This window comes from Rhinoderma darwinii, chromosome 5 (assembly GCF_050947455.1).
Source record: "Rhinoderma darwinii isolate aRhiDar2 chromosome 5, aRhiDar2.hap1, whole genome shotgun sequence".
NCBI classification, from domain to species: domain Eukaryota; kingdom Metazoa; phylum Chordata; class Amphibia; order Anura; family Rhinodermatidae; genus Rhinoderma; species Rhinoderma darwinii.
In genome coordinates this window covers 297,741,792-297,862,883 of record NC_134691.1, presented here as the reverse complement: position 1 = coordinate 297,862,883, position 121,092 = coordinate 297,741,792, and the positions used below count along the sequence as shown (strand labels likewise).

General features: G+C 42.0%; 2 protein-coding genes across 3 annotated transcripts; one reads left to right on the top strand and one right to left on the bottom strand.

Moving 5' to 3' along the window:
* Positions 1–13,821: 13,821 nt before the first annotated feature.
* ACAA1 (acetyl-CoA acyltransferase 1) lies at positions 13,822–39,995 on the top strand. Its single transcript, XM_075827332.1, has 12 exons — positions 13,822–14,065; positions 15,675–15,768; positions 17,830–17,887; positions 18,286–18,365; positions 18,696–18,738; positions 26,534–26,632; positions 29,046–29,126; positions 30,145–30,335; positions 34,495–34,674; positions 35,543–35,598; positions 38,400–38,545; positions 38,661–39,995. The coding sequence occupies exons 1-12, from the start codon at positions 13,910–13,912 to the stop codon at positions 38,734–38,736; spliced, it is 1,260 nt and encodes a 419-aa protein (XP_075683447.1). The 5' UTR covers positions 13,822–13,909; the 3' UTR covers positions 38,737–39,995.
* DLEC1 (DLEC1 cilia and flagella associated protein) lies at positions 39,984–108,283 on the bottom strand. 2 transcript variants are annotated; one of them, XM_075827331.1, is made up of 39 exons: positions 108,163–108,283; positions 103,030–103,163; positions 101,678–101,818; positions 98,225–98,381; positions 97,171–97,281; positions 91,876–92,072; positions 90,743–90,963; positions 89,435–89,519; positions 88,542–88,629; positions 86,300–86,473; positions 84,372–84,508; positions 80,225–80,317; positions 80,027–80,117; positions 79,771–79,933; positions 79,089–79,281; positions 77,670–77,728; positions 72,957–73,131; positions 72,603–72,696; positions 71,086–71,216; positions 70,518–70,676; positions 69,806–69,945; positions 68,796–68,949; positions 68,258–68,368; positions 67,443–67,567; positions 66,716–66,901; positions 65,501–65,568; positions 65,028–65,179; positions 62,676–62,791; positions 61,539–61,609; positions 60,648–60,874; positions 55,771–55,938; positions 55,469–55,591; positions 55,280–55,374; positions 51,593–51,683; positions 46,419–46,613; positions 44,474–44,635; positions 44,236–44,389; positions 43,744–43,867; positions 39,984–40,226 (listed from the first exon to the last, which is right to left on the bottom strand). In XM_075827331.1, exons 2-39 carry the CDS (start codon positions 103,114–103,116, stop codon positions 40,199–40,201), a joined length of 5,046 nt encoding a protein of 1,681 aa, XP_075683446.1. In that variant the 5' UTR covers positions 103,117–103,163; positions 108,163–108,283; the 3' UTR covers positions 39,984–40,198. The 2 variants fall into 2 exon arrangements, with proteins under 2 accessions (XP_075683446.1, XP_075683445.1); XM_075827330.1 differs by lacking the exon at positions 39,984–40,226 and adding an exon at positions 42,758–42,949 and having other exon boundaries at positions 108,163–108,282.
* Positions 108,284–121,092: the final 12,809 nt, after the last annotated feature.

Below are 121,092 nucleotides of genomic sequence, written 5' to 3'. Positions count from 1 at the left end.
TATAATGTGGCATTAAAGGGGTTGTCCCAGTGCTGCTCCTCTAACTCATGGCGAACAGCTGGTATCACCACAGGAAGCAGTCGATCCATGCAGTCAAACTCCATGCAGTTGATCTTTTACTGTGCATGCCCAAGTAGCAGTCAATCACGATCAAAATATATTGATGGGTGGGGGTCTGACTGCTTGGACCCCTGCTGATCCTCGTAGGAGCAGCAGCACTGGTAAAGATTTCACTGTCGTCGCTGCACAGAAACACTCCCGGCCACCTGCTGTGCAGGGAACTGCAAAACCGCCCCCATTCACTTGTACAGTATCTGGCTATGCAGAAAACAAGCCTATGGGACCTCGGTCTCTTTGTTCTCATGATCGGCATAAGGCATAGAGGTCGGACCCCCACCGATGATAATGCTATGACATGTCCTATGTATATATCATAAAATTATAACATGAAAATATTTGAATGATATCATAAAAATATTTTGTACCGTTAGGGTTATTTTCTTTTAACCCCTTTAGATCTGTACCCTATACATTTAAAGTGGTTGTCTTACAACGGCTCTTTATTTTAAAAGTTGCCAACTCAACTGATCATATAAATTTACAGCACTTGCAAGTGTATTTATTGAAAAATTACTAACCCGTTTACTCCTCCATCCCTTTCTGATCTGGCTCCTTTGTACTTCCTGTTCGGTGGGCCTTCAAGCTGCCCCCATGTGACTGTCAAGCAGAGGACAGCATTGGGGCCACAGGGGTAAGCACAGTGCCGACTCCCCAAGTCTCCATACACAGCATAGTCAGACTGCTGCCCCGCACAACTTTTCATCTTGCCACTATATCCGCTGTATTTCTTTCTTTCCTGGAGCTGGCAGTTTGATGACTGGTTGTACCGCTATGTAAGATATGAGGGCTAGGAGGTTTTTTTATTTTCTGGACAAACTTCTTTATATCTCAATAATGAAGTCGTAGTTTTAAACCAAAAACCAGGCTTGTAAACCAAAGACAATATACAGATGTAGCAGAACTGAATTTTCTATTGAACTGTTTCTGAGTTTAACTCGGTAGAGTTACCTTCAGTCATATGAAAAACAACCTTGTTTCAAATGACAAATTCAGCTCTGCTAAGAAATATATATATATATATATATATATATATATATATATATATATATAATATATAATATATATATATATATGGAAATCCGAATAGCACTGGACCAAGCTTGGGAAGTAAGTGTATATTTTACTATAATCCTTTTTTATCATTGTGCAGCATGCAGAGTTTAGCTGCCCACAATTCTCTGTCATGAAATTATTATTCTTTATAACTGGGATGTGCAAGAATAAGCCTGTAATAAAAATGAATGAATTTTTTTTCTGCAATCCAAAAATGTTGTAGAATAGCATAGCGTCTTGCACTTTGATAATGGTATAAACAACCCAGCCCAGCACACATCACCCAGGTCCAGGAAACCCAATACTCTACCTACTAATGGTATATGTGCCAGTGTCCCTTCAGAACATTTTGTATCAGGTGTGAGTATTTTACTTAATCATGATGGTCACTACGAGATTGGCATTAGAAAAACATAGCTGCTTTCTCCCAAAAACAGCGCCAGTCTTGTTTTGCCCACTACAATGAGGTTGAGCTGCAATACCAGACACTGCTGGTTGAGGGTATGTGCACACGATAACTGGCTTTTACGTCTGAAATTACAGACTGTTTTCAGGAGAAAACAGCTGCGTCGTTTCAGACGTAAATGCTCCTCGCATTTTGCGAGGCGTCTTTGACACCCGTAATCTTGAGCTGCTCTTCATTGAATTCAATGAAAAACGGCTCAAATTACGTTTCAAAGAAGTGTCCTGCACTTCTTTGACGAGGCAGTCATTTTACGCGTCGTCGTTTGACAGCTGTCAAATGACAGGTCGTCGGCACAGTACGTCGGCAAACCCATTCAAATGAATGGGCAGATGTTTGCCGACGTATTGTAGCCCTATTTTCAGGCGTAAATCGAGGCATATTACGCCTCGTTTACGCCTGAAAATAGGTCGTGTGAACCCAGCCTGACAGTTAATTCACATGGTACAGCTGTGAGCACAGTGCCTGTGCGGTGGCACACACAGTCCCTAGCACATAATACAGACTTATAGGCACACTGCACTGTGCACTCGCATTTTATATAAAAAATATAATAAAACTGCATGCGTTGGAGCATTCCAAGATTTTCATTCCTTGGGGTACCCACACACAACAGGTGTTCTGCATCGCCCTTCTACATTGAAAAGGGTGAAATCCACAGTGAACATCCAGTACAGAATGAGCATGCCGCAGATTTGAAAATCCTTAGAAAAACCAAGCAGCGGCCCCATATAGTGACGTGGTCCTCGTGAAAGTATATATTAACCCCTTCCCGCTCCTTGACGTACTATTACGTCATGGCATCTGTATCGTTCGCGCTCCATGCCGTAATAGTACGTCTCGGGAGTAACGGCCGTTTCGGCCGTCCTCCCGACACATACAGGAGCTGTGACGCTGCTGTCTTGCTCAGCAGCTGTCACAGCTCCTACAGCGGGGACCGATCGCTGTGTCCCCGCTGATTAACCCCTTAAAAGCCGCGTTCTATAGAGATCGCGGCTTTTTAGGGATTAAGCTGCCATCGCCGGCCTGCTACGCGATAGCGGCCGGCGATGGTGACTATGGCAACCGGACACCAAACAATGGCGTCCGGCTATGCCATAGACGGAAGCCTAGTGGGTCCTGACAACGTCAGGACCCACTATGCTTGCTGTCAGTGAGTAGCTGACAGTTCTAATACACTGCACTACGCATGTAGTGCAGTGTATTAGAATAGCGATCAGGGCCTCCTGCCCTCATGTCCCCTAGTGGGACAAAGTAATAAAGTTAAAAAAAAGTTAAAAAAAGATGTGTAAAAATAAGAAAAAAAAAGATTTAAAAGTATTAAAAGTAAAAATCCCCCTTTTTCCCTTATCAGTCCTTTATTATTAATAAAAATATATAAAAAACAAATAAACTATACATAATTGGTATCGCCGCGTCCGTAACGGCCTGAACTACAAAATTATTTCATTATTTATCCCGCACGGTGAACGCCGTAAAATAAAATAATAATAAACCGTACCACAATCACAATTCTTTGGTCACTTCACCTCCCAAAAAATGGAATAAAAAGAGATCAAAAAGTCGCATGTACCTAAAAATGGTGCTGATCGAAACTACAGTTCGTTACGCAAAAAATAAGTCCTCGCACGGCTTTATTGATTGAAAAATAAAAAAGTTTTGGCTCTTAGAATAAGGTAACACAAAAAGTGAATGATTGTTTACAAAACGTATTTTATTGTGCAAACGCCATAAGACATAAAAAAAAACTATAAACATCTGGTATCGCCGTAATCGTATCGCCCCGCAGAATAAAGTGAATATGTCATGTATAGCGCATGGTGAACGCTGTAAAAAAAAACAAAAAAAAAAAACAATCGTACAATTGCTGTTTTTTAGTCATCACGCCACCTAAAAATAGAATAAAAACTGATCAAAAAGCCGCATGCACCCCAAGAAAACTACAATGGATTCCTCAAGGGGTTCCCAATGTTTTGGCACCACAAGACCTCTTCAAACCGGACATGGTGCCTAATAAAAAAGAGGCTTCAAAATCCACTAGGTGCTCCTTTGCTTCGGAGGCCGGCGCTTCAGTCCATTACCGCCCGAGGGCCACATGTGGGATATTTTGCAAAACTGCAGAATCTGGGCAATATGTATTAAGTTGCGTTTCACTGATAAATCCTTTTGTGTTATAAAAAAAATGGTATAAAGAGCATTTTCTGACAAAAAAAAATGTACATTTCACCTCTACTTTGCTCTAAATTTTTGTGAAACACCTAAAGGGTTCATAAACTTTCTAAATGCTGTTGTGAATACTTTGAGGGGTCTAGTTTCTAAAATGGGGTATTTGATAGGGGTTTCTAATATATAGGCCCCTCAAAGCAACTTCAGAACTGAACTGGAACCTAAAAAAATAAATAAATGAGGCAATACTTCGCTTCTTACATTATACTGATAATGAGCCGTGCCCACCCCGAGATGACCCCAGTTTTGACCGTTTGTATAAACGGAGACCCCTATTAGACCGTTCCAGTGCCCGGTTTTCCCAAGCATACACCCCCGAGAAGTGTATTTCTATTGATGAGTCCCTGGTACATTTTAAAGGGAGGGTTCAATTCCGCCAGTACCTGCCGGGTAAGAGGGCAAGGTATGGCGTGAAGATGTATAAGCTGTGAGAGTGCATCCGGGTATACCTACAGATTTAGGCTATATGAAGGAAAGGCCACCCCCAAACCAGACTGCATCCTGGACTACAATAGGTACATGGGAGGGATGGACTTGTAAGATCAAGCCCTGAAGCCCTACAGCGCCATGCGGTGTGGTATAAGAAGCTGGCCGGGCACATCATACAGAGGGCATTGTACAATGCGTACATGCTACGTCGATGTGCAGGCCAGACGGGAACTTTCCTGGAATTTCAAGAGGTGATTATCAAGAACCTAATCTTTAGGGACCAAGAAGGGGGGGCACCCAGTACTTCTGGAAGCGGGCCCACACGCATCGTACCAGGGCAACACTTTCCAGGAGAAGTTCCCCAAACTGGCAAGAAGGGAAAAAGTCAAAAGAGGTGCAAAGTCTGCTATAAGAGGGCGATAATGGATGACACAATATATCAATGTGACACGTGTCCCGAATAACCAGAGCTCTGTATGAAAGTGTTTTAAAATTTATCATACATCCCTTGGTTTATAATTTACCCCAATTTTACTTACCCTGATGCACTCCACACAGCTTATCCCCCCTCGTCTTTCCCCTCTGAGCCCTGCTGTGTACCCAGGCAGCTGATAACAGCCACATGTAGGGTATTGCCATACCCGGGAGAACCCACATTACAGTTTATGGGGTGTAGGTCTCCGGTCAAAATGCTCACTACACCTCTAGATGAATGCCTTAAGGGTGTAGTTTTTAAAACGGGGTCACTTCTTGCGGGTTTCAACTGTACTGGTACCTCAGGGGCTTCTGCATACATGACTTCGCACTAGAAAATCCCCAGTAGGCCAAATGGTGGTCCTTTCCTTCTGAGCCCTCCCATGGGCCCAAACGGCAGTTTATCACAACAAATGGGGTATTGCGGCACTCAGAACAAATTGCGCAACAGAATGGGGTATTTTGTTTCTTGTGAAAATAAGAAATTTTCAGCCAAAACTACATATTATTTGAAAAAAATAATTTTGTTTTCATTCCCAGCCCAATTCAAATAAGTTCTGTGAAAAAACTATGGGGTCAAAATGGTCACAACACCCATAAATGAATTCCTTGAGGGGTGTAGTTTCCAAAATGGGGTCATTTGTGGTGGGTTTCTATTGCTTTGACACCTCTGGGGCTCTGCAAATGCGACATGGCACTCGAAAACCAATCCAGCAAAATCTGTACTCCAACAAACACACAGCGCTCCTTTCCTTCTGAGCCCTCCCATGGGCCCAAACGGCAGTTTATCACCACAAATGGGGTATTGCCGCACTCAGGACAAATTGGGCAACAAAATGGAGTATTTTATTTCTTGTGAAAATAAGAATTTTCGAGCTAAAATGACATATTATTGGAAAAAATATATATTTTTTTAATTCCCAGCTCAATTCAAATAAGTTCTGTGAAGAAACTATGGAGTCTAAATGGTCACATTACCCATAAATGAATTCCTTGAGGGGTGTAGTTTCCAAAATGGGGTCACTTCTGGTGGGTTTCCATTGCTTTGATACCTCTGGGGCTCTGCAAATGCGACATGGCACCCGAAAACCAAACCAGCAAAATCTGTACTCCAAAGAACACACAGCGCTCCTTCCCTTCTGAGGCCTCCCATGGGCCCAAACGGCAGTTTATTGCCACAAATGGGGTATTGATGCACTCAGGAGAAATTGGGCAACAAAATTGAGTATCTTGTTCCCTGTGAAAATAAGAAATTTTGGTAAAAAATTACATCTTATTGGAAAAAATGTCATTTTTTAAATGTCACAGCCCAATTGAAATAGGTGCTGTGAAAAAACTGTGTGGTCAAAATGCTAACAACAACCATAAATGAATTCCTTGAGGGGTGTAGTTTCCAAAATGGGGTCACTTTTGGTGGGTTTCCATTGCTTTGATACCTCTGAGGCTCTGCAAATGCGACATGGCACCCGAAAACCAATCCAACAAAATCTGGACTCCAACAAACATATAACGCTCCTTTCCTTCTGAGCCCTCCCATGGGCCCAAACGGCAGTTTATCACCACAAATCGGGTATTGCCACACTAAGGACAAATTGGGCAACAAAATGGGGTATTTTGTTCCCTGTGAAAATAAGAAATTTTGATCACAAATGACATTTTATTGGAAAAAATGACATTTTTTTTAATTTCAGAGCCCAATTCAAATACGTGCTGTGAAAAAACTGTGCGGTCAAAATGGTAACAACAACCCTAAATGAATTCCTTGAGGGGTGTAGTTTCCAAAATGGGGTCACTATTGGGGGATTCCTACTGTTTTGACACCTCAACACCTCTTCAAACCTGGCATGCTGCCTAAAATATATTCTAATAAAAAAGAGGACTCAAAATGCACTAGGTGCTTCTTTGCTTCTAGGGCTTGTGTTTTAGTCCACGAGCGCAGTAGGGCCACATGTGGGACATTTCTAAAAACTGCAGAATCTGGACAATACATATTTAGTAGTGTTTCTCTGGTAAAACCTTCTGTGTTACAGAGAAAAAATGAATAAAATTGAAATTCAGCAAGAAAAATGAAATTTGCAAATTTCACCTCCACTTTGCTTTAATTCCTGTGAAATGCCTGAAGGGTTAAAAAACTTTCTAACTGCTGTTTTGAATACTTTGAGGGGTCTAGTTTTTAAAATGGGGTGTTTTATCAGGGTTTCTAATACATAGGCCCCACAAAGCCACTTCAGAACTCAAGAGGTACCTTAAAAAAAAGGCTTTTGAAATTTTCTTAAAAATATGAGAAATTGCTGTTTATGTTCTAAGCCTTGTAACGTCCAAGAAAAATAAAAGAATGTTCAAAAAACGATGCCGATCTAAAGTAGACATATGGGAAATGTGAACTAGTAACTATTTTGGGTGGTATAACCGTCTGTTTTACAAGCAGATGCATTTAAATTCTGAAAAATGCAATTTTTTCAAAATTTTCTCTACATTTTGCAATTTTTCACCAATAAACACTGAATATATCGACCAAATTTTACCACGAACATGAAGCCCAATGTGTCACGAGAAAACAATCTCAGAATCGCTTGGGTAGGTTTAAGCATTCCGACGTTATTACCACATAAAGTGAAATATGTCAGATTTGAAAAATGGGCTCTGAGCCTTAAACCAACCAAGAAGAGTTCACGACCATGTATTGAAAAAATACTTTAGTAAAGTTCCATAAAAATACACATTAATAAAGTATTTTTTCAATACAGGGTCGTGATCTCTTCTTGGTTGGTTTAAGATTTGAATGCTCTAAATTACTTGCGAATAATGTTCAGTAATGTGTGGATGAGATTTTTTTTAAAATCTTATCCAGTTGACTGCAACAGTCTTTCGCTACAGATTTTCTGCCAGCAAAGCCGTAAAAAATCTGCTACATGTGAAGAGGGCCTTACAGATTTAGTAAGTCAGTGTTCCATCAGTGTGCTGTCAGCTTAACACTCGGACAACCCCAGGACGTGAACATCGCTCGTCTGAATAGGCCCGAACTGTTCTGAACGCTTTAGATTTCCTTCGTATTTATTACCAAGTGTTTCTTTTATCTGCATTTTCCCATATAAATCCTTCTTGTAATAACCGGAAAACATGCTCCATTGATTTATGGTTCCTATTACTTGGCAAGGTACAGGATTCAGGTGTTTCCATGTGATACCTCTGTATGTGTGTTCGCTACACTGAGATATCTGATTTGTTTCAAGAAGAGACACATTTTCATAAATGTATTATTAATATGAGAAAAGAGCTCTATTGTTTTTCTTATAGAATCATGGGATCAATGAACTTAGGTTAAAACCAATATGAGTGAGTTCCTAAAAATGAGTTAATAATAATTTATATGTATTAAGGGACTATGACAAAGCAGTTTTGTGATAATCCAATTTTTCCACTTTGAACATTATTACGGTCAAGAGTAAAATGAGACTATGAAGATGCATTACGCTCGGATAGGTCACCATTGTTTTTAATGCATTTCATTTTAACAAACCGCAATAGGAAATAGTAAAAAAATGAAAATCTAATAAAAATACTATGAAAAATGTATTACTCATTCAAAATCTGTTGACTGTCTTGAAATAGGTGTTGAAGCACTACACCAGAACCATTTTGAAAAAGGTGTAGTTCTTTACATCCATGTCTCAGTTGAGTGACCACTTTGTGAAATCGATGGTAATGAAAATGGAAAGCTATTGTTCCGTTCAAAGGTTCCCCTGATGGAACCCATGAACAGAAGCACGATGCAGATGGGAACGAAGCTACAGTTCCTCTGAGCAGTATTGATAACCGTTAAGCAGAAGTAATCCAATAGTTTTATACTTGATACATTCAGGATCGTAGGGGGCGCTGCATCACAAGAAAATAGTAGAATATGACTTGCTATGGAATAAATGTCTAAATTAAGAGACCACTGACTCATCTATATTTAAGGGGTAAACTCAGAGGCCTATACAAACGGGAGATGGATTTAAAAACCAGATTAAATATTTTGTTGTAATTCCACATTTTATTGTAAATATGTATTTTTATCCTTTGTAATCTTTGTAATCCGTTGTATTTTTGTTTGTTTTTTAATAAATTGTGTACATGTAAGAAAAGTCTCCCTTCTATAGAATTGGTTGGTATGTAAGTATGCCAGAGGTTTCTAATGTGTCTTTTAAATAAGGGCATCTGATGACTGAACTGATTGGCACAATTGTATCGACAAAATGCCAGACTCCTTTAGTGGAGAAAGACAAAGAACCTGTATATGGGTATGTATATGGCAAAAAGTATTTTAGACACAAAGAATATATAATAAAGCGTATACATTTATTAACAAAAAATACTCCACAAACACAATAAAAACATTTAAAAAAGCAGCTATAACTGGTTCAACTGGGAGATACTGCCCTGATAAGCAGCCCAATACTAACTCCCCCAGAAAAGAACCTACCTCAAATAACCCTCACGTAATGATGACAAAGATAAGGACACCGATAAAAAGAATATGGCATCAGACCATGTGAATAAATGAGTCCTGAAGGCGTAGTGAAGTGTCCAAACAGAGGGGTTATGGGGGTATAAAGTCTCCTTTAGGGCTTATTCAGAGGAGCCCTGAAGTCTCATCAGGGAATAATGGTTTTTTCTGCCAGTTTTTAACGTCCGTTTATCATCAGTGATCATGAGTTGTTTTTTTTTTTTATGTCCTTCAAAAAAACCGCACAATTTTTTTTAAGCATCTCCGAGCAATTCATCAGAGCAATTTGTCAGTGAAAAATGGACTGCACGTGGGTATTGTCAGTGTGCGATTTTTTTCACTAAACTATTGACTTGAATGGTCGAGGCCAAATCCAGAATCAGACCAATCTAGTTTATGCTGCAATTTTCTTGAATGAGCCCATTGACTTTAAAGAGGCTCTGTCACCAGATTTTGCAACCCCTATCTGTTATTGCAGCAGATCGGCGCTGCAATGTAGATAAGAGTATCATCCACTTCTCTTCAGAACGCCCAGCTTCTGGCAGTGCACAGACACAGCCGTGTTCTCGAGAGATCACGCTGTGACGTCACTCACTTCCTGCCCCAGGTCCTGCATCGTGTCGGCACCAGAGGCTACAGTTGATTCTGCAGCAGCATCAGCGTTTGCAGGTAAGTAGCTATATCGACTTACCTGCAAACGCCGATGCTGCTGCAGAATCAACTGTAGCCTCTGGTGCCGATGTGTCCTCGCTCGTCCGACACGATGCAGGACCTGTGAGTGACGACACAGCGTGATCTCTCGAGTATCATCCACTTCTCTTCAGAACGCCCAGCTAGTAAAAGTAGTAAACACGCCCCGATGTACGCACACAATACACGCCCAGTTGTACTTTTACTTTAAACACGCCCAGTTGTACTTTTGCAAGCCTCATTTGCATAAATACAAAAATGGTCATAACTTGGCCAAAAATGCTCGTTTTTTAAAAATAAAAACTTTACTGTAATCTACATTGCAGCGCCGATCTGCTGCAATAGCAGATAGGGGTTGCAAAATCTGGTGACAGAGCCTCTTTAAAAGAGGATTTCTGGTTCTGTAATGTCATTGAGACAGGTAAAAAAATGAATATTGGTGGCCGTCTTAAGAGCTCTGTCCAGAAAATGTACAAAAACAGAAAAACACTTCAATTGTATCATCTATTTAACCTTTCATTGATTTTAATATCTAAATTTTTTAAAAAGACACGGATGCAATAAGGCAGAAACATATTAATTTATTTATCTTTTTTTAACAAAATAAATTTTACTTAACCCCTTAATGACAAGGTCCTTTTGTGCGTTGACCAAAGATTATTTTAGTTTTTTTTCACTGTCGCATTCTAAGAGTGGTAACTTTTTTTTTTTTTTTGTTCCGTCGACATAGCCGTATAAGGGCTTGTTTTTTGCGGGACGAGTTGTATTTTTTAATTGCACCATTTTTGGGTGCATAGAATATATTGATTAACTTTTATACCTAGGGAGGCATATGCTTCCGACAAGCCTCTTATGGCCGGTCGCTTTCCCAGGAGGAAATTAGAGAGACGAGGATATTGGGCATTACCTTGTACTAGGTCAATAGATGATAGAAAGTGTCAAATTTGCAAAAATGTATAAAACCTAGAATTAGGTAAAGAGCATTTCTTAAAAGATGTCAAACGTGACTAAGATGTTATTATCAAACAAGTGGGCCATAGTGGCAATCCCTCTTCTAATCCGTTCCCCCAGACATAGGTAAGGTACATAATATTCCATAGCAAGTAGGGGAACCTCAGATATCGATAGATTAATACATTTCAAAATAGTAGACCTCCATATAAAACATGCGGCTCTCATAGTATATAGTGGCAACTGGATACAAAATGGTAATAAAAATTGGGCAGCTAAGTAATAAGAGATTTTCTTTAGTGTATGTATGTTTATCCCCTTTTCTTTTTTGAATTCTATTTTGTAATCCTCTTTTCTTATTTTAAAATGAAAAACTATTGAAACTAATAATCGTATTCAGTACGACAAAGCAAAGAGGGCATATTTTAGTCCATGGAATTATGGACCGTGTAGTTTGTGTATGTTAATTAATTTCTCATAAAAAACATAAACATCAAACACAATGCAAAAATAACCTCCTAGCTAATTTCTCCTAAAAAAAATCTGAGAAAGTAGGAGAGGGCAGCTTCTGCACCTCCTATCGAACGTAAGAGGGGGTCGCTGTGACATCTGAGGAAGTAGGAGGGGGGTGGCTGCTGTGACTACTGAGAATGTAGTAGGGGGGCTGCTGCAATTCCTAAGTGAGTAGGAGAGGGGTGGCTACTCCTGAACAAATAGGAGGGAAACAGCTGCTGCAATTATTGATGGAGGAGAGGGCAGGGGGGGCAGCTGCTGCGATTCCTGAGGAAGTAGGGGGCAGCTGCCGTGACTCGTGAGGAGGAAGGGGATGCGGTTACTGCGACTAGTGAGGAAGTAGGAGGGCGATGGCTGCTGCAACTCCTGAGGAAGTAGAGAAAGGACGGCTGCTGCGACTCCGGAGGAAGAAGGAGGGGGACAGCTGCTGCAATTTCTGAGGAAGTAGAAGGGGGCAGGGAGCGGCTGCGACTCCTGAGGAAGCAGGAGGGGGGCGGCTAATGTGACTACTGAGGAAGCAGGAGGGGAACGGCTGCTGCTTCGTCAGAGGAAGTAGGAGAGGGACAGCTGCTGTGACTTCTGAGGAAGTAGAAGGGGGCAGGGGGGAGGTTGCTGCAACTCCTGAGGAAGTAGGAGGGGGGTGGCTACTGCGACTCCTGAGGAATTAGTTGGGCAGCTGTTGCAACTCCAGAGAAAGTAGGAGGGTGACATCTGCTGTGAATGCTAAGGAAGTAGTAGGGGGTGGCTGCTGCATCTCCTGAGGAAGTAGGGGGGGGGGGGGTAACTGATGCGGCTACTGGCCGGGGATTCCGCTCCTAATTCTGCTTATATATGGACAGTGAAGTAAGGCTGCTCCTGGAGCGCTGGAGCCCCCGGGCCGGAGCCCTTAGCGTCACTGTCTATATATGAGCATATATATACAGCATATAGGGAGTTTGAAGAAAATAACGGGAGACGGTGCGCCTCCAAAATCTGTGTCGTTCTGTGTGGAAGCCGACTGCCACCCACTGTGGTTTCCTGGGAGGACAGATCTTGGTATGAAGGGTTAAAGAAAATTGTGTAGTAATTACGGGATCGGTGCCTGGCAGATAGAAAAGAATGATAATGAGAGATGATTTTTTTCTTTAGAAGGAGTTTTTTTTCTTTATTCATTTGACTGTCTGATCAGGTCTGTTGAAGGGACCGATGCAGTCCAGAAATGCGTCGTCAACTGAATATAGAAAAAAACTCCTCCTAAGGAAAAAAAAATCATCTCTGCCTGGCGCAGATGCTGTAATTCCTGCACAATTTTCTTTAATCCGTCATACTGTCTATATGGACAGTGACATCAGGGGCTCCTCCAGGAGAGGAATCCGCGAGCAGAGCGTCAGCAAAGCACTGGTTGGGGATTCCCCTTCTAGAGGGAGCCACAATTGCTCTATCTACTGGGGCAGGGGGCACCAGCTACAGCGAGGGGAGTGTGTGGCACTACCTACAAGGAGCACTGAGTGTGGCATTATCAACCCTGATTTTTACAGTACCAGTAGTGGTCAGCAGTTGGCACATATCACTTAGCCCAAGTGATAATGTAAGACATCACCCCGCGTATACAACCAGATAACCAGAGAGAGATACCGGCCACCATAGTAGTTGTCAGCCAAAGTAGTGCCGATAGTTTTATCTGTTTATTTGTATGCAGAAATTTTGGAAATCCACGTCCCACTAGTCACACCCACAGAAGACACACCCACCAAAGACGTCACACCCAAAGGCCCTGTTCACACGCGAGCAAAAAAAAAAAAACGCCCGCGGCAAAAAGAAGCAACATGCCCTATCTTGAGATGTTTTCTGCCTTAAAAACCCCATTGAAATCAATGGGAGTCGAAAATAACCACGTTTTTCAGCAAATAACGCTTGCGGTTTTTCCATCTTTCTGTTGTAGAGCTAGCTAAAAAAAAAAGCCTCAAGAAACTGCGTGTGGTGCAAAACCACTTCAAAAAAACCGGAGCTGATTTTTCCAGGCAGAAGTTTCTGCCTGCAAAAAACTCCGTGTGAACAGGGTCTAAGTGTACTGGGAAAAAGTGTTCAAATGTTGGCAACTATGGAGTATTTATGGGAGATTTATAAAATCGCGGCACAAAAATCGCACGCCATTTTTTGCGGTGCGATTTCATGAACTACATTGTTGAGGGAGCGACCGTACTACTGGCAGTTGTGATGTGTGCATACATAAGGTATACAGAACACATAACCTGCGGTTGTACTATCCGGTACTAACTCGAAACGCGGAATAATAACTTTTAACTATAAACGAATAACGTCACTCATAACATTTGCCGAGAAGTCATGCTCAACGGCGCATGCACCGCCCACAAACGCAGCATAGAGTAGACTTGTTGTCATAGTGACAGGGTGGAGACACACAGGTCGCTCTATCTCCTGGAGGACCCGCGCTCTGTGGTACATGCGGTAGTAGTTCTGACAGGCGACAGGTTAGGTGCGGAGTTCAGTTACTTTGCACCATGCATAGAGTACGGGTTGTTCTGGGACATCTCCCGGGGACTCCCAGGGGAATTCGGGCTGAGACGACCTCAGCCTCATCGGACCGATCCCAGGACATTGTAGTTGTGCACGGCAGGAGGACGCCGATCTGCAAAGCCAAGAGAGGAGGCTTCAAGGTAAAAACTTTCTATCACAACATTGGCAGACTTGTACACCACATCACACAGGCGCTAGTATTGTGCCGCTAGAGCCCCGTGTTGTGTAATTGAGTCATGAAACTGTCTCTTCCATGAAAGGCAATGGAAATGTCGCACAAAAAAAACAACAAGCTGACATACGTGCAAAAAGTGGCATTGTGCCGCTCAATAACCCAGCCCACTCGCACAAGTGACACTTCTTCAAAATTTTTGATTACGCAAATGTGTAACCTTCGGTACTCCAGCTGTTGTAAAACTACAACTCCCACCATGCACTGAGATCTGAAGGCTTTATTATTCCAGCCAAAGGCTGTCAGTGCATGCTGGGAATTGTAGTTTCACAACAGCTAGATCGCTGGATGTTGCTGACCCCTGTGCTAGTTTATGGCATGCAATAATATGTAGTAGTTCATGCCATGTACCAACAGGTGGCAGATGTCACTTATAGGAGCGTGGGTACAGGGGGTTCTGGGGTAGCAGTAGCACCCAGGTCCTGGTTCTTGAGGGAGGCTTAAAGGGGTTCTCCGGTCATTTTATATTGATGGTGGGTCCTTAGGATAGGTCATCAGACCAGTGTCTCTCTGACTGCCGGCACCCCACTATTCATCTGACTAAAAGGGCTGTGGCGCTCGTCACCTCTGCCTTTTCACAGTTTACGGGTACACCTCTGTAGCGAGGCTGTGCCTGGGAGTGCAGTTCGGTCTCATCCCAGGCAGCTACGGATGTGTACAGAGCTGTGCTTGGTAAACACTGAAGAGGCTGCGTCAACAAACGCTGCCTCGAGTCAGCTGATCGGTGGGGGAGCCGGGAGTCGGAGAGACACTGATCTAATATTGATGGCCTATCCTAAGGAGATTGGCCATCAATATAATATGCCTGGAGAACCCCTTTAAAGCCCCTCTGCCATGTAATAAAACACTGGTATTATAAACGGGTGTCAAATCGGCCTTGAAAAATGAGTTTTTTCACGGCCGACTTGCGTCTGTGCGGGACCTGATTTCACCGATCCTTCTTAGACTCGAGTCTAATGAGGGATCCATGAAAACAGGCAAAAATAGCACGTCCTATTTCTTCACAGGCCGTACAAAAAGCCGTGTAAACAGCCCCATAGACATGCATTAATTTTAATGGAGCCGTGTGATGACCGTTAAAAAAAACAAAAAAACGATCCTCACACGTCCAATTATACAGTTCGTGTTACGAACGCCTGAGATGTGATTAAAAACCGGTACGAGAAATATGAGCGTGCAGAAACATTCTATCAGATATCCCACTGATGGAAAAGTTGTAATTCCATGGCTGTATTTGCTTGCAGATTCAGGTTCAGGTTTCCCTATTCAAATGATTCAGGTGAAATCTGCAAAAGTTCTGCAGGAAATCCGCTATGTGTGGGTCTTGCTGCAGGTCCATGCTCTAATATCCGCACAGACTTACAAAGTTTGAATGGGATTTAGAAAAGTTCCTTGGGAGGTATTTTTTTTCTACACCTGTTTAAAATTGTGTGAACAAACCCTAATGGAATGATTATTCACACGAAAACGAATAATCTGTTTTTGTTAATCCTTTTTGTTGTTTTTTTAAACTTTAGGAAACAACCCCCGATGAGCTCCTCTCCTCTGTTATGACTGCGGTTCTCAAGGACGTTAATCTGAAGCCTGAGCTCATAGGGGATATCTGTGTAGGTAAGTTCATACTTTAAAGTGAAACTCCACCTTTGATTACCATTCACTATATATTCCCATCTATCAACCTTGTAATATATCTGCATTCTAGCTAGAGAAGGGTCCTCTTAAAACTTCTGCCATTTCACTCAGACATTCCAGAAGATAGGGATTCTGAGCCTTATAATCCCCACCAATCCCTAAAATGTAAGGGCTGCGGCGCCGCGCACCTCGCCCCTTTCTCTACTGACTCGTGGATCTCCGAGGCTCTTTTTGGGAACTCCCATTCAAAGCAATAGGACTGCATGTGAACGCCTGTTATAGTACCATTGCAGGTAATAGGAGCACTGTGAACTTTTCGTTCTAGCAATCGGTGGGGGGCACAGCGCACAGACCCCAATGATAAAATATCTTCTGACTCGTCACTGAGAAAATGTTAAGGTGGATCTTCCCTTTAAGGGAACCTGTCACTAAGGCTAGATTCAGACGGCCGAGGTGCATCCGTGCTCTGCACTGCGGGAAGCGATATCACGCATCCCCCATAGACTAGAGTCTATGGAGGGATGCGTGAAGCGTGAAAAAATAGGACATGTCCTATTTTCTCACGGATCCTTCACACGGTCTGTATGAACGGCCACATTGAAGTATATAGGTCCGTCTGACAGCCGTTGTTTCAACGGCCGTCACACGGACGTATTACACGTTCGTCTGAATAAGGCCTTAGTTTGGATCCTCTAAACCACCAGCATGTTGTTCGGTTGGGTTATAGTGTTTCAAACCTTCCCAGGTTGAAACCGGCGATTTCGGGAAAGCTAGTAAAATAACTTTCTCGTTGCTGAGATCAGTCCAGGAAAGGCATCGGGCACAGTGCACATAATGCAGAGTACAGTGCACATAATGCAGAGTACAGTGCACATAATGCAGAGTACAGTGCACATAATGCAGAGTACAGTGCGCTGCTCGTCTTCTCAGTAACGTGTAAGTTATTTTACAAACTATTCTTGAAACGGTTGGTTTTGACCTTGGCAGGTTTGGAACAGTAAACCCCAGCTGTGCTATTTTTTTTTTTTTTTTTTTTTTTTTTTTTTTTTTTTACAGTGATGTGTGAACCCAGCCTTATCCATCCATGTGGTTCCTGGGGGTCTGTCAGGTGTTTTTCATGTTAAGGCAGCGCAGTAGTCGTGATGGACAAACTATTGTCGGGTTTAGTAGCCTAACAGAAAACACTAATACAACGTAAAAGATTAGATGCCAGTCGTGTGGGGAACCATTCGCTGCTTGGCTCCTTGTTGTCCGGGCCTGTAGAGGATTATTATGGTATAATAATAGGATATAGATATACAGACAGACTACATCAAAATAGGGTAATGCTGATCAATATGAATGTTTCTGGTAGTTCTCGTTTGATATCCTTTCTTATTCACCAGTGTTGGTGGTGAGGATGGCACAGTAAGGCCCCATGCACACGACCGTGCCTGTAATTGCTGCCCACGATTGCGGGCACGGCCGTCTGTTGACAGCTGCCTGTATTTTTGGGCCATTCTCCCATACAAAGTATGGGAGCACAGCCCGAGCCCGTAAAACACGAAAAAACGGATATGCTCCATAATTCCCGGCACAGTTCTTCGGCACGAACACCTTTCCGTACTTATACGGAAAGGTGGCCGCGGCCAATAGAACTGAATGGGTCCGTAAAACCGTGTTACGGTCCGTGGTTTTACGGTCGTCTGCATGGGGCCTAAGGAGTTATAGAAGCTTGAGAGGACGGTTGTGGAAAGTTATCCACATGTTTTCTAGGACAAAGTTGAAGGCAAGCCTCTGACACAAGGAGATACCGTCAACCTTTGAACAAATTCTAATCATATTTTGATCTTTATGTTGGGCTAAGTATTTGCGGTTATAATCTCAACCAATTTTATTTAATTGTTATTCCGGGCTAGAAAGGGTGTTGCGTGTACAAACCTGTACGTGGCGTGTGCCACATGGGGACTTCCAGTGCATTGCAATGATCCAACTCCTCCTCGTGTTAGTGAGAATAATACATTTTCCAGAAGTGTAAAGCTTTCATTGTTATTCACGCAGGAAACGTCCTACAACCTGGTGCAGGAGCTCTTGTTGCAAGGATTGCCCAGTTTCTCAGGTATTTTTTTTTTTTTTTTTTCAGGAAGTATTGGGGGGTTTACATTCTAAAATTATCAAAAGTAGTGATTTATTCCAGCGGTAGCTCAATGGGTTAAACCTATCTGTGGCATTAATGGCATACCCACCAGGTGAGTCGGACGCGGACGAAGTTTAGTGGTGGCTATGCAGGAGCATGGCGCTCTCCATTCTAGTTTATGGGATTTACAGAACTCCTGTACACTTGTATGGAGAGAGCTGTGCACATTCCTGGTGCAATGGGGGTCAGGGGACCCCCACCGATTACACTTATGGCATAGCCTGTGGATATGCCATAAATGTCTAAGATGGGAATACCGATCTCAAACCATTCTATTGACACAAACGTTGCAGTACTGACCTATTTCTTGTTCATTTTAGCGGCGTCCCAGAGACCGTGCCGCTGTCTTGTGTGAACAGGCAGTGCTCTTCTGGCCTGCAAGCGATCATCAATATAGCGGGTGAGTATTCTCTGTCCTTACAAGAAGGGATTTTCTTAGCAGCATTTGTGAACTCTGTGCTTTATTTTCAGTTTCACATTTCCTAACATCGAATATATATTCCCTTGAATAAAAATACTATGTAATATCTATACAGTATTGTATCTACCATGCGGTAAAATTATAATAATAGTCATAACATACGAGGACCAACGGATATACCCTGATATAACATGCTGTAAACACATTAAAAAACCTCCTATAAAATACAACGTCATGGATTAGATATTTTGTATTGGTTCTGTAGGTAAAAACTCAATGGATACATGACAAATGTATATATTGTTACAGGTGGCATCCGAAATGGTTCATATGATATTGGATTGGCATGTGGGTAAGAGGAATACTTTACATTACTCCGTAATTTAGTGATTGTAGAAGCGGTTATTCAGGTGGGCAACGAAGGGCCTAAGGGTGCCAAAGTCATGGCAGTTTCCAGCCTGTACAGGTGAAGCACGTGGCTCGGCCGCATCATGTAAGAGTTCACACCTGCGCAGGAGCCTCCGTCCACAGTTCTTTTGGATTTGGTGGCCAGAATAGCACTGCATGCCGTGCTAATCTTGGCATCACATGATGAACATATAGAAGGACCCCATATAGAAGGACCCGCTATGCACTATTGAGATTTGTCGTACGATGGATTTGGCACTTCATTGTGGTTTCTGTTATACATGGAAGCCATGACGCTAATGTCAACAGAGCCTTAATGAGGAGCCTTGCTGACGCGCTATAATGTTCGAGAAGTAGAGATTTTTTTTCTTCTAATTTCATGGGAACTATTCTTCACCTAGTTGTATGGAAGCTAAAACCAGTTTGGACTGTAGCCTATACAACTTTTATAATTTTGGGAAGTTCTAGTGTACTGTATATGATAAGTTAACTGATAAAGAGCTCATGAAATAATATCTACTTGCTCTTACTTTTTTTGGTTGCCTTAAGGCCCTTTTACACCGGCCGGTGCAGCGAGCACCGATCAATGAGACATCAATGATTGGCGCTCATTTGCTCCTGTCACAAGGAGCTATGGATGGGGACGAGCGGTTATTACTCCGATCGCTCGTCCCCATACATTATTATTATGTCAGCAGCGCGTTGTCTTGTTTGCACAGGGAGATGTGCTGCCGACAACGATAATATTTCAACTTTTTTAAAACTATATGACCAGCAGATGATCAAGCGTTTGCTCGGTCATCTGCTGATCGTTCTCCTGTTTACACAGGGCAATTATATGCCCAATAATCGTCCTGTGTAAAAGAGGGGAGGGGGATGCTGCTGCTGTAACCACCATTAAAGGAATTGTACAGTATTAAAAAAAACATGGCTACTTTTAGGGTATGTTCACACGGCGGGGGTCCGTAACGGCTGAAATTACGGGGATGTTTCAGCCTGAAAACATCCCCGTAATTTCAGCCGTACCGGCATGTGCAGGCGCTTGAACGCCGCGTCAATTACGGCCGTAATTAGCGCTGCTATTCATTGGAGTCAATGAATAGCGGCTTCAATTACGGCCAAAGAAGTGACAGGTCACTTCTTTGACGCGGGCGTCTATTTGCGCGCCGTCATTTGACAGCGGCGCGTAAATATACGCCTCGTGTGAACAGACAAACGTCTGCCCATTGCTTTCAATGGGCAGATGTTTGTCAGCGCTATTGAGGCGCTATTTTCAGACGTAATTCGGGGCAAAAACGCCCGAATTACGTCCGTAAATAGGCCGTGTGAACATACCCTTATCCAGAAACAGTGCCACACTTGTCCTTGGGTTGTCTGCTTTTGCTGCTCCAGTGAAGTGAATGGTGCTGAACTGCAATACCACACACAACCTGCGGATGGGTGTGGTACTGTTTTTTGGAAGAAAGCAGCCGTGTTTTACTAATCGTGTACAACCTCTTTAAGAAGAACTCTGTTCTGACTACTGATTGGGGGGAATAAAGAACCTGAAGTGATGTGAAAATCCAATCTTGCACGTCCCCGGTTGCAGCGTGCTTTCTGGAGGTTTTTTTTTTTTCTTCATTTTTTTTTGTAAATTATTATTATTTTTTTTAATAATTGAGCATCGATCAATCCTCCACCGTGCTGTGAGGAGCGAGCTTTATAGTATGTCATTGCTGGCTCTACACTTTTGGTGAATTCGGTGGACACTATAGAATAAAGTCCTCTAACACGTGTCGTCTTTTCCACTACTTGTGGATGAGACTCAGATAGATTTGAGGTGTATTCGTTTAATCCCTTTGATCTCCCTGCACTGTATATAACTACAGAAAGCGCAGCCCCTACTAGAGGTAAATGTTCTGTTCGGTGTCTGGGCAAAGGTTGCATGACGGTTTCACTGTTGGCTTCAATATATCAGTTGACATATTCACAGCCAAAGGTTACTGTGTCTGGAGGTTAAGATGATAATAGCAAAATAAACCGTAGACAAAATGCTACAATTCCCCATGGTTTTGTTCTACAAGAAGCCATGTAAGGGGCATTGTGTTTTATATAGACTATATACATTGTCTAGACTCCATAGTGTGGATGTGTGAGGATGTATTAATGTTGTTTGAATATAAATATCTTCCCCAGTTTTGTTTTTGCTTTTTTGTTTAGAGAAATGCTTGTTTTTGGGCCATCACAGCAATGCTAATGGAGTCTGATACTTCTTTCACACCATATTTTTTTTTTATATGTTTTTTTTTTGGACCCCCCCCCCCCCCCCAAAAAAAAATAAATAGAAAAATAAACAGAAATGTGTACATGTGTTTTCTGAAAAGCCCCTGTCAATCAGCTGTTTATTCCCGGGAAGTTGCGGCTGGCAATAGATCTGTAGTATTACATGCTGGTCATTCAGATGACTGGCCGACCATTTGATAGGTGGCTGGGCCGATCGTGACCGTTATTTGCCCATAGGTTGGGGATTATCAGATATTACCAGTTTACATGCTGGAATCGTTCTCTATGCATGAATTTATGTATTATCATTTAGCTGAAATCCCCATTATTTTTATAAATGGTCTTACAGGAAAAACTATACAGATGAAGAAGCAGTAAGCAGCAGGCTGTCCTAAAAAGTGTGATCGTTTGTTGTTGGCTGGCGGTCACGAGACGGAACACTCCCATGCAAAAATCTGGACAATCTGTCTATGTACCAGTGGCATACATAGATAAGAGGGCCCCGCCGTAGTAAAAATTACAGGGGGCCCCCATTATGGTGACAGGTTTTTCTACCCAGCACAGAGGGGTCTGTTTTTGTTTTTATTTTTATTTAATTTTTTTAATTATTTTTTTTTTAAAAAACCCTTAGGGCCAATTCCCCACCCCCTTTTGTGCTAGCCATACAATTCAACTGGAGAGGGAGTTCAAGCACAGGTTTTCTCCACCTCGTAGCAAAGCATATGGGACCAACCAAGGAATTGCTCCCTCTCCCTAAAGACCCTATAGCACCCGCCTGGGCTGCCTCTATGGTAGATCTTCCCTTGCTATGGTCAGATCTAAGTTGACATGCAGTTTCTTCTACAATGGTTTCTCAAAACTATTTATGTACACATTAAAATGGATTAGTTCTACATATTTATTTATTTTTTACTTGGTTTATTGAACAGATAACAACATACATTATAGGTAAGAAAAGAGGCACAGTGACTCCAGTCCAGGACTGAAGCACATAGCATGTAATCTTACAGCAAACAAACATATCTGGACTGTGACCTCAGGAGCAAACTGGGGTCCCTGAGCCTATTGCCAAATACGAGCCAGGGTGGGGAGAGAACGAGCACTTCATTTAATTATTAGTTTTTCAATTAAACTCATGGATGGTATTGTGTCTTAGGGCTCTTTGGATCATTGTAATTAATCTCAGACACCTGTGATAATTAGTTTTCCAGGTGTGCCCCAATCAAAGGAAAACTACTTAAGAAGGACGTTCCACATTATTAAGCAGGCCACAGGTTTCAAGCAATATGGGAAAGAAAAAGGATCTCTCTGCTGCCGAAAAGCGTGAAATAGTGCAATACCTTAGGCAAGGTACGAAAACATTGGATATTCCAAGAAGCGTATTTTAAGTCATCGTACTGTGAAAAGATTTGGGGCTGATTCAGAGCACAGACTGGTTCGTTCAGATAAAGGCATAATGAGGAAGGTTTCTGCCAGACAAATTAATAGGATTAGGAGAGCAGCGGCTAAAATGCCATTGCAAAGCAGCAGGTATTTGAAGCCGCTGGGGCCTCTGGAGTCCCGCGAACCTCAAGGTGTAGGATCCTCCAGAGATTTGCAAGTGTGCATAAAGCTATTATTCGGCCACCCCTAAACAATGCTCACAAGCGGAAACGGTTGCAGTGGGCACAGAAATACATGAAGACTAATTTTCAAACCGTGTTGTTTACTGATGAGTGCCGTGCAACCCTGGATGGTCCAGATGGATGGAGTAGTGGATGGTTGGTGAATGGCCACCATGTCCCAACAAGTCAGCAAGGAGGTGGCGGAGTCATGTTTTGGGCTGGAATCATGGGGAGAGAGCTGGTAGGCCCCTTTAGGGTCCCTGGCGGTGTGAAAATGACCTCTGCAAAGTACGTAGCGTTTATGACTGACCACTTTCTTCCGTGGTACAAAAAGAAGAACCGTGCCTTCCGTAGCAAAATTATCTTCATGCATGACAATGCACCATCTCATGCTGCAAAGAATACCTCTGTGTCATTGGCTGCTATGGGCATAAAAGGAGAGAAACTCCTGATGTGGCCCCCATGTTCCCCTGACCTCAACCCTATTGAGAACCTTTTGGAGCATCCTCAATCAAAATATCTGAGGATGGGAGGCAGTTCACATCAAAACAGAAGCTCTGGGAGGCTATTCTGACATCCTGCAAAGATATTCAAGCAGAAACTGTCCAAATACTCACAAATTCAATGGATGCAAGAATTGTGGAGGTGATATCAAAGAGGGGTCCTATGTTAACATGTAACTTGGCCTGTTAAGGTTTTTTTTTTTATTGAAAGAGCTTTTGATTTCTGTAAATATGACCTCCTGATGCTGCAAATTCAACAAATGACCATTTTAGTTCTCTTTACAACCTTTAATCCATTAGTGACCGCCAATACGCCTTTTAACGGTGGCCACTAACGGGCTTTATTCTGATGCATATGCCTTTTTACGGCACTGCATCAGGATGAGTAAACCGAGCAGGAGCCGTCAAATCTCCCTGCTCAGCTGCTAGAGGTAGCTGAGGGCTGGGGGCGTCCCTGCTCTGCCGTGTGAGATCGATATTAGTATCGATCTCACCCGTTTAACCCCTCAGATGCGGTGCACAATAGCGTGCACCACATCTGAGTGGTTTTGGAGAGAGGGAGGGAGCTCCCTCTCTCTCCCACCGACACCCGGCGATACGATCGCCGAGTGTCTGTGTCTCCAATGGCAGCCGTAGGCCTAATAAAGGCCCCCAGGTCTGCCTGGAGCGAATGCCTGCTAGATCATGCCGGAGGCATGACCTAGCAGATGCCTGTCCGTTTTAAACGGACAGGCATAATACACTGCAATACAAAAGTATTGCAGTGTATTATAATAGCGATCGCAGAATCGCATATTAAAGTCCCCTAGTGGGACTAGTTAAAAAGTAAAAAAAAAAAGTTGAATAAAGTTAGTTAAAAAAATAAATGTGAAAAAACCCACCTTTTCCCCTTACAAAATGCTTTACTATTAAAAAACCAAAATCAAGTAAAAAAGTTACACATATTTGGTATCGCCGCGTCCGTAACGACCCCGACTATAAATCTATTACATTAATTAACCCGTACGGTGAACGCCGTAACAAATGTAATAAAAAACTATGGAAAAATTGCTGTTTTCTGTGAATCCTGACTTAAAGGAACAGTGTCATCACAAATGTTTTATTTATATGTTAAAGATGTTAGTGCCTTAATATAAACGTTTATTTTCATTTGTGTGTTTGTGTTTTACTGTTTCTTTTTTTCACACTTTTTTTTCCCTATGGGGGCTGACATTTTTTGTTCCATTTCTGTGTGTGTCGATTAACGACACACACAGACATGGAATACGGCAGCCACAGTCCCATAGGGACTGCGAACGGCTCCCGTCCCATTGACTGCCGTGTACGGCGTCTGTGTGGGAACTGCGCATGCGCCGCTCCCACACAGTCCTATTCGAAATTGGCGCCGTCCGGCGCCATTTTCCTGTGGACCGGAAGTCGCGGCCGGACAGTAATATTACTACTTCCGGTCGCGGCTTCCGGACAAGTGCACATGGAACAGCGGCAGCAAAGGGAGCGGACGGGCCGCGGCGGCAGGAGCAGGTAAGCGATTTCAATGTATGTTAGTGTTTGTGTGTGTTTACTACTGCATGTAAACCTACTACACTGTGAGTTACCTCAAAAAATGGCGACACACAGTGTAGCAGGTTAAACCTTTCAAACCCCTCGTTTATCCCGGCACTAGCCAGGATAAAGGAGGGGGGGATGCTGAGCGCTCACTAGAGCGATAGCTTTTAACCCAATGTTGCAATGCTGCAATTTTGGGAACTAGCTCCAAACAGCTCCATCTAGTGACCAAAAATGGGTAGTATTATAAATTTTGAAAAATTTGAAAAAATTTATAATATTTCCTGACTCGCGAAAAAAATAAAAAAAATTTGAACAATGTTTAATCACCCACACACTAAATGTTTAAATTTTAAAAAAAAAACATGTTTTTGGGGCGACACCATGCCTTTAAAACAATGTGATAAAAAGTGATCAAAAAGTCGCATCTACTCCAAAATGGTACCAATAAAAACTACAAGTCTTCCTGCAAAAAAAAAAGCCCTCATACAACCGCATCGGTGAAAAAATAAAAACGTTACGGCTCTTCAAATATGGAGACACAAAAACAAATAATTTTGAAAAAAAAAAAAAAGGGTTTTTACTGTGTAAAAGTAGCAAAACATACAAAAACTATACAAATTTGGTATCGTTGCAATCGTAACAACCCGCTGAATAAAGTTATTGTGTTATTTATATCACACGGTAAACGGCGTAGATTTAAGACGCAAAAAAGTTAATAAAAGTTAATCAATAAATAATATGTCCCCCAAAATGGTGCTATTAAAAAATACAACTTGTCCCGCAAAAAACAAGACCTTATACAGCTATGTCGACGCAAAAATAAAAAGGTTATAGCTCTTGGAATGCGACGATGGAAAAACGTAAAAAATGGCTTGGTCATTAAGGTTTAAAATAGGCTAGTCATTAAGGGGTTAAAATGTTTTGATCTCTGTTGTGCATAATAATTTTGAAACCGTGCATTTTGAGTTTTTTACTTCTAAAAAAAAAATCCGTTATCATTAGGAGATTTGTTCAATAAAATTCGCATTATACTCCAACGGTTGATGGCTTGAAGATTATACTGACTGTCGTTTGCATCGACTATTTAGGAAAATCAGCGAAAAATAACATTTGCATAATAATTTGGAATGCGGTGTAAATCCGCTGCATTCTTTCATTGCTCCTGTTAGTCAACAGTCGCCATATTGTTTTGAGGAGTTGGGACCTGTAGCTGTAATCTACTGCACTTACATAGGGCACATATTCAGCAGTTCGATACGCTTTAAATGCGATGTGCAACTTTTGAAATGGTGTGTATTGTTTTTTTTAATAAAGTTTTTCATTGGTGCAACTTCCTAAATACTTAAAAAAAATTATTTTTTGATATACGGCTGCTTTTATATTCTGTATACAGAGCAACTGTATCTAGCGCTGAAACCTGTATCCGTCAGGTCCGCGGGACTGACCGGTTCAGTGACAGCGGGTCCTGCAATGTCTGACAGTTCCTTACTTAGATGTGATCGATTTTACAGGTGAATCCTGCGTGTCCGGGACATGCAGGACCCGCTGTCACTGAACCCGTCAGTCCCACGGACCTAAAGGATTCAGGTCTTTACGCAAAAGTTTCAAAGGTGTACGTGGCCTTTAGTTTTATTTAGGTTACTGAATGCTACAAATATACCTAATCCATGTGAATGTTGAAAACTATTCATGAAAATCAATGCAAGTATTTGTGATAAAATCACAAGTATGTAAACAGATTTATGACGTAATTCTTTTTGCTGCTTTTCTTCAGAGGAGTAGTGTTTAATTGCTGAGCAAGTTATTGTTTCTCTTATTTCAGGGTTGAATCCATGAGTCTCAGAAGTGTTGGGAGTCCTGGAGACATCAGCCCCCGTACTGTGGATGAGAGTAAAGCCAGGGACTGTCTGATCCCGATGGGGTAAATGACTGATTGGAAACAAAGTGAATATTGTAAATTTCTATAAATCGGGAAATCCATATAAAATTCTGGTAAATGTAAAATAAAGCCTTAGCTGTAGTTCCTATTGCCAGATTCAAACCTATCCTGGTGGGATATCTGCCCTGTTGTGAGCTCAGCTTCCCTATTCACTCCAATATAGGAGGACTTCTATAAGTGCCCTTGGGGTGGTCCCCTATATCACTGTAAGCTTGAGACCATGCAGAATAACTGCAGAACCTGCAACTTCTCACTGGTGATTAAAAGGAAACTCTCTGCAAGCTTTTATCTGTCCATATAGGAACAAAACTTTTGACAATGCTTAAAGCGAATCTCCACCTTTTTTATCATGTTTTTAGGTTTATAATTCTGTGGTCGATTTTATATATTTTTTTTGTTAATGTGTTTTTATAGCAGTCCAAGCTTTTTTGTTATTTCATACCAAGCTCCAGATCCTGCGTAGACATAGATTTAAAATATAACAATAGGCTGCCCGAAGCCACCACTAGAGCATGTGAGCTTATTGCATACTGTCTTATAATTGACTTCAGTGTATAACCGTGTCCTGTTAGCTCGCTCTAGTGGTGGCTGCAGGCCGCCTAATGTTATATTTTAAATCTATGTCTATGCAGGTGACCTGGAGCTCGGTATGAAAGAAACTGAGCTCTGACTGCTTTAAAGATCTATTGACAAATTTATTAGAGTAGAATTTTTAGCCTAATTTAAAAAAAAAAAAAAAAATATTATTCCAGGGGGAATTGAAATGTGTTTTCGTTTAAAAGTCAAAAACTATTTGTAATATGTTTTGTTAAAGCTGTGCCGAGGTGAGTGGCGTTTTAAGAATTCAGGGGCCGGAACAGGGGCGTAACTAGGAAAGACTGGGCCCCATAGCAAACTTTTGACTGGGGCCCCCCCTCTCCCCTGGGTGTCACACAACCCACCCCTTATAGATAGTGCCTTTTTTACAGCCTCCCCCCCCCCCCCCCCTGTAGATAACGCCATACAGACCCCTTTGTAAATAGCGCCACGCAGCCCCAACCCCCCAAAAAAATCAGACCTATAGTGTGTCCTACAAAAGACATGTATCCCCTCTCCACAAGATAGGGGATACGTGTGATCGCTGGCCCTGATAAGGAGAACGGGGGACCGAAAGTCCTCCGAAGTTCTCCATGACAAACCTCAGACTTCCGGAGTCTGCGCAGCTCAATAAAAATGAACGGAGAGCTGGTAACGCATTCGCACAAGCGCGACCGGCGCTCCATTCATTTCTACGGAGCGGCCGACACAGACCCCGGAAGTTCGAGGTTTGTGATGGAGAACTTCAGGGGACTTTCGGTCCCCCGTTCTCCCTATTGCTGCCAGCGATCACACATGTATCCCCTATCCTGTGGATAGGGGATACATGTCTTATGTAGGAACAACCCGTTTAATGGCAGAGCGGGGAGATACCGGCCCCCTCATGCCGCGGGCCCCGTAGCAGCCGCTACGGCTGCTGTAGCGGTAGTTGCGTCACTGGGCCGGAAGGATAAAGTTACTAGTCCACATGTCGGGCATGGCTGTAGCAACAAGCTGCTTTTATTGACTTCAGTTTTTGGAGGACACATGATGGGACCCTCGAGATCAGCTATTATCTGTGGGGGAGCCCGGCAGCTAATGTTTCATTTCCCTGCAGGAACACCAGTGTCAATGAAGTATTACATGATGCCAATTAGAATCTGTAATGGCTCTCCGTGTCTGCTCCAGTAAATTGATGGAGGTGACTGGCTTCTCAGACGCGCACATGGGATGGTGCGCGTCCGTTCAACGGAAAGGCAAACGGAAACCTAAGCTTCCGTTTCCCTCACCATTGATATCAATGGTGACGGAATCATTGCTAATGATTTCCGTTGGTCACCGTTGTGACAGGGTTCTGTCGTTTTTGACAATCAATTACGCAATCGACTGCAGAACCCTGTCGCAACGGTGAGAGAAACGGAAGCTTCCGTTTGCCTTTCCGTTGAGGGGTTAACCCGACGGAAACCTGTGACGGAACCCCTCAATGGAAGGGCAACGGTGATGTGAACAGGCCCACTAAAGCTGTTTTACCTTGTTAAAGAGTTCCTGTTACCTTGCCGGACCTGTACTGTTTTAGTAAGTACTTGTATTCCCCATAAAATAGTTATTCTGGAGCAACTTTGCCTAGAATTCTGTGTGGTCGTTCCTTTGTTATCAAGTAAGATCCTGTGTTTTTTTTTTTTTTTTTGGGAATAAAAGTATTTACTAAAACAGACCAGACCAGGAGAGGGTATTAATGTAGAGTAAACTACAAAGCATTAACTATTATTTACAGTTGGATGTAACAATAGACTTCAGACGAAGGGGTTTAAATTGCTTTCCTATTAATGTTTGGTTTCAGGATTACTTCAGAGAATGTGGCTGAACGCTTTGGGATCACGAGACAAAAACAAGACGCGTTTTCTTTGGCATCTCAACAAAAGTAAATTAACTGGGAAATTTCTTCATGATTTATTGAGGGGATTACATGTTCTGTGACTGTTCATATAGCCTGGCCGGGAAATGATGCACGTTGCATAGCTATAGTGTAGACCGTGGTAGGAGCGGGGTCACCTATGAGTGACAGGAAGTGTCTGATAAACTTGGTAACGGAAGAATAGATTTATGTTCCCCGAAATGACACGAAGTTTATCCAACTATAGCAAGAGACTAGGAAGAACCGTCTCCCTCTTGCAACACATCCCGGGCAGCTTCATGGATCTACAACCCTCTTTTTTTTGGTTTGTCTAATCAACGGGCCGTAGAGTAAAATCTGTTCAGTGGCTGGGAAAATTTAGTTGCCATAAAAGCTCCTGCACTGGCCAAATACTTGGTTCCAAGGGATGGGTAATGTAACGTGTGTGTGTGTGGGGGGGGCTTGTCCATCTCTCCCTCCTCTTAGCCACGCTATTTCAGTTATGGCTTCTGCTAAAGAAGTGAGGTGGTCGAAGAAATGTTCTTCTAATGCAAAGGGAGATTTTTTTTTTTGTTTTCTACATTAGATTACCATGTAAAACCACTACAAGATGCCAATAAAAGCTTGACGTAGTTGGCACTAAGAGCATCAGTTTTTCAGTCCCCCCAACTGGGTGGCCTCTAAGCAAAACTATATGGATGTCAAATTAAATTGATTAAGTTTGAAATAACCCAAAAAAGTCAGCGACTCTTAGTGAATCAATGAACTCCTGCTCTGTTAGTTTAGCCTTGTTTATAAAAATGTTAAGAAACCAGTGGTGGCTAAATTCGTCATCAATTGACTTGCAATATTTATAAACCGAGATCTTGTAGTTCATCTAAAATGATTGTGATTCTTGTATGTATATTGGCCCCCTATGGCGTTTTTCCTGAGTCGTGGATATGTGAGGTCATCTTCTGTGCAGTATGACGGACTATGTAGGTGCTAATGCTATATCCTCTATAATATCATGCAGTAAATAACAGTATTTGTTTGTATGTTTCAGGGCGGCAGCTGCACAAAGATCCGGCAATTTCAAAGCTGAAATTGTTCCTGTGACCACCACATTCACAGACGATCAGGGCAACACAACCACTATAACTGTGACTGAGGATGAGGGGGTCCGGCCAAGTACAACTTTGGAAGGGCTTGCCAAACTTAGACCTGCGTTTAAGGATGATGGAAGTACAACTGCTGGTGAGCGGGTCCGTCCCGTATCTATTCCAAACCACCTAATCACTTTGACGCATTAGAATGACAGTGGAACGTTAATCCCTCAAATTAACCTCTTATTGCAAAATGACTTGCATGCGTGTCATCGGAGGGATAAATATGACAGCACATTTTGGTAATAAAAAAATTCCCCTAGTAAGACGAATTTTTTTTATGTAGGAATAAATAAAATTATACAACTAAAAAAAATAAAAATAAAGCAGATCTTAAGCAAAAAAAAATTACCACTAAGTGTTTTATATTTCTTTTTAAATTGGTCACAAAAACTGTTAAAACCTATACATATCGTGCAGCCTCACACTCACCCATACACTAAAGTTATACTGCCTATTAATTTTAATGGAGAACACCTTTAAAGAATTGAAAAAAACAATGGCCTAATTCCTTTTTTTTCTTCTCCTGTTCCCCATTGGAAAAAATGTATATAACTTAAATGGTACCATATATGAGCTCAACTCATCCCGCAAAAAACAGGCCTCAAAAAGCTATGCAGCCTTAAAAATAAAAAGTTATGTCTTCAGGAATCTAGAGGAGGCAAAAAAAGGAACATTTCCCATGGTCCTTAGGCTTTATTCAGACTAATATGTAATGCGTCCGTGAGACGGACGTTGGAACAACAGCCGTCCCGCGGACCTATATAATTCAATGTGGCCGTTCACACGGTCGTTGTTTCAACGGACCGTGCGAAAGGCTCGTGAGAAAATAGGACATGTCCTATTTTTTTTTCACGCCTCCCTCCATAGACTCTAGACCAGGGGTCTCAAACTCGGCCGGGTAAGTGGGCCGCATATAGAAAAAATGGGAAGTTGACGGGCCGCATTACTTTCAGATTTGATACAATACAAAATTATTGTTAATCAATTAGTTATTTGAACTACTATAACACTATATTACTATAATAATAATACTACATTACTATAATAATACCACTAGGTTTAAAATTTGAGATATTTCTCCACGTGCTTATTTCAACAATCCAGCTTTCCAGTTTAAGTGTCGCTAAATGCAGTCCGGCGGCTCAGTTAGCACACATGTCAAGATTGGGCAGCCCCTTTTTAGATAGTGCCACAGTGCCCTCTGTGGATGCTGCCACAGTGCCCTCTGTGGATGCTGCCACAGTGCCCTCTGTGGATGCTGCCACAGTGCCCTCTGTGGATGCTGCCACAGTGCCCTCTGTGGATGCTGCCACAGTGCCCTCTGTGGATGCTGCCACAGTGCCCTCTGTGGATGCTGCCACAGTGCCCTCTGTGGATGCTGCCACAGTGCCCTCTGTGGATGCTGCCACAGTGCCCTCTGTGGAGGCTGCCACAGTGCCCTCTGTAGAGGCTGCCCCAGTGATGTCAGGGGCTTGCCCAGAGCTGGAGTCCCAGGCAGAGCGCTAGTAGGCTCTTCCTGGGACTCCAGCTGTGCTCCTGACATCACTGGGACTCCTGCTCTGGGGAAGCCCCTGACATCATTGTCGATGTATGGACAGCGATGTCAGAGGCTTCCCCAGTGTCCCGGAGCAGAGCCGATAATAGCGCTCTGCCCGGGACTCCGCTCTGGGGAAGACCCTGACACACTGTCCATATATGGGCAGCGATGTCAGGGAATTCCACAGAGTCCCGGAGCAGAGCCGACACCAGCGCTCTGCTCGGGACTCCGGCTCTGGGGAAGCCCCAGGCATCGCTGTTCATATGTGGACAGTGATGTCAGGGAATTCCAGAGTCTCGGAGCAGAGACGATTACTAGCGGCTCTGTGTCCCGCGGGCCGCAGATGACAGCCCCAGGGGCCGCATGCGGCCCACGGGCCGTGTGCTTGAGACCCCTGCTCTAGACTATAGGGGATGCGTGATATTGCGTCCTACAGAGCATGGATGCACCTCGGCCGTTTTTCACATCAGAGATGCGCAATGCCCGTCTTAATTTAGCCTTAGAGTAGTTATCCTATGAATGATTTTTATACTAAGTCTAGAAATGCTGTAATAAATGTTTTAAAGTAAGTAAATGTCAGTGTTCCTAGCATAAAAAAAAATAAAATCTTTCTAATCAAGTTTTACTCCTCTGTGTCCCCTTTAATGCTGCTGCTGCTAGCCTGTGATGCTAGGGGCAGGCTCTGAGCAGAATCAGGCCTTATTCACACAAGTTTTATTTTTTCTACTGGCTGTCAAACGGCTGCATAAAAAAAATTCATGAATTTCTTTGGGGTTATTCACATGTTGTTTTTTTGTTTTTTTTTGGGTTTTTTTCTATTTTGAACGGCCCATGAAAAAATAGGACATCTCCTATTTTTGCTGGTTTGCACAGATCCCTCAATAGACCCAAGTCTGTGAAAACGGGTCCCGCATAGATGCAAATCAGCAGTGAAAAAATGGCAGTTTTTTTTACAGCCAATTTCATGTGAATAAGGCCTCCGCCTCCTTTCCCCTCTAGCAGCTAACCATATAGTCCCTTCTTACTTTCCCTGCAGAGATGTAACATGGGATACAGAGTAGTGAAAATATACACTGTGTGACATCCACAATATGTGCTCCCTTAGAAACCAATAAAAATTTGGGGGCATGTTCAGGGTTCACATCTGCTGTCGGGATGCAGAGCTTTAGGGCGTTCACACTGTTTTTTGCAGGCAGAAAATTCTGCCTCAAAATTTTGTCTGAAATTTTGATCTGCCTTCACGCTGTTTGCTGCGTTTTTCGTGGCGTTTTTCACCCGCAGCCATGAGGCCGTGGGCAAAAACCCAGCGAAAAATGCTTTCTCTGCCTCCCATTGATGGCAATGGGAGGTCAGAGACCTAAGCGCCCGAAGATAGGGCATGTCGCTTCTTATACCCGCGAGCCGATTTTACCGCTCGCAGGAAAAAAACTCCTCCGCCTCCCATTAAAATCAATTGGAGGCTTTTTTGGCGCGTTTTCCGACGCGTTTTCCGCGTCAAACGTGTCCAAAAACTTTGAACATGGCCTTACAATCCTAACAAGCTGAGAATAAGGAGTCTCCTCAGCTATACTGCCCTGCTACTACTGAAGAGACTTTGCTCCTTCCCTGACAAGCAGAAAGCTTTTTTTTGTTCTGTTGGCTGCTCTGCAGTAAACAGAGGATCACGATGCAGAGACTTGGCTGTGGGAAGAGTGACTGAGCATGTTTGTCCACTAGCATTCAGCTCATTATATACACATTGCTATACACTTTGAACACCAGGTGGCGCCATACTATGTAAGTAAATATCATTGCTCTTCGCTTGAACTTCTTTTTTTTTTTTTTTTTTTTTGACTGCTTCTAGATGGCAAACCTTGTTAATTTTTTTTATGATCTATACAGTTAATGATTTTTAATGTTGTGACAACGTCTTTAAGTCCAAAATTGGCTTAGTCCTTAACCCCTTGGCGACATCTTCCATACATACGTTTACAGTGCTGGCGTTATGTAGTTAGCGCCAAGCACTGTAAATATACGACATGGGGATGGTGCAGGTAAAGGAGTCATGCATGCGCCTATCAGCTGTGGATTACAGATGACACTGCTGCAGTGGCCAAGATCCCATCTGTTCAACTCCTCAGATCCTGCATCTAAGTGGTTAGACAAGGGGCTCCCTCTGTCACCCCATCGGCGTAAAAAAAACAACTAAAAACAATGGCGGAATTAATGTACATTTATTTGTTGCTTTTGCCCCCCCCTCAAAAAAGGAATAAAAGTTGATCAATAAGTCCCATGTACCCCAAAATGGTATCCATAAAAACTACAACTCATCCCTCAAAAAAGCAAGCGCTCGTAAAGTAGTTATGACTCTCTGAATACGGTGACACAAAAACAAATTTAAACAAAAACCTGTTAACTTGGTATTATCGTAATGACCACTAGGGAAAGCAGTAAAATACGAAAACCCAAAAACAATGGTGGGATTGCTGTTTTTTTTTAAACTTATAATGTATTAAACGTGTATTCAAGTACCCCACAATGGTGCCATAAAGACAAACAACCTGTCCCGCTAAAAACAAGCAGTCCTATGGCTACATCGACGGAAAAAATTAAGTTCTTGCTCTCAGAACGCAGTCGTGAGAAAAAACAAAAAATGGTTCTCCTCAAGGCCCAAAATCGCTGCATGGTTAACGGGCTCAACCTCTAATGTTTTACAATTCTTTTTGTGCAGGAAATGCAAGTCAAGTCAGTGATGGAGCTGCTGCGGTTCTGCTAGCTAAACGCTCAACTGCTGCCCAGCTGGGTCTCCCCGTAATGGGAGTGTTGAAGTCCTTTGCTGTAGTTGGGGTTCCCCCTGACATTATGGGCATAGGACCTGCATATGCCATACCAGCAGCATTAGAGAAGGCAGGTAAGGTTTCACCAAATATGTCTTGCTCTTAGAGATCCTAATTGTAACCTTAAACTGGGGAAAAAATGCACTATTGTGTGTTGGTCATGGTATTCGTGTAACAATGAGGTTGTGTGGTAATCTGCATTTACCACGTCCTCAGAGTAAGGATTTATCCACCAGAGTGCTATGGCCTTAAAGAACGGAAAAGAAAGCGGGTAAAGGGTGGGTGAGGAGAGGAGAGCCAGGGGCAGTTCCAAATCATGTTCGGATAGTCTGCCGGAGTAGCATAGCAGAAGGGCCTGGTACCCTAAGGTATGCTTGGTGTGTAATATACAGCTGCAATTGCTTAGAATTGATAGTTTTGTATCTCACTATTTGTCATGGTTGGGATATTTTTAAGACATTTAAGGAGACCACACAAGATAAGCCACAAATTACCTATTTTTACTTTGGCCAATTTAGATTTGTGCAGAAATTTGAGGATGATCCGGTTGTTTGGGCCTTGCATGAATCTGTAGAATTATCTGTGTAGATAAAGAGGAATTATCTTATATTGAGAAAAGAATAGAAGATGAGGTTTGTTTGTAAAGGTTTGAATAGAGCAGCCGGCTACGCTATTCTGTCCCTCTAAAAACAACGGAAAGCTGGAGGATAGGAGGCACCTAAGGGCATTTTCCAGCGGAAAATAAGGACGCTATGAGGCGCTATGCAAAGATTTACTGACTGCAGGTTAAGACGCTTGACTACAGGCCACTGAGGGTTGGGGAAGAATGTGGCAGATTTACAGCTGTAGGATATGTTTGCTTGTAAAGCTTATCATATTGTAGTAGTTTTTTTTGTAGAAGGACATTGCACTGTGTAAACTAAAGCAAATTTTCTGTTGCAGGTCTCGCAGTTCATGATATAGATGTGTATGAAATCAATGAAGCTTTTGCCAGCCAGGTAATTGTTCATTCCAATGACTTGTATATTTCAATCTGTCGCCTTTTTAGAAAGAGCATCTACTACAGGTCCTTCTCAATGAATTAGAATATCATGAAAAAGTTATTTATTTCAGCAATTCAAAAAGTGAAACTCCTATATTATAGAGATTCATTACACAGAATGATCTATTTCCAGCATTTTTTTCTTTTAATGTTGAGGATTATGGTAACCGTTAATAAAAACCCGAAGTTTAATCTCTCAGAAAATTTGAATATTATATAAGCCCAATTTCAAAAATAATTTTTTAATAACCAAAATGTTGACCTACTGAGAAGTATGTACGGTATATGCCCTCAATACTTGGTCGGGGCTCTGACTCTGCATGAATTACTGCATGAGTGTGGCGTGGCATGGAGGCGATCAGCCTGTGGCACTGCTGAGATGTTATGGAAGCCCAGGTTGTATGATATCAGCCTTCAGCTCGTCTGCATTGTTGGGTCTGGTGTCTCATCTTCCTCTTGACAATAAGCCATAGATTACAGGGTTTAAGTCAGGCGAGTTTGCTGGCCAATCAAGCACAGTGATACTGTGGTTATTAAACCAGGTATTGGTACTTTTGGCAGTGTGGGCAGGTGCCAAGTCCTGCTGGAAAATGAAATCCGCATCTCCATAAAGCTTGTCAGCAGAGGGAAGCACGAAGTGCTGGAAAATTTCCTGGTAGCGCTGCGCTGACTCTGGACTTGATATAACACAGTGGACCAACACCAGCAGGTGACATGGCTCCCCAAACCATCACTGACTGTGGACCGCAAGCAACTTGGATTGTTGCCTCTCCGCTCTTCCTCCAGACTCTGGGACCTTGATTTCCAAATGAAATGCAAAATTTACATTAATCACAAAACAGGACTTTGGACCACTGAGCAACAGACCAGTCTTTTTTTTTTTTTCTCCTTAGCCCAGGTAAGACTCTTCTGACATTGTCTCTGGGTCATGACTGGCTTGACACAAGGAATGCGATGATTGTAGCCCATGTCCTAGATATGTCTGTGTGGTGGCGGCTCTTGAAGCACGGACTCCAGCCGCTGACCACTCCTTGTGAATATCCCCCAGATTCTTGAATGGCCTTTTCTTGACAATCCTTTCTAGGCTGCAGTTATCCCTGTTGCTTGTGCACCTTTTTCTACCGCACTTTTTCCTTCCTCTCAACTTTCCATTGATATGCTTGGATACAGTACTCTGTGAACAGCCAGCTTCTTTAGCAATGTCCTTTTGTGGCTTTCTCCTTGTGGGGGGGTGTCAATGACTGTCTTCTGGACAACTGTCAAGTCAGCAGTCTTCCCCATGATTGTGTAGCCTACTGAACCAGACTGTTGGACCATTTAAAGGCTTAGGAAACCTTTGCAGGTGTTTTGTGTAGAGTAGCTGATTAGAGTGTGACACCACGAGTCTACAATCTTCAACTTTTACCCAATATTCTAATTTTCTGAGAGACTAGATTTTGGGTTTTAATTAACTTCTAGCCATAATGTTCAACGTTAAAAGAAAAAAAGGCTGGAAATAGATCACTTTGTGTGTAATGAGTCTCTATATAATATGAGTTTCACTTATTGAATTACTTTAACTTTTTGATATTCTAATTCATTGAGAAGGACCTGTATATATCACATTTCTATATCACATCAGCGTTCTATGTATTAAACCGCATCCCCCCAGCCCTGTGTACCCCTCCTCCGGGTGTACATGCTGCTTCCCTGCTCCCTCCACTACTTTACAAATCACTACTCTATGCAGTATGGCTCTGCCTGCCCCAAGATCCTTCACTAGTAAGTATGGATTTATGTATGCAAATTTGTGTGTGTTCTCAATCATACTATTATTTGGTCATAGTATGGTAATATTTTAGCGTTGTATTTTGCTATTATTTGAGGTCTTTATATGTGCATTTTAGTTACTGTAGAACACCAGTATTTGTGTGTACAGTATATAGCTGAATTACGTGTACACAGCGTATGGTGGCATTGTGTACAGTAATTGTTGGCCATTGTGTGTATGGCATCATTATCTGTGTACAGTATATAGCGTCAATATATTGATAGAGAGTGGGTCCTCCGTCGAACACTGAACTTCTTAATACCACACGTGTTTTAGACCTTAATGACCAGGTAATTTTTTAGCTTGTTTCTACTCGTGTTCGTTAAACTATTACGATATATATATTTTTTTCTACTCCAGTAGTATTCTCAGTTTTTTTGTTTTTTGTATTTTTTTCTGCAATGGCTTTTATTTTTATTTTTTTTAAGCATTTTTACACCCTGTATTTGGGATTTTATTTTTGAGAATGATTGGGTTTTTAGAGTATAACAGAGTAAAGTCAATGTATTTTTTTTTAAATCCCATAGAGGAAACAAACAAACAGAATTTTTATATTTCTGTCCACTAGTGCCTAACGTTTATTTTCATATATAACATGTTGAATTACGTTGGGACTTGCGGTTTAAACCCTCATTGCTGCTATAATAAAGATCCCCCATCCCAAAAGCCTCGTAAGCAGAAATGGCATCATCCCCAAACTGAGGAGGCTACATTTCTTTAGATGTCATTGTATTGTGGGGTGTAGCACAAACCATGTAAAACGGCCCCGCACCACTCTTTCCCCGCACCACTCTTTCCCCGCATCTGTTATAGCTAGTGTCACGTTTAGGTGGAATATTTAGTGGTGTAATTCGGTCCTCAGACTGTATTTCTCTAAGGTGCTGTATTTTAGGAGATCCTGACTGCATACTGGCATATCTCTAAACTGTGAATTTTATTTTTTGCAGGCTTTATATTGTGTGGAGAAATTAGGGATCCCATTTGAGAAAGTTAACCCCAATGGAGGAGCCATAGCACTTGGACATCCTCTGGGCTGTACAGGTACCCGGCAGACGGTCACTTTACTCAATGAGCTGAAGCGGAGGGGCAAGCGGTAAGGTTTTTATGGTCTTTTATTTGCATCTATTTTCCTTTTTAGTGCATAAAAATGTTGCTGTCCCAATGATTCTACCTGCTTTCCTACTAACGATGTACACTTTGTTTTGCAGGGGTTATGGTGTTGTATCAATGTGTATTGGGACTGGGATGGGAGCAGCTGCTGTGTTTGAATACCCAGGAAACTAAAGTTCCAATAATCCAAGTCTTGTCTGACAAACAGTTTACCCTCTGTACTTCTAATTAATGAAGACTTGAACCAGTGTTTCATATTAGGAGTTCTATTCTGAAACATTATAAATGGCACTTGAAATTGACCGTTCATCCCCCTCCTCGCAGTGATCCTGAAATCACTCTTCTGGATGAAATTATGATTCTACCAGGAAGGGCTCGATAGTCCATTTATCTAAGGCCCCATGCACACAAATGTGCTTTTGTGGCCGCAATCCCCCCGAAAATGCATGGGAGAATTGCGGCCCCATTCATTCCTATGGGGCCGTGCACACAACCGTGGTTTTCACGGTCCGTGCATAGCCCCGGAGCCCGGACCGCAGAAAGAACGGGCAAGCCTTATTATGGCCGTGTTCTGCGGTCCGGGCACACTGAAAATAATGGCCGCGGCCATGCGCACAGCCCGCTTTTTGTGGGCGGCTCGCAGCTGTCACTGCGTGGCCGGCCGACCCTGAAATCACAGCCGTGCACATGGCTACGGTCGTGTGCGTGAGGCCTTAGAATTATGGCTAAGATATAACAATATTTGGTAACATAAAACGTCAATAGATCCCAACCACCTCTACCATGTTCAGGCGGATATTTATTTAGGCGAATCTGAATGGTTTGGAAATGGGATTGTTGCTGCTGACCGTGTAAGGCCTCATGCGCACAACCGTAAGGGTTTTTACTGTCCACAAATGCAGTCTGTAGTGCATATTTACGGAACCGCAAAAAAAAGGTTACAAATGATGTCACCAACGTGTCAACCCCTTGAAAAGGTCAAAATTGTAGATCTCCTGCTGTTGCTTTGCAACGATTTCACAATTACGGACATGTTCTATATTTTATGGATCATTTCTACAGCGTGGACACACATCTGTAAATATACGGAAAGCTGTCCGTGGCCAATAGAAATGAATGGGTCCGCAATTTCAGCCCTAGTTACGGATCCGTAATTACCAATGAAAACTACGGTCGTGTGCACGGGGCCTTAGTTGTTTGTTTTTTCTCTTTCTAACTGAGCCCGATTCATCATACTTTTTATATTGATCTGGTATTCTAATACAGTTCTGAAATTCTCTCCTAACTTCCTACATTTAAAATTACCAGCTGTCGCCACCTACTATATAATGTTGCTATTAATGTTTTGTTTTTTTACTAATTGTATAAAGATCTAAAACGCTCTTTAATGGATGATTATTCTGCAAATTGCAAATAAAGCACATGCTCACTTGGCTGTTTCTATATATTGCATTTTTTTCTATGGAGAATGACCGCATTAGCTCTCTACAGATAATGGAGACCTGGGACCAGCTTTTGTAGCATCATTGGTGGACCCAACCGTCAGATCCCCACACACATCCAAGTTTTATGGCATATTGAAGACCTGTGGAACTTTTTCTGTGACGATCACTGTAGACGCAGCAGATCTCCGGTTTTACAAGCTTCTTAAAGGAAATGTGTCGCTAGAAAAAAAAATTTTTTTTTTTTTAGTTAAACAGTTAATGTATAGGTGATTAAACATTGTTCTAATTTTTTTCACGAGTCAGGAAATATTATAAATGAGATTCTAATTTATAATATTTCCCAGCGCTGGTCACTAGATGGAGCAATTCCCAAAATTGCAGCATTGCATGTGGTAAAGCTTTCTGCTGCAAAATTTGAGAAAACTCACTCGCTGTAGTGAGCTCTCAGAATCCCCCCCCCTCCTTTATCCTGGCTAGTGCCGGGAGAAACGAGGGGATTGAACGGTCAAACCTCCTACACTGTGTGTCGCCATTTTTTGAGCTAACGCACAGTGTAGTAGGTTTACATACAGTAGTAAACACACAGTAAAACACGTACATACACAGACCTAACTTACCTGCTCCTGCCGCCGCCGTTCCCTCCGGTCTGTCCGCTCCGTCTGCTACCTCCACTCCAAGTGCACAAGTCCGGAAGCCACGACCGGAAGTAGTAATCTTACTGTCAGGCCGCGACTTCCGGTCCACAAGAAAATGGCGCCGGACGTCGCACAATTCTATTTGGACTGTGTGGGAGCAGCGCATGTGCCGTTCCCACACAGACGGTGTACAGCATAGTGGATGGAACGGGCCCCGTTCGCAGTCACTATGGGACTGTATGTGCGTATTCCATTTCTGTATGTGTCGTTAATCGACACATACAGAGATGGAAAAAAAAATGGCAGCCCCCATGGACAAGAAAAAGTGAAAAAATAAAAAAAAGTAAAACACAAACACACAAATAAAAAAACGTTTAATAAAACACTAAAAGCAAATTGGTCTAAAAAATTTTTTCGTGACACTGGTCCTTTAAATGTTCAGTGGTTTTTCTTTTCTCCCACTAACGTCAATATGAAATTGGAACACCATTTACTCTATGGCACCTGTTCAAATGAATTTGTTCTTGTTGTATTCTACCGAGGATTCACATCTGTAAAATCATGACCGAGATCCATTACAAACAGTCTGCTGCTACAGATTACAAAACTACTACTCTTTTAATTGTACTCAATAGTTGAAGGGACATATATATATTTTATTATGTTAGATTGCAGGGCATTTTCTTAACTGTGGGGAAGGGGCAAACAAGTACTAGGTGTCATATACCTTCACCAATATGGTAGGAAAGGGGAACAGAATTGTCCTACGTTGGGGAGGAGACCTTCTATTTGAAAGCAATACCAGTGAAAAGCATCTAGGAAGAGCATAAAACACCCTTTCTTTTTAATTCTTGTATCGATGTGTAAGAAAATAACATTATTTCTGTACTGTAAGCAGAATGCAATTTAACAAAAAAATCAAAAAAATCTGTGATATCTCTATAAAAAAAAAATAAAAAAATCCTATGGGTAAGACCATTCTTGATTGAAAAAGGGAACTTTCTTCCCCAAAACTGGGCTGACAACTGGTGGACGATCGGCTCTATTTTAGCTGCATCATTCTCACATAGCCCTTGGCAGATAAGGAAAATGTATTCTTAGACACCTATTAAACAAAGCAAAGGGCTGCGTTACGACATGTGGGATCCTCTGAGTTGCTGTCGGTGGCTCAGTGGCCTGGGAGAGTTAGGCCCTATGCACACGGCTGTATATTTCAACTGTAATTACGGCCCCATTAATGTCTATTGGCCACAGACACCTTTCTGTATATTTACGGATGGGTGTCCATGCTGGAAAAAAAAAATTATAGAACCTGTCCTTGTCAGTAATTACGGCGCGGACTCTCCCATAGAAGTCTATGGGCACTTCCGTAAATACGGACGGCTACAGATGTGCATCGGTAGATTGGCCGTATTTATGGAAGCGTTGCTATGCAACATGTTGGTGACATTTGCAACCTACTTTTTTTATGTATCTGTATACATGGGTCAAATACGCATGCACTATGGACCGTATGTGCGGATACCGTTCCGTATATATATATATATATATATATATATATATATATATATATACACACACACACACACACACACACACACATACACACATGGATGAGTTACAGATGACTGCGGATCCGTATTTATGGATAGATGAAAATACGGTTGTATGCATAGGGCCTTAATGAAATCTTGTATCTGATACGGCTCCTTCCTTAGGCAGTAACACAGAGACCAGGAAGGAGCTGGTCCAGCTCCGAAATACGTTGCTTGTATCCATCCATTTTATTAAAGAACTTTCGAGTACCCACAGTGTTCCTTGCCATGCGACACTAAGGATCCAATATCACATCTCTTCAAAAGGGAACAGCGCCGTTCGTAGGGCTGATTTTTTTGGAAACTTCCCACTGTTACTGTTAAATTTCAAAGCTGAGCTGCAACACAAGGTACAAACCATGGACAGGTGTGGAAGAAAGCCGCCATCTTTTTCTAATCCAGAGCAAGCCATATGGTTTTCCCAAAAACATACTGGGTGTACTGTAGCCCTGATGTAGATGAAAATCATTGCATCCTGTCAAATGTACAATAAATTATGTACTACACATTCTACAATATAGATCATATGTTACACTTTATTTTAGAAATACTGATGTTGAATGCTGAAAAAAAAAAAAAGCTCTTGAGTTATGCATTGAGTAAAGCCTCATATTTCTCATCGTAGGAGCCTTGTCCTTTAATCTGTAATGTCAGTGGCTTCTCTCCCAGCATGCCATGCACCATGACGACTGTCTCATAGTCTTTGTTTGTCCTGTAAGAGTAAAATCTTATAGAAAGCGGTATGGACATCATACAACATATATATAATGAGAGCCAGACCAGACCAGACCAGACCCGACCCGACCCGACCGACCATTGCCAGTTAAGTGTTTCAGCCACCTGGACTGATGAGCCTGCACTTGCAAAGTCTCTGTGTCTACATATACTGGACAGTGTAAACCGCAGGTTCGTATCACATGTGTAAATGATCTGTGGTTTACAGTGTTGAGGGCTATTCAGATGAACGAGTGTAAACTTGGATGTGAAAAACTGCCGGTTTTCACTTCCGAGTCGTGCCCGTGCGGGATCTGTTTTCACAGATCCCTCATAGACTTGAGTCTATTGAGGGATCTGTGAAAACGGACAAAAATACGTTGTGCTATTTTTTTCACAGGCCCTTCATACTGTCTGTTAAAACAACGGCTATGTGAACAGCCACGTTGAATTGCATGGGTCCGTGTGCTGTCCGCGTTTTTTTTAACGGACAGCACACGGATGTATAATATGCTTGTCTGAATAAGCCCTTAGGTTAAGCTTAGTAGCCCCCTGGCAATGTGAAACAAACCATCATTCGCACTGTATGTAATCATCAGATCATTCAGTATACCAGCTGGTTGGACACAATTCTCAGGAAATTAAAGGGATCGTCTCATCATGACCGCGCCATGCCGCCACTTCGGCTTTAGAAACCTCTGTTGTGTTGTGGCCAGGAGAAGCTCTGATCTGTCCATACATTTACTTCAGCTGGCGGGGAAGGAATACACCACAGTGACCGAGTCGTCTTACCTCGCTGTGAAAGTCACCAATAACATCTCCTTACTGGATGACGTGTGACTGACGTGCGCCTCAAGCATCCCACTGGTGGGGGAAATGGAAAAAATATCTGGTCTACTGTGTCTTTCCCGTTTATCTGGAAATTAAAATAAAGGAATTTGTACCGGTCATTACAATAATGTTCTACAGTCAAAAGGATCCGGAGCTTATAAACGCCTGTTATTCTAGGTTTGGGGTCACACTTGCATGTTTGGGGTGGCAGGTTTTTTGTGCGGCAGGTTCAAACTAGTTGGACAAAGATTGAGCCAAACGCAATCTTTCTGTTGCCCCCACAAAATGCTTAACATCAGAATAGTGCGTTTACGGCTTATAAGGTACTTTTTAACTACTCGCATCTTACTACCTCAACCCCCTTCAACTAATTTTTATTTTTTTTAAGTGTTTCGAGTTTCACTGTTTTAAGACCGAAAAGGGCTACAGTACTTAAGCCTATACAGTATTTACCCAGCAAAGCAGTCCAGTAACTTTTTGATCCACTTCTGTTCGTTAGAAAAACTTCTTGGGTTCTAGTTTGCCCCACAAAGCATGCGCCGAAATCCACAGTGTCACAGGAGAGCTGTAATACTGGCACAGTGAGGTACGCATGCATGGGGACTTGCTGCGGAGATAAATTTGTGCTGTCAGGAAAACTTGTTTTATTTGGATGAAGTACTAATTTTGATATCATAAAAAGAAAAGTAACCTGAGAGCTGTTATTGCTGTGCTCAATGAGTAGTGCCTGGGTAAAGTACAGCTTCCTCTCGCCATTCTCTGACTGTAGGATTTTAACACCAGATAACATCTGATCGCCCGGCAGGTTTTGGTACGTCAGCAGTTCCAGGGTTGTACAGAATGACACTTTGACCTATGAAATCATTCCTAATGTTAGTTGATAGATCGGTCTGCTCTATGGAGGGTGTTCTGTGTATTTAACTAGGATATGGGTTCAAGAAGTATGTAATATTAGATTACTCTATTATACTCTTCAAGTTATACCCAACTACTATTTGGGCAACGGCACACTAAAATTGCTAAAACTTTAAGATCTTGGGGAATTACATGGACATAAAAACTGTTCTAACAAAAATTGTTTAGTGTTGTCCGTGAGTTTTCAGCAGGGGTCTGACCCGCTTGCTACGGGTGACACGACAAATTTTTCTTAGGACAAGTTTTATGCATGAGTCCTGCTACTGTAGGTCCCTTCGGGCGCAGTCCCTAACATCTCAGCTCAGTGACCAAATATTAAATAGGAGAATATGATAGTGTTGGCACTTTAGTGCTCTGTTAAAGGCTGGGTTCACACGTGGCGGAATTTCACTAAAATTCCGCTGCGGACACTCCGCAGCGTTAATTCGCAGCGGAGCCGTTTGTCCATTGACTTACACTTTAATTTAGCAGTGTTCGTTTAGACGAGGCGTAAAATTCCGCTGCGGAGCGGAATTTGGTGTCCGCAGCATGCTCTGTCTGTTGCGGAGCAGTGGCGGACTCATGGCGGAATTTCTCCATTGACTTCAATGGAGATTCTAATTTCCGCAATGAAGTCCGCAGCTGTCATGCACATGTTATGTGTGCTGCGGATCCGTCTTGCTTTTTTAACTTGACATTTCTTCATTCTGGCTGGACCAGCCAGACTGAGGAAGTCAATGGGGCTCCCGTAATGACGGGAGCGTTGCTAGGAGACGTCAGTAAATAGTCACTGTCCAGGGTGCTGAAAGAGTTAAGCGATCGGCAGTAACTGTTTCTGCCCCCTGGACAGTGACTACCGATCCCAATATACAGCAACCTGTAAAAAAATATAAGTTCATACTTACCGAGAACTCCCTGCTTCTGTCTCCAGTCCGGCTTCCCAGGATGACGTTTCAGTCTAAGTGACGGCTGCAGCCAATCACAGGCCAATAACAGGCTGCAGCGGTCACATGGACTGCCGCGTCATCCAGGGAGGTCGGGCTGGATGCCGAAAGAGGGACGCGCCACCAAGACAACGGCCGGTAAGTATGAAATTCGTTTACTTTCACTAGGGAAAGTGCTGTCCCTTCTCTCTATCCTGCACTGATAGGGAGAAGGGAAGCACTTTTCCCGCAGTCCGCAGCAGCTAGTCCGCATCAATTTACTGCACATTTTGTGCAGATCCGCAGCAGAATCTGCAACGCAGATTCTGTGCGGCATTGATGCGGACAGTTGCGGAGGAAATCCGCCACGTGTGGTCATGCCCAAAGGGGTTACTTTTCTATATAAATAACTTCATTTTTCAGCGATAATATTTATGTAATCCACAACGAAATTCTGCAACAAATTACCGTACAATAAAAGTAAAAGGGGTTTCAACAAATAAAACAAATGGCATTGCGATGTAATGGTTGATATCTGCGTCAAAAACCGCCTGTAACACATTGAGATTTAGTTGCAGATGTTCAGCCTGGTTCACCAGCGTGTTATTTATGCCGTGTGTGAATCCAGCCTTAGCTAAATAGTGTTTGTTAAATACTTTAATACCCATTTAACACAAGAATGTGTAGAACACTTGAAATCAGACAATCGTGAGAGAAACTTCCACTAGATGTTTCATCACAAATGTGGCTAAACCTCATCACCGATATTGCTCCAACTTACTGTCCGTCCTCTCGTAGCAATATAACAGAATATCGTACCAATGTATTTTGTTGTGGGTGTAGCACCATCTGCGCTGCCCGCTCCTCCCTGTCACTCTGGGAAGTTTTGATGCTTTTATTTGGATCGACGGCAACAACTGTGAAAGGTTTGGACAGCAGCAGCCGGAAATAAAGGGATGTCTCTGTGCAATTGATCAGCTTTAATTTTCGAGTTGTCATAAATTCAGTCAAAATCTAAATCAGAAAATTTTCACAGTGAGAATATTAAATATCCGAAGAGTTCATGCTTCCAGTCTCAAACACTGACAATGCACACAGCATCATTGATAGAAATCAATAAAAAGCCTGGAAATTCTAATACATGAGAATAATACAGATTTCCTCTTTAAAGGGGACTTCTGATTTTATGTAAATAAAGATTAATTATTTAATCAAAGAAAATTTCTGCACCTTTCAAATATACTTTGTGTTTCAATTCCTCAACATTTTTCAGTTATTTTGTTGTCAGTGAATGATAACTCTTGTTTACATTCAGGGGCAGCAAACCCCTTCTACATACCTAGCCCTGCCCTCAGCTGAAAAGTGGGTACAATTGTATCCAGTGTAGGAAATGCTTTGTGAGCTAAGGCCTCATGCACACAATCGGTTTTTACTGTCCGTAAATACGGATAGTCATCTGCGAATACGGGACAGTATCTGTAATTACTATCCATGGTGCATCCATATTTTCTGATTCGAAAAAAAACAAAAACGGAGGAATCTTGGGGAAGACCCTGGCATCTCATGGCAACGCCTCTGCAATTACGGACGGCTACGGATCCACCACCGTAGCTATCCGCAATTGCCCATAGACTTCTACGTGCTGCAAAAATAGGACATGGTCTATATTTTGCGGATCATTTCTACTGCGCAGACACACCCGTAAGTATACTGAAGGATTTCCGTGGCTAATAGAAATGAATGGATCTGGAATTTGATCCGTAATAATGGATGAAAACTACAGCCGTGTGCATGGGGCCTAATACATTGTAGCAAACTACCAAAGAGATTTGTGCAGCTCCTGTATTTAGCTCACATTGCATTGTCTAGACTGGATACAATTGCATCCACTTCTCAGCTGAGAACAAAGACTAGGTATGTTGGGGTTTGCTGCCTCTAAATGTAAAAAAGTGTTATTAGGGCTCGTTCACATCCGCGTTGGGTCTCCGTTATGGGTTCCGTCAGACCTTTCCGTCAGAGGAATTCTTCACCGGAAAGGCAAGCGGAAACCATAGCTTCCGTTTGCATTACCATTGATTTTCCTTTAAGGTTTCCGTTTTCTGGCAGAAACAATAGCGCAGTCCTTTCGGAAACCATGGTAATGCTAATGGAAGCTACGGTTTCCGCTTGCCTTTCCATTGATGTGTTCCTCCGATGGAAAGGTCTGATGGAACCCATCACCAGCAACCGAATGCTGATATGAACTCACCCTTACTCACTGATGGTGAAGAAATTGAAACACAAAGTATATTAGAAAGTTGGAGAACTTTTCATTTATATAGTGATGAAGCTTTATTTACATAAAACCACAAAAATCTGTTGAGCAACACAGATTGAGCTACGCATTAAAAAGTTCAGATGACAGTACCGTGTAAAGTTGAATGAGTAAATCCAACTAATGTGACATGGCAAGTCATACAGATCACATTGGTTTATGCTGCACCTATCTGCAAGTGGCTTGTGATGAGGAGATGCTGAGATGATTCAGATATAGTTTTATCAGTCCACAAGGAGTCTCAAGTCTAGCTTCAATCAGTGATGGACTGGTTTCCCTGTACAGACGCTCATATAAAGCTAGCTGGCAATCACTGAGAGAGAGAGGGAATGCTAGGACTTATCGCAACTCACAAAGGGAGGGGATGCTAGGACTTATCGCAACGCACAAAGGGAGGGGATGCTAGGACTTACCGCCACTGACAGAGGGAGGGGATGCTAGGACTTACCGCCACTGACAGAGGGAGGGGATGCTAGGACTTACCGCCACTGACAGAGGGAGGGGATGGTAGGACTTATCGCAACTCACAAAGGGAGGGGATGCTAGGACTTATCGCAACGCACAAAGGGAGGGGATGCTAGGACTTACCGGCACTGACAGAGGGAGGGGATGCTAGGACTTACCGCCACTGACAGAGGGAGGGGATGCTAAGACTTATCGCAACTGACAGAGGGAGGGGATGCTAGGACTTACCGCCACTGACAGAGGGAGGGGATGCTAGGACTTACAGCCACTGATAGAAAGGACATGAGTGAGTAAAACACTAATCACAAACTTCTCCTGCGTCGTCTATTATAGAACTACGTATATATGAATCTGCAGAGTGTCTGTATCACACGCTGCCTGTACATAATAGGCAGCATGACAGGTCCTCTGTTCGAACAGCAGAAAAACATGTGTGTTAGGCCTTATTTACACGAGCGAATTTTACGGCCGATTTTCACGCGCGTCGCACGGACCTATGTTAGTCAATGGGGCCATTCAGACATTCCGTCTTTTTCACGCAGCGTGTGTCCGGTGCGTGAAACTCAGAGAATGTCCTATACTTTAGCGTTTATCACGCATCACGCACCCATTCAAGTCAATGGGTGCGTGAAAATCGCGCACAGCACACGGACGCACTTCCGTGTGCTGCGCGTAATTCGCGCTACAGTTCTTGAAGAAATGAAGGGAAAAAGAAAACCACCTCCTTTATTTCTGTTTCTAAACATCAAAACCACGTGTCATATAGTTACATAGTTACATAGTTACATAGTTTGTACGGTTGAAAAAAGACACATGTCCATCAAGTTCAACCAAGGGATGGGAAAGGGGAAGTGGGATGAGAAAGGGGAAGTAAAAAATTTCTACACATAGCAGTTAAGATTTTTTTGTTCTAGGAAATTATCTAAGCCTTTTTTAAAGCCATCTACTGTCCCTGCTGCGACCAGCTCCTGCGGTAGACTATTCCATAGATTCACAGTTCTCACAGTAAAGAAGGCTTGTCGCCTCTGCAGGTTCAACCTTTTTTTCTCCAGACGGAGGGAGTGCCCCCTTGTTTTTTGAGGGGGTTTTACAAGGAACAGGATTTCACCATATTTTTTGTATGCACCATTCATATATTTATATAAGTTAATCATGTCCCCCCTTAGTCGTCTTTTCTCAAGGCTAAATAGGTTTAGTTCTTTTAATCTTTCCTCATAACTTAGATTCTCCATGCCCCTTATTAGCTTCGTTGCTCTTCTTTGTATTTTTTCCAACTCCAGGGCATCCTTTCTATGAACTGGAGCCCAGAACTGGACTGCATATTCTAGATGAGGCCTCACTAATGCTTTGTAAAGTGGTAATATTACATCCCTGTCCCGCGAGTCCATGCCTCTTTTGATACACGACAATATTTTGCTAGCCTTTGAAGCAGCTGATTGACACTGCATGCTGAAATTTAGTTTATGATTTACAAGTACACCCAGATCCCTCTCAACAATTGACTCCCCCAGTGTAGCTCCCCCTAGGACATATGATGCTTGCAGGTTTTTCGTACCCAGATGCATAACTTTACATTTATCTACATTAAACTTCATTTGCCAAGTGGACGCCCAAACACTTAGTTTGTTTAAATCTGCCTGCAATTCATGAACATCTTCCATAGACTGAACTATATTACATAGCTTGGTGTCATCTGCAAAAATAGAAATAGTGCTATTAATCCCATCCTCTATATCATTAATAAATAAGTTGAATAATAGTGGTCCCAGCACTGAACCCTGGGGTACACCACTTATAACCGGTGACCATTCAGAGTAGGAATCATTGACCACAACTCTCTGGATACGGTCCTTGAGCCAATTCTCAATCCAATTACAAACTATACTTTCTAAACCTATAGTCCTTAATTTACCCATTAGACGTCTATGAGGGACAGTGTCAAATGCCTTTGCAAAGTCCAAAAACACTATATCCACAGCGGCCCCTCTGTCTAGGCTTCAGCTCACCTCTTCATAAAAACAAATCAGGTTGGTTTGACAACTTCTGTCCTTAGTAAAACCGTGCTGGCTGTCACTTATAATACTATTTATTGTCACATAATTCTGTATATAGTCCCTCAATAGCCCCTCAAACATTTTCCCCACAATTGATGTTAAGCTTACTGGTCTATAATTACCCGGCGAAGACCTAGAGCCCTTTTTGAAAATAGGCACCACATTTGCCCTGCGCCAGTCCCTTCGCACTATACCACTCATGAGAGACTCTCTAAATAACGATGCCATACGCGCAAAAACACGCAGCCATGCACCAAGCACTGATGCCACACTGCTCTTGTCATAGACCAGTGGTGGTTGACCTTGTATTTCCAAGAACTGTACATTTTAAAGCTGGATTCACACGAGTATGTTCGGTCCATAAAGGACGGAACGTATTTCAGCTGCAAGTCCTGGATCGAACACACTGCAGGGAGCCGGGCTCCTAGCATCATAGTTATGTACGATGCTAGGAGTCCCTGCCTCGCTGCGAGACAACTGTCCCGTACTGTAATCATGTTTTCAGTACAGGACAGTAGTTCCATGGAGAGGCAGGGACTCCTAGCGTCGTACACAACTATGATGCCAGGAGCCCGGCTCCCTGCAGTGTGTTCGGTCCGGGACTTGCGGCCGAAATACGTTCCGTCTTTTACGGACCGAACATGCTCGTGTGAATTCAGCCTAACCTGTGTATTCTTTTTATATCCACAACTAATGACAATGTTACCAAATGAGCATTGTCTCTCTACCTCATTTGTTATTTTACTTATCAATGACTTCCTGAAAGCAGGTTGTACCCGGAGTGCTAGTAACTATTATTACCCATCCTGCTATGAACCCCATGGTGTCAGTGTAGGACCATAAATCAGAAAACTTCCAGTGAGCAATAGAACGAGCCAACCGCTGTTTATATATTCATGTGGATTTGTTTGCTACAGTCACTCAGAAGAGTACACACAGCAAGAGCGTGTCCGCACTGACGGGTGATATCTAATATTGTGCTAAAATTACAAAAGGTTACTCATCACACAGCCGTAGGCCAGGACTATCGAACATGAGGGCAGAGACGTATATTTAGGTCCAGTTTCTAGGATTGCTTGATATTAAGAACATATTATATTCTGATCTGAAGACTGTAAAACATCAGAATTGGCAATAACTGGATAGAATTAGATACTGACGGGTGAAGATGTCCTATCAGGAATGAGGTCACTTGCTACAGAATGAAACACCAGGCCTTCTTCATCCTCATCTTCAAATTCCACAGAGAGCCTGAGAAGAAAGATGGAAGATTTTTTCAGCAGATGTCCCTGGGGTTTAATAAGCAACAGCCACTTTCTAAAGTACACAACAGTCAACATTTCCAAAGGAATTTACATTAAAATATTTCATACAAAATTAGTCATTCCTCTATCACTATTGTTTCTCGCCAGATTGAAATAAGTAGTCCGATATCATCATATTGTGTTTTCACTCATTGATTTTAGTGGATTACATAGAAGTGAATGGGCCCCATAGCAAAGATCAAAGTGGGCCTCCCCAATATGGTGCCAGGTTTGGCCACTCTGTCCAGAAGTGCCTGATGTTTGTTTGCCGTTATATGACTCTTAGGCCATTTCCAGACTCCTTTGTTAGCAATGCAGTAAAAAGGGAGTCCTGCACAGGCAAAAAAAATAAATAAAATACTTTTAAGGATAGATAATATTCTCAACTCGCTTTGATTAATATTCATTAAAAGTCTGTAAATATACTGGAAAGTGCCCCCATAATTTAACAACTTCCCACCGCAGCCATTTTTCAGATTTTCATTTTTTACACCACACCATATTACACCACACCATACACCCCACCATATTAATATTATGCAAAAGCTCCAAATGGGAACCATACCCTGAAATGAAATGAACCATATTTCTCGGCAGTTTTTTTTTTCTCTTTCTTATGTCTGTCACATCTTAGTGCTCTAGTGTAGATAAGTTTACTAGCCTCTCTTGAATATCCCCTATCACTAAAACGTTCTGACAAATCAGCTACTTTAGTTTTAAATTGATCAAAATAAGTGTAGTTCTTGCTTATTCCTAGGAATTGTCCAACTGGGATCTCCCTTATCTAAGATGGGGGGGGGGGGTGGCCAGTTGCAGCTAAAATTGTGTTCCCTGCCGTAGGTGTCCGAACTATGGAGGTGGTTAGATTGTTTTCCTCTCTTTGAATGTTTAAATCAAGAAAGCTAATTATCGTGTAGCTATACATGTAGGTTAGTAGGATATTTAAAGTATTGACATTTAGATCTTTCACAAAGGACTCCAGATCTTGAACTGATCATGTTCAACATACAATAACATCATCCATGCACCTATACCAGCATACAGCATACTTCCTGAAGAGAGGGTTTGGATATTTAAAAAATAGTTCCAACCACCACAGGTGCAGGCAGGCATGCGAAGGGGCGCAAGATGACCCCATCGCTGTCCCCTACACCTGGAGGTAGTTTCTCCCATCGAACATAAAACAATTATAATTCAAGATAAATTCCAACATTTCAATGATAAATGTATTCACCTTCCCCATCTCTACGGACGTATGTGGCTGCTCCTGATCCCATCTCATGAGTGATTGAAGTGTATAGAGATTCCACATCTAGTCCAACTAATATAAAGTCTGAGTCGATATTTTAATTGTTACTTCCCAAGGTGGTCAGCTAGACCTCCACAGTTAAATATAATAGGCTGTCATGGGATTGTTCCTTGTTATTGTGTACCTATGGAAGTGTGCATATTTTTGGAATCTGCGGCTTCTTAACCTCTAAGTATTTAAATTTACGTTGACTGATTAATCCCTTATCCAGAGCAAATATTAAGTAAGTGCATGACATTATCCATGGGATTTTCGGGTAAGCAAATATAGCCATTAGTAGTTAGTTGTCTCGATGTTGATATAGTGCTCCTCCCTGAGCAGGACAACATTCCCTCCTTTGTCACTTGGTTTTATCACAATATCTTTTAATCTACAAATTTCATTGAAGGCTTTTCTCTCATCCTAATGGGCCTTTTAGACGAGTCAAGAAATTGTAACGATCGAACGATTAATGATTCATTAGCCAGTCGTTCCATTTAGAACGATCGTTATTTAATTGCATCTATTATCGATTAAATAGTCGTTATTGTGATCGGTGCTTAGGTCGCTTGTCTGGCAATTAAACAATCACTGCATTTGGTTGCATGTACAACAGTTATGGGACACACCTCTATGAAAAATCAAACGCCTACTGCTTTGTCGTTGAAAGACGAATGATACCTGTTTAAACTTGCACATTTAGTGACGACAAACAATAATATTTCTCTCATTCAAAACGATGCGATCGTCGATATACGAAGGATATATCGTTAATCGTTGGATCGCCTGCAGTGTTTACATCTAGGCTGATTGATCACTTTTGCTCAATCGAACGATTATTCTAATGAGAATCGACTCCTCTAAAAGGCCCTTTAGTAAGTTTGCACAGGAAGGAGAACCAATTAACAAGATCAAGGTCCCTTAGCATTGCCTCCATAGATTCCTGTGCATATCAGAGGATATGCTAGGTATTGTGCTACTTTTTTGCGCAGATCTGTGAATTCAGGCAAATTATGTTATGTAGAGGTTCTTGATCCATCTGACTACATACTTCAGAATTTCCCTTTCTCCACAATTCATTCCAGTCATGTAGGGCCAGCAGGTCATTACTATCTAGTGCAATCTCAGAATATCTCTCTACCATTTTGAATGTATATTGCTGCCCCCATGCCATAATATCAATAAGACCTATAAATAGTTGTAGGTCTTTGTATATTTCAGAATTATCCTAGGGTGACTGTAGAGAAACCCAGGCCGCCGTTTAACATGGAAGTATGGCATAGAGAGAGCTCAAAATCGGTGAGGTTGATGATGTTGTTACTATCAATTATACACCTTCTGTCATGTGTTCGGACCTCCTTTTCTCCTGACTGTTTTTTCCTCTCCATATTTTCCTCTTTCCATGTCCTCTAAAAAAAGAGACCTTTCCATGTGCATTATCCGATTTAGTACATCTGCCAATATTGTTTTCATTGTCACTAGAAATGTCACTAGTCATGTCTCCATCAATGGAGAAAGAGGATTCCCTTTTAGACCCAAATGGCCTCCTTCTATTCTTTAACAAAAAATGAGAAGATCTGGTTCTGTTCAAAGTTTGTATTCCTTGATTGGGAAGCACATTGGACTATGGGCTATACATTTACATTTATGGACTATGGACTCACCATTACACTTAGTGCTGGAACGTCTTTATCTGGACATTGGTAGGAGTCCCAATGTTAACCTCATGACATGCCTTATTCAAATTTCATTAAATTATATTATTAGAATAACCCTATATTTGGGATTGGTATTACATGGAACCCGAATACTGCACACATAGCCTGCTTTTAATCTGGTCATTGTCTGGTTTTATACAGATGCTCATGGTGTGGATTTTTTTTTATGTATTCTGGAAGAAATGGATGTATAAGCTAGAGTAAAATAAGGTATCACATGGAGTGCCTACAGGCCTGTGATACGAAATGGATAGAATTAGATACTGGAAAAATATGCCACGCGTGAATATCCCCTTAGAGACCACTATTTTGTATATTACTGGTCATAAGCACAAAAACTAAATGAGAGAAAGTTACAGCTCCATACAGGGTGGAGGTTGTCCGGTCTTTACAACTCCATTTCATATATTTAGGACGCTGCTTTTATAGTAATTTCGTAAAATATTTCCTGTAATCGTTATGCATTTTTTGTTTATTTCATTTTTACATAATGTGGCTGTTTGTCCAGAAACGAAACAATCTTATCACATTACTCACAGAGCAGGCTTCACAAATGCCTGGAGCTCCATTTTGATTGGATCTACCCCATATCCGTGGAGCCGTGTCACCTTTCCAGGTATCTGTTTTGTAGACTAGAGGAAAAATATATTTTAGATGAGTAAAAAAACAAACACAAAACAAAGCTTGCATAAGCATGGTTCTTACATAGAAGAGGAAATCAAATACCATGTCATCCAGACTCATAAATCCCAGGGCATATCCACTGCACTCTATCCTATTAGTGATCTCGGACAACATTAGGGGGGTGAAGGATACATGTATAGTGCTGTATCCCTTGGCAGGAACAATCTAAAGTAAAAGAAAATATCATTAACAAAGAAAAATATAAAATAAAATAGGAAGCAGTAAAAGTAATCTTTAAAAGGAAAGCAATTACTATACGTCACTGTTGAACTTGTGCTCTAATATTCTGCCCACCATATTCTCAGGTATTGGTTTTTGAGAAAGAGGCTTCAACTTTGACTTACTGTCTGCCTTGGAGTGATGCAGTATGGGTAATCAGAGGCAACTCCGTCATGGGTTCTCAGAATGACAGAAATTAATTTTTCTTCGGGTGTAATTTCACTTCCTAGTCCATGAAGGTCCTCACTCACTTCTTCATCTGTGTGTTCAGTCTGTTCCACTTCCTCTAGTTTCTAAAGAAACGACATATATAAAAACTGCAAATGAAATTTTAAAGCGGAAATACAGTCAATATGATCTGATATTTTAAAGATACTAAGGTGAAAACTGGGATCACAGTCCTCCTGTGATTTTACAAATTAAATGGGCTCTATAGGACTCTTAACCCCTTCACGACCAGCCCACGTAGATTAACGGGCTGCCGTGCTGGGCTTTTCTCCTGCAGCCCGTTAATTCACGTGGTGCCAGAACAGAGTGCACAGCGCTCTCCCTGTGCTCTGAATCTCTCAGCACACGCTGCTACTAACAGCCTAAGTGCTGAGAGAAGACATCAGGACCGGATTGGTGTCGGTCCTGATGACGTGATCACCATGATAAAGCTATCATGGTGTTCACAGCAAAGTTTGTTGCAGCAGCAGCAAAGTTTGTTGCAGCAACAAACTTTCGTGCTGTTTGTTACACTGTTTCTCCTCCCTCCCTGTCAGATCGTTCTGAGACAGTGGGGGAGAAGAAGCTGTGCCGAGCAGCTGCTGTGTGTCTCATATAAAAGACACAATGACTGTGAAAAACACAAATAACACCTCCACATAGTTTAGTGTAGGCATAGTTTAGGTAGATAGTACTCAGACTAGGACAATTAATTAGTTAATTAACAATCAATTAGGGCTTATAATGTGTGTGTGTGTGTATATATATATATATATATATATATATATATATACACATACACACACACACACATTATATGAATATATATATATCTGTCTATATATTTACATCTATAAAATTATATAGATATATATTTATATACTGTGTGTGTATGTGTGTATATATATATATATACACACACACACACACACACATACACGTCTATATTATATATATATATATATATATATATATATATATATACACAGACACACACGTAATATATATTATATCTAGACATATATTTGTTAATACTAAAAATTAATAATTAGGGATGTTATATATCTATATCATCATATAGATATATACGTACATGTAATATATACGTATACACACATATACTTATACAAATCTCTTCATATATTTTACACGTCTGTAAATTCTAAATACATTGATTCATTGTTAGGCTGTGTTCACACTGAATTTTTTGCAGGAGGAAAATTCCTCCTGCAAAAACTGCTCCGTACGTTTTTTGCACAGTGGTTTGCCAAAAACTCGTCAAAACACTCGTCGAGGTGTTTTTTTTTACCCTTCTGACTGATTGAAATGGGGTTTTGGAGGCGGAAACCGCCTCAAGATAGGTCATGTCGCTTCTTTTTACCGCAATGCGTTTTTTTTGCTCACGGTAAAAAAGCTCATCCAACTCCCATTGAAATCAATGGGAGACATTTTCGGGCGGTTTTTGACGAGTTTTGCGGAGCGGTTTCCGCGCCGAGAAACTTGTAAAAAAACCTCTGTGTGAACAGGGCCTTAGGGTTGATTGATCAATGGATTAGTGGACTTTTTCTTTGTTACTTTTATTAAAACTGTTACAAAAAATAAGTAAAAAAAAAAATAGCACGCAAGTTATATACCACTTAAGAGGCATTTGCTCTCTTGGATTCTGATAGTGAATGGGGCCACTTTTGGGGGGTTTCTGCTGTTTTGGTCCCTCGAGGGCGTTGCAAATGGGACATGGCACCGAAAACCATTATAGCAAAATTTGAGCTCCAAAACCCAAATGGCGCTCCTTCCCTTCTGAGGGCTGTAATGTGTTCAAATATAAGTTTATGACCACATATGGGGTATTGCCGTAATCAGGATAAATTTCTTTACAAATGTTGGGGCGCTTTTTCTCCTTTATTCCTTGCAAAAATTAAAAAATTTCTATGTTTCTTCAGAAGAAATGTAGATTTTCATTTTCACAGACTAACGCCAATAAATTCAGCAAAAAACATGTGGGGTTAAAATGCTCACTATAAAACTAGATAAATTCCTTGAGGGGTCTAGTTTCCAAAATGGGGTCACTTTTTGGGGGTTTCCACTGTTTAGGCACCACAAGACCTCTTCAAACCAGACATGGAGCCTAAAATATATTGTAATAAAAAGGAGGCTTCAAAATCCACTGGGTGCTCCTTTGCTTCTGAGGCCGGTTTTTCAGTCCATTGGGACACTAGGGCCACATGTGGGATATTTCTAAAAACTGCAGAATCTGGGCAATAAATATTGAGTTGTGTTTCTCTGGTAAAACCTTCTGTGTTACAGATTTTTTTCTATTACAAATGAATTTCTGCAAAAAAAATTACATTTGTAAATTTCCCCTCTACTTTGCTTTAGTTCCTGTGAAATGTCTAAAGGGTTAAGAAACTTCCTGAATGCTGTTTTGAATACTTTGAGGGGTGAAGTTTTTAAAATGGGGTGAATTATGGGGAGTTTCTAATATATAAGGCCCTCAAAGCCACTTCAGAACTGAACTGGTCCCTGAAAAAATAGGTTTTGGAAATTTCTTGAAAATGTGAGAAATTGCTGCTAAAGTTCTAAGCCTTGTAACGTCCTATAAAAATAAAAGGATGTTCAAAAAACGATGCCAACATAAAGTAGACATATGGGGGATGTTAACTAGTAACTATTTTGTGTGGTATTACTATCTGTTTTGCAAGCAGATACATTCAAATTTAGAAAAATGCTATTTTTTGCAAATTTTCTATAAATTTTGGTGTTTTTCAAAAATAAATATTGAATTTATCGACCAAATTTTTTTACAGACGTAAAGTACAATGTGTCACGAGAAAACAATCTCAGAATCGCTTGGATAGGTAAAAGCAATCCGGAGTTATTACCACATAAAGTGACACATGTCAGATTTGAAAAAATCGCCTGCGTCCACAAGGCCAAAACAGGCTCAGTCCTGAAGGGGTTAAACCTCTTTGGCACCACTCAAAGATTTCTATTACTGGAAAGTTGACTAAATGTTCTAGAATGTCTTTGAATTGAGGAGAAAGAAATGTCTACACTATAAGTGTTACTTTATTAAATATTTTTTTGTGAATTCAGCCATTTTTATATTCATGCTCCGTTCCTTATAGGCAGACAGAAAAAAATCTGCCTCAGTATTCCTTCAGGAATTTTGAGTCCAATTTTGAACAGCCTGCACGTATTTTTTTTTTCACTGCGTTTTTTTACCCAAGGCGATTGAAGCTAATGCAAGGACTGCGGGCAAAAAACAGGGTGAATGACACTCATAAACGCGCGCCGCAGGTTTTTACTGCCTCCCATTGATTTCAATGGGAGGTTAGAGGCGGAAACCGCTGCAAGAAAGGACATTCCACTTTTTCTCTGCAAGTGGCCAAAAGCCCATTGGGAAAAAAAACACCTCTGCCTCCCATTAAAATCAGTGGTCGACGATTTCGACCGTTTTGTGGCGCAGATTTCAACACAGTTTCCATGTGAAAATCAGCGCAAAAATACTCAGTGTGAACTGACCTTTATTGAGATTTGTCCCATTACAATTAAAAATGAATCGTTACTTTTTAGACTTGGTACTGACATTTTTTTCAGAAAGTAAAAGAAGCAGCAGTTTGTAGAAAAATGTAAAGGCAATAAAAATGTTCCTTTATGCCTCAATCCATACTTGCCAACACTCCCAGCATGTCCAGGAGAGTTTCGCAAAAAGGGGAGACCTCCTCGACTGCCGGAAAAGGAGGCAAATCTCCCAGATGCTGCATGATTTTAAAATATACTCACCTCTCCCCGTTCCCTCAGGGGTCGGCATCAAGATTTTGTCTGCAGTAGCACATGGGAGTACAGGGGACTGCAGGAACAGGGAGAGGTGAGTATATGCACTTCTGGTCTGAGGCCTGTATTACTTTAGGAGGTCTGGTCTGTGGTTTGTATTTATTTGGTTGCTTGGTGTCTGTATTTATTTAGGGGTCTGGTTTGGGGTCTGTATTTATTTAGGGGGTCTGGTCTGGGGTCTGTATTTATTTAAAGGGTTTTGGTCTGGGGTCTGTATTTATTTAGGAGTTCTAATTATTTAGGAGGGCTTGTCTGGAATCTGTATTTTTTAGGGCGACTTATCTGTCATATGTACTCATTTTGGGGTCTGATGAAGCAGGACCCCAAGCACTGTTTGTGATTTTAATGCCGTAGGTTGAGAGCATGCCCTTTATAAATAGGTGGGCATAAGGGAAAGAATATTGCTTGGTACCATGAACATGTTGCTTCATGTTCTGCTTATCAGAATCCCTCTGATGTCCTTTCTCGAAAGATGGCAATTCCTTTTGCAGGAGAATCTATGGGGACACACAGAGACCATGAGGCTCTGTACTACAGTAGTGCTTCCAGGGGAGAGTATCTCCGTAATGTATCATCCGATGGAGCATGTCACAATTTTTTTTTCTGTTGGATTTGGATTCCACATAAAATCAAAGGAATATAGAGGTACAAGAGAGCCCCTTAGAAGCGTATGGGTGCTATATTACGGATCTGTGCAACTCCTATGCTGGCGATGTAACTGTTCTTTTGTGTAAGTTATACAGTCAAAGAGATTGTCACAATCATAGCAAAGAACATGTCTCTAAATTGTAGCGCATTCACATAGGATCCAAGCATTTTTTAGCCGAAAAGCTGGATTGGATCCAAAAAGAGTAGAAGCAGAAATAATTAATTTTCTTCTATTAAGGATTTACTACTGGATTTGGTTAAAAAGAATATTTAAAAAAACTGAACAAAACTGCCCTGTCTAAATAATACTTACACTCATGCTTCTGAAAGTGGATGATGATGATGTCGTTCCCAAGCTTCTGGGGATTTTATCCCAGTTCATAAGGGAGTCGTCACTTTCTGGAAAATCTAGACTGGAATCGACAATTTCATTTCCATCTATGTCTTTCAAAGGGAAAGGGTCTCCAAAAAGCAGCACCAGGTCCAGCAGCTTGGAAGTGTCCTGTTCTCTGTTATAAGTCTCCCAGTCTATGCGAATGTCTGAAGAGCAGCAATGACTGACATTAATACAAGCAAACATTTCAGATGCAAATCACTTACACATATGCTTAATAAAGTTGTAATAGGATGTAGAGCAGTAATATCTATCAGCATAGATATGAGTGTTATGACCTGATTTCTAATCAACGTCCATAATGAATCCAATGACCTATCATTAGAAACACAGACATAAATTATTTTGCTAACCGATTATGGATTTTGCAATATGTGTGATATGAATTAATTTTTATATATGGGACAGATTTTTCAAAATACGATGCACTTCTAATTCTATGTACAGTAAAATACATTTATTCTGGCATTTGATAAATCGAGAAAGTATTATATTTTAGCACCAATTAATTAAAACGTTCTAGAAACATATTTTGTGTTCGATTTTAGGCTCCCTACCCTTCTAAGTGAGTTTCATATATGTTTCTTTTGTATTTTTACTATATATTTATTCAGTGTATTGATATTTATATGCATTTTGGATATTGCAATAATGTGCTGAATATGACTGAGCTGCAATAGCAGACAAAGCCAATGGACATCCCTTTTTTAAGTGTGTTAAAAAAAAAATCCTGTCACGACGCTTCGTTCTCATTATGTGAATAAATATATGCAAAATGTACACTGTTATAGTAGGAGGACACATACTTACCACAAGGACTTGGGTTGTTGATACGCAGGCAGCGAGAAACTGTATCTCCACCAGACACATGGGTTCCAAACCTTAAAATAAGAATAGTTTTATTTATTTATTACCTATAATTTATATATCAACAACATATTCCTCACTACTCCATACAGAATATATCTAATTTCACCAGTCCCTGTCCCAAGTGAGGCATACATTCAAATTTCCCAAAAATGTTAATACCTACCATCAGAGCTTAAAGTCTTAGGCTGGATTCACACGAGGTCATTACGTCCGTAATTGACGGACGTATTTCGGCCGCAAGTCCCGGACCGAACACAGTGCAGGGAGCCGGGCTCCTAGCATCATAGTTATGTACGACGCTAGGAGTCCCTGCCTCGCTGCCGGACAACTGTCCCGTACTGTAATCATGTTTTCAGTACGGGACAGTTGTCCGACAGCGAGGCAGGGACTCCTAGCGTCATACATAACTATGATGCTAGGAGCCCGGCTCCCTGCACTGTGTTCGGTCCGGGACTTGCGGCCAAAATACGTCCATCAATTACGGACGTAATGACCTTGTGTAAATCCAGCCTTAGAATCTACCCTAAAGCAAATTACGGGATATTTGTAAAAACTAGTGCACATAGAGTACACAAAATGACCAATGCCACTATTACTTTCATTTTAGGAAGAGAAATGTAACTGTACTAGGTCCTGTTCACACAGAGTTTTTTGCAGGAGGAAAAATCTGCCTCAAAATTCCTTCAGGAAGATTTTGACCTGCCTGCAATCTCTTTGCCACGTTTTTCGGCCATGGCCATTGAGTGGGGCGGGCAAAAGTTGCAGCGGAAACCACTTTCTCTGCCTCCCATTGATGTCAATGTGAGGTCAGATACGGAAACGCCCGTAGAAAGGGAATGACGCTTTTTCCCGCGAGCGGGTTTTTCTGTTCGCGGGAAAAAACCGCCTCCACCTCCCATTGAAATGAGAGGCATTTTCAGTCATTTTTAGGCACGGTTTTCGCTGTGGTTTCCGCGTAAAAAAAAAACCACGCCAAAAAAACTCCATGTGAACAGGGCCTTGTTATGAACAACCAGCTTTTTTTCTACATATGTCATAATTTTCCAGATTGTATGGTATTATGGGAGGGCAGTTTACCTTATTACGGGTCCTTCTGTCTGTCGGTCAGTTCTTGGTCCTGTCATCTGGAAGTATAGAGGACATCCTTTCACAATCATCTCTATGGAAATCTCCTTAGGACTTAGATCACCAACCTAATGGCACAAATGAATGGAGAATATTAGATACCATATAAAATCCTGAATCCATAAACAGGCATATAAAGATATGTTCACCAATCTAAACCAATCATGACTGTTCACAACAATTTGTTAATCTACTCTGATTACTGAACTTGTGCCATTCCCATCATAATTATTTTGTGTATTTCAAAATCGCATCCCACCTTTGTAAATCATTTTTCTCGTTCATATCATTGGGCGACACAGTACCGTGGGTATACTTTCCTGCCACTAGGAGGCTAACACGCTATAAAAAAAAGTGCTTATGCAGGCTATACTCCTCCCACACAGGCACCAGCAATTTTAGCCTAGTGTCCATGGAAGGCAGACACATCCTGCTTATCAGGTCTGCTGCATTTTTATTTTAGTTTCATTTCTTTATTTTTTTCCCTACAGGTGGTGATGGAAATAGAGTCAGAATCCTGTTCTACATGATGGTTGTCGTCAGCGTTGGGCCACTATGCTAGTCGCACTTCCCTGAGGGTGCCAAGAAACCAGGGAGGCTGCTGCTCATCACTTCCTCCACCCAAAAGACCCCTACTACTGTTTTCCGGTTAACACACTATCAGTGCGAGATTACCGCCGGGGTGACCCTGCATGAACCCGGAGAAATCGGACAGGTGAATATAACCCATGTGCCTCTCTCTTTCTTCTGACTCTGGAGGGTGTTTTTTCTCTATCCCTCCATCTGTGCATTACTGGCTGGCCTTTCCCATATCTAATAATAATTCCGCAGCACTTTACAATTCAGTGGGAAATGGAAAATAAAAAATCAGACATTACACAGTAACAAAAGTAATTAACAATTTAAACAAGAGAAGTGAGGGCCCTGCTCGCAAGAGCTTATAATCTAAGAGGAAAAAGGGGTAACAAAAAATTGCAGTGCTTGCTTTGTACAATGGTCCAGCCATCTTTTATAAACATGGGGTAGTATGGGGTAGACTATGGGGTAGTCCGTGTATGACAGATATGAAGTGAATTAGGGAGCGAGGAGTGTGGGGAATACTGCTGAATGAGGGGGTCAGGATCTGATAACTAATGTAATGGCGGAGGGGGGTAAAGGAAAGGAGTAAGATTAGGTAAATGTAATAGCCCTGTCTGAAAAGATGTGTATTCAGGGTACGCTTAAAACTGTGGAAGTTGGGAATGAATCTGATTGTTTGGTATAACACATTCCAGAGGACTGGTGCAGCACGAGAAAAGTCTTAAAGCCAGGAGTGGAGGGTTCAGATAATGGAGGACATTAACTATAGATCATTGGCAGAACGTAGAGAAAATCATTTTCTCGTTCAATTCATTGGGGGACACAGATCCAGCCCTATTTGGGACTTATCCTGGGCCCAAGCAAAACAACAAATGATTTTACAGTGAGTACAAAAATGGATTTATTACAAAAAGCATCTACCAATCTGCATAAAGTTTAAAGGTGTCCCCTTTGATGGAACACTCCCTTTTAGCTCGACTCTGCTGCCTAAGTAGGTATATTATGAGATATACAGTAGAAAACGTGGATGACAACAGACAGTAAATATAATTCTCTTCTAACCAGACAGTCTGGCTTCCAAAATATTAAAAAAACTCTTTTGGACAACTAAATACAAAGCATAATTGAACAATGATTACGCCCAGTTTAGGAATAAATCTAATAAATTACTTTTAGCAACACTTAGGCCGGATTCACACGAGCGTGTGCGTTTTGTGCACGCAAAAAACGCAGCGTTTTGCGTGCGCAAAAGGCACTTAACAGCTCTGTGTGTCATGATCATATGGTGCTCGGCTGCGTGCTTTTCGCGCAGCCGCCATCATTATGACACTCCGTTTGTATGTTTTTAAACAGAAAAGCACGTGGTGCTTTTCTGTTTTCATTCATACTTTTCACTGCTGTTGCGCGAATCACGCACGTCCCACGGAAGTGCTTCCGTGTGCTGCGTGTGATTTTCACGCACCCATTGACTTCAATGGGTGCGTGATGCGCAAAATACGCACAAAGAACGGACATGTTGTGAGTTTTATGCAGCGGACTTACGCTGCGTAAAAACACGGACTGTCTGCGCGGCCCCATAGACTAATATAGGTCCGTGCGAGGCGCGTGAAAATCATGCGCGTTGCACGGACGTATATCACGTTCGTCTGAATAAGCCCTAAGGCATATATCTAGGTACATCATAAAATACCATATTAATAATATGTTTATTATATGCTCACATACCGTACAGACAAGCAGATCTGAATACTCTCCCCACATATTATTATAAGCGGTCACATCTATGGATATCTGCTGGAAAGGCCCCAGTGTCCCATTTCTTGGATGAGGGATAAATGCAGCACCCTTTCCATCTGATAATACGGATGTTCTGAAATCTGAGAACAAAACAAATTTCACCCAAATAAGTTTCCTATAATGTAAGTCAGATCGGTTATTTTGAACTTTTTTGTTGGGAAAGGGGTGTGAGAATGGCTGGACCAGAGCTGTGCAGGACCTCATTCACACAGTGTGGTTTTGATGCTGTATTTCCCATTTGTTTTTGTTAAGTTTTTTAAAGTGGGAATCGACCCAAAAAGAGAAGTAAAAGTCTTTGTTTTAGAATTTTTTTTACTTTTTAGGATCTACTTCTATGATTAGCTTTAAAAAGACTATTCTGATTAATTTATAGGCTTTGTCATAATATATACATCACCTACCATCATCTGCCTTTTTTGTTGCTTCCTTAGCAAAACGAGCAGTCCTCTGTATGAGAGATAATGTTGAGCTGGAAGATGAAAAAATATTCAAAATCACATCAGAGAAATTCATTCAAATATACATAAAAAACTCTATAGAGGAATCACACAATGTCAACACAAGTGCTCCAGGATAGAATTAATGTAAAAAATATTGCATAATATTGGACAATAGCAAATCTTAAAAGTTGATTCAGCTGTCCATCCGCATAGATAAATGTCGGCGGACCCTGCTTTTATAGGCCGGATCGGCAATCAATCTAATGTGCATGGGGCCTCACAACTGGAAAGAACATCAGCATGATGAAACTTTTGGGCATGTTAAAATCTTGGGAAATAGCTGCCTGACCAAATGAGCGTTTGGGTGACAGCGAACTAATCTGGTGCCAGCAGGATCATACTGTTAAATTGCATCCTGCCCCATCCATATTTCCCTCAAATTGCTGCCAAGCTCCACAGAGAGTAATAGCTGGCAGATCCTTCCAAAATTGGTGGATTGCACCCAAAACAATCTATGTGGAACGCTTACAATCACATGATTTACCTTAAAAAAAAACCTGTAGTAGCATCACTAGTCTTATATAAACATACATTTCTTGTTAATATCATTGGTGGACACAGCATCATGCGTATAGTCCCTTGCCACAAGGAGGCTGACACTAGGTAAGAAAATGCCTTGACTCTCCGCCCAGGTAAAATCAGTTTTAGCCTGGTGTCCGTAGGAGGCAGACATGACATTATGACCAGGTCTGCAGCTATTTTTTATTTTATTTTTATTAATTTATTTTCTCTCCCTAGATGCAAGTGCGTTGTCAGCCTGGTCAACCCAGGAAGCAGGCAGTTTTCTGCACTGACTTAACATCACCACAGGTCACCTAACTTGTTATCTGCATCTGCAGGTGGAGTATCAGTAACCCCACTATATGTGCGAATGTTACTGAAGAGGTGACCCTGCGTGCACCTGAAGACTATGTAGGGTGGGTAAGAAAATCTCCCACCATCCACTGGTACTCTATAGGGGGTACTCCTTTAATGGGACAATAACACCCTATCTAGGGGGACATGTCTTATGGGCATAGTGAAATCCCTATCTGGGGATATACTTTGGGGAATAATGCTGCTTCTTAATCAAACCCTCGTCACTTATGGAGACATTTCTGCTCTTTTTAGACTTACTTAGAGTGTATTGGTGTTTGTGATGTAGGACAACCACTGAAATAGGAGACTCCTATTGAAAATGGTGCGGATATTCCAGACTGATTTGTTAGAGTCAATGTCCGTTGTACTGTGCCCTGTAATATAACCTCTGATCCAAAGTCAAGGAGCAACTCTTGAGCATTTGATGGAAGTAATTCATTTACGCTACAGGGAATAATATCAATATTAGATGAGAGCTGCAATATAATGAGACACATTTGCAATATAAATCAAGGTCGTTTATACACAGTTAATAAAAATATTTATGGGTTTACAATAGTAAAAACAGATACAAATGATATTTATCTAATATAGACTATAATGTCAAAATGAAAATGTCCATTTATATAGAGTCAACATTTTAGAACTATGAACAAGCAATGATAATCTATAAATGAAAGGGTTATTCCTATCTTAGACATTTATGGCACATTAACAGTGCCATATCTCCAGAATGGGGTTTGGCTGTTTCCATAACTCCGATAAAACATGTGCGCGGCCACCCCTTCATTCATTCTCTGCCTGAATGCAGCGGCTGGTGAGCGGGACAGATCATCCCCATTTTGGAGACGGTTGTGGGTCCCAGAGTTGAGACCCGCATCTATCAGACATTTAGGGCATATCCTGTGGATTTGCCATAAGTGTCTAAGATTGGAATAACCCTTTAACTACAAATTAAAGACACGGTGAATAGCGATAGCTTTACCTCTCTCTTGAAGCTGATAAGGAGTAGCTGACATGAAGACCTTTAGCTTTCGCTTTTAAATTTAGAACCAAAGGTTCCTTCATGTCTTCAACCAGGCAGCAAAATGTCAGGTCATTTATTTCATCCTAAACACAAAAATAAGCAGAGCTGGTTAGGGAATTTACTATACAAACAAACCTAAGGGACTATGTATACATAGAAATTAATCAGGATATGGAGTTAAAGTGAACTACTTACAGTACTAGTTTTTAGGACAAGATGAAAAAAAGATTTTAGAGAATTAAAATATAAATATACATGGGATTAACAACCAGATATCTAATAGCTGTGGGGGCAGCCGACACTTTTCCAACGTCTGCCATCGGGAGAGAGAAGAATCGAGAATGTTGGATTTCAACATGACTAAACTTTTCTTTCCCCAGTAAGTAAGCACCACCAGAAGTGTCTGGTCACAGTTTATTCCCAAATCTAAATAAATGGAACCACTCTGATCTGAGCATGCAGGTTTATGGGGGTTGAGAGATATAGATGTTGACCAAATAAGCATTTGCCTAACAGCCTTCTAGTATGCATGGCCAGTTTACACTGATGCAAGTAGTTCATGTTTACCAGCTGAGATATTAGATTATCACTCAGCGTCAGGCAGCTGCTGTTAGAGCTAATGTCAGCCCACTAGGAATAAAAGATAAACACATCTAAAAAAGGTACTGCAAAGCTGTGCAAAAAAGCTAGAGAAATTGGTCATGGTAGTTAGGAACACAGTGAAAATTGCAATTCAAAATAAAATACATTACAATATAAAATATGTTACTTGCCAATGTATAGGTTTCCAGCATCACACATATTTCAGACTCTTCATTCGGTCCTAACAAGCCATGCATTGGAGTTATGTTGACTGACCAAGCAACAGGATAGTTAGCTGTAAACTGTAGAGAATATGAATTATTTGTCTTTCTGATAAAACAGTCATGTAGACATCTTGAACTGGGTCTTATAAAGCATCACAGTAGTGCTTTCTAAAGTAATAAATAATTACCAAAAACTTTTTGATGTGTCAATTTAAATGCACCCTGTACTGTGTGTTTTGTATTCTTATAATCCAAGATATTTATTGTACTTGTAATATTTTCAGGCAAACAACTCGACTAGATTTACTTATTAATGTGCTAGTTAAAGATAAATTTAACTCACAAGAAGGACTTCTGAAAGATGTAAGGTTTTGTTATGGTTTTCAATATGTGGTGTCCATTTCTAGATTTAAACATACTACAACCATATTCCTAATTTGACTCCTACAGTTAAGTTTCTGTTCCATATTATTGTGTGTTATAAGAAATAGGCAAAATGTTATACCTCTTGCCAAGAAAACTTTGCTGGGAGTCGTCCTTGGTTGAATATTTTTATAGTTGACTGAGCTGGGACTCCTACATAGATCTCATTGAATACCAAGGAACTGGAAAGAAGGCAAACCTGGGGCACCTGGACATCAGCCATGACAGGAAGATAGCTGGAACAAATGGACCAGTTAAATAAAACTTTAGATAACCCAACTGGGAACTCCAAATAAAAATTGCAAAGAAAAAATACTGACGTATAATATGAGGTATAATATGGGATTAGAGATTTCTATGTGACACCGATTTCCGAACACAACCATGTGCCTAAGAAGAATGAGTAGTTTTGTTTTGGTGGAGGGAGAAGTGCAAATTAAGTAATCTAAGCTAATGTGAGCGTTTACTAAATCATGTCCTGCCTATTATGGCCATCTACCGAAGAGTAAAACAGACACATTCAGTTAAATACTCCTATTATTTCAAGTATTCTAGCTTAATCGTAAACAGCTTTGTAATGTTAGGCTGTATCGGCATAGTTGGCCACAGGGTCACTGTTCCTGGGATATGAGGGCCTGGAGCTTGTTCACCACCCTGGAGATAAGGAAGGCATATGTCAATACTAGTGTCAAATTTTGGCTTTTCATGGACCTACAGTAAAATTTTAAATGGGTCCCATTTCATGGTGTTGGATCATTTCACCACACCCTCTTGTCCTGTGACTGGAGGGCCTGGCGCTTATTCACCAGCATAGCAATAAGTACGACAATATGCTGAAACCGTTTACCCTTGGTGAGGAGGAAATCTGTGCAGGTTTACACCACCTTTGAAAAATTTAAATAGGATCACCCTGTGATGGTCTCCTAACTTTTCCATGGGCTGCAGGAGTTGCTCCTCCAATATGTGTGCCTTTGCCCGTATGTAAGCTCTTTTTAACTCCTACATTGGTAAATTATTGACAATGCTCGTGCCTGTATGCAGAATTGGCCCAGGAAACTGATGAACTTTATTCTGCCTTTAACACTTTAATACCTTCCTTCACCGTTTTCTACTTCCAGCTCTAGCACTGTCTCCAACCTCTGACAGGTCAATGGCTTAAATACCACCGACACTTCCGCTGTACCTAGAGGTGACAACACGCCACTCTCAGGAGAAACAGAAAATCTTGATTCCTGTGCAAAAACAAGATGATTATGACTATGTATAGTTTCCAACTAATAGAGGAAGAAATTAAATATTGGCTATAGATACATTGGAAAGGCATTTAGACCAAGAGCAAAGAGAAGCAGAATTGCAAAAGATAAAACATATGCACAAAATAGCCCAAAATGGCCACAAATCCCTCTATTTCTTCTTCTGTTTTATAAAATATCTTATTAAACATAAATCCAGAAAAAGTTTAAGAAAAACATATACTGTAAAAGCTGTAAGTAATAAGGGGATGATGCGGGGGTATAATTGTAAGGAATTTAAAGTAAAGCTGCCCATGATCCTGCACACTGTTGCATATTTCATGAAACTTGCAGCTTTATGTACATGGTATTGTGTAAAATCTGAATAATGGCATGAACTGCAACACTGCAGCTTATGAAGAGTGCCAGTTAGGGCTCAAGCCCATGGCGGAGTCATGGGCACAGAGCCTGTACAGCGGCACACAGTGTCCTTACGGCTGTGCACTCCACCATATGGTGCCTCTGTACAGCACTGCAATACAGAGATATTATCCCTTAAAAGCAATGCTTACCGCCTCTCCTCTTTCAGCTAGACAAGCTCTGCTCTCCTGAATCTTCCACTTTGCTGCCAAGGAACTCGTGTTTTCAATGGTAAATTTGCTAAGTGTTTTATTGCCCAGTTTTATAAGCCCCAGGTCAAGCGATGGAATTATAATAGATGCCACTGGCCCCTGTGAAAGAGAAGTAAAATCTTTTAATTCTGAATTTAAAAATGTGAAATGCAAATCAAACAAAATTTTATAAGACATTTAAGACAGAAATTGTCAAAATGAGGGAACTAAATGGCATACATAGAACACAATGGGTCGTGGTTAATAAAAGTACAATATAATGATTTTATGTCACGCAGCATCCGCTCAGCATGGTAAGTTAGAATGATTATTATAGTCAGTCTGAAGCATATGACACTTCATACTCTAAGTACGGGGCAGGTTTATGGAAGCTACAAGACTTCTAAACTGTTGGATAGTAAGGTACTATAAATAAGTAAAAGATTTCAGAATTGTAGAGATTAAGAACGCAATAAAGTTATTTTATATTTGTGGTGCAAAATGAATAGTACAATGAAAAACAACAAACCTTAAATACGGCCTCCACATGCAATACCACGGGCTCAGAAGAATGTACTATGTGGCAATTCACATTCTCACTGGTGAATCCAGTCTGCAGTCCAGTGAAGATTATTTCAAATTCAGAGAATTTCCTGGGCTCTAAGAAAAAATTAAAAAAATAAGCCCCAGAATAAGATCAAAACAGAGATGTCCCAAAACTTTATGAATAGTTAAAGGCAATATTTTCCGGTAAAGCTATGTACTTTTTGCAGCCGGATTTTGGGGTAAATTAAGGCCAAACGTTCTCCAGGTACATAACAGGGAGCATGATCTATGGAATCCTAACTAGTCAGTGTTGGGCGGCTATGTAGTGCTTTGAATGGATTTTTTTTTTATTAAATCAATGTGTTTTGTGCTTTAAAGCAATTTTCTAATTGACTATTATTACTTTTTTTTGTTTTACTTTCCACGATACAGTTTCTATGTATCCTGTATACATAGAAGCTGTATCATTCTCTCTCTCAGCCGAATCTGTCAGTTCACCTGAACTGATAGCTCGGCTGAGAGTGGGTCCTGAACTTAGATGTGATCAATATTATGTCGAGCCTGTATGCCAGAGACACGCTGGAAGCGCTCTCAGCCGAGCTGTCAGTTTGGATGAACTGACTAAATCGGCTGAGAGAGAATGATACAGTTTCTATATATCTATATATATATATATATATATATATATATATATATATATATATATATACTAGACACATAGAAGCTGTATCGGAAATTGTGAATTATTTTTTCGAAATAAAAGTCAATTCGAAAGTTGCTTAGAAACACAAAACACATTGATTTAGAAATTTAAAAAAAAATGTATTTGAAGGTGCACATGGCCTTTAACAAGACTCTAATCCAGGGTCTGATCTTGTGAACTAAATAATCCCAGTAAGCATTGCCTTCTCTTAACATGAGGTATTTGTATTGTATCAAATTCCATATAACAAGGGGCTTCTTTCTAATTGTAGCATATCAGACCACAAATCCCCTTTTTTTTAGATTTATTATAGAAAGAAAAACATACAAACACCTTCTGTCCTAAGAATACAATGCTGTACTTCAGAGCTTTTCAGTTGAGGCTTTTTAGTTCATAAAGCAATTCTCCATATAACATAGTGTTGCACTGATGAGGGTTAGCAAGCCTGAAACATCTGTATAAAAGTTGAAATAAATGGCCTATTACATGAAAAAACACCAGCAGTACTAGATATATTTTTGGCCATAAGTGCGAAAATGAATGATTTGTATGGCTCGTCCCAACATCCTAATTTGAGAGATAAACCCCTTTATTGGAATCTGTGGACATGCAGATACCTTCCCTTTTAAAAGAACAATGCCATATTTTGCAGTCAGTGGGGTACTTTTGGTTGCTTTCACCCAACTACATGATAACTGGTTACTTATCATGTCATGTTGTAAATCCAAATATGTCCCATTTTCTTAAAAGTACAATGCACATTATCACATATGAAAAAGCAGAAAATACAAGAGTACCAATGTTTCCAGAGTGTGGTTCAACCTGAATAATGTTTGGTGTTGAGATGTTTTCCCACTTGAACTGTATTGTGGATTTGCTGTTGTTCCACATCTATAAGACATTGTACAATATATTTAAAAAAATAAAACATTTAAAAAAAAGTTACATTACATAAAGGTCCAGATAAGCAAATAATTAACCAAGAATGCAAATATTTCTCCAGTACAATGGATAATAGCATTTATTGAATTGGTTTGCGAACTTTGAATTGTGAGCCAATAAATTCACTAATTTCTAATAATATTTATTAATATTATCATTATTATTATTATTATTATTATTATTATTATTATTATAGATCTAAAACTGACCTTAAACTGTTTCCTCATAGCTGTGCCAGTAAAATTGTCCCCAGAAAAGATGATTGCATAAGGCTCCAAAAGTATATGAAATGGCTCACTGGTCCCTTTAAATTCAAGGTCAAGGACTATCACATCTTGTATTAAAGGATCCAGTTCAGTAAGGCTGGATGGATGCTGTTCTGTGCTACATAAAATGAGCAAATAAATAAAAAAGTATTTAGTACTGCAACTTTTTTTTATTGTAACATTTATTATATGTCTTTATAAGAACAGTTTTCTTGCTTCCCAGCAGTTGTAATGTCAGGATTGATGTTATGTGTGGAAAGAACAATTAGGGAATTACTCATAATATAATTGGGGTATGGGAAAAGCTGCTAACCCTTGGTTGCACCTCATGTAAATCTGCCATCATAATAATTGCCTCTAGTAAAGGTCTACATACCATAGAGGCAGACCATGTGGTTGCTATGGGGCTCTTGCAGAGAGGGGGCAGAGTCCCGGTTGGTCCCATCCCCTTTGCTAGTGAGAACTTGTGCAGGACTCCCCTCTCCAGAGGAACTGCATTGTTAACCAGCAAGAGGGTAATAAAATATAGCAATAAAGTGACCGGTAATATATAAATATGTCAAGTATGTAACATTTAAGTTCTTAAAAGTCATTACAATGTCTGATGTGCCAGAAGATCTTGAGTCTAATCCTATCAATGATGACAATTTGCTATTACATATCTTTGTATATGGTTAGTTATCATTGTATTAGCCTACATACAAGGCCAGCCTTAGGGGTGTGAGACCTCTGACATTGCACAGGGCGCATCACTCCAGCAGGTGAAAGGGGGCGCTGCGCTGGCTCCCATCCCCTGCTTGTTTCAGAAGCACCTGGGCCCGGTGACTCAGCAGCCACCTTTCCGCCCGGGCGCTCTTCACTTAGTGTCGTCGCTACCGCTGTAGCAGCCATAGCGGCTGCTAGAGGCGACACCTGGCATGAGGGTGCCCGTGCTGCCCATCGGGACGGGCCTCCCATGGCCGGTGGCACCGCTAGCAGCCGCCGCGGCTGCTACAATGGTAGCGACACCACTATAGCAGAGCAGAGAGGTATCATCCTGCTCTGCTATCTACTAGTGTCACTATAGCTCCCTGAGGGAGCAGAATCCCTGTGTGGCCGGGGATTCCACTCCTGAATGGAGCGCTTGATGTCTCTGTCCATATATGGACAGTAACATCAGGGGCAACTCCTGAAGCGGAAACCCCGTCCACAGCGTTGCCTACTCTGTGACCGGGTATTCCACTCCAGGAGAAGCCAGTGACGTCACTGTCCGTAAATGGACACAGACGACAGGGGCTTCTCCTGGAGAGGAATCCCCGGTCACAGAATCGGCAACGCTGTGGACGGGGATTCCGCTTCAGGAGTTGCCCCTGATATCACTGTCCTTATTTGGACAGAGACATCAAGCGCTCCATTCAGGAGCAGAATCCCCGGCCACACAGGGATTCTGCTCCTTCAGGTAGCTACATTGCCGCTATCTACAGGAAGCAGGAGGAGGTGCTATCTACAAGGGGGCTGTGGGCTGTGTGGCACTACCTACAAGGGGGCTGTGTGGCACTACCTACAAGGGGCTGTGTGGCACTACCTACCAGTGGCAGATCATCATTAGGGCTCCCAAACCGCACATGACTGCACAAGCCCCCTCATGCCCGGTGGCATCGCTAGCACCGGAGGGGGCCCCGATGCTAGCAGCAGCCACATTCACTTGTATCTGAGATATCAGGACTCAGATACAAATTAATATTATAGGCTGCAGGCCACGTTAGGCCTGCAGCTTATAATGCACCGGGAAGACTCCTTGCGCAGGCCGGCGTGATGACATACTGCATCACGCCGATCTGCGCATGCGTCCGGCCAGAGCGGGAATGGGGCAAGGTAAGTACAATATTTTTTTTTTTAGGGGGACAGCACTGTGTGGCCCAATATACAAGGGGGGAGAGGAGCGCTGTGTGGCCTTATATACAAGGGGGATCGCTATGTGCACTATATACAAGGGGGGAGGGGAGCGCTGTGTGGTCCTATATACAAGGGGGGAGCGCTGTGTGCACTATATACAAGGGTGGAGCGGAGAGCTGTGTGGCCTTATATACAAGGGGGGAATGCTGTGCGGCCCTATATACAAGGGGGAGCGCTGTGCGGCCCTATATACAAGGGGGAGCACTGTGTGGCCCTATATACAAAGGGGGAGTGCTGTGTGACACTATATACAAGGGGGAGCGCTGTGACACTCTATACAAAGGCGGGAGTGCTGTGTGACACCATATACAAAGGGGGTAGCGCTGTGTAACAGTATATACAAGGGGGAGAGCGTTGTGTAGCACTATTTACAAGGGGGGGAGTGCTGTGTGGCCTTATATACAAAGGGGAAGGGCTGTGTAGAACTATATACAAGGGGGGCTGTGTGGCGCTCTCTACAGGGGGGCTGTGTGGTGCTATTTACAAGAGGGGGAGGGCTTTGTGGCACTCTACAGGGGGGCTGTGTGGCACTGTCTACTGGGGGACATGTGGCACTATCTATAGGGGGCTGTGTGTAACACTCTATGGGGGGATGTGTGTGGTGCTAGCTATAGGGGATGTGTGTGACTCGCTCTACAGGGGGGGCTGTGTGGTGCTATCTATAGGGGGCTGTGTGTGGTGCTATATACAGGGCGGCTGTGTGGTGCTATCTATAGGGAGCTGTGTACGGGGAGATTTGTGTGGTGAGAGCTATAGGGGGGATGTGTGATATCTACAGGGGGCTGTGTGTGGTGCTATCTTTGGTGGGTGTGGCACTATGTACATGGGGCACTGTGTATGTGGTGCATTGACTTTACAGTGTTTGACACAATTATATTCAGGGGTACTGTGTATGTTATTATTATATTCAGGGACACAGTGTTTGGTACTATTTTATTCAGAGGCGCAGTGTTTGGTGCTATTATATTTAGGGGCACAGTGTTTGGCACCATGATAATTTTATTTTTATTTATAGGTGTGGAAATGTTGGAAAAGTGAGGAGCCGAAGACATCTGAGTGACAAATTCTACAGACATGGGTCATGGCCGGGAGAAGTCGTCCTGAACTCTGGACCGGATGGAGAAGAAAAGAGGGAAAAAATACTAGAATCTGAGATGTCGTCACCTGTGAGCAACTAGATTTATAGAGAATCTGTCACCCCTCCTGACATGTTTATTATAGGAAAACCTTGTATTTCACAAAAAGTCTTTGTACAGTCTAGGACAATTTCCCTTGTCCCTGCACAGTGTGATCCTGCCAGTATGTAGGGACACAGCCCTGTGACAAGGGGAATCGTAATGCTTGCACAAAAAGGAAGTGTTAACAATAGTTACGGCGCGGCAGGGTGGCAGTGTGGAAGGGGGGCCCAAATTTGGGTAACAGCCCAGGGCCTATGGTCTACTTAATCCGCCACTGCTACCTACACGGGGCTGTGTGGCACTACCTACAGAGGGCTGTGTGGCACTACCTACAAGGGGCTGTGTGGCACTATCTACAGGGGGCTGGGTGGCACTACCTACAAGGGGGCTGTGTGGCACTATCTACAGGGGGAATCTGTGAGTGGCGGGCTGATGGTAATTTTAGTGTGAGTGGGGGGCTAATGGTTATGTTACTGTGAGTGGGGGGCAGTCTTTAAGTGGTTTCCACCTCTGAGTTCGAATTGAAATTAATAGGAGGCAGAAAATACCTGCGGCGTTTGGAGCGCTTTTTTGCCTCGGTCTCTTGCATTAGCTTCAACGGCTTAAAAAAAAAACGCAAAAAAAGGTCAAACAATGCTGTCAATTCAAAATCTGCTTTAAGATTCCTGAAGGAATTTTGAGGCTGATTTTTTGTGCCTTACAAAAAACGCTGTGTGAACATACCCTAGTAGTGCTTGTTTTTAGCCCTTTTCTGTCTTTCTCAAAACTATTTTCAATAGAGGTGCCCTGAGGAAATTTTATTTTTCCAGTGGTGCCTCGAGTCCGAAAAGGTTAGGAAACTCTGTACTACGCTACAGGATCATGCCGGCCTACGCAAGGATTCCGTCGTGGAGCAGCTCAGTTCGTCGTGGAAACGGGGCCTAGGTGAGTACAATTTTTTTGGTTTGGGGGCACTGTCTACAAGGGGGAGGTGGGGGGCTGTATGGCACGATATGCAAGGGGGAGGTGGGGGATGTATGGCACGATCTACAAGGGGGAGGTGGAGGGATGTATGGCACTGTCTACAAGGATGAGGTGGAGGATTATGGCACTGTCTACAGGGAGGCTGTATGGCACAATCTACAGGGGGGGGCACTATCTACAATGGTGGGACTGTATGTGGCAGCCGGGGGAAGGGGCATTATACTGTGTGGGGGCCACTAAGCGGACATTATACTGTGTAGCGGTACTACAGGGGGCAATATGCTGTGTGTGGCACTTGGAGGCATAATGCTGTGTGGGCACAATTAGAGGACAAAATACTGTGCCCTGGAAGGGGTTACAATATATTATATTATTAAATATTATTATTATTATACTGTATGAGGGGCACTAAAGGGCCATTATGCTGTGTGGGCGCACTATATAGGGCATTATACTGTGGGGAGCATTATACTTTTTTTATGGGACATTTTTTTTATGATGAGGTGGGGCGCCGAAAGATAATTTCGCATGGGTTACCATCTATCCTAAGGCCGACCCTGTCTACATATATAATTCTTACCTCGGAGGGTCTGGAACATCTCTTAATATCATCTGTGCAATACTGTGATATTTAGTGAGCTAGAAATTAAAGAAAACAAGGCATGAGTAAAAGGCCAGGCTCAGAAAGCGCAGCATAGCAAAGTTTTTGATGCATTTTGTTTTAAGATAAAGCCAGGAGAGAGTCTCCTTTTTTGGATCTACTCTTGGTTTTGGCTAAAAAAGGCATTGCAGCATTTACTCAAAATTATACTCCGTGAGAAGGCCTTAGGCTAGATTTACCCGGGCGTTGCGCATCTCGAACGTGAAAAACGGTAGTTTTTCACATCCGAGGTGCATCCGTGCTCTGCGCTGCGGAGCGCAATATCACGCATCCCCCATAGACTAGAGTCTACGGAGGGATGCGTGAAGCGTGAGACAAAAGGATATATTCTATTTTCTCACGGACCTTTCACACGGTCCGTTGAAACAATGGCCGTGTGAACGGCCACATTGAATTATATAGGTCCGTGTGACAGCCGTTGTTTCAATGGCCGTCACACGGACGTTTAACACGTTTGTGTGAATAAGGCCTAAGGGACACATATCAAATATAACCCTAATATTATAAGTAGATTCTAGAGCAGTAGAATGAGAGGCGTATGAAGAAGTGTTTGATCTCCATGCAAAACGTCTCCACTTTAAAGGGGTTGTCTCACAACAACAACCCCTGTCCATATGTGTATTACAGGCCAGCATATGTAGATGAATGGCCGGTATGTAATGCTACATTTCCTCTGCAGGGGAAACGTGTGGCTGGCTTTGCCTCACTCCATCAATAATAGCTGATCGCCAAAGGGTAGATAAAGCTGGACCTGTGACAAATAGTCAATCGCTGCGCTGTTTTTTTTGTTGTTTTTTGTTTTTTAAATGGGTTGTCTTCATGTCAACCACTTTAAAGAGTAACTTAACGTTTAACAAACTTCTGACATGTCAGAAGTTTTGATTGGTGGGAGTCCGAGCATCGAGACCCCCACTATTTGCTAAAACGAAGCGTGTGAGCGCTCAGCCGCTTAGTTTCTGTTTGGCTTTTTCCAGAAATCAATGTATCGGAGTACGAGCTCAATAGAAAGTCTATGAGCCCGTACTCCGAAACATTGGCTTTCCGGAAAAATCCGAACAGAAATTAAGCGGCAGAGCACTCCTGCCGCTTCGTTTTAGCGATTGGTGGGGGTCTCAGTGCTCGGACCCCCACCAATCAAAACTTCTGACATGTCACTATGACATGTCAGAAGTTTGTTGAACGTTTAGTTACCCTTTAAGGGTATGTAAAATTTTGGAACTATTTTTTTATTGCTCTAATGCATCTAACAAATATTAAATAAAATAACTTTACAACTTTGTGAACTATAACAAATCTAATTTTGGTAATTTAAACATAAAATAGTGTCTTACCCATTACCTCAGTTGGAGTATACGTAACAGTGAAGATATGGTCCTTGTGTGGCTGCAGAATGCCTTGTAATGGACTGACAGTAAAAGCTGTATATTCATCTATATTGTACTCGATTTTAGACATATCTGATTGTTCTGAGGGTTGTAAATCTTCTAGATGAGGCCTCACTATCTGCCAGTAGAATGGAAGCTCCACATGCCTGTAAATAATTGGACAAATGTAAAAGTTAGTTTCTAGTTAGCTTAATCCCAACAGAATATACAATACCAAAACATAACCTTGTGGATATAATTGTGGATAATTAGATAAGAACCATTTACTGTTAAGGGCATACATACGTGGCTATGGGGTCCTTGCGGAGAGGGGGGACCAGCCCTGGTTGGTCCCATTCCCTTTGCTACTTGGTGAAGAGAAAGGGTGCAGGACTCCCCTCTCCAAAGGAACTGGATCATTAGCAAATAAGGGCATGAGTAATTGGGCCAAGGGTTATGGAAAGGGTGTGGAGGGGTAAACAAAGACTGAGCCCTTCTGTCCATAGTGGCAAAATCTGGCATCATAATGTAAGCCCATTTTAATCATTGGTATGCGGCCCCCTCTCTTCTATGTTTGACCCTTTTCAATGTAAAAAATTCAGTGCCACATGGACATAGAAGTATTTCTGTACAAAGATTTGGATAAATGTACTTACGTTGTGTTCCTAATAACAATGTTCTTCTGCTCCGTAGAATGTAAGTTTATACTTTGAAACTGTACTAAATGTTCAGCAGAAACATTTGTAAGCTCAACAGGGCATGTAATACTCTTGCCCTCACTGCTAGTTATTAACTGCAACCCTACAAATTGTCCATATCCTTGAAAAAACACAAAAAGTTCGAGAGAAGTCAGTGTATAAGGAACTATTACACATTTTGTTGTACATAAATCAGTATTTATATGTGGCCCACCTGTTAATGAGATATCCTTGACTTGGCAGTTATCACACATAATAGTAAAAACCTGGTTGAAGGTTTCAGAAGATAAAGGGAAGAAGACAACCTGGAAAAATAGTATAGATATAATACTAACAAATAATATTAACATAAATTTTAGGATGTCGAGCACCCAGGAAAAGAATAGATGCGTTTCATGCACTTGTTACTCACCTCGATAATGGTTTCTTGACCGGGATATAATTCAAACATTGCAGGTCGGATGCAAAATGGTAGCTGCTCTACAAACCCTGCATGTGCCACAGTCTAAATACAGAAAACATCATGGTTTAAGAGACAAACCATTATCTCTTGTTTAATTAATTTTATTTATGATAAAAAGAGTCCTGAACTTTTTGATTTTCCAGGGAAAGCAATCTTCAAGCTTTTGGTGCAACTGTAGGGGTTGCAGTTGTGGAAACCACAGCCAAGACCCAACACCTAAGGATTCATTGGCTAGTCAACTATCTATCGGTTAAATCTTTTGCCTCATAAATCAATAGTGTATGGAAAAATAATAAACTTTGTAATATATCTTGTTACAGGAAAATGTCTCTTTCTCCACTTACCAGACACATCTTTCTCCCTAGGTCTGCCTATTGCACTGTAAGACTCTGTTCACATCCTGTTTGTAAACTATGCTTAGTGTACATATATGTTTTTCTACAATGGGAGCCAATAAGAGTAATTTCAGTGTAAAATCTTATTTGTAATGTCCTAAACACTCTGCTATTGCTGTGAAAGAAGGGGGTGACTGCAGACAGGCTGGTAATGGAAAGGGCTAAGACAGAGGTCACCAACCGGAGGCTCGTGGGCCTCTGCTGTGTGGCTCGGATGTCTGCTAGAGCAGAACATTTGTGGCGGTCTAGCAGACAGCCGATATGCCTATCTGCAGTTCAGGGAAAGGAAGTGGTTGACGTGAGAAGAAGAGCCATAAAGCACTACTTATCAGTGTTTGCCTCCTCCATTCTCCAGTGTAAAATACGTCCTCCGCTCTTAACTCCCGCACCTAGGAGGCCTCCCTCCCTGCCATGTGCATCATTAATAAGCATAGCTCCTCATCTCTCCCGCAAACCAATTACATGCCTTCCTCCACAATCTTGTCATAAGTAAGGTTGTGTAAAATATCAGATGATCATGAGGGCAGGTCACAAGCACATAGAGGAGAGCAGGTAATATGTTTGGTTAGGATCCATGCTTATGTTTAAGAAGGGCCAATACACCGTGTTCCAAATTATTATGCACATTGGATATAAGTGTCATAAACATTTAATTATTAGTTTTTCAATTAAACTCATGGATGGTATTGTGTCTTAGGGCTCTTTGGATCATTGTAATCAATCTCAGACACCTGTGATAATTAGTTTGCCAGGTGTGCCCCAATCAAAGGAAAACTACTTAAGAAGGATGTTCCACATTATTAAGCAAGCCACAGGTTTCAAGCAATATGGGAAAGAAAAAGAATCTCTCTGCTGCCGAAAAGCGTGAAATAGTGCAATACCTTGGACAAGGTATGAAAACATTGGATATGTTAACAAAAACTTAAGCGTGATCATCGTACTGTGAAAAGATTTGTGGCTGATTTAGAGCACAGACTGGTTCGTTCAGATAAAGGCATAATGAGGAAGGTTTCTGCCAGACAAATTAATAGGATTAGGAGACCAGCTGCTAAAATGCCATTGCAAAGCAGCAAACAGGTATTTGAAGCCGCTGGTGCTTCTGGAGTTCTGCGAACTTCAAGGTGTAGGATCCTCCAGAGGTTTGCAAGTGTGCATAAAGTTATTATTCGGCCACCCCTAAACAATGCTCACAAGCAGAAACGGTTGCAGTGGGCTCAGAAATACATGAAGACTAATTTTCAAACTGTGTTGTTTACTGATGAGTGCCGTGTATCCCTGGATGGTCCAGATGGATGGAGTAGTGGGTGGTTGGTGAATGGCCACCATGTCCCAACAAGGCTGCGACGTCAGCAAGGAGGTGGCGGAGTCATGTTTTGGGCTGGAATCATGGGGAATGAGCTGGTAGGCCCCTTTAGGGTCCCTGACGGTGTCAAAATGACCTCTGCAAAGTACGTAGAGTTTATGACTGACCACTTTCTTCCGTGGTACAAAAAGAAGAACCGTGCCTTCCGTAGCAAAATTATCTTCATGCATGACAATGCACCATCTCATGCTGCAAAGAATACCTCTGTGTCATTGGCTGCTATAGGCATAAAAGGAGAGAAACTCATGGTGTGGCCCCCATGTTCCCCTGACCTCAACCCTATTGAGAACCTTTGGAGCATCCTCAAGCAAAATATCTATGAGGGTGGAAGGCAGTTCACATCAAAACAGAAGCTCTGGGAGGTTATTCTGACAGCCTGCAAAGATATTCAAGCAGAAACTGTCCAAATACTCACAAATTCAATGGATGCAAGAATTGTGAAGGTGATATTAAAGAAGGGGTCCTATGATAACCTGTAACTTGGCCTGTTAAGTTTTTTTTGATTGAAAGAGCTTTTGATTTCTGTAAATATGACCTCCTGATGCTGCAAATTCAACAAATTACCATTTTAGTTCTCTTTACAACCTTTAAAATGTTTTGATCTCTGTTGTGCATAATAATGTGAAACCGTGCATTTTGAGTTTTTTACTTCTAAAAAAAAATCTGTTATCATTAGGAGATTTGTTCAATAAAATTCGCATTATACTCCAACGGTTGATGGCTTGAATATTATACTGACTATCATTTGCATCGACTATTTAGGAAAATCAGCAAAAAATAACATTTGCATAATAATTTGGAACGCGGTGTAGAAGCGTGGTTTGTCACCTCACAGAGAAAAAATGCCTCTATATTAAAATGTAAAGGGGTTGTCCTGCGCCTCTTTTCCACCCAATATAATATTAAGCGTGGAGAGACGCTCCTGCACGCCGGGTTGGGCTGTTCCCAAGACAATCATCTGACAAGTATCTATCTGTCTGACAAGTATCCAAGGAAACCGTCCGACAAGTATCGTGCACATGTCACTGTTAATTAGAATAGGACACGTGCACGATAATTGACAGGCATCGGGCGGTTGACTCGGTAACTGTCCCGCTCAGCGTGCAGTAGCGTCTCTTCAAGGAAGATTGAGGCGCTGAACAAATTTTACTATACATTAATAATGTTAAAATCAACACTGCCCCATAACAAAAATTGCTGAGTAGATACAAAAAAATGGAAACATGTGCAAAACATATTAAAATGTATATGTAAATACAGAACACCAATAATATGGAGTACGGTATCAGTGGTATTAAATATTATTGTAGTCAGGATTAGACGATCAGGTGTCCAGGTCAGAATGGGTCGAGAATTAGATAAGCTCTCCCTATTTACACCCTGCTGCTTTCCCTTCCTTTTTTATTTACTTTTTCTGTTTTATATTGGTTATCTGGCTTCTATGCTCTTTAGGAGCTTCAAATTATGCCTCTCATGCAAGTTCCCCCAGATTTGTCTTTGGACAAATAAATGAAGATACTTTCCAGTCCATAATACTTTTTTGTTTTGTCAATGCGCTATGATTTACAGCACTTTTCTTTACTGCATATTGGATAACTTTTGAGAAGTGATTCAATATATTTAGAGGGTTAAGATGACTGTAGCTCCTCAAAAGCTAGAAGCAAAAAAGTTAAATCACATAGGTGTCTTTCCTCACCTTTCCTCTTATCTCAACATATCCTGAGATGTGAGGCGCGAGATGGCCAGCTTGGAAAAAAAACAAACAGAATTTTGCGATACTCCGTCTTGAGATATCTATGCTTTATGTGTCTATGTGTGGTCGCCCAGTGGTTGTGATGTGAATTGCAGCCCTTCAAGGATTTTACTAGCATGTCGCGATATTGGATTGATTTAGTTTCATAATAAAGTCTTTAACCAAATTTGAGGAAAGGTAAGGGTATGTGCGCACACACTAATTACGTCCGTAATTGACGGACGTATTTCGGCCGCAAGTACCGGACCGAACACAGTGCAGGGAGCCGGGCTCCTAGCATCATAGTTATATACGATGCTAGGAGTCCCTGCCTCTCTGCAGGACAACTGTCCCGTACTGTAATCATGTTTTCAGTACGGGACAGTAGTTCCACGGAGAGGCAGGGACTCCTAGCATCGTACATAACTATGATGCTAGGAGCCCGGCTCCCTGCACTGAGTTCGGTCCACTACTTGCGGCCGAAATACGTCCGTCAATTACGGACGTAATTAGTGTGTGTGCACATACCCTAAGGGTGTACACATCTGTAAGTTACCTTTTAACTTTATAATCAACAAGTAGAGATATTTAGTGAAAAGAACTTACTCTAAAGTTTGCTGGGGGCCAGACACTATTGGCCATAATACAGAATCTCCCACGACTCAAACCTTCATTTCTGCAGAGGCATTCAATGAGCTTTACTCCTCCAACCAAGCAAGGACCACAATCCAGAGTCCGAGGTACTGTACAAGACAAAATCATTTTGTCATTTAGATGTAAAAGAATCCTGCTACAGCTAAAAATAAACAATGTAATCTATGGGAGAACCAGGCAGCAAGTTTTCAATTTCTCTGCAGCGCCACTGTAGGGGAATGGAAGTATTGGAATGATTTGTGCCTCTTACGTATTTTGAACCCACTGCCAAAAATACTGCCACGTGAATGCAGCCTAACTCAGATTTGTATAATAGGGCATTTAAAAATGGGTTTCCTAAACCAGACCCCTTTAAGACAAACTTCCAAAGATTGAGGTTTCCATGACTGGGCGAAGAGAGTGGTAGCCTACAGTTGGGGACTGAAATGTCAACACACAGTCCACACACATTGCATTGTTGGGACAATTGCCAAATAAGAGTACTGAAGTAATATCATAATTGGAGACCTTGGTACAGTTTACAATGAGTTAAATAATTAAAGCTGAATACTGATTCAAAAGAACGGAAACAGACATACTGGACGCCACTGAGTATTTCCATTTTTTTTTTCTGTGGCGAACAATTTTTTCCTTCCTGACTTTGTACTGTGGAAATTAATGTTACTGTCATTTTAATAATTTTTTTTTTATTTTTTTTATTTTTTATTCTTTTTTTTAAATGAAAGGCACGTGCTGAGTAGAGCGAAAAAAGGTGCAGGATATTGTCACTGAATTATATACCTGCACTGTACATTGACCTGCCAGAGGTAGCTGTGAAAGGAGAAGCTCGGCATGAGATATATTATCTCCCAATTTAGGTGGCCCTTTACTTTAACTGCATGATAGATATAAAGAGAAATTTATTATGAGGTTTACGCTTTTGCATATTTTGGCACATGCCATATTTCTTTCAAATTCACTTTTGAAAAGTGGGCAAAGTTAACCATGAGGGGGTCGCAGCCACCTTTTACAAATCAGTTTCAGCACTCATGCATGAGGTGGGAAAAATTTCCCAGCATTTATGCATTACATATCCTTTACTGATCCTAAATACCACCTTATATTATAGTCCAGAGTTACATTCACAATTTTCTAGACCACATAGCTGAAATCCCCTTACACTTCTTTTATGGCTCAGTGTCTGAACATAACTTGTCATGGTTATTTGCCTACAATGACACTGTACAGTAAGAAAAAAAGAACTGTTCCAATGCATCACAGGAGCCCAGCTAAGCCATTAAAGGGTTATTCCAATCTTATAAAGTGATGGATTATTGCTAGGATACGCTATCACCTTACGATTGGTGGGGGTCTGACATATCCTGAAAATGAAGTGGCCACAGCCTGATATATATACATATATATACATATATATATATATATATATATATATATACACATGTATATATATATGTATATATATATATATATATATATATACACACACACACATATATATATATATAAGTTAATATTATAACTATTATTTATTTATTATGTGGGAGATAACAATATTCTATATGAAGACTACATATCAGATCTGCCCAGGTTTTCCTGGGTTTTCCCTTACAAAGTAAACAATGTTCCAGGTTGTTTTAATTGCTAAAAGGCTGCAAATGAAATAAGGTGACATATTCCAGAGAAAGTAACTATAAAATTGCATCTAATGTGCCAAAGTACCTATCTAACATCAAAAGGAGAATATTAATGGAAGGTCACCTTATGTGATCATAAAATCTGTTACAAATGTATATTCTCCATATACTTCTAATATTTAAACAATATTAAAATTATGTCATTCTTTTATTAATTCAGTACTTGAACAGTTCTAAAAGCATTACATGTCAGTATTGGAGGTGGTCTCCTTGCTTCAATAGGGACCAAGACAGGGTACGGTGCTTGAGTTTCAACCAGTATAAAATCCTCAAAATCTGCCAGAGAATCAGGAACAAACCGTACTGTATAATGGCAGCTCATTCCTGGTGCTACAATCCCTCCTTCTCCTGGAAACTTTCCTAAATGAACACAAATGATATAGAGAAAAAACATTACCAACCGCAATTTATAGAAATATTGTCTGGTATAATGATTAATTCAAGGATTATTATATATATTCATAAGTATTCAACTTTGAACCCTACTTTACAATTTTTATATCGATATAATCTACACAAAGAACGGATCAATTTTTTAAAAATATATTACATTACATAACATGTACTGAGTTACAGCCTGTATTATAGCTCAGAGCTGCATTCATAATTCTGCTTGATATTTGCTGAAAACAGTTAACAAGCTTGTGGATTATCACATCCTTAACAGCTTAGATGTGCTCCTATAATGCATTGGGACAGTTAGTTTTTACCACATCTAATTACTGTTTGGTGCTTGTTATAAAGACTACACTTCCCAGAAATGCTGTGTAATTGTAGCTCTGAAGTCAGAACAATAGCTGTAACAGGATCAGTACACATTGTTTACAATGTATTTACAAAGGGATTCCATTTTTTTCATGAAGATTCATTATATACATACAACGTAAAATAATATTCAAAACATATTCCATAGAATTGTTCAGACCATGGTCTAATTTCATTAGAAATATACACAAACACAACAATTTTCAGAAGTCACTTCATGTTTGTTGTCAAGCAGTAAAACGAAACAACATACAGAAATGTGCGACGTCCCAAGCAAACTGTGCCAAATTCTTTCTCTCTATAGTCTATGGATATCATTCATATAACACTGCCAAACATTGCCTAATACCGTCATACAAAGCCAAAATAATAGTTACATATAATGATACATGAAATGCTCTCTCTCAGCGGAGAGGACTTAGGGTCTATCATGATGGTTGTCAACACATTGACACTTATTCTATCCACCATCACTGCACATTATATCTGTATGCTGATGGTAGTACTAGGGAGCTTTCCCATATTACTATAACCTCTATAGGTAGGTATACTTGATCGGCAATACCCATAAGACATCGGTCAGTGCACGTTCTATATGCCCTGACCTCACCATAAACATACGCGCTCAGCTCAGCTAAGTATGCATGTTTATTTCAATGGAGAGAAGAAGACAAGCAACTTGTAAAGGGTTTGCCTGACACAGGTTCTGTGTCGACGCCTGGGGTTAATCAGCCTTCATCAGCTCCAAGGTCTGCTAGAGTGACGCGATCTGTTACCACTCAGGCTTGCAGGCTGAGGAGAGGGAGAACCTATCACAGCCTGGCCTGACGGTTCTAGATCCCGCCATTGGTCTATTTATACCCTCACTTGCAGCATGTTCTTTGCCTGTGATTCTCTTGTTTCCTGGCTCTGCTATTCCTGCTATTTACCTGATTGACCACTGTAACTTTTTGACCCTGGCTTGCCTGACTTTCTCCTGCTCTGTTTTGCTACTATGTACTCTCCTGGTTTGATTTGGCTCGTTCACCACTACCTGTTGCTCACGGTTTTCCGTGGGCAACTGCCCTTACTCCCCTTTGCTTCTGTGTGCCCTTGTCTTGTGTTGTCTGTCTTTGCACTTACTGAGCGTAGGGACCGTTGCCCAGTTATACGCCGTCATTTAGGACGGGCTGTGCAAGTAGGCAGGGACTGAGTTGCGGTTAGATTAGGGCTGACCTGTCTTCTCCCCACCCCGTACCATTACACAACTGCCAGACAGCTCTGGCATATTGAAAACCCGCAAGCTGAATCCTCATTTCCCCTGACATCCGCCATCAGGAGAACGGTAGGGAAGCCCCATACAAAGGAGTCTAAAGTGTATGGACAGCATTAGTTTCACTACTCATTACCATTACTCATTATAATAACCTAAAAACATATACATATATATACTTATCTTGTTACATTTGGTAAGTCACAGTGCTGGAAGCCGTCAGCTGAATTTAACTGACAGTATCCTATTCTGCTGCATCAGTAGCATAGCTTGGAATAGTAAGCCCCCAAAATCATTAGTGCCCTCGACGATAATAACTATACATATAACATATTTAATAGTAAACTTTTAGTAATTCAATACAGATAATGTTTAGACTGTACATGTTGTCAAACTTGTCTGCTGACTTACCAAGGCCTATAGAGAAATACGGAGTTGATGGAGGGATTATCCTGACATGGCGACTTGAAGCAGTCATATTTCTCAGCTCTACCGTCATCTTAATGTGAGAGGAGACTGAATTAGTTATACCTTAACATACCAGTCAAATCTCAAGATCACTTACACCATGCCCCAATCCATGACAAGGAAAACACCTTTAGCTTGTCAAGCCCTGCTCCTTTTTGGATCTGAAAATTGCTTACTATCTATATCTATAGGCCAGATTACCAATCATTGTTATGAATCTCTAGTTTCCAAATGAACGTGACAATATTTGCCCACAAGGTATGAAGAAAAAGGATCAACAATAAACGATAAAAAAAACTACCGCTTATGGTTAATCTTCATAGATTGTGCTGTCGTAAAATCATTATTGGCGGCAGGCAGATTTACATTTTTTAATAGGCATTGCTGTCTAATGTTTGGTAGCAAGGAGGCTCCCCGCCAGAAGCAAGGGTCATCCTGATGAAAATTAACATCAGATACTTGCTGCACGACTTTTCAAACCACCTATTGTTTGACGGTGATTTGTAAAGTAGTTGCGTAGAAAAGGGCCTTAAGATTTGTATTCAGGAAAGTTTTACCTTAGGCTCAGTGTGTTTACAAATGTACCAGTTATGTACATGACGAATGTGGATGTAAAGGGTAAAATAAATATCCAAATAATCATTAGTGATATTGTCATAGCAACCAATCAGTACGCAACTGCCATTTTGCCATAAAGATTAGAATATGTAAGCTGGCAACTGATTGGTTGGTTAGCCAGCACATCACCCTGTATATGCAGAATGATTTACACATATAAATTGCCTACAGAGAACATCAGAAGTACATGGTATGTATAACAAATTTGAATAACTCACTTCGTATATCTGTCCAACTTCATACTCAGAGAAAAATACAACAGGAGGATTGGCCAGGAACACCGGTATTGGGTCATTCGCACCACTGAAAAAAATATGAAAAATTAATTAAAATCCATGTGCAAGTGCCTCTGAACATTAAGCAGAGCCCAGCTGTTTCCTTTGCTTTCTTCACTAGGTTACATTAAAATAATTTTATAACAGGGTTCCACAAAAGCACACGAACAAGGAAATCCAGCACAATGACAAGTAAGAAAGGTAATGGTAAACTGGAGGAGTACTGAGGCAGCCAATCATTATTTGTGTTTTATACATGCCTCTTTATTATTACGATGTAGTACAGTGAAAGTTAATGGGGTTGTCTCACCGAGACAACTTGTTTGCAAACTGAAGCAGCCGTGGCGATTGGCTGATCGATGAGAGTTTTGCTTCTGCAATCCCTGGTGAACAGCTGATGTAATACATAGACAGATCAGTCCACCAGAGTAAGAGCCTGGCTAATAGAGGGGGGAGAATCCTGAGCAGGGGACCCCTGTCTATGACATTTTTATGCCCTAATAGAACATTACAAAAAGGAGTTGTCATGGTGAGACAATAGCTTTAATGGAATACATATGTAAATGAAAATGGAAAATTACTTTAGGGAGGTAAGAAAGACTTTGTAGCTATAGTGATTTACTAAAATGTGCAAAAGAATATACACAAAAAAACTACTTAGGCCCTGTTAACATCCGCTCTCAGGTTTCTGTTGTTCTGCTCCGTCAGCAGAGCAGAATAATGAAAACGGTAGAAGCGCAGGCTCCACTGAATAACGGAGACAACCAGCGCCAGACGCAACCCATTGACTTTGATGGATTCCATGGGGGATTTACCGGAAACAATAGCGCAGCATGCTGTGTTGTTGTTTCCAGTATTTTGGGCCGAATCTGCGACAGAGACCCCTAACGGAGCCTCCAACGCAGATGTAAACCAGCCCTTATACATAGACTTGACTATGTTTGAAAATAAGATTTAGAAAACTGTAATTTCTTGAGTTGGATTCGTCTGTCAAATTTATCAAATATTCTCTTCATCTTTCCTGGATTCCTGTGAAGTGTCAAATCTGACTAGTTATGTAGTTATATACGAATCACTGCATAACTGGTCTGACTTCTGGAGTCCGGGAAAGCTAGGTGAAGCTAGGTGAAAAGAGGACTTGTACTTACTTGAGATTTATTTTATTTTAGGTGGAAATACCTTACAGGTTTATCCAGTTATTATAAATCAACACTATATAAGAAGTAACCACCATTAAGATATTTGTCTTACTGCTCCTCAATTACTGTGTTTTTCCCAGATATTATCCTTTCTCTTTTCTTTGTTTGGAGAATAAGTGATCGTCCTCCATGTTGGCTGCTCGGTGGTAAAAAACGGGGATTTTTGAGGAAATTGTGTCTCTTTTCTAGCTGAGCAAGACGGGCTCGTTCAGTCTCTCGTTCTCCTGCGCTCATCTCCCTCTTCTGTAATTTCTTCCTTGGTGATCTAGATTTCTGGAAAATAAATAAAGGATTATCTATTTAAAAGTTTAACCTGACCACCCCTTATGCAATTCTGCTGTTTAGTCCTTGTACTAAGATTACAGGATTAAGTATACAGAGACTTGGTTGGCCAAACTTCGCAAGATCTAGCCAATTGTTTCCATGCCAAAGCACTGTCATCCCCATGCTTTTTATCAAGCTAACCATGACTTATCATCAAATAAAGCAATCTCTACTTAAATATTACAGCACACGTACCAGAATTAAATTTGTCGCACAGCTATTAACCACATGGGTTAATATTTTCTACCTATCAATAATGTAAACCTAAGTTAAAGTAACCTAAGGTAAAGTAAAAATTTGGGACCTGTTGTCTTTTAGCACAGTGTGTGGTAATTTCATCATGAGAGAGTATAGATCCATATGGGTAAATGTCATGACTGGGTAAGTTCAGACTGGCTCAGACCATGGCTCATCTTATTCCCATCTTCAACCCAAAACCCCTTTAGTTCTGAGTTTCTCAAAAATTGTGATTTGTCTGGTGTTCCATTGCTTACGTTAAGGTGGCCATATACATTAGATTAATGTCGGAAGAACCTGCCGATTTTGACAGGATTGGCCGATCATTTATTATGTATGGGGGCCTCCCGACTCTACCCTGATGACAGATGTTGAGGGAGAGATGGATGAGTCAGTTGTATTCCAATAAGCCTGATTTTTCTGTTCTCAGGGGTCGATAAGCCGCTCCCAGAGGTATCTGGTAGTGGCTTAATTCCCTCTCCCCATTCAGAATATATGTACGCTTGTCCAAAGGTGCATGTGTATGGGGGGATTGGGAGGAAAAGCCTTCAGCCCAAAAATCATTTGGCCGGCAGCTATCTAATGTGTATGACGAGCCTTACCATGTCAAGTGTTTAGCATTACCTTACTTGTCTTCCTTTGACTTAGGTTTTCAGAGTTAGACAATGATGATAAACTCAAACTGGATAATGAGTTTTCTACAAGAGGCTTTATAGAGGTGTCTGGACGTGAAGGGTCACTGTATCCATCATCCACTGGGCTTCTGGAAATGTGCTGGTGAAAACTGAATGTCTCTTTATAAAAAGAAGGCTCAGATAATCCTGAAATATGAAAACATAGAAATATCATTGGCAAGCTGATGCTCATTAAGGATAAGGGTATGTTCACACGACCTCTTTTCAGGCGTAATGGAGGCGTTTTACTCCTCGAATTACGCCTGAAAAGACGGCTCCAATACGTCGGCAAACATCTGTCCATTGCTTGCAATGGGTCTTACGATGTTCTGTGCAGACGAGCTGTCATTTCACGCGTCGCTGTCAAAATACGGCGCGTAAAATAACGGCTCGTCAAAAGAAGTGCAGGACACTTCTTGGGAAGTTTTTGGAGCCGTTTTCTCATAGACTCTTGAAAACAGCTCCAAAAACGGCCATAAAATACGCGAGTTGCTCAAAAAACTTCTGAAAATCAGGGGCTGTTTTCCCCTGTATTTTGAGACGTTTTTGAGTTTATGTGTGAACAAACCCTAAGGGTATGTTCACACGTAGTCAACCAAAACGTCTGAAAATCCAGAGCTGTTTTCAAGGGAAAACAGACCCTGCTTTTCAGACGTTTTTTACCAACTCGCATTTTTACCAACTCATTTTTTTACCAACTCGTTTTTGGAGCTGTTTTCATTGGAGTCTATGAGAAAACAGCTCCAAAAACGTCTGAAAGAAGTGTCCTGCACTTCTTTTGACGAGGCTGTATTTTTACGAGTCGTCGTTTGACAGCTGTCAAACGACGACGCGTAAATAACAGGTCGTCTGCACAGTACGTCGGCAAACCCATTCAAATGAATGGGCAGATGTTTGCCGACGTATTGGAGCCGTATTTTCAGACGAAAAACGAGGCATAATACGCCTCGTATACGTCTGAAATTTGGCCGTGTGAACATACCCTAAGGCCACACGGTGCGGCCACGTTGCGTTTACGTTGCGTATTTAACCTTCAGCAAGTCATTTTTCACTAGAAGTCAATGGTGAAATTTTTTTATGGACAGACTGCTGCTATTATATTACAATGTGTTTTTTGTGCAGTTTACCACATCCACATAATGTCCGACCGCATGCGGTTAACGACCGCGCAGCCAAAATTGTTGCTGAACTGCTCGTGTTTTTGCTACCAGTTCTGCAATGTATTGTAATGAACTATATACAGGAAGCACCTAACAAACTTCTACACGGGTGAAAACCATGTCAATAAACTATTTCCTTTAAAAAAATGCAACAGAACTGCAGCATAAGGCCGGATTCACACGCGCGTGTGCGTTTTGCTCGTGCAAAAAACAAGGAGTTTTGCACGCGCAAAAGGTCCATAAAAGCTCCGTGTGTCAGCAGCATATGATGCGTGGCTGCGTGTTTTCCGCGCAGCCGCCATCATTATGACACTGTTTTTATGTTTGTAAACAGAAAAGCACGTGGTGCTTTTCTGTTTTCATTCATAGTTTTGAGTACTGTAGCGCGCATCACACGCGGCACACGGAAGTGCGTCCGTGTGCCGTGCGCGGTTTTCATGCACCCATTTACTTCAATGGGTGCGTGATGCGCGAAAAACTGGTGCTTCCTGTATATAGTTCATTACAATACATTGCAGAACTGTAACGCTGGGTTCACACACCCTATTTACGGACGTAATTCGGGCGTTTTAACCTCGAATTATGTCCGAAAATACGGCTCCAATGCACCGGCAAACATCTGCCCATTCATTTGAATGGGTCTTACGATGTTCTGTGCCGACGGTCATTTTTTTTATGCACCGCTGTCAAAAGACGGCGCGTAAAAAAGACGCCCGCGTCAAAGAAGTGCCTGTCACTTCTTGGGATGTAATTGGAGCCGTTTTCCATTGACTCCATAGAAAAACAGCTCCAATTACGTCCGTAATGGACGCAGCGAAAAGCGCCTGCACTTGCCATTACGTCTGAAATTCCGGAGCTGTTTTCTCCTGAAAACAGCTCCGTAATTTCAGCCGTAACGGAGGCTGCCGTGTGAACATACCCTTGGGGTATGTTCACACAATTAACAAAATAAGTCTGAAAATAGGGAGCTGTTTTCAAGGGAAAACAGCTCCTGATTTTCAGATGTTTTTTGAGCAACTCGCGTTATTGCGGGGTTTTCGCAGAGTTTTTTAAGGCCGTTTTTGGAGATGTTTTCCATGTGTCAGCAGCATATGATGCGTGGCTGCGTGATTTTCGTGCAGCCGCCATCATTATGACACTCTGTTTGTATGCTTGTAAACAGAAAAGCACGTGGTGCTTTTCTGTTTTCATTCATTCTTTTTACTGCTGTAGCGCGAATTACGCGCGTCCCACGGAAGTGCTTCCGTGTGCTCCGCGTGATTTTCACGCACCCATTGACTTCAATGGGTGCGTGATGCGCGAACAAAGCACAAATATAGGACATGTCGTGCGTTTCACGCAGCAGACACGCTGCGTGAAAATCACGGACTGTCTGAACGGCCCCATAGACGAACATAGGTCCGTGCGAGGCGCAAGAAAACCACGTGCGTTTGCACGGACATAATACACGTTCGTGTAAATCCGCCCTTACTGTTCAGTTCTGACACATATCATGTGGACACAATAATTTCTTCATATAGTTGTTTATTAGAAGAAGAATATCATAAAATTAACTACAGTGTATTTCCCATTTACTCAAATTTTACTGGCTAAATGGTATTGTGCATATTTATTTTGTGACGTGCAATAAATGCCTGGAGTCATCTAAAATTGTGGAAGTCTACATTTTTGAATAAAAGGTCAGACTTGAGAGATAAAAATTCTGTTATACACATTTAGTAGGTTGAGGCAAATGATCACAACACATAAGTCAAAAGTCATTCTATGGGGGGATATAGATCAATCAGACTTGCCCCCTGTGTCATCTGCTCCAGCAGACCTATGAGCATATCTGATGTCGACTTATAAATGTCTGATAAATAACATCACTGTAACAAAGTTAACTCTATGGTTAGAGATTATTATAGTTGACCATGATTTATATTGCCAAAACTACAATAAAACCTGGTGGAAAAACTGTGTCAGAATAAGGGGGAGTTCACACAGAGTTTTTTGACACGCCAAAAAACGGCTGAAAATGTCTCCCATTGATTTCAATAGAAGGCGGAGGCGTTTTTTTCCCACAAGCGGGAAAAAGAAGGGACATGCCCTATCTTCGGGTGTTTACGCCTCTGACCTCCCATTGACATCAATGGGAGGCAGAGAAAGTGTATTTCGCTGCGTTTTATGCCCGCTCAATGGCTGCGGGCGAAAAACACCATAGAAAATCAGTGTGCAGGCAGAGGAAAATCTGTCTCAAAATTCCAACCGGACTTTTGAGGCAGAGTTTCCTCCTGCAAAAAACTCTGTGTGAACCCAGCCTAAGTTCACACCTGAGGTGTCGTTTTTTAATCCGCAGCAAGTCACTTGTATTTGCGTAATTGCTGCCTTTTTGTTCCACATTGAATTCAATAAAACCCACAACAAATATTGTGATATTTACAGCAGAAAATCTGTTTTGAACCTAAAAACAAAATGACGTTCATAGGAAGCACACGCTAGCATAGTAGTCATCCGTGGTTTATAGGTGTATTTACATTATATATATATACAGTGAAGGAAATAAGTATTTGATCCCTTGCTGATTTTGTAAGTTTGCCCACTGTCAAAGACATGAACAGTCTAGAATTTTTAGGCTAGGTTAATTTTACAAGTGAGAGATAGATTATATATATAAAAAAAAAAAAAAAGAAAATCACATTGTCAAAATTATATGTATTTATTTGCATTGTGCACAGAGAAATAAGTATTTGATCCCTTTGGCAAACAAGACTAAATACTTGGTGGCAAAACCCTTGTTGGCAAGCACAGCAGTCAGACGTTTTTTGTAGTTGATGATGAGGTTTGCACACATATTAGATGGAATTTTGGCCCACTCCTCTTTGCAAATCATCTGTAAATCATTAAGATTTCGAGGCTGTCGCTTGGCAACTCGGATCTTCAGCTCCCTCCATAAGTTTTCGATGGGATTAAGGTCTGGAGACTGGCTAGGCCACTCCATGACCTTAATGTGCTTCTTTTTGAGCCACTCCTTTGTTGCCTTGGTTGTATGTTTCGGGTCATTGTCGTGCTGGAAGAACCATTGATGCGGTGAAGTAGTTTTGTGCCCTTAGCAGAGAAACACCCCCAAAACATAATGTTTCCACCTCCATGCTTGACAGTGGGGACGGTGTTCTTTGGGTCATAGGCAGCATTTCTCTTCCTCCAAAAACGGCGAGTTGAGTTAATGCCAAAGAGCTCAATTTTAGTCTCATCTGACCACAGCACCTTCTCCCAATCACTCTCAGAATCATCCAGATGTTCATTTGCAAACTTCAGACGGGCCTGTACATGTGCCTTCTTGAGCAGGGGAACCTTGCGGGCACTGAAGGATTTGAATCCATTACGGCGTAATGTGTTACCAATGGTTTTCTTGGTGACTGTGGTCCCAGCTGCCTTGAGATCATTAACAAGTTCCCCCCGTGTAGTTTTCGGCTGAGCTCTCACCTTCCTCAGGATCAAGGATACCCCACGAGGTGAGATTTAGCATGGAGCTCCAGATCGATGTCGATTGACAGTCATTTTGTATGTCTTCCATTTTCTTACTATTGCACCAACAGTTGTCTCCTTCTCACCCAGCGTCTTACTTATAGTTTTGTAGCCCATTCCAGCCTTGTGCAGGTCTATGATCTTGTCCCTGACATCCTTAGAAAGCTCTTTGGTCTTGCCCATGTTGTAGAGGTTAGAGTCAGACTGATTAATTGAGTCTGTGGACAGGAGTCTTTTATACAGGTGACCATGTAAGACAGCTGTCTTTAATGCAGGCACCAAGTTGATTTGGAGCGTGTAACTGGTCTGGAGGAGGCTGAACTCTTAATGGTTGGCAGGGGATCAAATACTTATTTCTCTGTGCACAATGCAAATAAATAGATATCATTTTGACAATGTGATTTTCTTTTCTTTTTTTTAATATAATCTATCGCTCACTGGTAGAATTAACCTAGCCTAAAAATTCTAGACTGTTCATGTCTTTGACAGTGGGCAAACTTACAAAATCAGCAAGGGATCAAATACTTATTTCCTTCACTGTATATATATATATATATATATATACACATTGCACGTACCTCTAGGAGCTCTGGTAATTGCATGCATGTCTGTGATGTAATCTTCAGGGCAGATGAGTTTGTGCTTCTTCAGAAGATCATTATCTACACACCATCTAAAATAGGATTCAACTATAAAGAATAAAATGTTAGTTAATTCATATGGTATTCTATGCAACTCCTTTTATGCTTTATTTTTTTATGGAGAGGCAAACAAGTTACACTCATCATATACAACATTTTGTTAAGATCCTATACACTTAAAACACTCTCCCGTAGAGACAAGGCCAGAACTCCGCGGATCCCCAACTTTTACCTAAGATAGCTGAGCGCTTTCTATTAACGCTTACAACAGACTACTGCAACTACTCCCAGAGTATGAACTACAATCTTGCTATAACCCTGATGAACAGGCAACCTTCCTCACAACCTTCCTCACAACCTTTCTCACAACCTTCCTCACAACCTTTCTCACAACCTTCCTCACAACCTTTCTCACAACCTTTCTCACAACCTTCCTCACAACCTTCCTCACAACCTTCCTCACAACCTTCCTCACAACCTTTCTCACAACCTTCCTCACAACCTTCCTCATAACCTTCCTCACAACCTTCCTCACAACCTTCCTCACAGCCTTCCTCACAGCCTTCCTCACAACCTTTCTCACAACCTTCCTCACAACCTTCCTCACAGCCTTCCTCACAACCTTCCTCACAGCCTTCCTCACAGCCTTCCTCACAACCTTCCTCACAACCTTCCTCACAGCCTTCCTCACAGCCTTCCTCACAACCTTTCTCACAACCTTCCTCACAACCTTTCTCACAACCTTCCTCACAACCTTTCTCACAACCTTCCTCACAACCTTTCTCACAACCTTCCTCACAACCTTTCTCACAACCTTCCTCACTGTATAGGAACAGCCCTTTGGCATTTTGGTACTCTATTTTTCTTATTCATAAATGAGATTCAAAGAATACAGACTCAATCTTCTCAATAAAAATACAATAGCCTTGCTGTTCTCTGCAGCAGTACAAATTTCGTTTTGTCTGAATAAACTTGCCCTTAGTTATCTTACCCGGGGGTAACCCCAGACTTTGGAATGAGTCTCCAACTTCATTCTTCAGCTGGTTAAGTATTCTCTCCTCTTCCGCAGTAGCTCGAGCACGTGCCTGGATGATGTGACGTTCTACCTTGTCACACTCTGCCATTCTGCTGTCATATTCTGTTCGAATCTATGAACATAAAAAACCAAACATGTTTTCAGTAAATCAGCATGCTAAAATGAGAAGGTAACGACCCCTGAACAAATATACATTTTAATTCGTTAATATCCAATTTACTAACCTGTCATCATAAGAAACAGAAAACTAAGAGCACTGTATCCAAACATGAGGATTTATACTGCAACAATGAACATCTAGCTGTATGTATGGTATGTTCAAAACTGATACAAAGATAAACTAGTCCACTTCAAGTCTGAGGGTATGTTCACACGCAGTGACCAGAAACGTCTGAAAATACGGAGCTGTTTTCAGGTGAAAACATCTCCTTATTTTCAGACGTTTTTTTAACAACTCGCGTTTTTCGCTGCGTTTCTTACGGCCGTTTTTGTAGCTGTTTTTCAATGGAGTCAATGAAAAACGCCTCCAAAAACGTCCCAAGAAGTGTCCTGCACTTCTTTTGACAAGCCGTCATTTTACACGCCGTATTTTGACAGCGACACGTAAAATAAAGGCTCATGGGAACAAAACATCGGAATTCTCTTTGAAAGCAATGGGCAGATGTTTGTAGGCGTATTAGGGGCGTTTTTTCAGGCGTAATTAGAGGCGTAAAATGCCCGAATTAAGCCTGAAAACACTGCGCGTGAACATACCCTTAAACTTTGCTCACATGTCATAGTCAATTCACAATTTTTGCCACGATTTTGCAAGTATCACAGAAAAATGAAGTCGTGTCGGTGCGATTTTACTGCGGAAGAAACGGAAAGCTTACGGATCGCAGACAAATGGAAACCATTAGCAACGGAAGCATTACAATTGCAATCAATGGTAATGCAAACGGATATGAACAGACCCTCAGGGGGGATTCACACGAGCGTGTATTCGGTCCGTGCGGGCCGCGTGGTTTTCACGCGGCACGCATGGACCAATACAAGTCTATGGGGCAGTACAGACAGTCCGTGCTTTTTGCGCAGCGTTTGTCTGCTGCGCAAAAAGCGCGACAGGTTCAATAACTCTGCGTATTTCGCGCATCACGCACCCATTGAAGTCAATGGGTGCGTGAAAATCACGCGCACCACACGGAAGCACTTCCGTGGGACGAGCGTGATTCGCGCAACAGCAGTGAAAAGGATGAATGAAAACCGAAAAGCACCACGTGCTTTTCTGTTTCCGAACATCCAAACGGAGTGTCTTTGCGATGAGCGAAGCCGGACAAGCGTACCGAACTTCACCGGGTTCGGCCAAACTCGTTTTGGCCGATCCCGGTAAAAAAAATTATCGGTACGCGACGTCAGGAGATAGTCACTGTCCATGGTGCTGAAAGAGTTAAACTGTTTCAGCACCATGGACAGTGACTTGCGATCCCAAAATACATTAACCTGTAAAAAAAAACCGAAGTTCTAACTTACCGATTACTCCTGTCTCCTTCCTGCAGTCCGACCTCCCGGGATGACACTTCAGTTCAAGTGACAGCTCCAGCCAATCACAGGCCAAGCACAGGCTGCAGCCAATCACAGGCTGCAGCGGTCACTTGGACTGCTGCGTCATCCAGGGAGGTGGGGCCCGATGTCAAGAGAGGCGCGTCACCAAGGACGCGTCACCAAGGACGCGTCACCAACGCAACGCCCGGGAAGTTCTCGGTAAGTAGGAACTTTATCTTTTTTTTTTACAGGTTTTTCGCTGTTGTGTTCGGCATTCACTGTCGAGGGTGCTGAAAGATTTAGCTCTTTCAGCACCTTGGACAGTGACGGGCGTTGACAAGCCTCATCTCTATGATGCCGGCTGCGCGAAAATCACGCAGCCGCGCATCAGACACGCATGACACACGCAGCTGTCAAATGTTTTTTGCGCTCGCAAAACGCTGCGTTGTTTGCGCGCGCAAAAACGCAACGTTCGTGTGAATCTGCCCTCACACTGTTTATTTCTCTTCTCCCACATCTTATTTTGTATCACACATCCTTGTATTTGAAAAATAGGAAAACTTTGATTAGAGAAAATGTTTCTTGTTTTGACAGCTTTTCACACATATTAAAGTTTTGCTGTGTTTTATCTGCAGTGCTATAGTCATCAATGGGACTTTGAAAACAATATGTGGTCAAGAACAATACAGTTTAGGTCCTAGGCTCCCAGCCTGTGGTACATGTGCCCCACAGGGGTACATGCTATGTCTCCAGGGGGTACTAGTACTGTCCTCATGCTGTACTTTTATTAGGTAATGCATTGTATAATAATAGCCTTGGGGGTACTTTGATGTAATTTTGCGTTGGAATGTTGGGAAACACTGATATAGGGTGTAACTGTCTGCCAAAAAAAATGGCCTTGTTTCCTATAGCAACTAATAGGAGTGCACTTTTAATTTTTCCACAGCAGCTGAGCACATGAAAGCTGAGCTCTGATTGGTTGCTATGAAGCAACAAGATCAGTTTTTAGATGGCATTGATAAATGGGGCCCGGCAGGGTGTCCTTTTCCTGGCGATAGGAAAACTGCATTTAAAAAGCAAACATGGTTTCTAAGCAGGACTACTTCCCGCCAATCGAGCAAAAAAAAAAAAAAAAAAAAGAAGCTAATATTTTTAGCCACTCATTGCCTGGGTTCACACACAGCGTTTTGCTGCATTTTTGGTGGCTTTTTTGCAGTCTTTTCTGTTGTTGTTTTGTGGCCAGATGTTATATTAAAGTCTATTGTAAAATATAAAATGCACTATACACAACTGCGTTTTGCTTTGTGGCATTTTTGAGGCAATTTTGTGGTCAGTGGCATTTTTTTCCAAACGCAGCATGCTCTGGGTATGGCGTTTTTTCTGGTGTTTTTCCCATAGGCTTCTCTGCAGGACTTCAAAAACGCAAGAAAAAAGCATGAACAAAATAACATCAAAAACGCCATCAGAAACGCCACTAAAAACGCCTTACAAAACGCATGTGACATTTTACTAGCACTAGAGTTTTTAGAAGTCTTTTTTATTGCTAGACAAATTCTGTGTGTGAAAGAAGCCTTTTAGTGGTGTGACAGAGGTACCACCATAATGAAGGTATATCATCTCAGAGTATGTTTAAACGTGGCGAAAATACACCACCTGCCACAAGTGCACCTTGTGGAATACACTGCAGAATTAGGAAGAAATCTACGACATACACAGTAGGCCATGCTGCGGATTCGACAACCTGCCGCATATAAGAAAATCTGTGCCGAATTTTTGTAAAACCCCATTCACTTGCATTGTTCTGTACTTTGAAGAATCCGCGCCGAAAATCGTCAACAAATCCGCCATGTCTGAACACGGGCATAGAGTTCATGGGACAAACCGTACCTGCTGCAGTTCCTCTACAAACTTCTGATGGTAAGGGTTGTCTCCTCCCTTTGACCGGATCAGGTTGGCTCCGGTGTCTTTACCAATGACTTCTCCAGTATATACATTTTTGAAGAGACTTGTCAATAAATGAGAAATATCCTGTGAAGAACAGAATTATTAGAAATATTAATAAAAATAACAAAGTTCCAGGAAAAATGTCTCTAAAAGTCAAAATTCTAAAAATGATAACAATTATCCAAGCAACAGTTCTTGACATAAAAATTGTCCTAAAACATAAATACAAATTTTAGATTCAAACTGCAGCCATTTTTATTTTTAAGAATTAGATGAAAAATCGCTTACGATTTTTGTAGCATTTGTCTGCAAGGTTATGTAGAGACTGAGACTTTATACATTTCCCTACCTAAGGCTCTGCTCAAATTGGGATCATGGATCCATTCCTTCAGGTTCTGTTGGCAGAATAGCTTAGTCTGATGAGATATTTTACAGGGTAGAAAAAAACAGCAAATCTGACGGAAACCTGTCAGGCTCAATACAGCCCACTATAGTTCAATTGGAGCAAATGAATGAAAACAGATCCATCATATCTGTTATGAGCATCTGAAAATAAAACCCATCAAGTGAATCTGAACAAAGCTCAAGGGTATGAAAAACACGGCAACGACTAATACGTCTGAAATTACGGAGCAGTTTTCAGGCAAAAACAGCTCCTGAATTTCAGACGTTTTTGCAAGTGCACGCGTTTTTCGCGGCGTCCATTACGGACGTAATTGGAGTTGTTTTTCAATGGAGTCAATGAAAAGCGGCTTTAATTACGTCCCAAGAAGTGACATGCACTTCTTTGAGACGGGCGTCTTTTTACGCTCCGTCTTTTGACAGCGACGCGTAAAAATACACCTCGTCTGAACAGAACATCGTAAAAAGCATTGAATTCAATGGGCAGATGTTTGCAGATGTAATGGAGCCGTCTTTTCAGGTGTAATTCAAGGCGTAAAACGCCTGAATTACGTTTGTAAATAGGCCGTGTGAACATACCCCAACAAAGACTCTCAAAACATCATTCAAAGTCATGTATCAAAATCTAATTTACTATATATCCACTGAAAATGTGCACACATCTCTGGAAATGAGTCCGTCTGCAGCATTTACTCCTTGTTCATACAGTGAATATATTTGCTGCAGATTTTGCATGTATTTTTTAAGACAAAACCATGAACAGAACCTAAACTGAAGAAAGCTAGGCCTTTTAGTTCTGTTCTCCTAAATTCAATTCTGGTTTTGGCTTAAAAAATGCATGCAAAATCTGCATCATATCTGCACTGTGTGAACACGGCCTTATAGTATTATACCTGAGTCTTTTCAGAAGAAGGCTTTGGCCGATACATAGCAGGGTCTGGGGACAGCGTCACTCTGGGAAGAACCTCATCTGTAGCCATCTTGTCTTTGGTTTCAGTAACTCGAATTACTACTCAGAAATACAAACCTGTTTTAACAAAATGATTATAGATTATTATTACAGTATTAGGCCAGGATCACACATGCAGTTTTGATGCAGTTTTTGGCTCAGTTTTTGAGTCAAACACAGGAGTGGACACGAAAGAAAAGAGATGCATCTGTCTTTTCTTTATAGCTTTCCTTCCATTTAGATCCACTTCTGGCTTTGGCTTAAAAAACTGAGACGAAAACTGCACTAAAAGCGACATCAAAACTGCGTGTGTGATCCTGGCCTTACAGGCTGATTTCGAGATTATTAACAAGAATTTCCCATTATACCAATCAATATTACGCAGCAGAAATTCCAGATAATTTAGCCACTTTCCTGAAAACCTCACGGGAAATGTACAGACAACAAAAGATGTAACGATGAAAATATAGCATAAGATAAGCGCGCCTACAAACACCACTCACCCAGTACTCACAGCGCTGACAATGTTCTAGGGCAGGGGTGGGCAAACTTTTTGACTCGCGGGCCACAATGGGTTCTAAAATTTGACAGAGGGGCCGGGCCAGGAGCATTTGGAGGGAGTGTTTGGGCCGGATATACTAAAGCATTAAATGTAGTGTGTGCAAACCTCATAGCACAGTAAGAACACTACAACCCAATTTATTAACTGTCTTTCAAATGTGAAAAATAGCCCTTATCAGTTAATAAATTTGTCTCAAGGAATATGCAAGATATGGCATTTACATACTATTTCGCAGATACTGGGAGGAGGAAATGTAAATAGATTAAAATAACATACGCAATGTGATTTATCAAGAAAAAAGTTCTGTTGACTCTGTAAATTAGCTGCCAACCTCTGAGCAGTAGCCGCCCGTTCTTGTGTTGACTGCTTGCTAGCATAGTTTGCATGCTTCGTGGCAAAGTGACGGCTGATATTGTACTCTTTGAAAACCGAAGGGCTTAATGGTGACGTGAAACGAAGTGAAAATTAAAGTGAAATTAAGAGAAATACGTGCCACATTAACCCCTTAATGACCGGGCCATTTTGCACGTTAATGACCAAGGATTATTTTTTGTTTTTCCACGGTCGCATTCCAAGAGTCGTAACTCTTTTTTTATTCCGTCGACATAGCCGTATAAGGGCTTGTTTTTTGCGGGACGAGTTGTATTTTGTAATTGTACCATTTTTAGATGCTTATAACATATTGATTAACTTTTATTAACTTTATTTTAGGAGAGAATTGAAAATAAGCAGCTATTCCAGCATTAATTTTCACGTTATAAATTTACGCCGTTTACTATGCAGCGTAAATAACATGTTAACTTTATTCTATGGGTCGGCACGATTACAGGGATACCAAATGTGTAAAGGTTTTATATGTTTTTTCTACGTTTGCACAATAAAAACCCTTTTAGAAAAAAATTACTTGTTTTTGCATCGCCGCGTTCCAAGAGGCGTAATTTTTTTATTTTTCCGTCGATGTGGCCGTACGTGGGATTGATTTTTGCGGGACAATGTGTAGTTTTCATTAGTACTATTTTGGGGTACATAGGACTTATAGATGAACTTTTATTTTATTTTTTATGGGGGGAATGGGAGAAAAGAGAGAATTTTGCCGTTGTTTTTTGCGTTTTCTTTGGACGTCGTTCATCCGGCGGTTTAATTAATGTGTTCATTTTATTGGTCAAGTTGTTACGATCGCGGGGATACCATATATGTGTATGTGTGATTTGTTTTGACCGTTTTATTAAATAAAACCACTTTTTGGGGCAAAAAAGTAGTTTTATTTGACTTTGACTGTAATTTTTTTTATTTTTTTTTTCACAAACTTTATTTAACGGTTTTACTTTTTTTTTTTTAGTCCCACCAGGGGACTTCACTATGCGATGTGCCGATCGCATATATAATGATTTGGTATACTTCGTATACCAAAGCATTATTGCCTGTCAGTGTAAAACTGACAGGCAACCTATTAGGTCATGCCTCTGGCATCGCCTAACAGGCAGATGCTGAAGGCAGACCTGGGGGTCTTTGTTAGACCCCCGGCTGTCATGGAAACCCGACGGCGACCCGCGATTTGTTTGCGGGGGCGCCGATCGGGAGACAGAGGGAGTTCCCCCTTCTGTCAAACACATTAAATGCCGCTGTCACTGTTGACAGCGGCATTTAATGGGTTAAACTGCCGGAATCGGCGCGTGCTTCGATTCCGGCAGTTGCAGCAGGAGCCAGGCTGTGTATAACAGCCGTGCTCCTGCCGCTGATCGCGTGGGTAAACTGTCAGTACCCGCGCGATCACAGGACGGATATATCCGTCCTCCTGCGCGAACTAGCAGCTGCTGAGGACGGATATATCCGTCCTTCGGCGTTAAGGGGTTAACAACGGTCAATGTGTTTTGAGTGCGCCATCTATTGGGAAAACGTGGGTATTGCAGGGAAAGGGGAAAAAAAAGGAGGTTTTTACTATTATTTGGACAAGTTCGGCGGGCCGGATTAAAAAGCCTAACGGGCCGTATGTGGCCCGCGGGCCGTAGTTTGCCCATGTCTGTTCTAGGGGCTTGTGGTTTGGTAGTTTCCATACTGGGACATATGTATTAACCAATTATGCCAGTAATGGGCGCCAATAATGGGGAACACATACAAAAGGCTAAGGCCGGATTCACACGAGCGTGTGCATTTTGCGCGCGCAAAAAACTCTGCGTTTTGCGCGTGCAAAAAGTCAGTGTGGCATCAGCATATGGTTCGCGGCTACGTGATTTTCGCACAGCCGTCATCATGAAGACACTTTGGTTTTATGTTTACAAACAGAAAAGTATGTGGTGCTTTTCTATTTTCATTCATTGTTTTTACTACTGTTGCGCGAATCACGTGCGGCACCCGGAAGTGATTCTGTGTGCCGAGCGCGATTTGCACGCACCCATTGACTTCAATGGGTGCGTGCTGCGCGAAACACGGGCAAATATAGGACATGTCGTGAGTTTCACGCAGCGCACATACGCTACGTGAAATTCACTGACAGTCTGAACGGCCCCATTCAGTAACATAGGTCCGTGCGACGCACGTGAAAATCACGCGCGTAGCACGGACGTATTATATGTTCGTGTGAATAAGCCCTAAACCTGTCATACAGACTCCACCTCAAGTTCAAATTTTGAGACTTTTATTGACATGTGTTGAAGATTAAATTCACAATTTTCTACAGCATTGCAAAAGAAAGGGAATTTGTTGGTCTAAAGTCTGTTAAGTCGTATGGTCATAGCAGAGCCGAGAACAGTTGCAAAGATCGTCTTTTGATCTGGAGCAGTGATCCCCAACCACCGGGCTGCAGACCAATACCGGGCCGTGGATCATTTGGTATTCCAGACCAAATTGTGGTCCATTTTTTCGCCTGGAATGTCCGCTGTGGAAAACTGCTAAACCATTCAGCCTGTGATTGGCTGCAGCGGTCACATGGGATGAATCGTCATCCCAGGAGGCCGGCCTGGAGGAAGAAACACAGACTTCTGAGTAAGTATAAGATTTATTTTTTCTGAGTTGCGTTTTTTGCAGCGGAATCCACTTTGCTGCTATTGTATTATCCTTCCGATTTTCCGCAACTAATCCGCAGTATTTATGCAACGTGTAAACTGACCAGAAACAACCCTCGTGCTGGTCCGTGGAAAAATTGTCTTGCATGCAACTGGTCCTTGGTCAAAAAAAGGTTGGGGACCGCTGCTGGAGGACTCAGCGCCATTAGGTATTTCAGCAACTGGTTCTAGCAGCTGATTCCCGGGGGTTTCAGCAGTAGGACCACTTACATTCAGCTGATCAATATTTCTTCTTCATTTGCAAAACGGGGGTTCTCCCCACTTGTCATCCCTTTTGAAGTGTTTTTTTTACATAAAAAAATAAAAATGAAATGAAGGTCTTTGAGTTGCCCTCTAAGCAGTTTCCTAGCCATACAGTTTTCTCGGCAGCCCGCTGTGTGACTACCAGTATAATTGTCACTTCACCACCACCCAGACACCCACCACCTGAATGCCAAATATCATAAAGATCCAACAAGCTACTATATGGCACAAACAAATATTGCGCTATTTGGATAATAGCCACTAATAAAAGAACGTCTTCTAGTGACGAGCCCGCTGTATTCATGAGCCCGGCGCTCCTGGTCCTGTCTGTCTTTGGTTATGCGGCTGCAGCGATGGCATGTCATTTCGATTTGTGACAATAGCAGCCAATCACTAGCGGTGGTGAGGTCAGGGAGGTCGATACATCAGTTCCGGCGCGGTATACGTCTTTTTTTTACAATGGGAGTCATTGGGTGTCCTATGCCACTGTATACCTATACATACGTCACTGCCTTCCATCAAAGTATATGTCGGGGTATGCTCCCAAACTATACCTCAGACGGTAGGGGAAATTGAAATGTGAACAGAGCATTAAAGGGGTTATTCGGCTCTATCCTTATGATAGGTCATCAATATTAGAGCTGTTTGAAGGGGCTGCAGGGCTCCGGCGAGCGCCGCGTCCACTTCATTGTTGACCAGACACAGCTCCGTCTCTTTTAGTAGCGGCTGTGCCTAGTGCTGCAGCTCTCTACAGCTCGAGCAATACCGGGCACAGCCACTACCAAATGTACGGCGCTGTCTGGTAAACAACGAAGGGGACACAGCGCTCGCCAAATCGCTCAGGCCTATTTAAACAGCTGATTTGCGGGGGTGCAAAGCGTCAGACCCCACCAATCTAATATTGATGGTCTATCCTAAAAATTGGCCATCAATTTTAAAGAACCGAATAGAATATTTGCCCATAAAACTTCTCAACTGTATTATTATCAATGTGACAGAACAACAAAAATGACAAAATTATAACAAACTGGAGATTGCAGCCGTGTAATTGGAATCATTATGTTACAATGTGTGACTATGAGATGAGGTCACTACATAACGATACACGTTGTCTTATTATCCCTATTGCTTGTTGTGTTTAGCAACCAATGTTTTCTCCCCCAAACTTCCCGTGAAACCCAATGCACATCGCGCCTCCAGCTGTACTTACAATAATAAATGGACTTGTTCGTGCGGAGGAATACAGAAAACACTACCGTCTCTTCAGCGTCCACCGGTTGCCGTAGTAACACGGGGCGGAGTAATAACATGACCGATGGGCGTATATTCTGCAGTTACGTTTGCTCTTTCAAATTCGAGAGGAAACAAATTCACGCCACCTAGTGGAAGCTCGTTGTAAGTGCGCGGCTGTGTTACTGATCACTCGTGGATTTTGCTGCTATGTAATAATCAGGCGCCTTTTTTGTTATTAGATTTATATTTTAGTGGTTATTACATGTGAAGTGGTTATTACATGATCAATAATAAGAACAGTAAAACAATCTAATAAAACAATCCAATGTAATATAGAACATATAAAAAGACAAACTTTTTCAAAGAGAAACGTTATCTATTGTACAAGGATGTGTCAGACGCTATCAACGTAAATTGGTTGAATTATTAGGACATTTTATTTTACTTTAATCTATTCTGATTAATTAATTGTATTGAATTAATTGTAACATCTAAGGGTGTATTCACACGTGTAGTTTTTGATCAGGTTTTGTTTTTATGCAGTTCTGAAGCCAAATCCATCCAGTCGTGGATCATAAAGGGAGAGAAAATATAATGCCTCATGCACACGACCGTGTGCGCCGGCCGGGTCCCACCAGTGATCCGTGGAAAGACAGGACATGTCCCATCTTTCCACGGATAGGAGAATCGGATCCGTCGTTTTCACGGATCCGATTCACCCGCGAAAGTGAATGGGTCTATGAAAACTATCGGATGCTGTTAAAAACGGCCCGAGTGGCACATCGGTCGTGTGCAACTAACATAAGGTCCTGTTCACACAGGTTTTTGCAGGCAGAAAAATCTGACCATTGAAATCAATGGGAGGCGGTTTTGGACATTTTTGGGGGGTCAAAATCAGTGCAAAAAAAACTGTGTGAACTGACCCTAAAAAGACATACACTACTTCTCTTATTTGAATCCATTCCTGGTTTTAGCTTCAAAAACGGCATTAAAAAAAACTGCACGTGTGCATACACCCTTAGGAAATCTGATAACTCATGAACTCATATGATCAACTTTATGATGCCTCAGTCTGTATATATGTATATACAGTATGCTTTCACATTGTAAAGTGGAATTCCAGCTAAAAAGATTACAGCTTCAGTCATTAAAAGTATAAATTATTCATGCATGTCATTTAATGTTTTTAAGTGGGTCTCATTGTTTCTTCAATCTCCACCCCAATGGCCCGCCCTCTTGGCAATCACAGGTCTCTCTTGTAACCTTGGATAGGTCACATGATCGGCTTCATTTGCTGTTGTTGAATGGAGCTTCTTGGTGGTCATGGGGACTAACTCAAAGTTTAAGATGAAGGTAGCCCAAGAGATGTGACATTGGAAATAACTGTAACCAAAACATAATGTGCCCATTTTGGAGGAGTTCCTGTAAAAATAGTGAAGTCCATAATCTTAGGCCTTATTCACACGACAGTGAAAAAAAATGTCCATTTAAAACTGATCAACTGTCAGTTTTTCATGGCCATTTTGCATCAGTTTGTCTCTAAATTTTCATCCATTTCAAGTCCATCTGTCCGTTTTTAATGGCCGTTTGACATCCATTTTGCATCAGTTTTTCATGGCCGTTAAAAAAACTGATGAATTTCATTGGTCAGGCTTTTTTTGTCCCAGCCCCCTGAAAACACCCAAAGGAAGGTCACATGTTCACCTAGACACTATTTACAGCCTCCCTGTATATGATGCCACACGCCTCCCTGTATGATGCCACACACCTCCCTGTATATGATGCCACACGCCTCCCTGTATATGATGCCACACCAGCCTCCCTGTATATGATGCCAGACGCCTCCCTGTAGATGCCACACGCCTCCCTGTAGATGATGCCACACCAGCCTCCCTGTAGATCGTGCCACACCAGCCTCCCTGTAGATCGTGCCACACCAGCCTCCCTGTAGATGCTACACCAGCCTCCTTGTAGATGCCACACCAGCCTCCCTGTAGATGCCACACCAGCCTCCTTGTAGATGCCACACCAGCCTCCTTGTAGATGCCACACCAGCCTCCTTGTAGATGCCACACCAGCCTCCTTGTAGATGCCACACCAGCCTCCCTGTAAATGCCACACCAGCCTCCCTGTACATGATGCCACACCAGCCTCCCTGTAGATGCCACACCAGCCATCCTATAGATCGTGCCACATACTCACGAGAGCAGCGCCGTCTCTCCTCTTCTTCACTTGTGGTCACTCGTCTGCACGGGATCTGGCAAGGCAGTGCGACGGGGCGGTGACGTCATCGAGGCGCCTTCAAACCCCAGTGACCACAGACGAGTGACCACACCTGAAGAAGCGCCGCAAACGTGAGTATGCCAACGATAGCCAGCAAGGGAACTAGTAGTTCCCTTGCCAATCCCCATGTAACAGATCCGTTTTTAACGGTTGTTACATGTATTGACAGCCGTTAAAAACGGATCCATTGACTTCTATGGGGGCCGTCAGGCCGTTAAAACGGCCAAAAATAGGACATGTCCTATTTTTTGACGGCCATTATTCACGGGCCGTTAAAAAAACGGCCGTGTGAATGCACCCATAGAACATAATTGTTCTGAAAACGGCCATGTGAAAGCCGTTAAAAGGACGGCCATCACATGGCCGTTTTTCACTGTCGTGTGAAAGAGGCCTTATTCCCATCTTTTAGGCCTCATTTACACGAGCGTGTGCGTTTTGCGCGCGCAAAAAACGCTGCGTTTTGCGCGCGCAAAAGGCACTTGGCAGCTCCGTGTGTCATCCGTGTATGATGCGCGGCTGCGTGATTTTCGCGCAGCCGCCATCATAGAGATGAGGCTAGTCGACGCCCGTCACTGTCCAAGGTGCTGAAAGAGCTAACTGATCGGCAGTAACTCTTTCAGCACCCTCGACAGTGAGTTCCGATCACAATATACACCAACCTGTGAATAAAAAAAGACTTTCATACTTACCAAGAACTTCCTGCTTCCCCCAGTCCGGGCTCCCGGCCGTTGCCTTGGTGACGCGTCCCTCTCTTGTCATCCGGCCCCACCTCCCAGGATGACGCCGCAGTCCATGAGACCGCTGCAGCCTGTGATTGGCTGCAGCCTGTGCTTGGCCTGTGATTGGCTGCAGCTGTCACTTGGACTGAACTGTCATCCCGGGAGGTCGGACCGGAGTTATCGGTAAGTCAGAACGTCTTTTTTTTTTTACAGGTTCATGGATTTTCGGAGCGGAAGTCACTGTCCATGGTGCTGAACCAGTTTAACGCTTTCAGCACCGTGGACAGTGACTGTCTCCTGACGTCGCGTACCCGAACATTTTTTACCGGTTTCGGTCAAAACGAGTTTGGCCGAACCCGGTGAAGTTCGGTGCGCTCATCTCGAATTTGACACTCCGTTTGGATGTTTGTAAACAGAAAAGCACGTGGTGCTTTTCTGTTTACATTCAGGAGTTTGACAGCTCTTGCGCGAATCACGCAGTTCGCACGGAAGTGCTTCCGTGCGGCATGCGTGGTTTTCACGCACCCATTGACTTCAATGGGTGCGTGAGTGCGCGAAAAACGCACGATTATAGAACATGTCGTGAGTTTTTTTCTGCGCACACGCGCTGAGCGCAATTCACGCATCGTCTAAACTGCCCCATTGACTAATATAGGTGCGTACGACATGCGTGCAAAGCACGCGCGTCGCACGCGCGTATATTACGTTCGTGTAAATGAGGCCTTAAGGTGTAAAACTATGTAACAGGACATTGAAAGAAATTCACTATTCACACAAGTCGTTGCCATCAGCTTAATAGGTTGACCTAGTTGAGCATATCACCCCATTTAGTAAAGTAGACTTTTTCGGACCCTCCCTAATCTAAGAATTTCAGTTCCCAGAATCGTTAGCATTAATTACTATAGAAAACATTTTCCATCCTGCTTCTGACTGCAAGATAGTCCTTTAAAGGGAATCGTTTTGTCACATTCTCTTCTATGCTGATTTCTGCAATGAATCCAGATATTTTACCAGGGCCGGATTATAGGGAAGGCACTACCATCTTGGGCACTTCGGTGGGCTTCCACTATCCAGTTCCCTCCAGGTCTTTACTGACAATTCCAGCAGCAAGACAAGGATGTTTGATAAGATTTAGTGTCGCTCCAACAACTTAAAAGTTTTAGTATATTAATATGTATAAAGGGCTCATTATGCAGCTTTTATTACTAAGGGTCGGAGTTCTGTTCTTCTTACAACTGTCTGCACTGCTAACTGGGAAAAATCCAGAGGTGCATTTTTATTGCCATAGGGAAATTATCTCCATCGATAAGCAGCTGCCAGGCACGTGTGGTTCCCCATATTTTCCTTAATCAATAAATGATTCGGCATGTTAAAATCCAGCATGCCGCATCTTGTTTCCCTAAACATAAACTGTACTCAGCACATTGTTGTTAGATCCTGTTATTATCAGCACAAGTCCAGTGTAAGGACCGCTGTGGCCGGTGTTTCTGCTCCAGGAGAAGTCCCTGACTTCACTGTCCATATAAGGACACAGTGACGTCAGGGACTTCTGAAGCGGAATCCCCGGCGCTGTGGCCGGAGCTTCCGCTCCAGGAGAAGTCCCTGACTGGGGCTGTGTGGCATTACCTATACGGGAGCTGTTTGGCACTACCTACAGGGGGCTGTGTGGCATTACCTACAGGGGGCTGTTTGGCGCTACTTACAGGGGGGGCTGTGTGGCACTACCTACAAGGGGGGCTGTGTGGCACTACCTACAGGGGGCTGTGTGGCACTACCTGCTGGGGGGCTGTGGCAGTAGCTACAGAGGGCAGTGTGTGGCATTATCTACAGAGGGAAGTGTGTGGCAAAAAAATGTACAAATGAAATACATCTGTTTTTAAAATGCACAGGGAAAAAAACTGATGCAAAACTGGTCAAAATTGGGCGAGAAAAACAGACCAAAACGGAAGTTTTTATCGGCCGACATTTGGAGCTTGTCGTGTGAATAGAGCCTAAGCTTTGCTACAGGGAAGGAGCCACTAACACATTTTTTGACAAACTCAATATAGTTTGCGCATCAAGAGACCATTCTTAACTAGCTATGATGAATAGCTTTTTCTTTGAATTCAGATTAGGGTTCACATGCTGCGGTCAATATGCTTTTTTTGCCAACATTTTTGCAAAATTATAGCAAAAAAAACGCACTTTGACAGCATCATGTGAATTAAACTTTAGCCATTGGACACCTGTTTTCAATGAACTGGCTTCATCCACTATTTGGTAGATACGGAATAATGCAAGGAAAAAATGTAATCTATCCTCAAGGTGAGCAAACAGTTGCGAGAAAAGGCAATGAACCCGTTTGGTGTTACCTGGATTTTTGAATTGATTGCTATCTACTCTAAATGGCCACTTTATTACAGACACCCATCTTTTAGCAATGTTGGACCTCCTTTGGCCTTCGGAACCGCAGCATTTTAACATGGCGTAGATTCCACTAGGTGTTAAAATTGCTCTGCTGGAATTTGGCGCATGCGGACAGGAAAGCTTTTCGCAGTTGCCGCTAATGTGTCCTTCTGCCTTAGACTAAACAGCTGCCATGAAGGGATGAACTTTTTCGGCCACAATGCTTAGGTAAACCCTACTGTTCAAACGCCCACCCAAAGGTATCAGAGGACTAAAGGTGGGCCAAAAACACATTCCCCCCACCATTACTCCACCTCCACCAGCCTCAACTGTTCACACCTGACAGGAAGGGTTCATCGATTCATACTGCTTGCGCCAAATTCAAACCCTCCTGTCAGCATAATGCAACAGAAATCTGGATTTATCTGACCAGGCGATGTTTTTCAACTGCTCGGTGATCCATATTTTGCGCCCTTTTGCCTTTCTGTTTCCCTTAGGCCGGATTCACACGAGCGTGTGCGTTTTGCGCACGCAAAAAACGCTGCGTTTTGCGTGCGTAAAAGGCACTTAACAGCTCCGTGTGTCATCACCATATGATGCGCGGCTGCGTGCTTTTGGCGCAGCCGCCATCATTATGACACTCCGTTTGGATGTTTGTAAACAGAAAAGCACGTGGTGCTTTTCTGTTTACATTCATTCTTTTACTGCTGTTGCGCGAATCACGCGCGTCCCACTTCAATGGGTGCGTGATGCGCGAAATACGCACAAAGAACGGACATGTCGTGAGTTTTACGCAGCGAACTCATGCTGCGTAAAAATCACGGACTGTCTGCACGGCCCCATAGACTCATATAGGTCTGTGCGAGGCGTGTGAAAATCACGCGCGTTGCACGGACGTATTTAACGTTCGTCTGAATAAGCCCTTAGACAGCAGTGCACTGGAACTGGTTTTCTGCTGTTATAGCCCATCCGTGTTACGGAACGACGAGTTGTGTGTTCAGTCACGTTTTTGCGCTCCACCGTAGCTTCATATTTTCTCACCAGCTTTTACTTCCAATAATCCTAATCGGAAAAAGGGGTAACTGCAAAGGAAATTGGGACAACTGGATCACATTCAGGCTTTATTCAGACAAACGTGAAAAAGGTCCGTGCAACGCGCGTGATTTGCACGCGCGGTGCACGGACCTATATGTGTCTATGGGGCCGTGCAGACATGTCCGTGATTTTTGCTCAGCGTGAGTCCGCTGAAAAAAAGTCACGACATGTCCGTTCTTTGGGCGTTTTGCACGCATCACGCACCCATTGAAGTCAATGGGTGCGTGAAAACCACGCATGCCGCATGGAAGCACTTCCGTGCGAACTGCGTGATTCGCGCAAGAGCTGTCAAAAGGATGAATGTAAACAGAAAAGCACCACGTGCTTTTCTATTTACAAACATCCTAACGGAGTGTCCATGAGAAGAGCGAACCCGGACAACCGAACCGAACTTCACCGGGTTCGGCCGAACTAGTTTTGGCCGAACCCGGCAAAAAAATTTCCGGTACGCGACGTCCGGATATAGTCACTGTCCAGGGTGCAGAAAGAGTTAAACTATTTCAGCACCCTGGACAGTGACTTCCGATCCCAATATACATGAACGAGTAAAAAAAAAAAAAGTTCTGACTTACCGATAACTCCCGGCTTCTTACTCCAGTCTGACCTCCCGGGATGACAATTCAGTCCAAGTGACAGCTGCAGCCAATCACAGGCCAAGCACAGGCTGCAGCGGTCACATGGACTGCCGCGTCATCCAGGGAGGTGGGGCCAGATGTCAAGAGAGGCGTGTCACCAAGGACGCGTCACCAAGGCAACGGCCGGGAAGTTCTCGGTAAGTATGAACCTCTTTTTTTTTTTTAACAGGTTGCTAGATATGGTGATCGGAATTCACTGTCGAGGGTGCTGAAAGAGTTACTGCCGATCAGTTAACTCTTTCAGCACCTTGGACAGTGACTGACGTCGGCTAAAATCATCTCTATGATGGCGGCTGCGCGAAAATCATGCAGCCGCGCATCATACACGGATGACACACGGAGCTGGCAAGTGATTTTTGCGCGCGCAAAACGCCGCGTTTTTGCGTCCGCAAAATCGCCACGTTCGTGTGAATCCAGCCTCACATTTATTACATGTCCTATAACATAAATTGTTGGCCTTCTTGAATACTTATTATTATGTTGTACTTTTTGTATATTTGTAGCTTTTCATGTCTGACACCAATAAACCCTCTTTATGTTTGTGCCAGGACCTGTCACTGTTCAGGATATGAGCATTAGGTACACTGGAAAATTCTGACCTATATCTCTCCATGTCAGGACGCAGGCTTCCTGAGGGAGTCCTCCAGAACGCTGAGTAGAAACACTTTTATTGTCTTTATTTGTAAACTACCTTTATAGATAAGTAGAGGATTAGCAAGCTAAATCATGCTGCCTTTGAAAGAAGAAGCTCAGGGGCATTTTGTGTACATAAGTATATCAAAATGATATAATAAAATATTAATGGGGTCTATACTTTCAATTAATATAGCTAAAGTAAAGCTAAACACATAAAATAGCTGTTGGCTGGTCCCTGCCAATTTCAATAGGCTGTCCCAGCAATCTCATATTTATGAGGACCACCGTTCCCTCTGAACTGTGCACCAACAATCGCGGTCGCAGAGGTTGCTACCGCGACCGGAGTGGAAGCGGGTTCTGCCCATTGTCCAGACTTTGTATGTGCCGCGGCACAGACCCGGCCTGATGTGGCAACATGAGGCGATCCGGGGTGAGTAAAAGAAGACAGAGGAGCAGTGAGTAAAGGCTTTTTATATATATATCTTATCTGTAGGGGGACTGATCTGGGGGGTCTTATCGGAGGGCACTCCCTGGTTATACTGCTGTGCACTCTGGCAACGATAGCGTTAATTCCACATCCTCCAAACAGGTAGAACTGTGAGTGGGCTTGCTGACCTCATTAAAATATTGTTTTAACCTTTACCTTCCCACAGTACGTAGCTTATTGGGATCACTGATGGGGACATCCAGATTATTCCCCAGTCCCTCCATTTGGGGAAGCAATTGTCGGATTTGTTGGATTTTAACCCAACTGATCCTTCGTTTCTCTGAGAGATAAGTAGTCCTAGAGATGTCTAGTAGCCCCATATTTCACCCTATAAACTTTGTAATATGTTCACCTACCTGATTCCGCTGTGTTCCTACGCCATTACCCCACGATGCTCTTGGTGTCCTGCTGTTTTGACATGAACACAATGAAATTATGTTACCATAGCCCCATTGCTGTGGCAGCCAGACAAGTGAATGTAAATGAGCTTCAATACCTCTGATCACACATTAATGGCATATTTTAGGAATATGCCATCAATCTTTAAAAGAATGGAACCCCTTTATTGAGGTCTGTTTCTGCGTCAAATTCTCTTTAAATAATGAGATGTATGTTCTATAGCGAGGTGTGATATGAAGCATAAATTACTATTAATTCCTCTATAGTGACAAACATAATCTCAGTCTTGGTCTACCGTATGTCCTCCCCATTGTTATCATACCCATTGTGTTTGTTTCCTCATGTACAGACAAGGAATATATGATATCTTAAAGAAGCAGTGGTAGAAATAATTTTCCGTTAAGGAAATTCCCTGAGGAAATAATGTGATAACATTTTCCAGCTTTCCCTAGCAAAAGCTGTCAATACACTCCCAAATTAACTCATTACCACAGTCCCTGAATTTCTACTTAAAATTGAAAAATTCCTGAAAATAATAGTCCATGGATAAAGTCTTTAGTATTTTCTGCTCTGGCAACTGACTTTCCACAAACCTCAAATGCCATATAAAGCTAAATTCTTCTGCAAAATAATACTCCTGCCAATTCTTTCCCTCAACCAGTGCTCACAGTCTCAGACTCGCCCCATTGAAAGATCTAGCTCCGTAGTTCTGATCTGGCCACAGTTTTTTTTTTTTAAAGATTTAGGGAATTGATCCGCCAGCAGCTCAGGTCTGTGGGGGCTTAGCCCGGCAGTAGGTGGGTGCTATTGGGTTGCTCTCCTTGAGGATGCTGGGTGGCAGCAGTCACCTTGCAGCCCTGGCTCCATGCTAGGGATTTACTTGAATGGTAATTGTCAGCAATAATTGGCGAGTGTGCTTATTTAGTTTGAGCTAAATAAATCTTTCTTTTTGGCCAGGTATTTTTTCTTTTTTAAGCACCTTAGCTATACATTATAAAGCTGAAAAGCAAAAAAGATTCTGATACACATCAGTTTTATTGGCAGACCAACATTTGTGTCGGGATCTGCCCACAATTTAATGTGCATGAAAATCAGGCAGACCTCAGTGGCCATCCACCCGAAAGAAGATAAGTCATGTTATTTTGCCAAGTCAGACATACATGGGATAAAATAGTGCAGCGATAAAGATGTTTTCTGTTTATTGAATATTTTTCACACTGAATCGGGATTCGTAATCCCAGAACAAGATATAGACCAGGTAAAAGTGTAATTAGGCTATTTTCACAATCCGGGTTGTCATTTCAATTTTTCTGTTTCGTCAGCAGAACAGAAAAATGAAAATAACGGAAGTGTCGTATCCATCGCATGATGGACACCAATGGCGTCCAATGGAACCCATTAATTTTTCTTGGTTCTGTTGGTTTTCTGTCATGATTTTCATCATTTTTCTGGACAAAATAACAAAATAAGGCTGGGTTCACACGACCTATTTTCAGACGTAATGGGGACGTTTTACGCCTCGAATTATGTCTGAAAAAAACGGCTCCAATACGTCGGCAAACATCTGCCCATTACTTTCAATGGGCTTTACGATGTACTGTGCCGACGACCTGTCATTTTACGCGTCGCTGTCAAAAGACGGCGCGTAAAATTACAGCCTCGTCAAAAGAAGTGCAGGACACTTCTTGGGACGTAATTGGAGCCGTTTTTCATTGACTCCAATAAAGAACAGCTCCAAATTACGTCCGTAAAAGACACCCCACAAAACGCGAGTACATGCAATTACGTCTGAAATTCAGGAGGTTTTCTCCTGAAAACAGCTCCGTAATTTCAGACATAATTGCAGTTATCGTGTGCACATACCCTAATGCTTTCTCTGGATGGCAGTAGCGGTCTGCCAGTGACAGCATCCATCTCCATGTATTCGGAACCGGCTATAAAGTCCAATTGCTAAAACAAAGCGGCAGAAGCGATCGTGTGAGCGCTCAGCTGCTTCGTGTCTGTTGTGCTTTTTCCGGTAATCAATATATCGGAGTATGGGCTCAATAGCAAGTCTATGAGCCTGTACTCCACTACATCGGCTTTCCGGAAAAAGCTTCTATCAGGGATTCTACACATACATAAAAAACTGGTCTACCAGACCCTTTTATATGCATGACGTGTACTCTCTTGTATATCTTGTACAATATTTTTGAAATATTTTTTGGGGCCAACTGCCAGTTACAACGATTATAAGTATTAGGGTATGTTCACAAGGTGAACAAAATACGGCTGAAAACGGCTCCTGATTTTCAGCCGTTTTTTAATCAAACTAGCGTTTTTCGCTGCATTTTTTATGGCCGTTTTTGGAGCTGTTTTTCTATTGGGTCAATGAAAAACGGCTCCAAAAATGGCTCAAGAAGTGACATGCACTTCTTTTTCCGCGTTTTTTGGAAAATGAGGAATAAAAAACGCCCCGTCGGAACAGAACACCGTATTTCCCATTGAAATCAATGGGCGGATGTTTGTAGGCGTTCTGCTTCCAATTTTTCAGCTGAAAATAGCCTGTGTGAACATCCCCTTACAATCCCCATTTTGTAAGCATTGTGTATTGAAAATAATTGTCTTATTAGTGCGGTTAAAGTGTACCTGTGTTTTTGTTTTTTTTATTTGATTTAGCATAAATCAGTCGTGCATGTAATTATATGAAACGGTGTAAAACATTTTATTGAGGGAAAGGGACATCTTCCTCACCTTTCAGCAGCCTGTAGTTCACGATTCTCTGCCTGTGGGCTCTCTGTCAATGTTCAGAAACCTCGTCAATTAAAAGAAAACTATAGTAAGGCTAGATTCACACCTAGCTGTTTTGATGTAGTTTTTGGTGCAGCTTTTGATGTAGTGTTTTGAGCCAACGACAGGAGAGGATCCAAAAGGAAGAAAAGTGAAAAAAACCAAAAACAACTTAGGGTCTGTTCACATCGCCATCACTGTCTGCGTTAGGCCCTGTTCACACAGAGTTTTTTGACGAGTTTTTTGAAAACTCGTCAAAAAACGGCCGAAAATGCCTCCCATTGATTTCAATGGGAGGCGGAGGCGTTTTTTTTACCGCGAAGCGGAAAAACCGCCCCGCGGTAAAAAGAAGCGACATGACCTATCTTGAGGCGGTTTCCGCCTCCAAAACCCAATTTCAATCAGTGGGAGACGGAAAAAAAAAAGCCTCGACGAGTGTTTTGACACATTGTTGTTAAACCACTGTGCAAAAAACGCCTAGAGCAGATTTTGCAAGAGGAATTTTCATCCTGCAAAAAAAGTGTGAACCAGCCCTTATAACGCAAACCATGATGGCGGTGCTGAGTCCATCACACGATGGACACCAACAACGCCCAACAGATTGCATTGACTATATTGGGGTCTGTCAGGGTTCCATCGTAGTGTCCATCGTTTTTACAGGAAGAATAGTGCTGCATGCTGCGCTAATCTTCCTGCCAAATATAACGGAACTGCCAGTGGAGGCTCCGACAGTAGTATGAACCTTACACAGTACATTTTCTCTCTTCTGTATCCACTCCTGGCTTTAGCTTACACAACTGCATCAAAATGGCATATGTGAATTTACTCTAACTAGAGACACAGAGGAGAGAAGGGTGTGAGGAGGGAAATCATGCTGCAGTCTGTCTACCCAAGATTGTGTGAGTCTCATGCTGCGGGAGGGGAGGTGAACGGCAGGGGGGTGTTCTGCAGAACGAACAGCAATCCAGCCAATCTGCGCTCCAAAAACCAAATTACGCTCTTTCCTTTCTGAGCCCTGCCATGTGTCCAAACAGCAGTCTACTACCGCATGTAGGGTATTGCCACACTCAGGGGATATTGAGTAACACATTTTGTGAGATTTTTTTGTCTTATTACCCCAAGCAAAAAGGAAGCCTCCACCCTCCCCCGTCAAGTCTCAGTGCCGCAAACATCCAGGGATGACGTTTTATCCCAGGTGACCGTTGCAGCCAATCACAGCCCTGATAGGAGTGACGCGTTGTTATGGAAGGTCAGGAGAATTTACTTTTTTCACACCTTATCTGGTGTCCGCAGCGGCAATTCCGCCCGAAAGTCTGCACCAAATCAAACCCGATTTAATGCAGACTTTCTACCGGAATTCCCTGCGGTATTAAAAGGATGGTTTGTAAGTTGACCTTTCCACTGACATATTAACATGCAGAACTGTTTATGGGGAAAATGAAGGGCACCAAATGTCTAGAATTGACGTAAAATCTCGAACAATTTATTTCCTGTTGGTT

What these genes read in the sequence shown, in the direction of transcription:
- DLEC1 (XM_075827330.1), bottom strand. Translation starts at nt 103,116, where the DNA reads ATGGCTACAGATGAGGTTCTTCCCAGAGTGACGCTGTCCCCAGACCCT. An exon ending in AAGTTGGACAGATATACGAA is followed by an intron (nt 88,630 to 89,434) that starts GTGAGTTATTCA and finishes TCTCACATTAAG; the next exon opens with ATGACGGTAGAGCTGAGAAA. An exon ending in CTATGAGGAAACAGTTTAAG is followed by an intron (nt 72,697 to 72,956) that starts GTCAGTTTTAGA and finishes AATGTCTTATAG; the next exon opens with ATGTGGAACAACAGCAAATC.
- ACAA1 (XM_075827332.1), top strand. Translation starts at nt 13,910, where the DNA reads ATGCATAGAGTACGGGTTGTTCTGGGACATCTCCCGGGGACTCCCAGG. An exon ending in CCAAGAGAGGAGGCTTCAAG is followed by an intron (nt 14,066 to 15,674) that starts GTAAAAACTTTC and finishes TTTAAACTTTAG; the next exon opens with GAAACAACCCCCGATGAGCT. An exon ending in AGGATTGCCCAGTTTCTCAG is followed by an intron (nt 17,888 to 18,285) that starts GTATTTTTTTTT and finishes TGTTCATTTTAG; the next exon opens with CGGCGTCCCAGAGACCGTGC.